The sequence below is a fragment of the Marmota monax genome, unplaced genomic scaffold (genome assembly GCF_021218885.2).
Source record: "Marmota monax isolate L192 unplaced genomic scaffold, Marmota_monax_Labrador192_F-V1.1 WCK01_AAM20220418_F8-fsc00001, whole genome shotgun sequence".
NCBI lineage: Eukaryota > Metazoa > Chordata > Mammalia > Rodentia > Sciuridae > Marmota > Marmota monax.
The window spans coordinates 33,487,822-33,632,000 of record NW_026693777.1 but is presented as its reverse complement, the minus strand read 5'-3'; the positions used below and the strand labels follow the sequence as shown (position 1 = coordinate 33,632,000).

Below are 144,179 nucleotides of genomic sequence, written 5' to 3'. Positions count from 1 at the left end.
GTGCACAATTTTTTTGATATGCTTTTGTATTCGATTCGCCAGGATTTTATTGAGAATTTTTGCATCCAAGTTCATTAGAGATATTGGTCTGTAGTTTTCTTTCTTTGAAGTGTCTTTGTCTGGTTTCGGGATCAGGGTGATGTTGGCCTCATAGAATGAATTTGGAAGAGCTCCTTCTTTTTCTATTTCTTGAAATAGCTTGAAAAGTATTGGTATTAATTCTTCTTTGAACGTTTTGTAGAACTCCGCTGTATACTCATCCAATCCAGGGCTTTTTTTGGTTGGTAGTCTTTTGATGGCTTCTTCTATTTCTTCCTTTGTTATTGGTCTGTTTAAATTGTGTGTGTCTTCCTGACTCAATCTGGGCAGATCGTATGACTTAAGAAATTTATCGATATCTTCACTATCTTCTATTTTATTGGAATATAGGGTTTCAAAGTACTTTCTAAATATCTTCTGTATTTCTGTAGTGTCCGTTGTGATATTGCCTTTTTCATCCCATATGTTAGTAATATGAGTTCTCTCTCTTCTTCTCTTTGTTAGCATGGCTAAGGGCCTGTCGATCTTATTTATTTTTTCAAAGAACCAACTTTTAGTTTTATCAATTTTTCAATGGTTTTTTTTTGTTTCAATTTCATTGATTTCTGCTCTAATTTTAATTATTTCTTGTCTTCTACTACATTTGCTGTTGTTTTGCTCTTCCTTTTCTAGGTTTTTGAGGTGTAATGTGAGTTCATTTATTTGTTGGTTTTTTCTTTTTTTGAGGAAAGAACTCCAAGAAATGAATTTCCCTCTTAAAACTGCTTTCATTGTGTCCCATAAATTCTGGTATGTTGTGTCTGTATTGTCATTTGTCTCTAAGAGTTTTTTTATCTCCTCCTTTATGTCTTCTGTAACCCATTGATCATTCAGTAGCATATTGTTCATTTTCCATGTGATGTAGGATTTTTCCTTCCTTCTTTTATCATTGATTTCCAGTTTCATTCCATTATGATCAGATATGGTGCATGGTATTATCTCCATGCCTTTATATTTACTAAGAGTTGCCCTATGGCATAATATATGGTCTATCTTTGAGTAGGATCCATGTGCTGCTGAGAAGAACGTGTATCCACTTGATGATGGTTGATATATTCTATATATGTCGGTTAAGTCTAGGTTATTGATTGTGTTATTGAGTTCTGTAGTTTCTTTATTGAGCTTTTGTCTAGAGGATCTGTCTAATGGCAAGAGCGGTGTGTTGAAGTCACCCATAATTATTGTGTTGTGGTCTATTTGACTCTTGAACTTGAGGAGAGTTTGTTTTATGAACGTCGCAGCACCATTATTTGGTGCATACATATTGATAATTGTTATGTCTTGTTGGTGGATGGTTCCTTTTAACAGTATATAGTGTCCTTCTTTATCCCTTTTGATTAACTTAGGTTTGAAGTTGATTTTATTCGATATGAGTATGGCCACTCCTGCTTGCTTCCGAGGGCCATGTGAGTGGTATGATTTTTCCCAAGCTTTCACCTTTAGCCTGTGTATGTCTTTTCCTATCATATGAGTCTCCTGAAGGCAGCATACTGTTGGATTTGTTTTTTTGATCCAGATTACTAGCCTATGTCTCTTGATTGGTGAGTTTAGGCCATTGATATTTAAGGTTACAATTGAAATATGATTTGTACTTCCAGTCATGTTTATTTATTTTAGTTTGGCTCATTTTTACTTTTTGGTTATTTTCCTCCCCCTTTACTGAGATACCTTCCGCTGTTAGTTTTGGGCACTATTTTTCAATTCCTCTTCTTGTAGTATTTTGCTCAAAATGCTTTGCAGTGCTGGTTTTCTGGCTGCAAATTCTTTTAGCTTTTGTTTATCGTGAAAGATTTTAATTTCATTGTGAAATCTGAAGCTTAATTTTGCTGGATACAGTATTCTTGGTTGGAATTCATTATTTTTCAGCATTTGAAATACATTGTTCCAGGATCTTCTCGCTTTCAAAGTCTGTGATGAAAAATCAGTCTTTAACCTAATTGGTTTACCCCTGAATGTAATCTGCCTCCTTTCTCTTGTAGCTTTTAATATTCTCTCCTTGTTCTGTATATTGGCTATCTTCATAATTATATGTCTTGGAGTTGTTCTATTACGGTTTTGAATGTTTGGGGTCCTGTAGGCTTCCAGGATTTGGCAATCCATTCCATCTTTCATCTCTGGGAAGTTTTCTAGAATTATTTCATTTAATATGTTGTCCATTCCTTTGGTTTGAATCTCTATGCCTTCTCCTATCCCGATGACTCTCAAATTTGGTTTTTTTATGACATCCCATATCTCTTGAATAGATTGCTCGTGGGATTTAAGCATCTTTTCTGTGTTGACTATATTCTTTTCAAGTTGATAAACTTTGTCTTCATTATCTGATGTTCTGACTTCTACTTGATCTAGTCTATTTGTAATATTCTCGTTTGAGTTTTTAATTTGGTTTATAGTTTCCTGCATTTCTAGGATTACTGTTTGATTTTTTTTAAGATCTCTATCTCCTGGTAAAGCTCGTTCTTTGCCATTTGAATTTGTTTAATTCATTTTCAAAATATACTTTTATTGCTTGGACTTGCTGCCTCATGTCTTCTATAATAGTCCTTTCCATCTGAGTTAGGTATGCCTTGAGTTCTTTCCCTATCCCTGTTTCTGATGCTTCTAGGTCCTCCTGTAGAATTAAGTTGTCTTGCATTGTTTGTACTCCTTTTTTCCCTTGTGTTTTCATGATGTTCACATTAATTTCCAGCTCTATTTGATTGCTGTGTTTCTGCTCTCTTCTATAGATTTGTTTTGGTTTTGTATATCTCTGTTGTCTCTCCTTTGTGTTGGTAGACTATGCCTGCTAAAGTGGATTCTGCTGGGAAGGAATTCCGATGGCCGAGCTCCAGTGACGTCACCTCTCTGCTATGGCTGGCCCCAGGCTCCTTGCCGGGGTGTCCGAATGGGGAGGTGGGACTGGACTGTCTCTGGTTGGTTTCAGCTCCCGGTTGCTGGCGGGCGGGCGATCTCTAGCCGCCCAGTCGCACGGTCAGTCACCGGCGGGCGGGCGGTCTCCAGCCGCCCAATCGCACACGCAGCGGGAGGGTGATCGTTCGCCGGCGGGTGGGTGATCTCTAGCCGCCCAGTCGTGTGGTCGGTCACCGGTGGGCATGCGGTCTCCAGCCGCCCAGTCGCAGGGGCAGCGGGTGGGCTGTCGCTGGCGGGCGGGCGATCTCTAGCTGCCCAGTCACAGGGTCAGTCGCTGGCGGGCGGGCGGTCTCCAGCCACCCAGTCGCGAGGGCCTGGCTTCTAGTTCCCTGGTTTCTCCTGCTAGTCCTGGTTTCTCCTGCTAGACCAGATTTCCCCTGAGTGATGCCTCTCGGCAGTTCAAACTGTACTCTGGGCCTGCCGTTTGTTGGGTGTGAAGGGTGTCTATTGGGAACCCCAGCACTATATTGTTTTGATTTTTTCCGCTTGCCCCTCCCCCAGCGCTGGCTAGACAGGTTTTGTTTTCACCACTAATGGGAGGGCGAGTTGAAGGTCAGGTGTCTCTAGTTTTCCCCGGGTCTTTATGCAGGCTTGCTCTGCTAATCCCACCCCCGGAAAGCCTAGGAGAGATTTTATGCAAATTCCCCGCTGTATGGGAGCTGAGCTGAGTAACACACACCTGTTTTATTGTTGCAATCTGTCGGAGAGTGGCAGTGGTTACTTCAGCTCTCCAAGATGGTGGCTGCTGGTTTCCTTGGTGGAGTTTCCATTGTGGGGGATAGAACTGTACTGCTTCCTTCCCCGTCTGAAATCCCGAACTCAGCCCGGGGCTCAGTGGGGTTCAGCTGGCAGGATTCCACAGAATCCCCAGCAACGTTTCTCCCTGCTTGCTGGTCGCCTCTCGGTGGTGCCCCGCCGTCTGTAGCCGTTGGGCGGGCTGCACGGATCAGTCAGCCCGGATCTCCAGTGGGAACCCCGGCACTCTACTCTAATACAGTTTCTTTATCCATTCATCTATAGAAGGGCATCTAGGTTGGTTCCACAGTTTGGCTATTGTGAATCGTGCTAATGTAAACATTGATGTGGCTGTGTCCCTGTAGTATGCTGTTATTAAGTCCTTTGGGTATAGAATGAGGAGTGGGTTACTTGGGTCTAATGGTGGTTCCATTCTAAGTTTTTTTTTAAAGAAATCTCCATACTACTTTCCAGATTGGTTGCACCTATTTGCAGTCCGACCAGCAATGTATGAGTGTGCCTTTCCCCCCACATCCTTGCCAACAATTATTGTTGCTTATATTCTTTTTTTTAAGAGAGAGAGAGAGAGAGAATTTTTTTTAATATTTATTTTTTAGTTTTCAGTGGACACAACATCTTTATTTTTTTTTTATTTTTATGTGGTGCTGAGGATCGAACCCAGCGCCCTGTGCATGCCAGGCGAGCACGCTACTGCTTAAGCCATGTCCCCAGCCCTGATGCTTATATTCTTGATAGCTGCCATTTTGACTGGAGTGAGATGAAATCTTAGAATAGTTTTGATTTGCATTTCTCTAATTGCTAGAGATGTTGTAAATTTTTTTCCATATATTTGTTGATTGACTGTATATTTTCTTCTGAGACACGTCTGTTCAGTTCATTAACCCATTGATTGATTGGGTTGATTGTCTTTTTGATGTTAAGTTTTTTGAGTATTTTATGCATCCTGGAGATTAGTCCTCTATCTGAATTACATGTGGTAAAAATTTTCTTCCATTCTGTAGGCTCTTTTTTTCACTTCATTGATTGTTTCTTTTGCTGAGAAGAAGCTTTTTAGTTTGAATCTATCACATTTATTGATTCAAGATTTTATTTGTTGTGCTTTAGGAGTCTTGTTAAGGAAGTCAGGGCCTTATCTGACATGGTGAAGAATTGGGCCTACTTTTTCTTCTATTAAGAGTCAGCCACTTCTAAGCCATATCGGTTGAATATTCCTAATTCCAAAAAATTCAAAATCCCAAATGCTCCAAAATCCAGAACTTTTTGAGCACTGATATTGTTACCGCTGTTCACCTGTGACAAGTCCTTGGTTCCCTGAATGCTGAAGTATAACACCAGAGAAGCATGCCCAGGCAAGTGTAGACTGGAAAGTAGAAGGCTTTATTAAAGGACAGCAGAAAAGACTTCTCCCTGGAGGAAGAAGGGGACCCAAAAGGCAGAATCCGTGGAAGGGGGAAGTCTTCCCTCTTTTATAGCTAAGGTCTTCTTTCAGCTTTCCCACACTCCTGTCCTTTGTTTCCCTTTATCTTTCAGTGATAGAATGCAGGTGGGAAGGCCCAAATGGTGGGAGATAGGTGGGCTAAAGGAGTAATCTGGGCAGGAAAGGCCTGGGGTGGCTTTTGATTAGCACTTCCCTGTTTGCTTGGAGCTGTTTCATTAACAGTTCCCTAGGATGGGTTCCAGGCCTTGGGGACATTAACATTTCAATTTCCCCAAGTGCTGCTCTGGTTTCCTGGATTCCATTTTCAATAATGGCCTCCATTTTATTTATCTTACTTGATATTAGAGATATTAGATCCGATTTACTTAGCTACACTACCTACCTATTCTCAAATCTGGCTTCATTCCCCCCTCTAATTTCAGGAATTCCTTGCTGTAAGGAAAGGGGGCAATGACCATTCTGTATTCTTGGAGCTGAAAGGGGGTGGTGTTGAGCAAGCAGTTTTGAGTCCCCCCTTTTTAAAAATCGGGTCTATTGAGTGGTCCATGATAGAAGTCCAATTGAGAAGTAACAGGCTGGAGAGCCATTTGAATGATGGATGGTCTATAAGAGAAACAAGAAGTTGTTAGTACTAGAATGAGATTGATGCAAAAATAAATGCCACAGCATAGGAATATGCCAACAAGTATGATGACAATGGTCAGAGACTAACAATATTTTCCACCAGGAAGTACCAGAGAACCAGGAGCTAAGAAATTGTTCCCATGACAAGGTTGGCGAGTTCATGGCTTCTATCTGAGCATGTAAATCTTTAAGGATATTAGTTACATTGCCAGAATTGTCAGGGATGTAAATACAAATACAGTTTTAATAATGGCACAAGTACCACCTTAGGCTGCAGTGAGGACATCAAAGCCATCCAATTTTGTAAGATGGCCTTTCTCATAAGTGTCACTTCAGTGTTAAGGAGAGAGATGTCTTCCTCATACTCACGGAGGGCAGTTTGGGTATAATTGGTTAAAGTTTCTACATGCCACATTACATCTTCTAAACCAATTTGTGGAATAAACAGTGAAGGTAGATGATCCAGTAGTGCCAAAGGAAGCACCTTAGGCCATGGGTAGTGGGTTTCTTGAGTGAGTTTCCTTCAATGTCTTTTAAAAATATCATTAGTTTTTTCTATCCTTCCTGAGGATTGAGGTCTCCATGCACAATGGAGATGGTATTTGATGCCTAAGGCTTTGGATATTTCCTGAGTGACAGCTGCCTTAAAGGCTGCTCCATTGTCACTCTATAGACGAGGTAACCTAAATCGTGGGATTATTTCCTGTAATAATAACTTGACTACTTCTACTGCCTGTTCAGTTTGGGAGGAGTAGGCTTCAATCCACCCAATAAAAGTATCTATCATAACTAATAAATTTTGGAATCCATTACTCTTGGGCATGTGGGTAAAATCAAGTTGCCAGTCCTCCCCAGGGAACTGTCCTGTCCTTTGTAATTCTGGGGGCTTCTTGGCAGAATTGAGTGGATTATTTCTCTGGCATGTTTCACAGGCTTTGGCTATTTGGTGGACAGTCTTTAAATATTTTTTTGAAGAAAAAAATTTTAGATATTTTTTTTCCTTCAAATATCTGAAAATATTTGAAGGAAAAAAGTTTAGATTTTTTTTTCTTCAAATATCTCTTGGGTTAATTTGAGAGTATTTTCTTCTCCTAGGTGGAAAGATTGGTGTAGGGTATGTAAAATCTTCCACTGGGAATTAGCAGGTAAATAAAGTTTGTCATCTTCCATTTGAATCCACCCAGAGGGTAAAAGAATACCTCCTTTAGATAATGCCTTGTTTGTTTCCTCCTGGGTGTATTGAGGTCTTATATCTGGGGGAGGGCCTGTCCACATCAAAGGGGCTAAGGTTGTCATCTGTAAACTTTCCTTAGCATGCTCTTTGGTTTGTTGATCTGCTAGCCTGTTTCCTTCTGCTATTTCATCTATCTCTTTTTGATGTCCTTGACAGTGAATTACTGCTACCTCTTTGGGTAAATGAACAGCTTCTAGTAGTTTTAAGATTTGCTCATAGTTCTTTATGGATGTTCCCCCAGTAGTTTGAAATCCTCTTTCCTTCCAAATTGCTGCATGTGCATGCAGGATTAGGTAGGCATATTTAGAGTCAGTGTAAATATTAATTCTCTGTTGTTTCCCTATTTCAAGTGCTCTCCTTAGGGGTATCAATTCAGCTAGTTGTGAGCTTGTGCCTTGAGGCAAAGATTGTGCCTCTATGGTGTCATGTAAAGTCACCACAGCATATCCAGCTTTGTATTCTCCTTATTCCACAAAGGAACTCCCATCTGTGAACATGGTGAGGTCTGGATTGGACAGGGGAAGGTTTTGAAGGTCCTTCCAGGCTGAGTAATTTATAGCTAGGACTTGTTTGCAGTCATGTTCAGGATTTCCCTCTAATTTCTCTGGGAGGAAGGTGGCTGGGTTTAAATTAGAGCAAGTCTGAACTTGAGTCACAGGTCCATCTAAAAGTAAGGTTTGATATTTTAGAAGGCAGTTGTCTGAGAGCCATAGTTCTCCTTTTGTATTTAAAATCCCTGAGAGATCATGGGAAGTATAGAAAATAAGGTCTCTTCCTAGGGTGATTTTAATTGCCTCAGAGACTAGTAAGGCTACTGCTGCTACTGTTAGACCCCTACACAAGAAAAGACCACTGACTCCAATTAAAATCAAAGTAAAGCAAGCTTATTATTTCCACCAGCTGGGCTGCCTCTCCCAACAAAATCGTGGGAGCCAAGGACAGCAGCCAAGTTTTCTAGAAGCCCAGCTTTACAGCCCAGAAAGTTACACAGAAGGGGGTTTGAGGATCTTACAGATAACAAAATTATGACAAGTATAGCACAAAGGCTAGTTCATATTTTTTGCTGGCCCCAACATCAGAATTTATGAAGAAAGGCCATTAGAGCCTCAGAGAGGGTCGTTATCTGGCCAGGGAAAGCCAAGAGTTACAAGACACCATTAAAGTTTCAGAGAGGTTTGTTATCTGGTCAGAGAAAACCCGGCATGGGTGAATTCAAGGCATGGGCAGGCATTCCAAGCAGCTTTACAACATCAAATTATGGCCAGGCTAAACAGAAATTCTAATAATTTTACAGAGAACAGAAATGAATCCTTTATAACTTGTGACAAGTTGGCTCCTAATCTAAAGAGAGAATTAGGCTAGGTATATCACTACTACCCTCAAACAATGAGGCCATCCTCAAGACACTAGATCAAGCTCCTTACTGAGATAAGTTACTGGCTGTTGAGCTGGTCCCTTCTTTTGTGTGACCACTTCCAGGGCTATTCTTCCTCTCTCAGTGACAAATAGGTTGAATTTTTGTTCAGTAGGTAGGCTGAGGACAAGGGCTTGGAGTAAGGCTCCTTTCAATGCCTTAAAGGCTTTAATATGTTCTGGTTCCCATATCAGGGAAGTTGTTTCTTGGTGAAGTGTCTCTTTGAAGAGGCTATAAAGAGGCTTAGTTAATTCCCCATATCCAGGAATCCAAAGCCTACAGTATCCAGTTATTCCTAGGAAGCCTCTAAGTTGCCTTATGGTTTGAGGTAGAGGATATTGTCCTATAGGGGTTATTCTTTCTGGTCCTAGTTTGCAGGATCCTTGAGACAGCTGTAATCCTAAATATTGAACTTGTTTTTGGAACAATTGAGCTTTTTTCTTTGAGACTTTATAACCCTTATCAACTAAGAAGTTTAAAAGTTCTTTAGTGGCTTCCTGATATTCCTTTTGAGTGGAGGCACATAAAAGTATGTCATCTACATATTGTAGGACAGTCAGAGATGTTTTATCTCTGAATTCTTTTAAGTCATTGGCTAGGGTTTGGCCAAAAAAATGAGGGCTATCTATGAACCCTTGGGGAAATACTGTCCAAATTAATTGAGATCCACTATCTGGATCCTCAAAGGCTAACAGATATTGTGACTGGGAGTCTAAGGGTATACAGAAAAAAGACATCCTTTAAATCTAACACAGTAAACCAAGCAGTGGCTGCTGGAATCTCAGGTAACAGAGTGTATGGATTAGGAACTATAGGGTGGAGAGAAACAACTGCTTCATTAATTATTCTCAGGTTCTGAACTAGTCACCATTCCCCATTGGGTTTTTGTATTCCTAAAATGGGTGTGTTTCATGGGCTGTTGCAGGGCACTAAAAGTTTCTGTCTTTTGAGGTTCTAAATGATCTTCAATAAGCCCTTTTTTGCCTCTGTGCATAGGGGATATTGTCTCTGATGTGGAAAGACAGAGGAACTTTTAAGACTATTTTGATTGAAACTGCACTTTTTGCTCGTCCAATTTTGCCTTCAGTAGCCCACACTTCAAGGTTTATATTACATTCTAATAAAGGCAAACATAATGGTCCTCACAGTCCCAAATTCATTGTAATGGATAGCTGAGGTTTTGAAAGTCAGTCTCTTCCCAATAAAGGGGTAGGACATTCTGGGACTATCAGAAATGCATGAGAAAACATCATCCCATCCCACTCACAACTCAGTGGGGGAGTAAACTTTCTGGTAATAGGCTGTCCAGACACTCCTTGTACCATTATAGTATTAGAGAAAAGAGATCCAGGGTTAAGAAGTGAGTACAGAATAACTGGCGTCAGTATCTAAGAGGAAGTTGACCTCTTGGCTCCCTACAGAGAAGCATACCTGGGGCTCATGTGAGGTGATAGGAGTTATGGGAGCCAGAATTAAGCCCGGGCCCTGTCAGGCCTGTGTAGAGGAGTCTGGCTTCAAAGACCTACACCCCTGAAGACAGTCACTCCTCCAGTGATTGCCTTGACATTTAGGGCAGCGTTTTTGGTGTGGTCTCTTGGCTATTGGGCAATCCCGTTTGAAATGTCCTTCCTCTCTGCAATGGAAACAAGTCCCTTTTGTGGATTGAGGAGCATTTCATTTTCCTCTTTTGTCACCCTGGGAGCTTACCCCTCTAAGAGCTAATACCAGCACTTCAGTCCTTTTTCTGTCTCTGCGCTCTTTCTTCTTCTTTTCCTCTTGATCTCTATTATAAAAAACGGAAGTAGCGAGTCAGAGGATGTTATCTAAAGATTGATCAGGGCCATATGACAATTTTTGTAACTTCCTCTGAATGTCTGGGCTGACTGGGTGATAAATCTGTCCTTTAAAAGTAGATGGCTCTCTGTGGATTCAGGATCCACTGTGGTGTGTTTTCTCATTGCCTCCCTGAGTTTCTCCATGAAAATAGCAGGGCTTTCCTGGGGACCCTGAATAATTTCTGAAACCTTAGAATAGTTAATGGGTTTCTACTTGATTCTCCTGAGGGCCTCAAGGATCAACATTTAGAAATGTCTAATTTTCCAAGCATCCTGCTCATCATTTGGATCCCAGTGAGGATCATTTCTGGGAATTGCCTGTGCTCCCGATGGATAATTGGGTTTGCTCCTGGTCTCTGCTGCTGGGGCATGAGCAAGGTGTAGGTTATCCCCAAACTCTTCAGCTGATCTTGGGGCTGCTTCCTTCTCATTGGAAGTCAAAGTCTGGTTGAGTAATAGCATAATATCTCCAGGTAAAGTCAAACACCTGGCATAAGTTTTGAAATACCTCAATATATTTATCTGGGTCTTCTAAAAATCTCCCTGTTTTTATCTGTCTTAGGTCTTAAATGGAGAAGGGGGTATATACTTTGATTTGTCCAAACTCTCCTCCTGGCATGTCCTGGAGAGGTAATATATTTGATCTGTCTATTGGGGCAAAGATGCCAGGGTATGGAGGACAGGAACCACTGATGCACATCAACAGGAGATGGAGCTTTTGTGAGTCCTCCTGATACTTTCTCCTCAGTAGGTGATTCCTTAAGATTTTCTCTCTTCATGGCAGATATCATAGCTAAGTCTACTTTACATTGTTGGCATAATTTGGGGTTTTCCCTTAGGGCAAAGAAAACCTGGACATATGGAACCTCACACCATTTCCCTTCCCTTTTGCAAAATTTATCGAGCTTTAAAATTGTATTAAAATCCTGGTGGCCGGGATTCTCCATCAGGGAGTTTGTATTGAGGCCAGGCCTTGTGGCAGAAGAAAATGAGGTGCTTTTTCTTGAGCATCTATGGGCCAAACTTATCCCAATTTTTCAATATGCAGGTTAGTGGTGCACCTAGTATATTGGAGAGAGAAGCTCCCATCTAAGTGAGAAGAGAAAAAACACGACTCAGGTGCCAGTGCCAGAGAAAACTGTTCTTATTAGGGACATCTCCCTAAGATTGAGCTTCCTTGATGTCCAGAAAACCTGTCTCTCACCTTACTTTGCCAAGGTTGTTTCTGGTCCCCTTTGGAAAAGTGCTAGGGTCCCAGTTTGCCCTGTGCCAGAGACCCTGGGAGGATTCAGACTTAAGGGCATTACTGCTTTCCTCCCTGCCACTATAAAACCCACAGCAAAAGAAAATTGTCCACTCTTCTTGTTGCCTTTTTGCCTCATAGACTAAAGGAATCTCCTGGGGGGTGAGGGATATCTACTGGTTGTAAGGCATATAGCACTTCCTATTGGAGGGACTCTTGGAAGGATTGATTCTAAAAATGCCTCCTGTTGTAGGGACAAGTGAAGCAAGGCACTGAAGATAGCAGAAAACAGTTTTATTTGGCTGCAGCCAGGTTCAGAGGGCACAGCTTTTGCTGTAATCAATTAATCCCCTGAACTCCGAGTTCAGGGAGTTTCAGAGTTTTATACCCAGAATGTAAGGGGAGGGGCTCAGAAGTTCACAGTCTGCAGAAGTTCATATAAAAGCAGCTTTTTCTTTCACTGTTTTGGGCAAGTTAACCCTTCAAGGACAACACCTGAGAAGGGGAGAGCTTCTTCTCCCCTTTCTTTCCTCCCCCTGCCAGCTGTTACCATGGAGCCCAGTTGTAACTTATCTTAAAAATGTAGACATCTCTGTGAAGCCCCAGATCAAGGCCAGAAGCCTTGTTTGCACATTTCTTCAAAGTACTATACTGGATATGTTTGTGAAAAACTAATAAGGGGTGTCCAGCACCTGGAGTGCTGGTATCTTCTTGTCCAGTTGCCAAGTAAAACAAGGTGATACGAAAATAGGAAGTTTATCTATATTGAACTCTTTTGCAGAGACTCTTTTGCTGACTATCCTAAAATCAGTCTGGGTGAAGGTTTCTGGAGAAGCCCAGTTAAGTCTTTTCTGTGGAGAAAGAGGGTGCCACTTCATTCCCTCTGGCAGCTTAAAGAGAACACAGCACATTTTAAACATTGGAGGGGTAATGGGAAATTTTAAAACAGACTAGTTAAAGTTACTTATGTGCATGAGGGGAACCTGGGCACCTTTTTACTTTACCCATGTCTTTCTCAGTCCTACAACCTGAATTGCTAGTGTTTTTTGACCGGCGAAGCAAGGGGAGCATCCAGAAGGGAATGGATTCAGGGTTGGGAGTGTTGTGTAGCCCACACTGAGGCAAATGTAATTGGGGCTTTCCCTCAGTGCCATTCATCTACCAATCACCCTAGATACCCCTTAGGGCTGTCGGGAGGGGGATCAAGAGAAAGGAACCTTAGGAATATGTCTGAGTGTAGCCCAGACAGGAATTCTGCAGCTGTCCCAAACTCTTTTCTCCATCTCCACGCATCCAAGGCAGATCGGGATTAGGGATACTGTCTTCTCACACCAATTGCTCTCTGAGCCCAGACAGAAAAATGGGAAGCAGCTTCAGCAGAACCCAACATGCCTGCTCTGTACTTAAAGGTGATTGAGAGCTGCCTAGGCCGGGAAACCTCTCACTCAGTCTTGAAGAGTGGCAGCTGCACTAGTTGCGTTTAAATAGCTGTCAGGTGCCCACATCACACTCTAGAAAGAAAGAGAGAGAAAGATGAACCTCAGACAGATGTGGGGTGCATGGAGAGGCACTTACCTTGGTGTAGGTCTTGATGGGGACTTCCATTCTCTTACAGCTGTTTACCGGTGACTGTTGAGGGCTGTGGCCCTCAACCCACCCAGGTGACAAGTCCTTGCTTCCTCGAATGTTGAAGTATAACACCAGAGAAGCATGCTGAGGCAAGTGTAGAGTGGAAAGTAGAAGGCTTTATTAAAGGACAGTATAAAAGACTTCTCCCCAGAGGAAAAAGGGGACCTGAAAGGTGGAATCAGTGAAAGAGGGAGGTCTTCCCTCTTTTATAGCTAAGGTCTTCTTTTAGCTTTCTCACACTCCTGTCCTTTGTTTCCCTTTATCTTGAAGAGATAGAATGCAGGTGGGAAGGCCCAAAAGGTGGGAGACAGGTGGATTGGTAGAGTAATCTGGGCAGGAAAGGCCTGGGGTTGTTTTTGATTAGCACTTCCCTGTTTGCTGGTAGATGTTTTATTAACAGTTCCTTAGGATGGATTCTGAACTTTGGGGACATTTCAATTTCTCCAAGTGCTGCCCTGGTTTCCTGGACACCATTCTCAATAATGGCCTCCATTTTATTTATCTTACTTGATATTAGACCTGATTTACTTAACTACACTATCTATCCTCAAATCTGGCTTTAATATGATACCACACGTGGAAAATTCCAATCCTAACCTTGTGTGGTGGGTTGTAGTCAAAATACAGGTGCACTAAAAATATTGTATAAATCACCTTTATGCTGTATGTATAAAGTGTGTATTAGACATAAATGAGTTTTTTGTTGAGATTTGGCTCTCATTCTAAACATATCCTTTATGTATATGAATATTTAAAAATACAAAAAAAAATTGAAACTTGAAATACTTCTGGTTTCAAGAACCAGATAAGAGATATTTAATGTATACATGGTGTGTGTCTGCCTGGAATTACAATCTTAGTCTAGATAAGGCAGATCAAACCCTAGTCACAACATCAATAGTAACTATCTTTATCTTCTATGTATCACTTTACCCGTACTAATGATTTAAAGTGAGTTGTTTAAAAAAATCACCTTAAGTTTATGACACCCTCTTTTTAATCTGATTGGCTATTAGGTGAGAGCCTGACCATAAACCCTGGAATAACTTGTTCTCATATTCACAACCTAAGGCATAACATGGAAAAATCATCAAAAATACCAATTGCTCTCCGTCTAGTACTTACTAGCTTTTAAGCAATGCGTTTATCTAATTCAATCTTCCCTGTGTCTCTGGGGTTTAGAAAGGTAGATTTAGTTTTATCTTTATATAGGAAGGAACCCAGGCTCAGAGGACATTTGTAATGTTCTACCATTGCACAGTGTGGCAATAAGTGGCAAAGCTATAATTAATGCAGGGGTCCTGAGAGTGAGATTTAGGGTGTAATGGCACTCTTCCCTGTTCCCTGCATAGGCAACAGCATGTTAACCCAGACTCAATCCAATGTGATTTCCTTCTCTATTTTCTTCAGTTCCACTTTTACTTGGGCACAAGTGCCGCAGGCTCTCTTTTAGGTCAATTATTGTTACTTCTCCATCTGCAGCATCATTCACCATTATGGCTGGTTGGTGGCTCCATATCTGTACATCTAAAACTCTCTTATTTAAAAAGTGATATGTTTTACTGTATGGAAATATCATAATTAAATCTAAACAAGTTTCAATGAATGGCTCTTAAATGGCTTCTAATAATTTGCTGTTACAAACAATGCTGCCATAAATATTCTTGTGGATAATATTTTCACAGATATTTGATTATATATGTAGGCTAAGCATCATACAATAAACAATTCTCAGAGTGGTGCCCATTTATATTTATTTTTGCCTGGAAAAGTGTGCAGATAGGCCAGTCACCCTAGAAAGTATTTCATTTTTAAATAGATTTTTATTTTTTTAAAATGGTACATAATAATTGTACATATGTAGGAGGTATGATGTGATATCATAATACAAATATATAAGGTGCTGTAATCATCTCAAGGTTATTGGCATATATATCACTTTAATAATTCATCATTTTTTATGTTGGCAACACTCAAAATCCTGTATGCTAGCTATTGTAAAGCATGTAATTAATTGTTGTCAACCTTTGTTATCCCACTGTGTTACAGAATGTTAGAAGTTAGTCCTTCTCATCAACCATACTCCTGTACCAACTACTAACCATATTCTGTCCATACTCCCTTCCCCTACCCTTCCCAGGATCTTATAACTACTGTTCTATTTCTACTGCTACAAAAATCAAAGTTTTGGCTTCCACAAATAAGTGAGATCATGCATCATTTGTCTTTCTGTGCCTGGCTTATTTCCCATAACATAATGTTTTCCAGCTCTATGTATGTATGCAGCACAGGACATAATCTCTTCTTTTTATGACTAAATAATAAAATATATGTATGATGTGCATACATAATTATATACATATATATATGATGTGTATATATATACATATATATATGATGTGTATATATATATATATATATATATATATATATATATAATTTTCTTTACCCATTCATTCATTGATACACGATTCCACACACATACATATCTTGTCTACTGTGAAGAGTGCTGTAATAAATATCATACTGATTTTATTTATTTTTGGATATATATTTAGTAGTGGGACAGCAGGATCTTATAGCAGTTCTATTTATTTTTACTTATTTTTTGAAGAACTTCCCTACTTTCCATAATGGCCATACTAATTTATGTTCCACCCAGCAATGTATCAAAGTTCTCCTTTCACCACATACTCACCAGGATTTGTTATTTTTTTTGGTAATTTTCATAATAGAAATTCTAACTGGGATGAGATGATATCTCTTTTTGGGTTTAATTTGTATTTTGCTGATGATTAGGAATGTCAAGCATTTGTTCATTCATATACTTGTTGACTGTATATCTTCTCTTGAGAAATCTGTTCAGGTTATTTGTTTCTTTCTAAATTGTTCTTATTAGTAAATTATAATTGTGCATAATAGTGGCTTTGTTATGAGATATTTATACACACATAATTTGTTCCATTGGATTACTTAGGTTTTTTTTGCTTTTGAGTTGTCTGCAAGGATATTTGTTTGAGTAAGGTCCTACATTTTATATTACTAAAAATTTCTGAAGGGCATGCTTCATATCTTTGTTCCTCAGGCTATAGATCACAGGATTTATGAATGGGGTTCCTACAGAATAAAACAAGGTAACAAGCTTCTGCATTCCAGCTTCATGTTCCGATGTTGGGCTCAGGTACATGACCATCACTGAGCCATAGAAAAGTGAAACAACAGTCAGATGGGACCCACACGTGGAGAAAGCTTTTCTTCGCCCAGCTGCTGAAGGAACTCTCAACACAGCTCTAAGGACCAGAGCATAGGACCCCATGATGAAAAGAAAAGGGATAAACAGGAGCAGAGAACTTAGGATCATCCAGAGGAATTCCATCACTGGGGCTCTGGTACAGGTGAGGGCTAACAGAGGACCTGGATCACACAGAAAGTGGTCAATAATCCTGGATCCACAGAAAGACATCTGGGAAATGATGGTGATAGGGACTGGGAACCAGAGGAAGCCAAGTATCCAGCAGGTGGCCACAAGGATGTTGCATAGATGCCCAGTCATAAGAGTGGGGTAGTGTAGGGGCCTGCAGATGGCAAGGTACCGATCAAATGCCATCACTGCCAGGAAGAAGCATTCTGCAGAGCCCAAGGAGAAGAAGAAATAGAACTGAAGGAAGCACCCAGAGAAGGAGATGACCTTGGTGTCAGACAGGAAGTTGGCCAACATGTTGGGGACTGTGGAAGTGACATACCAGATTTCCAGGAAGGAGAAGTTGGCCAGCAGGATGTACATGGGGGTGTGTAATCTCTGATCCCAGTGCACGGCACAGATGATGGAACCATTGCCCATGAGGGTCAGGAGGTAGACAGTGAAGAAGAGCACGAAGAGGAGGATCTGCTCCTCCCTGGGGCCAGGGAAGCCCAGGAGGATGAAACCAGTGATGGTGCTGGAGTTGCTGGGGGATCTGAAGGTTTTCATGGTCTGTGGACAGTAAAATCACCTGCAATTACTGAATATTCTAGGAATAGCAGTGGGGCTTTTATTCTAAATAAGAAACCTAAAATTATTTGTTATTAAATTAATATTTATGGAGTATTTACTGTTTGCTAGGTATTTCTCCTAAGTACTGAGAATATAGCAGTGAATAAAGCAAATTAAAATCCTTAGTTCATGTAGCTGTCCCCAGTCATGGCTCTTTTTCTTTCCTTTTGAACTAACTATACTAGTTCAGCTCTTTTCTTGGTCAACACCTTTATAAAAGAGATTTTTGCTATGTCAAGGAACAATGCTGTGATTGGAGATATATAAAATTCTTGCATTTAGAAGGGCTTATAAGTTTTTTAAAATGAAATGGATAAGTATACTTCCTTTCTACTTTGTGAACAGTCACCTAATTCAGCTGCTTGTTGGCCTTGATGATTTAGGGAACAAAACTGTGGGACATTTGCATTGGGTTGTAGTTCAGTGGAAGAGTGTTCACCTAGGAGGCATGAGGTCCTGGTTTGATCCTCAGCACTGCATAAACAAAACAAGAAAGAAAAGAATACGGGGCTTTTAAAATTGATGCACTATAGTTGTATACAATGATGGGATTTGTTGTTACATATTCATACATGCACACAATATAACAATATAATTTGGCCAATATCACTTTCCACCACTTCTCCCCTCCCTCCTTGCCTATGGGACTTTTGATGCCACCTAAAATATTATTGGACAGTGGCTGTATCTAAACTAATTTGTGGATTCATTATCTCTAATATTATTATTATTTATGCATATCATGAGTGAATTATCAAATTTACTGGGAAATACTACCTGAAAAAGTAGAGCTTAAGATCCCCTGAATAGATAACCTGAAACTTAATAATATTTTTATTACTAGAAGGATGAATAATAGTTAAGTAATATTTGAGAACTCTTTCTCCTTTCCATTTCAAATATTGTCCCTCTTCCCTTTCTCATATGCTTCATCATATACAACCCAGTCATAAACCCTAGTGGCTGTTTCCAGAATGTGCCTTGACCCATCTGCTTATCTCTCTGCACTGCCACTGCCTCCTACCCTGAGTTCAAGCTACCAGTATTATTTCTCCAGATCACTATGAAGGCTTCCTGAATGATCTATCTGCTTCTTTACTGCCCCTTCTCTATACAGCAGCCACACTGACCTTTTAATAGTATAGATGAGATCATGTCATTTCTTTGCATAAAAACATTTAGTACCTTCTTCAATCTATCATGAAATTCAAGCATTGTTTTGTGGTGCATGAGCCCCTGAATAATCTGGCCTCTGCCTATTTCTACTAACTACCTCCCTTCTTTCTCCCTCTTTCCTGGTCTGCCTTCCTTTTCCCATTTCTTCAGTTACATGGGTCCCAGAATAAACCAAATCATTCTCTGACCAGGTCTGGAAATTTCATCTGGAGCTCCCTCTTCAGTTTTTGTCCCAGGTATTCTCTCCTCAGGGAGAGCTTTATTGAACACCCAATGTAAGCTTCTCTGCCAATTCTGTGTTGGTAACTTCCTATGTATTTTCTTTCTGAAACTTATCAAAATCTGAAATCATTTTATAATCTTTTTATTATCATTTATTATATTTACTTATTTGTCTGCTTTGTTTGATGAATTCATTGTTTTATTATAGTTTCTAGCACATATTGGGTGTTCAACAAATGGTTGTATAACTGAATAGTTCTGCTCTCTCTTTATTAAAAATATTTTTTCTTACTAGAAAATTTTTATCATAGAAGCTTTGGATAGTAAGCATGCATAGTAAGGAAGATAATAAAAACCCATTAAAATATATATTAATAAAAGAAATTTTGCTAAAGTATGTTCCAAGCCTTAAAATAATATATGAAAGTGATTTTTATAACACATGAACCTAATAACAAACAAAAAAGATGGGTAAAGGTTTCAGGAATGTGTAATTTAAGAAGTCTGTATTTTCTGAAATTAATAGAGTGCTGATAGAGATTTCATCTGAAAGGGCATTATGAGAGAGAGAATTTTCTTGCTAGTGAAAACCATTCCATTTTAGCATATTATTTCTCCAACTTGACCATCTGAGTGTGAATTCTGCCTCCACCTCTTTTTAGCTGTAGATATTAAGCAAATTATTGACCTTTTAATGCTTTGGTTTCCTTTTCTGGAAAGTGGAGAGAGTAAGAGCTCTGCTTACATATGGTATTTTGAGATTAAACAAATAATATCTGTCAAGTGCTTGACATCCAGTTAGTGCTATATAGCCCTCTTTCCAATTGTATAAGCTCTTTCTTGAATTCCTTTGGCAATAAGTATCATCCATTGATGGCAAGTGGTAGACAGCTGTGATACACTACAAGCAGTGCTACATTGAAAGATGAAGCCCTGGAATTTGGATTTCAGCACTTACATTGCCCAATTATAGCAATTCTACAAGCCAATTATTTATTGCTGAATGCTTTCCTCAAATGTCTAGTGGAAATAATAATGCCTTCCCAAGGTGTTTTTATGAAACAAGGTAGAAACACTTTGTCAATATCTGACAGACAATAAATAGTAGATGTTTTATGTAAAACTATGGTAGAGTTAGCAGGAGACTCTTTTTCCCCTCAGAGGTATAGATTCTCCAGTTGTATGTTAATATTTTCTCTCATTTAATATTACATTACCTTTTTTTTCCTGAAGCAGAAAAGACAATCCCAGGTGAAACTTCTCAATCAGCTTCTTGCAGGGCTTTTCTGGGACTAGGGTAGTTGTCTTGTCATAAACAGCTGGGAGAAGGTGTGAAAATAGGTTGGGATGAAAATCTCTGAGTATATTTGTTGTAGGATCCTGGAATTATAAGCAGAGCCTGACCTTTGCTCCTTGGGAATTCATTTACTAGAAGAACAGTATCAAGAGACAGCTTTCTACTAGTTATTCCCTTGCTGACTTCCATTTTTCTCTGCAGATCCTTGTGCCTTCATTTCTGCTTTGATTTCCCCCAGTTGAGGAGAAAGTAATACTTATTTTACTGGGTTTAAATCTCTCAGTGATGCCATCAATAGATTTGTCAATCACTCACCAAACCTGTTCAGAATATTTATCATATGCTCAGTGTCAAGCAAAATACATAGAAGGTGTCTGTATTGCAGGGATTTATTTATTTATTTTTGGTCTTTTGATGAGTCAATTCAGTTGTGGATTCTGAGGACATATTTTCCATCCTTAGCAGGAAAAGGAGATGGACTGGGAAGTAATGGACCCCAGCCAAAGGAGCTGCATATTTTCAAAAGGAATCCCGCTATTTTCAGACCACTATGGTCTGCTCAGTGATCTTCCTCTCTCTTCTTTCAGTTAGAACTTCTGAGTCACAACAGTTCCACTGAGGAAGCCTGCCTCTCATGAAACACTTAGCAGGCCTGAAGATACTCAAGGGGCCACTCTGTAGCAATGTACTGAGAAGCTGCCATTGGATTCAAGTTTTCTTCATCACCAGCAAAGGAGCAGTTTTTAAAGTACAACTCATAGTCTGTCCCTTCATCTTCCTTGAAGGAATTTTTATCTTAAATATTATAATTTCCTCAGGCCATAGCATTACACTCAAAGTCCTGGGCCTAGCGAGGGAGGCCCCTGCAACACAGCATCATTGTCCTGTTTTGCGTCTTGCCTCATATTTTCCTACACTTATGTCCTATGCTACAGCCATATTTAGGCACATGAAAATTCCAGTCATCTATTTGTTGAGTGAATCATTTCACCCCATGAAAGGGATGAAAGAACACCCTCATTTCAAAAGGAGTCTCCTCCTCTGTGGAGTAATAACCCAAAGAGCTGAATTCAGGTTAATTCCATACAAGACTATCCATGTGTTGCTATGCTTGTTTTTCTTCTTTTGCCTTTTCAAACACTTTTAGTCCCTCTGATTAGATTTGGGAAATCATCGATATTATGAGCAGGTACATAATTTGGTGAATAGTACATCGTGTAGACTTAGGCATCTATTCACCATAGATGTACATTTCAATCAAATTTCAATAATCCTTTGGCTTGAATTTGTATTTCTGGTAATGATTATGTAAAAATATATCCCTTGCAGAAGAACTTGTCATAAAAATGTTACAAGACAACATCAGTGTTAACCAAACCTTCAGAAGAGCTGATAAAGTACTATTTACATAATATTTTTCCTATTCATTTATATTTATAGTGAGCTACTTGAAAGGCAAAGATCAAAACATTTGTACACCAGAAAATACTAGTGTTAGTAATAGCAAAGTTCAGGGTGTAAATAACTTCTGATTCTCTTTTTGTTCATTGTGAGTTTACAGACTTCAATAGTTGAATTCAATGATTAGCATGAGCTCAGATCAGATACTGAAAATAATTTTTAATTTTTTTCTATACAAAAAATGTTTAAAAATCTGGTATAGAGTCTGATAAATACTTGCCATTTCAAGTTCAATGATTCTTATTCCATTCTATTATTTATTTCTACTACAAGGCAGTTACTTTAATTTTTAAAATATTGAAGTTTAACTTAGATGATAAATTTATATTCACGGAATGGTATAAAAGTGATTCATAGAAGTCTATAAAAAGAATGACTTTGTTTTTTACTTTAGAAACTTGATATTTTCAAAAGTGTACCAACATTTGAAGGTTTACTTGATTTAAAAAATGGCCAGTTTTTCCCAAGGCCAACATCATTCTAAATGGAGGAAAACTGAAAGCATTCTTTCTAAAAACAAGAACAATAAGGGATGTCCACTTTCATCACTTCTATTCAACATAGTCTTTGAATCTCTAACCAAAGCAACTAGGCAAAATAATAGAATAAAAGGGTTATGAATGGGAAGAGATGAGACTAAACTAGCTCTATTTGCCAATGACATGATTTTATATTTAGAAGACCAAAAAACTCCAACAGAATATTTCTAAAACTCACAAATTCAGCAAAGTAGCAGGATATAAAATTAACACTCATAAATCAATTGCATTTTTATATTCCGATGATGAATCAGCTGAAATAGAAATTAGGAAAACATCTCATTCATAATAGTCTCAAAAAGAAATAAAATAGTTGAAAATCAATCTAAGAGGAGAAAGACCTCTACAATGAAAATTACACTAAAGAAAGAAATTGAGGATGACCTTAGAAGATGGAAAGACCTCCAGTGTTCTTGGAGAGGCAGAATCAATATTCTCAAAATGGCCATACTACCAAAAGCACTATACAGATTCAATGCAATTTCCATCAAAATTACAATGATTTTTTCATGAAAATAGATAAAACAGTCATAAAATTCATTTGGAAAAATAAGAGGCCCAGAATAGTTAAACAATCCTTAGTGAGAAAAGCAAAGCAGGAGGCACCACAATACCAAAACTAAAATTAAACTATAGAACTATAGAAGCAAAAATGGCATGATATTGGCACCAAAACAAGCCAGAAGTCCAATGGAACAGAATAGAAGACACAAAGACAAACCCACAAAAATACATTTATCTCATACTAGATAAAGCTGTCAATAGCATATATTGGAGAAAGGATAGCCTCTTCCACAAATGGTGCTGGGATAACTGGAAATCCATATGTAGTGGAATAAAATTTACCCCCTTTCTTTCACCCTGCACAAAACTCAGCTCAAAGTGGATAAAGGATCAAGGACCTAGGTATTAGACCAGAAACCCTACACATACTAGGAAAAAATATAGGCTCAACACTTCAACACATTGGCTCAGAAACTGACTTCCTTAATATGACTCCTAAAACACAAGCAGTAAAATCAATCATCAGTAGATGGATGGCATCAAACTAGAAAGCTTCTTCACAGCAAAGGAAGCAATCTAAAGCATAAAGAAAGAGCCTACAATATGGGAGAAAATCTGTACCACACACACATTAGATAGAGCATTAAACTCCAACATATATAAAGAACTCAAAAAACTTAAAAAACAAACAAACAAATAACCCAATCAATAAATGGGCAAAGGAACTGAACAGGAACTTCACAGAAGAAAAGAAATACGAATAGTTAACAAATATATGAAAATATGTTCAACATCTCTAGCAATAGAGAAATACAAATTAAAACTACACTGAGAATCCATCTCACTCCAGCCAGAATAGCAATTATGAAGAATATAAATAACAATAAATGTTGGTGAGGATGTGGGGAAAAGAGCACACCCCTATTGGTGGTAGGACTAAAATTGATGCAACCACTCTGGAAAGCAATATGGAGATTCCTCAGAAAACTTTGAATGGAACCACAATTTGGCCTGGTTATCCCATTTCTCAGCACATACCCAAAGGACTTAAAATCAGCATACTACAGTGACACAGCCACTTCAATGTTTATAGCAGCTTAATTCACAATAGCTAAGCTATGGAAACAAGCTAGGTGCCTTCAACAGATGAATAGTTGAAGAAAATGTGGTACATCACAATGGAATATTTCTCAGCCATAAAGAAGAATAAAATTATGAATAGATCTGGAGACTAACATACTAAGTTAAATAAGCCAGTCCCTAAAAGTCAAATAAAGCCAATGGAATAAAGCCAATGCCAAGTTGGAGCCATATAAGCAAGCCTTTTGTTGCACATCTGCTTAATGAACAGCTAATACAGCTCCCAGAATCAACACATAAGGTCCCCTGATTTAGAGAAAAGTGTGGGAGGCCATCCTCGCACATGATTTGAGTTACCTCCCTGGCTGGGTGAGAGGCACTTAGACACAAGCTGTGTTAGAGCTTTCCTCACCCTTTCCCAGGTCTGAGGGCTTGTCCTTGCAGAGGCGTGCCTGGCCACTGCCCTGAAGACTCCTGACCTTGGGATGCTGCTCCCCTTAACCTTCATTGGATGGGATTTTCCCTGGAATTTTTGTTCCCCAATAAAAGCCCACTCCCTGGCATGTTCTCTCTCTCTCTCTCTCTCTCTCTCTCTCTCTCTCTCTCTCTCTCTCTCTCTCTCCTCTCTTCTGTAAACCTTGCTACCGCATTTGGTGGCTGGAGGCGGGAGCTAGGAGAAGCCGTCCCGGAGCTGGTTTTAAAGATAATAAGAGTCTTGTCTCTTTAATTTAAAACTCCCTAGCATTTACTCATGAATTGAACTTTCTTTCATGAAGACAGCACTGGTCCCATGGCAGAGGAAGGGATCCTAGCAGCATACAATTCATGGGTGAGCAGATGAATTCTATCACAGGTGCTGGGGGTCAGGTGAGAGCTATCAGAAGTCTTGGATTCCACATTAAATGGTGAGGAAATTTGGAGTTTCCTAAGGGCTTTTTGTAAGAGGTACTGATGTGAGATCAGAAATGATCAAAAACCAAATATTTATCAAATGATTAATAATTTGGCATAGAGATGTCCAGTAGTAATCATAAGGGACTGTGATGGCAACAAAGCCACCATCAAATGCCACAATTGCCAGGAGGAAGAAAGTGGTCAAATAGGTGATAAACTTTGTCAAAATGAAGAAATTGTAAGAATTTTAGGTACTATGGAGGAGATAACAGATATTTATTTATTTATTGTTGTTTAAGAAAGGTTTTACTAATGTGTTAATATTTCAGCAAATTTATAGCAATGGGTTTAAAAGGCAGACCAACAGACTGTAACAGGTATGAAGTAAAAGATGAAGTTTTTTCTTTTTTGTATTGGGTATTGAATCAGGGGAGCTTAGCCACTGAGCCACATCCTCAGTCCTTTTTAAAAATATTTTTTTTTTTTTTGTGACAGGATCTCACTAAATTGCTTAGGGACTTGTTAAGCACTGAGGCTGGTTTTGAACTTGCGATCCTCCTGCATCAGCCTCGGAAACATCTGGTATTTCAGCATGCACCATTGTGCCCGGCAACAAAGGAGTTACATACAATTAAAATATCACACAGACCTATGGGATTTTAAAAATAACCACCACATCCAGAAAATAAATTAACATTTGAAAGATTAAATCCAGTATTAGCACTTAAAATATCTCTGAAAGTAAAACTTTTAACTGCTTCATGCTATCCTAATATATTTCTGAACTTTCTTGAAATACAATGCTCTCAAACCCAAAAAAGATGTATACCATATGCAAACAGGCTGGGCATTGTGGCACACACCTTTAATCCCAGAAGCTCTGGAATCGGAGGCAGGAGGATTTCAAGTTCAAAGCCAGCCTCAGCAACCGACTGCTAAGCAACTCAGTGAGACACTTTCTCTAAATAAAATAAAAATAGGGCTGAGGATGTGGCTCAGTGGTCGCCCCTGAGTTTAATTCCCAGGCTCTAAATAAATAAATAAATAAATAAATAAATGCAAACCTTAGGAATATAAAGACAAAATAATAGCTAGAAATATTGACTTAGAGTTTAGAGTTTAACTTTGAAGTCACTTAACTTATTTGAACCAATTGTGACTTTTGGGCACTGAATACTGTATATGACGAATCTATGAATCATAAGTTGACAAGTAGAGTTAAAAATTAGCAATATAAAGTCTTATCAATTGTTTCCTTATAAGTTATATTTATAGGAAAACTATAATTAAAATATTTACTATACTTCTTATTAGATATTCAAGGAAACAGCAAGGATGTATGTGTTTGATGGTTTAGTATCCACTTTATTGTACTTATTTGTAGCATATATCTTCTCATTCTGTTCTTGTGTAATGAGCAAGCAACACATACTGTATCTTTCCAACATTCAAGGAAATGCAATAATAACATAAAAGTCTCCAAAGAAAATAACTGGAAATTGCAATAAATACTACTTTAATTACAAATAACTTATAATAAAACAAATAACATTATAAATCATTTTTCAATGAGCAACTGTCTGAGAAACAACAACAGAAATCAATCTTAAGATTTGAATCATGGCAAAACTGTAGTTCTTGGAAATCTGGGAAATGAATTAGCATTAACCATCATTATCTACCCCTCACCTGGAGAAAAGCCTTTTATTAATTTTGGGGAATAAGATTGCAACTTGCTAAGATATGACTTATTGAAGTCTAAAGCCACCTGGAAAACTGACCAAAGGAATGAAGAGAATTAATGGTACTGGTGTCAGATAAGAAATAAACATTGTATTGGGCTGACCAACTACATATTTTATTAAATCACTTTGAATAATAATAAAAAAATAAATGCTTCATTGTGTTTTCTCAGAAACGAATCAAAAGATTACATAGTCCTATACACTTTGGAAACCCAAAGTGGATGCTGAGCCACTAGAGGACACTCTAGGTGTAGAATTTTAGAAAGTTAGTACTTGAAGTAAATGACAGTGTGGCTCTGGCAGCCAATATGAAGAACTGATGCTCTGTAGAGGAGGTAGGGACACTCCAATCATCCAGTGGGTAAATGAGTGCTCCAGCTGGAGGTAGGATCTTTAATTTTATGGTTTATCTTCCAAAGCTTATACCATTGTCTTCATAAACTGTAATTTCAATAACTCAAACTCCACTTTCAGCAGGGTCCAGCAGGAGGAAGCCTTGGGTAGCATATATCTTCTCATTCTGTTCTTGAATATATTTGGAGACCTCAGAACCTTCTCATAGTGAATTTCCATGCATAAGAAAATGGTATCAGAGTTTTTTATTTTTTAATTTGTTTTAATTAGTTACACACGAGAGTAGAATGCATTTGTGCACTTTGATATATCATATGTAGATGAAGCATAATTTTTTATTTTCTGATTGTACATGTTGTAGAATCACATTGGTCATGCAGTCATATATATATATAAAGTAATAATGTCTGTTTCATTCTACTATCCTTCCTATCCCCACATCCCCTCCCCTCTCCTCCATTCTCTCCCCTCTATGTAATCTAAGGTAACTCTATTCTTCCCTAATGCCCCTCCCCCTTATTGTGAATTAATGTCCACATATTAGAGAAAACATTCTGCCTTTGTTTTTTTGGGATTGGCTTATTTAATTTAGCACGATATTCTCCAACTCCATCCATTTACTGGCAAATGCCATAATTTTATTCTTCTTTAAGGCTGAGTATTTATATTCCATTGAATATATACCACAGTTTCTTTATCCATTCATCTATGGAAGGACCTAAATTGGTTCCATAGTTTAGCTATTGTGAATTGAGCTGCTATAAAAATTGATATGGCTGCATCACTGTAATATGCTTATTTTAAGCCCTTTGAGTATAAACTGAGGAGTGAGATAGCTGGATCAAATGCTGGTTCCATTCTGAGTTTACTGAGGGATCTCCAACTGCTTTATGTAGTGGTTGCACCATTTTTTTTTTGTTCTGGGAATTGAACCCAGATGTGCTTAGCTACATTCTCAACCCTTTTATAAAATATTTTATTTTAGAGACAGGGTCTTGCTGAGTTACTTAGGGCCTCGCTAAGTTGCTGAGGCTGGCTTTGAACTTGCAATCCTCCTGACTCAGTCTCCTGAGCTACTGGGATTACAGGCATGTGCCACCACCGTGCCTGGATAGGTTGCACTAATTTGTAGTCCCACCAGCAATGTATGAGTGTACTGTTTCCTCCACATCCTCACAAACATTTATTGTTTCCTGTATTCTTATGATTGTTATTCTGACTGGAGTGAGATGAAAATTTAATGTAGTTTTGATTTGCATTTCTCTAATTGCTAGGGATGTTGAACATTTTTTCATGTATTTGTTGATTGATTTTATTTCGTCTTCTGTGAAGTGTCTGTTCAGTTCCTTAGCACATTTATTGGCTGTGTTATTTGGTTTTTGATCTTAAGTTTTTTGAGTTCTTTATATATTCTAGAGATTAATGCTTTATGGGAGGTACATGTGGTAAGATTTTCTCCCAATCTGTAGAATTTCTCCTCACATTATTGATTGTTTCCTTTTCTGAGAAGTAGCTTTTTAGTTTGAATCCATCCCATTTATTGATTCTTGATTTTATTTCTTGTGCTTTATGGGTCTATGTAAGGAAGCAGATCCTAGGCTGACATGGTGAAGACTTGGGCCCATTTTTTCTTTTATTAGGTGCAGGTTTTCTGTTCTAGTGCCTAAGTCTTTGATCTGTTTTGAGTTGATTTTTGGGCAGGGTGTGAGAGAGAGGTTTAATATCATTTTGCTACATATAGATTTCCAATTTTGCCAGCACCATTTGTTGTATAGGCTTTCTTTTCTCCAGTGAATGTTTTTGCCACATTTGTCTAGTATGAGATAGATAACTGTATTTGTGTGGGTTTGTCTCTGTGTCTTCTATTATGTACCATTGGTCTAGGTGTCTATTTTGGTGCCAATACCATGTCATTTTTGTTACTATAGCTTGGTAGTAAAGCTTAGGGTCTGGTATTGTGATGACTCTGGCTCTACTTTTCTTACTAAGGATTGCTTTGGCTATTCTGGGTCTCTTATTTTTCCAAATAAATTTCAAGATTGCTTTTTCTAGTTCTATGAAGAATGTCATTGGGATTTTAATAGGAATTGCTTTAAATCTGTATAATGCCTTTGGTAGTATGGCCATTTTGACAATATTAATTCTGCCTATTCAGGAGCATGGGAGATCTTTCTATATTCTAAGTGCTTCTTCAATTTCTTTCTTTAGTGTTCTGTAGTTTTCATTATAGGGATTTTTCACCTCTTTTATTAGATTGATTCCCAGGTGTTTTTTTTTTTTTTTGAGGCTATTGTAAATAGGGTAGTTTTCTTAGTTTCTCTTTCAGTGGACTCATTACTGATGTATTGAAATGAATTTGATTTATAGGTGTTGATTTTATATCCTGCTGCTTTGCTGAATTCATTTATTAGTCCTTGAAGTTTTTTGGTGAAATGTTTTTGGATCTTCTAGGTATAGAATCCTGTCATTGGCAAATAGTGATAGTTTGAGTTCTTTTTTATCTATTTATATTCCTTTAATTTTTTTCTTTTGTATAATTGCTCTGGTTAGAGTTTCAAGTATCATGTTGAATAAAAGTAGTGAAAGAGGACCTCCTTGTCTTGTTCCAGTTTTTAGAGGGGATGCTTTCAAATTTTCTCCATTTAGAATGATGCTGGCCTTGGGTTTAGCATATATAGCTTTTACGGTGTTGAGGTATGTTCCTACTATTACTAGTTTTTCTTGTGTTTTGAACATGAAAGGGTGCTGTTTTTTTAAAAAAAAATTTCTGCATCTATTGAGATGATCATATGATTCTTGTTTTTAAGTCTACTAATATGATGAATTAACATTTATTGATTTCTGTATGTTGAACCAACCTTGCATCCCTGGAATGAACCGAACCCCACTTGATTGTGGAGCATTATCTTTTTAATGTTTTTGTATGTGATTTGCCAGAATTTTATTGAGAATTTTTGCATCTATGTTCATCAGGGATATTGATCTGAAGTTTTCTTTCTTTGATGTGTCTTTGTCTGGTTTTGGTATCAGGGTGATATTAGTCTCATAGAATGACTTTGGAAGGATTCCCTCCTTTTCTATTTCATGGAATACTTTGAGGAGTATTGGTGTTAGTTATTCTTTGAAGGTCTTGTAGAACTTAGCTAAGAATCCATCTGGTCCTGGGATTTTCTTGTTTGGTAGGCTTCTAATAGAGTTTTCTATTTCATTACTTGAAATTGATCAATTTAAATCATGTATGACATTTTCATTCAGTTTGGATAGGTCATATGTCTCTAAAAATTTGTCAGTGTCTTTGATATTTTCTATTTTATTGGAATAAAAAATTTTCAAAATAGTTTTTGTCTTCTGTATTTCAGACATGTCCATTGTGATTTTCTTTCTTCATCATGTATTTTAGTAATTTGAGTTTTCTTTTTCTCTTCATGGTGTTATAGCTGACACCATGAGGAGCTCTGGAGTGAAGCAGCATTCCTTTTTATTGAGTGTCAGGTCTTTTTACACCAGCACTGACTAATCACTGGATATGAGCTGCCTCTGGGTAGGGAGTTAGTCAATGACAGGCTAGTTTCTTTGTCAGGGAAATTTCTGGCAAGGGATTCAGCAGTGAGCCTCATCAGTATATACACTTCTGGCAGCTGGGGGTACTGATTGCCTTGGTCTTGAAGAAAGGTCTAGATAGCACTTTATAGCATCCACTATACAAGGGCCCACTGATAGCCTTGTGCTTCATCTATGCAACATTACTTTTGCATTGATGATAAGAGTTATTCTTCAGGTGCTATTAGTAGCTAGTCATCAAAATACCTTTTCCACCTTTAGGTCTCATTTGCTGGTGGTGTCCATGTTATATTAACCACAATGGTGATGTATATGAATTATACCTCTGGACATTTAATAAATATGAAGAACATAAATCACATAATTATGGCGATATTCTTCATAAAGACTTTAGTCTTAAAGTTTCTCAATGACAGGTTATTCAATAAGGACCTGAAACCAATTCTTTGGACATGTCATTTATTGAATGAGTATTAGTTTGATCACATTAGCGATTATATTCCTGCTTTGATGAAGGACACTGATTTTGTTTATTATTCATCTCTGGCCTATTTTAAAAGCAAAACTATTTTGTATACTTAATCTTACCTTGGAGCGGTTTGCTTATGGTGAGGTTAAATGCAAAAAAGAAAGATAGGGATAAGTTTATGTAGCATGATTTGATTTTCAAAAGACAAAAAACCCAAAATGCTGAATATATAATAATAAATATTTATATATAATTAGAAGCATGGAGCATAGTATTAAGTATGAATACATCCTGGATTGTCAATGTTGCTTATCAAGCAGAGATGGAAGGTAGTGGAGTAAGAAATAGACTGAAGGAAAAAATGATGGTGGTTGGGAGTGGCAGGGAATAAACAAAGGAGTTACCAGAACAGTATGCACATTATCCCACGCACGTAAAATTGTGTACACGCACGCGCATGTGTGTGTTAAAGAACACAAGGAAAACTGTTCACTAAAATATTAATGGTAATTACTCAGAATGGCAGGATTTTAGGTAACTTCAAATAGTTTTGTGCTTTACTGTTTCCAGAATTATTACAATAATATTTATGATTTTTATATTGAGAAAAGAGCAAGCTATTGTTTTTATTGTGGGTGAAAAAATTATTGCATTAAATAAGTCTTCCTTAAATAGAAATAAGTGTCAGTATATCCCTTGAGTTAAAAAGAAAGCTATATATTGAACCCATAAAAATCAGGTTAAATATATAAGGTATAGTTCAAATGATGTGATTCTGGCTCAAAGGAAAATAAGTTCTGAGCACAATGCTTTGAATATCAGCATAATATTTGTACTTTGATATCCTTTGAAGATCAGTTTTTATATTGGGATACCCAAATGACATATTTTCTTATTACTCTCTATTTCTCTTTGTATCTACCTGTATATCTATTTGTTGAATTAGGAATTCTATTACATCTCAGAGCCATATTTATTTTGATTAAGGATATCCATTAATAAATCAGTAGGTGTGGCCAACAATGAATCATGCCAGCCATGCCTGCCATGTGGACACATTCTTGGAACACTTCTGTTTTGTATATTGTGATACATTTGTACATGGAGATGGCCAGCTATATGCATTGTTAGAACTACCCATGATTTCTTACCCCTTAGAATGCTGGGCTTTCATTTGTGCTATTCTTCTACTTGCTCCCACAGCAACTGTTATTTCCTTGTTTGTAGAGCAACTTGCTTTATCTACCATGGGTTTATGAACCCCACAGGGAAGGAGATAATATATTACTCATTTATAAATTCATTAAAAATTTCATCTATAAATCATAAATAAATGATTTATTTACATTTATCTAGCTCATCCTAGAACATTGAATTTGTCTATTTGGTAAAATGACTAAGTGGAAGAAGATAACATGAGGATTATTTAAAAAAAAGCCACCTTCAATTTTTCATAGATTACTAACTCTTATAGGTCATGAGAGGAGGAAAACATTTTCCACTTTATCCCAACACAGAGAATTTGAGAGAGAGAGATGATACAAAGACATCACCAAATTTCTTTTGTTTTTCATTTTCCATCAATAATCAGCCCTGTTCCTGGTTTTTCAAACAAATATGAAGAATTTTTTTTCTGGTTTTAATTTTATAATGGTATAGTTTTAGAAGTTTTTTTTTAAATTCTTACATTAATCTTATTTTAATGTATGTTTCAATGCAATTAAATTCACATAATGTGAAATTTAAGAACCACGAAGCATATATAGTGAAAGTGTTCTTATTACCAGACTTGATTTTTTCCCCCAAAGTAATCACTGTTACTAGTTTCTTCTTCTTCTTCTCCTCCACTCCTCCTCCTTCTTCTTTCTCCCCTCCTCCTCCTCACCACCTCCGTTCTCCAGGGTATGTTCAACTACTGAACATATCCCCAGCCTGTTTTGGAATTTTTACTTTGAGAGAGGGTCTGAGGCTGGTTTTGAACTTGAAATTGTTCTGCCCAAGCCTCCCAAGCCGCTAGAATTACCAGTGTGTGCCACCATGCTCAGCTTCTTCATTTTTTTCAAGAACCTATTATGCATTTATGAATATAAATACTTGCATATCTATATACTCTTTCTTCATTAAAGGGGCCCAGGATAAAGATTTCCTTCACATTGCTTTTCTTTTAACAATTTGTCTTAAGGATAGTTTCACATTAAAAGACATGTACAGAGCCTCATTATAAGGTTTTATGGTTTTCTGTTTTATGGGTATATAATAATTTACCTAATTAATCCTTAATTAATGGGAATTCAATGGTTCCAAAGAATATGGTTTTCTGTTAGAAACAGTAGTCAATATTCTTGCACATATGCTATTTTCTTGTGTTCATGCACTGTAAGATAAATATCTAAGAGTGAAATTGCACTTCAAAGGGAACTCTATTTAAATTTTGATAGATGCTGGCAAAATGTCCTCCCTAGAAGCTGTGCCGATTTATGCTCTACTAGCAAAGTATAAGACTGTTGTTTTTCCCAACATCCTTTTTGACATTGTCAATTTTGGGAAAAAAAGAAGTATACTTATTACACTTTTATTTGTATTTCTCTCTTTATCCCTAAAATAGATTTTTTTAGATACTTAAAAGCTTTTACTTTAACTGGATATTTAAAAGCTTTTACTCTTGATTTTTTCATATATTTGGCATCTTTTCTATTGTATCAATGGTATTTTTTATTTATATGAAGATATTTACGTTTCAAAGATATTAATTTTTGTTGCCATGACAGATATTTTAGAGGACAAAAATATAAACTCAACAAAAGGAGTAAAGATAACTTGTTGCTGAAAGATTAGAGGAAAACTTTAGGTTTGTCTTAGTGTTATGGTCTTATGTAACATAAGGGCAAATGCAGTAAAAATAAAAGCAGCTTAATTATCTCTGTTGAAAACAAAGGAAGAGATTTTCTCTTCTCCCTTTTCTTAGAGCATTAACTTTAGAAAACTTGTAATTAAATTATTTGCTTTTTCAAAAAGATGTGTGTAAATCTTTAAAAGCTCAAGCTTTTGGTCAGTGTTAAGATCCAGGATTGTCTTTCTCAAGGACCTGGGAATGTGTCTTTGACATGTAATGATCAGTGAAGACAGAGCTTCATTTCCCAGTTTCTGTGGGAGGGAAGGAGCCTGACCTTGGTGGCTAACTTCTACATTGCAAGTCAGTTATTGGGTTGTCTGTGCTGAATACTGAATTCTGGTTTATTGCTTTTTCAATAACAAAACTGGAAGTTTTCTGTGTTGGCAGATTTGTTTTTAATGTTATTTCTCCAATAAGTTCAACTAAATTTTTTCAATTGATAACTTTCCCATTTGTAAAATTTGACCATATTTTAGAAAACTGTAGCCCACAAATTCTAGAAAATGATAAAAAATTTAAAATACATAGGGCTGGGGATGTGGCTCAAGCGGTAACGCGCTTGCCTGGCATGCGCGGAGTGCTGGGTTCAATCCTCAGCACCACATAAAATAAAATAAAGATGTTGTGTCCACTGAAATCTGAAAAATAAATATTAAAAAATTCTCTCTCTCTCTTCTCTCTCTCTTTAAAAAAATAAAAAACATAATTGAAACAAAAATAAAAATAAATAAAACAAATAATAAATAAAAATAAAATATGTAAAAATAATTAAAAAATCAATATGAAAGATATTCTGAATGATATCATTTAATTTTCTTTTTTAAAAAAGGTAAAATCAGATTGTTTCATGATCTTTTAAACAGACTCTTAGTGATATATTCCCAGTAATTTCTTCATTGCCTGCTTCATATCAGTGTTCCTCAGACTATATATGACAGGATTAATGAGTGGAGTAAAAACAGAATAAAACAGAGTCACAATCTTCTGCATCCCAGCTTCATGCTCAGATGTTGGGTGCACATACATGACCATTACTGAGCCACAGAAGAGTGAGACCACAGCTAGGTGAGACCCACAGGTGGAAAAGGCCTTTCTTTTTCCAGCTGCTGATGGGACCTTTAATACAGCTCTGAGGACAAGGACATAAGACCCCATGATGAAGAGAAAGGGGATAAATAAAAGCAGGGAGCTTAAGGTGGAGCTCATCAACTCTATTACAGGGTGTCTGGAACATGTAAGGGCTAACAGAGGACCTGGATCACATAGGAAATGGTCAATAATCCTGGATCCACAGAAAGACATCTGGGAAATGACAGTGATTGGAATAAGGAACCAGAGGAAGCCAAGTATCCAGCAGGTGGCCACAAGGATGTTGCATAGATGCCCAGTCATAAGAGTGGGGTAGTGTAGGGGCCTGCAGATGGCAAGGTACCGATCAAATGCCATCACTGCCAGGAAGAAGCATTCTGCAGAGCCCAAGGAGAAGAAGAAATAGAACTGAAGGAAGCACCCAGAGAAGGAGATGACCTTGGTGTCAGATAGGAAGTTGGCCAACATGTTGGGGACTGTGGAGGTGACATACCAGATTTCCAGGAAGGAGAAGTTGGCCAGCAGGATGTACATGGGGGTGTGTAGTCTCTGATCCCAGTGCACAGCACAGATGATGGAACCATTGCCCATGAGGGTCAGGAGGTAGACAGTGGAGAAGAGCACGAAGAGGAGGATCTGCCTCTCCCTGGGGCCAGGGAAGCCCAGGAGGATGAAGCCAGGGATGGTGCTGGAGTTGCTGGGAGAGCTGAAGGTTTTCATGTGTCTGTGAGCTGTAAAATCACCTGCAATTACTAAAAAACAGTGCAAAGACAATTACGACCCAGATATATTTTTAAGTCATCTTTACAAATTCAATAAACATTTATACAGCAATAGCCAGCTTTTTTGTAATCTTGAAATATTGTCCTGTTTAATAATACTAGAAGTCAGTGAGTATCAGTAGATAGACAGTTTTCTTTACTATGAAATCTATGGAAACATCCATAGTATATAAATCTATACCTTCATAAGTTATTATAAAGAAAACACCACTGCAACTCCCACTGAGGTCAAGAAACAGCATATCTCTTATCCCTGGGCTCTCCCCTCCTGCTCCATGCTAATCATTACCTCTGTCTCTCTGCTCCAGTTTTGACATTCTTTTTTCCTCCTGGTGATTCCTTCCTTGTTTTTCTGTATAATTTATAAACTATGTATGCACTCTTGAACAATGTTCTTGTTTTCTTTTTTTCCCTGGTTTTTTACTTTGCACAAATGAAATTGTACTGTTGGACTTCAGGCAGTTTCTTTTGTTCAATGGTAAGTTTGTGAAATTCATATTGTTGCATGTTTTGTGCAGGAGGTCCATTTTCACTGCAGTATACTATCATGTTGTATGAATAGACCACCATTTATTTAACCATTCCATTGTTGAAAGTTTTATTTTAAGTTATTGTTAATATTTCCAATTTGAGGCTATTAAGAGCAATGTTACTATTGCCATTTAGTTCATCTCTCCTAGCTCACAGGTAAATGCACTTCTGCAGGGACAGTGTACTCTCTACTCTGGTAGATTAAGCTAAACAGTTGTCCATTGATTATTGCACTATTCTCCACTCTCAGTGGCAGTACATGAGAGATCAGATTGTCAATGTCCTCAGCATTTTAATGTAGCAGAGACTGGGAATGTCATGAAGACTACATTTTAACAACTTCTCTTCTTTTCTTTCTTCTGGTGGTCATGCCAAACCCTTCTCTCCTTGGCAGTACTTTTTTTCTGAGGAGGCAGTTTTATCAAAAATTTTTTTTCATTATCAAGAGAAACTATCCCAGGAGTGATAAAGAAAAGGTTTCCAAGCCTGGTTTAGGCTTGAATGCAGAATGTAATTAACAACCACTCTGGGAAGTTCATTATCCATCTTGATGAGCCTTGTGAGCAGCCCTTGTGAGCAACCAGGCATTTCCTTACTGTACCTGCTTCTTTTCCTATATGTCTCTACCAAGACAGAGTTCTTTAAATTGGTTCACTCAGGAACATCTTCTTGTGCAGCAAGATTTAAATAGCACTTTGCCATGGGCTTAATGTCAATTTACTTGAGAAGTTACTTTATTAGAAGTGATTGGGAATTAACCAAATGCTTTGCACCTAGAGAATTTCCAATAAATATTTATAAAATGAATGAATGAATGCACTTCCTCAATTCCCAAAAAGATATGTCTATTTGGGGCAAAGCTGACTCAAGAATTTGTGGCTATGGAAGAGGGGACGCTTGGGACTATTTGTAATCACTTGTTTCTTTTTGATAGTTAATTAGCTTGTTGATTCATGCTATTTGCAGTCTGCCAATTTCAGGAGTAAAACATTCAAATTAATTTTGGGAAGTAGCTTCCTCTCTTTTCTGTTCTTGATGTTAGATGTAGGCGAGGGACAGAATCAGCTTTCATTGGCTCTTGTTGAAACAAATTTTTTAATTTTCTGGGTTGGAAATGTAAGTTTACAGAGTCCATTGTTTCTTATCCCATTTATACCAAATGTGTAACCTGTCATTATTGATTTAATTTTAAGGAAAATTTAAACTTGAAAGGAAGAGAAAATATTCTTTTCTTTCTTTGTCTCCTCCCAAGCACAGCTTAGGAGTACCCCAGGCAGAATAACTAGGATGAATATACTTTTGCATAATAACTATATTTTTCTAAGTTAAAAAACCAACAACCCTTTTAAATCATCCTGTACTCAGTTCTTGTTCTTGGCTATTATAATCCTTTATAAATAAGACATGCAGAATGAACATGAAAAGTATATATTTTTCATTTTCTGGAATACAGCATCTATAATCAGCCAGTCAAGCATAAATTATCTTGAAAGTTTGTTTAGTTATCCAAGGAGTCTAACAATAATCTACTTGGAATATTGAAAAACAGTAAGACTTCCCTGGATAAATGGCAGGTGGTGATAGGAAAGCCTGTTGATTACAGTGTATTGATATTTGAAAGGGGACTAGAAAACTGATTAATATTTTGGAACTTATAGCATGTTTGAAAAAATGTTCCTTTCCTATCTATAGTTCTAGATTTTATCTAACTCCCATTAAAGGTGGACTATGTATCCAGTAAAATTTTCCAAGATGCTGCTGGTTCATGTTTTAATTTATGTTGCCTCAGGCCTTTTGTGGAAAGAGCAGGCCCTGCCCCATGTACTAAAAACTTATATTTTCTAAGTCCTCTTTGGCTCTGATTTTAAGGATATATGACTAGGACTGAGATTAGGTTTCGAGATTTCAAATATTCATTTCTTTTGAAGGTGAATTTACATCAGATATAAACATACCTAATAAGTTTTTGCATTATATTATTCTCATTTAGAATGAAAATATTAAGAAGACAAGTTTTAAGCAACCATTTAACCAAAAGTCTCCTTTTTGAATGAGGCTGTTAATGAATGTTGGAGCCATGAGAGTCCTTTAACTGCTAACCAATGGAAGGAGTGATTCAAGGGAAGATTTACTATAACAGGTGAAGTTGACTTATGGATTTTAAGACACAAAGTTAAAAAAAATCCTGTTTTAGTTCTATAGGTTTGGTACAAGTTAAGGGCAAAGTCAGATCTTTGCAAATAAAAATTATTAATTATGATTGAGCATTTTAATCAAGGTGATTTTCAGGATGTTTCTAAATGGTAGTACTTTGAGATATTAACTTTTCTATTTTCAGCACTGAATGGTTCTGTTAATATTCAAGAACTTTACCCCCGTGGTTTAGTCTATTTTAAAAATTTCTTTATTTTTGCAATACTGTGGCTTGAGTTAGGGTCTAGCACATGCTAGGCAAGCACTCTGTCATTAGCTATATTTCAGCCCCAGTAGGTCCTATTTTATTATTTATTTTTTCTTGTTCCTCACATGTGATTCATGAGTGAGACTTGCTGTTTCTGTTGCTAAAATACAAATTCTGCACTTCCCTTTTTTACCACTGCCTTCTCTCAAATTCAGATTATCAATCTATGAACTCTCTCAGAGTAACTCCATGCTAGAAAGTCTTGCACAACTGTTTAGAGAACAGGGAAGATGTGTAAACCATTCTGGGTGAGCCAATATCATTTTATGCTCAACCTGACATAGTTAGCCATTTCTCCTCACCTTTTATTACTTACCCTCTCTGTGCAAAAGAAACTGTGATGTGTACCTACCACAAGTCAGAGCTGGAGCTGTGAAGAAAACCAAACCATCCTAAAACAAAAAAGTCTATGCTGAGGATATAGCTTAGTGGTAGAGCACTTGCCTAGCATGTGAGACGACCGGGGCTCCAGTCCCAGCACTGCAGAAAATCAAAGCAGATAAGACAAAACAAAAAAAGTCCAGCTGATTCACTGTGCATCAGCTGCAGAGGGTTCTGTGAACACAACATTGCTTTTGTGGACTCAGGCTGCATGGATTTTTGACTAACAATGACAATTGCCTTTTGGGGGGTGGTTCATTTACTTCTTAGTCATCCCCCCAAAAGTTAAAACAGGCTATGCTTGATTCAGGTTGTGTTGTACATAGTGTGCAAGGAAGGCATATTCTTAATATTATAATTTCCCCTCAAGGTTCAGTAGAGTGAAAGTCTTGGTACCTGACTCTCTGGGCCCCCCTCCACAGTCAGTCCTGAGAAGACTCATGGCAATGCAGACCCTTCCAATAGCATTTGCACAAATTCAGCTAGGGGATGAGCACATTGTGACTTTGGGTAATGGGTAATCAGTTTCTAGAAAATATCTTTAAAAAGCAAGGACCTTTGTCGAGATTGGGACAAATGATGAACAGCTGTGTCTAATAGAAAATCCTCAAATTTATATCAAGAGCTTTCTTTACCAGTCATCAGAATTTAATGCTTAATATCTTTAGATATAAAATAGACATAATTATGTCCATGTACAAATATATCACAATGAATCCACACATACACACACACATACATATAATATAAAATTGTAATGCAGCAATTAAAATAATAATATAATACTGTGAATAGAAGGGAGAACAGTAGAGCAGAGCAAGCAGATTAGGGGGAGGGAGGAGAGGAGGGACAGGGAAGATAGTAGGAAATGAGATTTATCAAATTATGTGTGTGTGCAAATATGGCATGATGAATTCCAAAATAATGTATAATTGCAATGCACCAATAAAAGAGGGAAGAATTGTGCTTTTTCAAAAGTTCTATCATAATGATTCTGAAAGAGAAAATGAATGTGAAAGTACCTTGACCAGTGTCTGACCAGTAAGTTTTAAGAAGCCAGGCTAACTGGTGAATGACTGTAATCTCAGCTACTGGGAGAACTGAGGCAGAAGGATGGTATTTTCAAGGCCAACTTGGGCAACTTAGTGACAACCTGTATCAAAAATAAAATAAAAACGGGGCTGGGATGTAGCTCAGATATAGCACATTCCTGGGTTTAATTTTCAGTATTGCCAAAAAAAAAAGATAAAAGAAGAGTTTAAGAAATATTGGTTGTCTGTATATGACCACAGTAAATTCAAAGAGAACTGTGGGTTAAGACTACTAGATTCTGCAATTATATGATATACTCTTCTAAACACTATATCATGGTATTACCTGTATGAGTAGAGGGACTCCCAAAATGAAGCTTCTCAGACATTTTCTTTTTTTTTCTTTGAGAGCAACTATGGTCTTTTTAGCCATAACCACGAGGAGAGATAAGGTGGCAATTTTGATAAGTATCCTTAATTTTGTTGAATTAAGAGTGGAGAGTTAATAAGCAGAGCCTGTCAGGCAGTAAGTCAGTTTGTTTCTCCTGATCCTTAAGGAAACATTTATTGGTTCTCAAAGGAGAAGAGTGTTGAGAGATACTCTGTGCTTGTTATTTTCTTCCCTTGGGGCAGGCATTAATTTTTATGTTTTATTTTTGTTTATCCTATGAATGTTAAAATATAATACATTTTGCTTGCTTCAAATTTCTCACAGGTGGAATGAAATGTCAATAAATAAATTGATAGATTAATTAACCAACCAAGAAATAATACTAGCTATAATTCCCTTAAGTGTGCCTACTGTGTGGCCAATGAAAATCTTATACCTTAAATCTTACCTGAGGGGAAAAGCATCCCCAGATACCCATACCTGAGCCATATTCACAGAGAGGCCTTAGAACTGTTCCGGCTGGTCTGACACTCACAGTGAGGCTGTGCTATTCTCTTGTTGATCATAAACAAACAGGATACAACCTCTGTCAAGGGATCTGGTGGATATTTAAATTATTTCCAGTGTTTGGTTATTATAAATAAGCCTACTAGCAACTTTTGTGTACAAATCTTTGTATGGCATTTTTTTTTCTTTGACTTGGGTAACTAGTCAAAGTGGTAGATGCATGCTTATTTTTAAAGGAACTTCCAAACTGTTTCCCAAAGTTGTTGAACCCTTTGAAATTCCCAGCAGCAGTGTATATGAACTCCAATTCCTTTATATCACCACCCACTCTTAAGTGGTCAGTACTTTTAATTTTAGTCTCATTGTGGTTCTAGCCTATATTTCCTTAATGGTTAATGATATTGAACATGTATTTATTTAATTATTTTCTATCTGTTCATTTTCCATTGAATGTCTCTTTGAATATTTTGCCCATTTTAAATTAGGTTGTTGTCTTTTTTTCTCTTGTATATATTCAAGTTGTGCAACTTGTTTTTAAGTACACATATAGAGTTAAATTATAACTACACTCAAGCCAAGGAACACATTCATCATCTCACATAGTTACTTTTTGTGTGTGTATATGTGTGGCCAGAATACTTAAAATCTATTCTCTTAGAAAATTTCCATCAGATGATAAAATCTTATTAACTAGCCCCAGTGCTGTTCATGAATCTCTGGACTTTTTCATCCTTCATAACTGCAATGGGTACACTTTGTCCCATATGTGCCCATCACTGCATGTCCATCACCTCTGGCAATCATTGTTCTACTGTTTATGTATTCCATCCATTTCAGAAGCCACATATACAAGAGGCAGTATTTTTATCTCCGTATGTGGTTTATTTCACTTACATAATGTCCTCCATGTTCAACAAGCTGTTGCAAACGGCAAGATAATCTTCTTTTGAAGGGATGAACAATATTTTTATATACCTAAAAGTATGTATGTATGTATGTGTATAGATGTATACACACACACACACACACACACACATATTCCACACTATGGAACTCAGGTGTGGGAGATTCTCTAGGTTAAAATACAGTGGAGAAATAATCTAGCATACTTACTGAGGCAACATTATGATATTAATAGTTGCTTCTGTTCTTGTGAATGTTCCTTTAAAGTAAAGTTCTTTGATGGAAGAGAACTTGGTATCCATACATAAGGAACTTTTAACTTTTGAGTTGAGTAAACATGCAAATAGTTTGCATTTTAATCTTAAAATATTTTGGGTTATAATTCTTGGTAAAAGAAAACCATCAGAAAGTTCATATTTGGACCATAATTGTTAAATCAACTGTGTGTTGAATTGTAGTTCTACACAATCACTTTGAATTTTATTATGGATGCTATAAGAAGTAGCTTTCTTTCCCTCTCTCTCTCTCTCTTTCTCTCACATAACTTCTCTCTATATAACCTCTCTATATATTATATATGGATATATTTTGGGGGTATTGAGGATTGAACTCAGGGGCACTTGACCGCTGAACCACATCTTCTGCTCTATTTTGTATTTTATTTACAGACAGGGTCTCATTGAGTTGCTTAGTGTCTTACTTTTCCCGAGGCTGGCTTTGAACTCATGATCTTCCTGCCTCAGCCTCCCGAGACACTGGGATTATAGTATATATACATATATATTTTTTAGGACTATCTCTTACTATATCTCTTTCTTTCTCTGTATCATTTGGTATGAAATACATTTTTCTAAATCTAGGAGTCAGTAAAACTTTAACTTACCCCAAAGGACCTATTTTTTTAAAATTACGATTAACAAATATCATTTAAAAGATAAAGTTTTCACATTTCTCACTTTGCTTTAAAGGAAATTCATACACTTGCACACTGTTGGTGGGGATGTAAATTAGAAAAATCATTATGGAAATAGTATGGAGGGTCTTCAAAAACTTAAAAACAGAAGTATCATATGATGCTGCAATCCACCTCTTGGTTATATATTCAAAGGAAGTGAAATAAATATGCACCATGATTCACAATAGCCAAGAAATAAAAATGACCTAAGTATCTCTCAGCTGATGAATAAATAAATAAAATGTGGTATATAGATATAATAGAATACTATTTGGCCATAGAAAAGAAGCCTTGTTATTTGTAAGAGTATAGATGGAACTGGAGATTGTTATGTTAAGTGGAATGATTCAGGCCTGGAAAGACAAGGACCACTTGACCTCCCTAATATGGAAATGTAAAAATGTTGCTCTTATAGACATTGAGAATAGAATAGTGGGTATCATGGGTAGTGGAGAATAAGGTGAGATAAAAAGGGAAGGCTGATTAAAGGTTACTGAGTTACAGTTAGGAGCAGGAAGTTCTGGTGCCTCATTATATAGTAGGGTCACTAGAGATAATGAGGACATCTGGACATTTCAAAAAGCTAAAAGAAAGAATTTTGAACATTTTCATTGTAAAATGTTAAATATCGGTGGAGATAAATATTGTTAATCTGATTTCAACATTACACAATATATACATAGATTGAAGCTTTACATGGTACCTAATAAATATGTATAATTATTTTAAAATAAATTTAATTTTAAAAGATGGTCACACAAAATATATCATCAATTCCTGTTTAAAACATCAGAAAAACTAGGGATAGTAGAACATACCTCAGCATTGTAAAAGGTATATATGTTAAACCCAAGGCCAATATCATTCTAAATAGAGAAAAGTTGAAAGCATTCCCTCTAAAAACTGGAACAAGACAAGAATGCCCCTTTTCACCTTTTGTATTCAACAGAGTCTTTGAAACTCTAGCTAGAGCAATTAGACAAAAGAAAGAAATCAAAGGGATACGAATAGGAATAGAAGAGCTCAAACTATCCCTATTTGCCAAAGACATGATTTTATTTTCAGAAGACTCAAAAAAACTTCACCAGAAAACTTCAAGAACTCATAAACAAACTCAGCAAATTAGCAGGATATAAAATTAACACTCACAAATCAATTACATTCCTATTTACCAGTAACAAATCATTTTAAAGAGATATTAAGAAAACTATCTCATTCATAATAGCCTCAAAACAAAAATTTCCAAATCAATCTAACAAAAGGGTGAAAGACCTCTATAATGAAAACTATAGAACACTAAAGAAATAAGATGGAAAGTTCTCCCATGTTCTTATATAGGCAGAATTAATGTTGCCAAAGTGACCATACTACCAAAAGTGCTTTACAGATTTAATGCAATTCCTATTAAAGTTCAAATGATGTCAAAGGGAAATGAAGAGAAGAGAACGGGGATGGAAATAGGCAAGACACTAGAATGAATTGGACATAATCTTTGTATGTTCATATATGAATGCTTGACCAGTGTAACGCCACATCATGTACAACCACAAAAATGGGAAATTATACTCCATTTATGTTTGATATGTCAAAATATATTCTACTGACATGTATAATTAAAAAGAACAAATATAAAATTAAAAATTCCAATGATGTTCTTTATATAAATAGAAAAGGCAATCATGAAATTAATTTGGAAAAATAAGAGGCCCAGAATAGCCAAAGCAATCTTTAGTGAGAAAAGTCAAGCAGGAGGCATCACAACACGAGACCTTAAAATACACTACAGAGCTATAGTAACAAAAACAACATGGAACTGGCACCAAAACAGACATGAAGACTACAAACACACATAAATACAGTTATCTCATAGACAAAGGAGCCATAAACCCACATTGGAGAAAAGAGAGCCTCTTCAACAAATGGTGCTGGGAAAACTGGAAATCCATATGTAGCAAAATGAAATTAAACCCTTATTTCTCACCATGCACAAAACTCAACTCAAAGTGAATCAAGGACCTAGGTATTAGATCAGAGACAATGAGCCTACTAGAAGAAAAGATAGGCCCAAGTCTCCATCATGTTAGCTTAGGAACCACATTTATCAACAAGAATCATAGAAGCAAAATCAAGAATCAATAAATGGGATTTGTGTCAAACTACAAAACTTCTTCATAGCAAATGAAACATTCAAGAATGTGAAGAGAGAGCCTACAGAATGGGAGAAAATCTTTGCTACCTGCTCCTCAGATAGAGCGTTAATCTCTAGAATATATAAAGGACTCAAAACACTTACCACCAAAAAACAAATGACCCAATCAATAAATAGGTAAAGGAACTGAACAGACACCTCATAGAAGAAGAAATATGAATGGTCAACAAATAAATGAAAAAAATGTTCAGCATCTCTAGCATTAGAAAAATGCAAATTAAAACTACACTGAGATTCCATTTCTCTCCAGTCAGAATGGCAAATGTCACAAATACAAGTAACAATAAATATTGATGAGGACATGGGGAAAAGGTACACTCATACTTTGCTGGTGGGACTGCAAATTGGTTCAACCATTCTGGAAAGTAGTATGGAGACTTCTCAGAAAACTTGGAATGGAACCACCACTTGATCCAGTTATCCCACTCCTTAGCATATACTCAAAAGACTTAAAATCAGCACACTACAGTGAAGTGGTCACATCAATGTTCATAGCAGTTCAATTCACAATAGCTAAGCTATGGAACCAACTTAGGTGCCTTTCAATAGATGAATGAATGAATGGATAAAGAAAATGTTGTACATATACACAAAGGGATATTACTCATACATAAAGAAGAATAAAATTATGGAATTTGTTGGAAAACAGATGGAACTGGAGACTATCATGCTAAATGAAATAAGCCAATTCTAATAAAACCAAAGGCCAAGTGTTCTCTCTGATATGTGGATGCTAACTCACAATAAGTTGGGGCTGGAGGGGAGCAAATAAAAAAGTTCATTGGATGAGAAAAGAAGAAAGAAATGAAGGGAGGGTGGATGAGAATAGGAAAGACAATAGAATGAATTGCATATAATTTTCCTATGTTCACATATGAATATATGACTGGTGGAACTCCACATCATGTACAACCACAAAAGTGGGAAATTATATTCCATGTATGTTTGATATGTCAAAATACATTTTACTGTCATGTATAATTAAAAAGAACAAATAAAAAGTATAAAAAACACTCATGGCATTCTTCACAGAACTAGGAAAAACAGTCCTGAAATTCATCAAGAGGAAAAAAAGAACCAGGATAACCAAAACAATTCTAAGCCGAGAAAACAATGCTGGAGGCATTACAATACCTGACTTCAAATGATACTACAGAACTAGAGTAACAAATACTGCATGATACTGGCATAAAACACACACACAGAACATAATAGAAGACACAGAGACAATCCGCACAGACACAGTCATCTGACCCTTTACAAAGCTGCCAAAAACATATTGGATAAAAGATAGCAATTTTAACAAATGGTCCTGGGAAAACTGGTTATCCATATGTAGAAGAATGAGACTAGATCCTTATCTGTCACCCTAGACCAAATCAACTCCAAATGGATCAAAGATCTTGAAATTAGACTAGAAGCTGTGCAACTTCTACAAGAAAATGTAGAGTGAACATTCCAACACATAGGCACAGGCATTGACTTTCTCAATTTCCTTCTGTTCAAGAAATAATGCCAAGAGGTCATAAATGGTGTGGCATCGAATTAAAAAACTTCTGAATAGCAGTGGAAACAATGAAGAAAGTGGAGAAAGAACTTATAGAATGGGAGAAAATCTGTGCATGGTACTCTTCTGAGAGAAGATTAAATCTAGACTATATAAAGAACTCAAAATATTTAACACCAAAAAACCCAAATAATCCACTTAATAAGTGAGCAGAAGAACTAAATAGACTCTTCTCACAAGAAGAAATATAATAAAACTCATTGACTCTCTTTAAAAAAAGAGAAGAAATTCAAGTGGTCAACAAATATATATATATATATATATATATATATATATATATATATATATACACACACACACACACACACACACACACATACTATTCAACACAATTAACATTAAGGGAAATACAAAGAAAAACTACACTGAGGTTTTATCTCACATCAATCAGAAGGGCAGCCATCAGGAATACAAACAATAATAAATGAGGGAGAGGATGTGGAGAAAAAGGAACACCTTTACACTGTTGGTGGGATTACAAATCAGTTCAAACCCCATGGAAATCAGTGCGGAGGTTCCTCCAAAGATGGGGAATAGAACTACCATATGATCCAGCTATACTGCTTCTTGGTATTTGTGCTAAAGAATTAAAGTCAGTATATGATAGCAATACATGAGTACTAATATTCATAGCAGCATAATTCACAATGGTCAAACTATGGAACCAGCTCAGGTGTCCATCAATGGATCCATGAAAAGAAAATGTGGTATAGATACACAAAGGAATTTTATTCAAACATAAAGAAAAATAAAATCATTTCATCTGTAGGAAAATAGATGAAATTGAAAGCATGTTGAGCAAAATAAACTGAACTTAGAAAGTCAAGGGTTTTATGTTGTTTTTCCTATGTGGAAGATGGAGAGAAATAGGAAGATAAAAGTGTGTATGGGTGATTTCATTAAAATCAAAGGGGCATCATTACAGTAGAAGAAAGGGCAAGGAGGAGAGAGAAGTGGAGGGAAAGAGGGGGAATGATATTGATTAAAGTACATTGTTATATTGTGCACATTTATGAACATGAAACAATACCACCAATATCTCCAACTGCAATGGACTAATAAAAATATGAAAAACAGAGGAATTGAATTCATTTAATTCAAATTATCTTCCACCAAATCTTGATTTAAATGCTATGCATACTTTAATTATCATGTTCTTGTCCATGACTTGACAGTCAGAAATAGAAGAATTTGAGGCTGTATTTCTAAATGCAAATTAATAAAGCCACAGTTGTCACCTATAGATGGAAATGGGAGGAATCTATGGGGGAGAAAACATGATCCACTTATGAGCGCTCACGAATTTTGACTAATTTTAGTGAGTATCTTAATTTTTCTCAAGGCCGCCTTCATGTCTTTGTTCCGGAGACTGTAGATGAGTGGGTTTACAAGTGGGGTCACTGAGGAGTAGATCAAGGTTACAACCTTCTGTGTCCCAGCTGGATTCCCAGAGTTTGGGCTGATGTACATCACCATCAGTGTTGCATAGAAGAGAGACACCACGACTAGGTGAGAACCACAGGTGGAAAAAGCCTTGCGCCTTCCAGCAGCTGAGGGCACACGAAATACTGCTCTGAGGACCAGGGTGTAGGAGGCAAGGATGAAGAAAAGGGTGAAGAAGATAATGACTGAACTCAATAAGGAACAGGAAAGTTCAATTCCAGGTGCAGGAACACAGGACAGGGCCAGAAGAGGACCAGGGTCACAGACAAAGTGGTCAATGATATTGGGGCCACAAAAGGGGAGTTGAGTGATAAAATAGATAGGCACTGGAAAGCAGAGGAAGGCAGTCACCCAGCAGAGGCTCACCAAGATTGTGCAGAGACGATTGCTCATGATGGTGGGATAGTGGAGAGGCCGACAGATGGCCAAGTACCGGTCAAATGCCATAAGGGGCAATAGGAAGGTCTCACTGGTGCCCAAGGAGAAGAAGAAGTAGAACTGCAGGAAGCAGGCTGTGAAAGAGATGGTTTTTGTCTTGGACAGGAAGTTTCCTAACATATTTGGGACAGTGGTGTTGATGTAACAGATTTCCAGGAAAGAGAAGTTGGCCAGCAGGAGGTACATTGGGGTGTGGAGTTTTGGGTCCAGCTTTACTGCACAGATGATGGCCCCATTTCCCAACAGTGTCAGGATGTAGGACACAAGGAACAGCATGAAGAGTAGGACCTGGATCTCTCTGGAGCAGGAAAAACTCAAAAGTATGAATTCAGTCACCATATTGGCTCCTGATGCATTCATGGCTTCCTAAGGGCAGAGAAGAAAAACGACAATGTCACATATCCTCTGGGATGTTTCCCTTTCTTTTCAGAGTCATGAGTTCCTTAGATTCTATTATTCTATTAAGCAAACCACTGAAGACAATACTGCTGACTGCACTGCTGGGGATGTCATACTTTGTGAGAATGTTTTAATGATCAGACTTTGGTTTTTCTTTTATTTCCTTTTATTGTTATTATTATTATTATTATTATTATTGCAGTGCTGAGGATGAATTCATGGCCTTGTGCACGCCAGGGAAGTGCTCTGCCACTGACCTTCATCTCTAGTCCCAGACACTGGATTCTTGCACTCTGTTTCATTTTCATTTCTGAATGTTCTCATAGTCAAAAATAGGGACTGTTTTTAAGTTTTTAATGAGCTGCTGGAGAAGATTAATGACAGTATATGCAACTTGTGTAAACAGATAGTGAAGTTATGTGTTTGTGTCCAGAGAAAGAGTTATAAAAGACCTCAAATGATAATTATGTGAATCTTCAGAATGAGATACACAAAAGATAGGCATCAAAGGAGGAGAAAGAAAGGTAAGAAAAAACACAATGAAATCTTAGTGCATTTCACCTTTTATTGTGCAATTCACTTTTCATTCTGCATCACTGTTATAGTTATCAGTGTTGGTGTGTACAATAACCCAGACAGAAAGTGTCAAAAGTGCCATCCTACCTCTGTGTTCACCAAACTTTGTTCACTCAGAACCCTTTGACTCTCCAGACATCTGCATAATGGTTTTCAGTTTGGTTTCATTATTTACCCTTAATATTTGTCTGTAAAACCTTGGTCTGTTAAGTCCACTTATATGTAGAAGAAGTGACAGTGAATTTGTTTTATAGTTTAAGATATTTCAGATCTCTGTGTGGGGTATCAGGATTTCTGGGAGATTTTGCTATCCTGATTTATGGATGGGTGACTGTCAATCCCCAGTGTTCCCCGGGTCATAGACTTAATACTCCCAAGCAGACACCTCTGTGTTCCAAGGCAAAGGTGGGAGACACAGAAGGTCTGTCTGGATAGGAATTCTCTCTTGTTTCTTCATTCTCTCTGTCATTTGAATCTCATTATAGTTGGAAGGTTGGAGTTGTTTGGAAAGTGAAGGGAGAATCCTCACAAGACCCTCCTCCCTGAGTTAGACTCAGTTTGGGACATGGTCTGACTTCCTTCGTGAGAGAGAGAAAAACAAAGCCAATAGAATCACCTAATATATGCTTGTGTGAAGTTTCATCTTATTATTTGATTGATTTTCAGGATGCTTTCCATTAATGAGAGACAAGTCATCTTTTGGTCCTAAATGCCAAAGGGCAAATGATAGAGTGATGTTTATTCAGGTAAATATAGGTGCAGAATACAGTCCCAGACACTATAGAAGTTTATAGTGAAGAGTATTCAGTAATATATTAGTTACAAAATATGCTGCCTTCCAGATCACATCAGGTCATACCTTTTAAGGATAAGCTTGATTATTGCATAGGATGGAAGGGACTTTGAAGTTTTCATAACACACACCAATTGAAGACTCTTTTTAAAACCTGTGTATAGATCCTCTTAGGCATAGAATAGCTGTGGGCATTTCCTTTATAGCAGGAATTCTGAGTACCTCAGAAACCACCAGGACAAAGTAAAACAGCAAAAAATATTTGGTGAGGAATATCAAGTGGGAGTGAACTCACCAATTCAGTGTGCTCCATTATCCCATTGCTCTCGCTTCCTAGAGGCTGATCACTTGCTCTTCGGAAAAAGAAAACATTGCTAAAATAAACGTTGTGGGAATAAGAGAAGGCTTTCAGACCTGCTCCTAATAACCTTTTTTTGTCAGTCTTTCCAGATACCACTTCACTAAAATGTGCCCTTCCCTAAAGAGCTCATTCTCCCTGAGTCCAACTTGTGGTTAATAAAGACAGAAGTTATTTACTTCTGAGGGTTCTTCTTTATCCTCCTGTCCTTCACTTCCCTGAGTTTCCCAACTCTCTGGCCTGTAAAGATGAATCTCTTTCCATCAATTCATGTGACTTTTGGGATTATGTTTGTTCAGTCACACAAAAGAAGGCAGAGCTAAAGGGCTTGTGTAAGGGTTACTTTACACTTGTACCTCTTCTAAAACCATCTTCTCAAAGAATTGGTGATTCTGTCTCATCATCTTCTGTTTTCACTGCAGCAAAAGGCAGACAGGGCAGAGGGCATGGCATCCTTGAAAGCCAGTAATCATAACCAGGGTTGGGGGTACACAAATCACTTGGAGAGGGACTGGTGTATTTATTACAAATCAAAGAATTATTTCTGTTAAGTCTTTGATACCTACTGATCCTAAGGGATATATTCTTTTGTGGATTGTAAATGAGGGTTTCTGTGAGAAGACTTTCAATCCCCAGTGTTCCTTCCCCCTGGATCTCACGAAGGGCTCCTGTGACCCAGTGTCTCCAGTGGCAATCACATCATTTCATTCTATTCTTAGTGTGCACATTTATTTTCTTCTATTCACAGGTAGGTGTTAAGATGGTGCAAACACTAAAGCAATGATTCCTGTTCTTTCACATTTAATATTATTCATCTTTGTAGTCTTTCTGAACCTTTTGGAATCTTTTGTCAATGTTAGAGTTATTACATTATATTTCTCATTCGCTTTCCTACTGACCCAATGATTTGGAAGGATGTATGCCATTTAAAATTTTTAAGTAATTTTCTTTTATTTAAAAACTTGTTTAGCAAATTATTATATTCACCTGATCAGCTCTGTACTTCTAGTATGATACCCATAAATACGTATTCTTTCACTGTGAGCAGAATCCAAGAGCACAGATCATGGAGGTATGTAGTGAAATGCTGAAGTTCTAGAATACATCTCCCCATTTGCCTTTAGGTTATTTTAACGTTTTTAGCAGTTGTTCTTAAAAGTGGACATGATTGTTGAAATTGGCTTCCTTTGTTTAAGTAAGGCATTGTTTGTGATGACAAACTTTTGGACCCCTCATTTTCATCATTTTTGAGTGTGTGCATGTGTATTCATGGCATGCACATCCCATCTCAAGCATAGAACCGGATTGTTTTCCATTATTGGTTTTGGAGCCACCTCTAGTGAGTCCATGCTGTTGTTAATAATCTGACTACAAGCAAAGGAAGGTTTTTGAACTTGCTCATTTTCTCAGTGTTGTTCCTCTGTGGTAGAAATATTTTTGTCTTTTAAATGATAGCAATACTTTTAAAAATGGTGAACATTTATATACTAGGATGCTCAAGTATTTGAGTTTTCAGAATGTTTATTCATAAAGTCTTTTGTGTTTGAAGGCACATGGACAATTTTCTTGACCCTAAGTCTCTGTCAGAATATGAAGCAAAAACTTCTGTATCCCTCAGTGGGTGATGGGGCTGTGTTAACATAGAACTGAAGTATTAATCTTCAGGAATTAACAGGAGGGAAATGAGAAATCAGCTTTCATTTTTAAATATATATTCTAATACATAGAAAAGTTGTCCTTCCTAGTGAGGGAAGCAATTTACAAATATTCCCATCTTATGTTTTAACATAAAAGATGATGACATAGTAATGATAGTATTGAGGATGAGAAGCATCAAACATGGTTTTGTTTCACTTGGAGGAGTTAATAATGGTTGCAATGACTACTGAAGAAAAATGTCAAATTTATTAATATATGATGTGTTTATAAAATAAGCATTGTTTCAGCATTCAGATTCATATTTATTTGTATTTTTAGCCTGGCATAAACTAGCTCTATTCTCATAGGTACATTTGTACAAACTAAATATTTTATGTGTAAAGTACCTCAAATAAAGTATATACTCAATCAATGGTATTCTTCTCTTTCATGCTTCTTTATTAAATCAAATTCAATTATCATTAATTATTGAATTCAATGTTTTATTTGAGATACTATTTTTTATTGTAATTTCTTTCATATTTGTGAATAAAATAATTCAGAAATATACATGTACATTTATATTTTATAATTTTATTAAACAATGAAAACGATATAAAATTTTAAATTTAAATGAACCAAAGCAAACAGTAATCAGTGGAGGAGAATGAAATCTATATGTATCAGAAAACATATGGAAAGATACCGGACTTCTGTCAAAAAATATAGTAGATCTAAATCAACTCCCCAGTAAAGAACTAAAATGACAATTAAAATATACCATATGCCAACACAGTCAAAATACATAAAGAATAAAGGACTGAGACAGTCAGTATAAAGGATAAAAAGCCACACTAATAAATAAAACTCTCAACTTGAAGATCAAATGTCTTTGAGTATCACTGAACCTATGCCAAAAGGAGCTCAAAACATTTTTCTAATTATGTAATGAGACAATATAAGTGGGAGAAATGAGCTTTTTAGTAGCATGATACTTCAAAAATTCACTCAATTATGTTCCCCCATTGTGTATTCAAAAATTTTAATTTTTCTTAAAATTTTATTGTACCATACACAAAAGAAAACGCACATTGCATCTACAGCATACCTGTTTGCTTTATAATGTTTATAAATGCACAAAACGTTTATGTTAAAGCATAATGAATAATTATAAGACAAAGATCTAATAGTCTCTAAGAAAGACAAGAAATATAAAAGTAACAATGAATGTTCGTGAGGATATGGGAAAAACAGCACACTCATATATTGTTGATGGGACTGCAAATTGGTGCAACCACTCTGGAAAGCAGTATGGAGATTCATCAGAAAACTTGGAATGGAACCACAATTTGACCCAGTTATTCCACTCCTTGGTGTATACTCAAAGGACTTAAAATCAGCACACTACAGTGACACAGTCACATCAATGTTTATGGTAGCTCAATTCACAATAGCTAAGCTGTGGAAACAACCCAAGTGCCCTTCAACAGAAGAATGGATAAAGAAAATGTGGTGTATATATACACAATGGAATATTAGCCATAAAATGAATGACTTTATGACTTTGCTGGTAAATAAATGGATCTGGAGACTATCATACTAAGTGAAATAAGCCAATCCTAAAAAACCTAAACCATAAAAGGTCAAATGTTCTCTTTGATATGTGGATGCTAACACACAACAAGATGGGGGCAAGGGAAGAATAGAAGTTTATTGGATTATACAAAAGGAAATGAAGGGGAGGGAGGGAGGATGGGATTATAAAAAACAGCAGAATAAATGGAACATAACTTTCCTATGTTCATATATGAATACAAGATCTGTGAAACTCCACATCATGTATAACCATAAGAATGGGACCCTAGTTAGAATAAGTTATACTCCATGTGTGTATAACATGTTGAAATAAACTCTACTGTCATTATATCTAAAAAGAACAAATAAAAAAAGATAAGAAAAAGAGCATTTCAGGAAGCCTGAAGGTGCCTTTGTTTCCTTTTTTTGATCATATCTTTTCTGGCCCTAACTTCAATTGTAATGGTTTATTTTATCTGCTTGGGTTTCATCTTGGTTTGATTTGTTCTGTTATGACAAAACATCTGAAAGTGGGCAATTGATAACAGAAATTTATTTTCTCACAGTTCTGGAAGCTGGAAAGTCCAAGATCAAGGTTCTGGTACCTGGTGAGAGCCTTCCTGCTGCATTATCACATGGTAGAAGGCAGAAAGGCAAAAAGAAAGAGACTGTTCCTGAAATCCCTTTTATTAGGGCAGTCCACCCAATGAGGGTAGCATCGATTTAACTTAATGACCTCTTAAATCCTCAACCTTCAACCACCCAATACCATTACGGGGGCAATTAAATTCCAGTATGAGTTTTCTTAGGTGAGGGCATGTACCCCAACTAGTGCACGACACTACAACATGATATGACAGGTTGGGTGGCTTAAAAACAGAAATTTATTTCCTATATTTCTGGATGCTAGAAAGTCTAGGATCAAGGTATCAGCTGATTCTCTTTCCTGGGTTACAAATGTTCACCTTCACACTGTGTCCTCAAAACATAGAGAGATCAAATACTAGTCTCTTCACCTTTTTAAAAGAGCACTTATTATGGAAGCTTCACCCTCCCAATGGACCTATCTCTAAATATCCTTACATTAGGAGTTTGATATATAAATTTTAGGGTGACACATTGAGTCCACAGCATACATGTCTTCTTTATAATGTTTATTCATCTACCAAAAATGATTTTACTTTGCCTATTTTAAAAATTCAGGAAACAAAATCACATTTATCCTTTCAAAAATCTTATTTTTACTTTATGTAAAATATTAACTCTTTGAATTCATTTTAGTTTAATTATCTTTTGCTTCAGGTATTTTGAAGCTTTGTTGTTAGGCATATATTAAATTTATAATTATTATGACTTCCCAGAGAATTGATCCCTTTTGAATCATGCTGTATCCTTCTTTATTCCCGGTAACATTCCTCATTCTGAAGTTTACTTTGTCTGATATTATTAAGACAAATAATTCCATATTCTCCTGATTAATGTTTGCATGGTATATGTATTTCTACTATTTTACTTTTAGTTTCTCTATTATTTTATATGAATTATATATAGGTAGACAATAAATACATAGCTGGGTTCTGTTTTTCTCCCCAACTTTAAAGTCTCAGTCTTATATTCATTTGTTTACATAATTTACATTTAAATGTAAATGTACACTTCTGTTTGTCATTTTTATTTTATCTTGGAGCACTCCAACTGCTCTGAATTTATGGTCTGTCAGGGTTTTTAGTCCTCATTCCTTCCCGACTTGCAGGAGAGATAGGAAGAACACGCCCTGGCCAGGACAAGCCAAGAAAGGAGAGGGCCGACTGACTGCCCGCACCCAGCCCTCCCTCACCAGAGGACAATCAGATGCATCAGGGAGACCAGTCAAGGTTGGAGCTCATTTATTGAGGAAGCACACACAGCTAATTTAAGGCACAGGAGCCAATCAGGATAAAAGTCAGCAGGGAGAGGAGAGTTCACGTATACACCCATTAAGGGGAGACTCGAGCTGTCCATGAGGGCGGAATGATTCTGAGTCTATCCTAGACGTGGTCCAATTTTTCGTTACAACCCATGGTAACGCCTTCTGGCTAATCGCCAGGAGCCATCTTAGCCATGTGCAGCCCCAAGACCAGGAAGTGAGCATCAGTCTGCAAGTTAGGTTTCCTTTTCTCCATCATAGGTTTCTATTTCTCTGATGTGACATGTCCTACATCTTCCCCTTTTTGTTTTATTGGCAGATGTCTGCCTTACTCGAGAGTGTGCCTGTCTTAGGTTGTCCCTCTCTGGGGTTCTTACCCGTCATTGACTACCACTCTGGCTCTTCAGGCAGTTCACCTGAAGGGTCAGCAGACCCAATGGGAAACCTCAAGGAAGGGAGGTGACTTAGGCCTATGAAGAAAAACCCTCTTGCTTCTGACTTACACCTGCACATCCCAGTAGGGGCCATGGCCAACCTCATAGGGTTCCCAGTCAGTATCTTGTAAGACAGCATATTGCTGCTGGACTACCATCAATTGAACAGCTTTGGCTTGATCCTTGAGAAACTGGAGGAGCCTGTTGATTACACAAGGTCCAAATGTAAATACAAGGTAGCAGAATACAACAGTTACTAATAGGGCATTATGTAAAAATGTGGATGTGTAACCGATGTGATTCTGCAATCTGTATTTGGGGTAAAATTGGGAGTTCATAACCAACTTGAATCTAATGTATGAAATATGATATGTCAAGAGCTTTATAATGTTTTGAACAACCAATAAAAAAAATAAAAAAAAAAAAGAATTATAGTAACCAAGGGGCCTACAAAGGGGTGAAGGTAAGGGAGCCACCCGTTTAGCCCAGTCCATAGAAAGCTTGATTGCAGCTCATTCCGACGATTTTTAAGGTCCTCCTGTAACCTTTTAATCTTATCTTGAACAACACCAGAGCAATTGGCATAGAAGCAGCACTCCTCTTGTAGGAACAGGCAATCCTCCCTCTCTGGCGGTTTTGGAGGACTACTGCAGCCAAGGAATCGAGTTGAGATTGCAGGTCCAAGATAGCTGGCAACATGGTACATATCATCTATCATCTGCTGAGAAAGCTTATTGTACATCTGTAAAGAAGTACCAAGGCCAGCAAGTCCAGTTCCCATCCCTGTGGCCATCCCCAGACCCAACAGCAAGGAACAGCATGAATGGCTCTTCGGGGCCTGGAAAGGGAATAATCAACAGCAAGTATGGGCAGGGACTGGTTATTAGGGAGGACCCCAATGTCAGGGAGGAGGAGGACCACAATGCAGATCCCACTCCAATTACCTCGCCACTGGAAGAGGCGAGGGCGGTAGTAAGGGCCTCAGCAAGCAAAGCCGTTTGGGCCTGCAAGGCTGCGACCAACGACTGTGATGGTGGGCCTGAGTATGGACATCCTTAATGGCCATTATCCACCTCCCCATAGATCTGTCCTTCATCCCCGCACAGGCTAGTTTGTGGTCTGTGGTCATCCCCTCCCAGATCAGTTTGACAAACTGGTCCCAAAGGGGCCCTGGGGGGAATTTCCTTTGGAGGGTCTTTTCCACCCTCTTGATGAAAGTAGCAAGATTCTTGGTAGCCGTCTGAGTAATTCCTGCTACGGGGGGCTCTGAGGGGCCTTCCTCCAACTTTTTCCATGCTGCTAGTCCTAGAGCTTGTACCTGCTCCTGGTAGGGGGCAGGGATAGCAGCCTGCTGAAGGCCTGTGGAAAATTGATCACTGGACCCCAACAGCATCCCATAAATTACAGGAACCAGGGGATTAACAGCCTGATTCCTCTCAGCCTGAGCATGGAATTCCTCATTTAAAAAAGCACACCATTTCAGGTACAGGGGACCAGGAAGCACAGCCTTGGTTCTATTGCCCCCAGGGTTAGCACTTACCGGGAAAGCCATACACGATGGGGATAAGTCATCAATGGTCTTACAAGATGGTGGCTTAACCGTTTTTTCCGGGTTTGCACAAGATGGCAGAGAATTTCTGCAGGGGAAGGATGACAATATGGCAGAGGCTGCTCCCCATCCCGACTGTCTACCATGTGTTCCGGGACAGGAGCACTTGTTGTGTGCCGCAGTCTGGCTGGGCACAAATCAGGAGCCACTGAAGCAGGAACAAACTTTATTTTTAAACTGCAGGAAAACACTTCACACAGCTCCCGGAGAATCCTCCCGAGCGCGCCAGGAGGCTTGTCCAGGAACCCCCAGCCGGAAATATCTCTCCCGGAAATCCCTCCTCCTGCACTTCCCCAACCAATGGGAACTCTCGGGGAATCCCCGGAAATCCCCACGAGAACTCCAAAATAGTGCGAGAACTCAAAAGTTGCGGCAGAGGCGGATAGTAATGCCTCGCCTGTCAATCAATACTGTTGGCAAAATGCCAGGGGCCATACAGACTCGGCAGTGGCTCTCAGCATCTCCCCCTTTTTGTTTAATTAAACAAGCAATGTGGCTTAGGGACCGTGCCTGTTAGGCAGTCCAATTCAATATATGGTGCTTACCCGTCATTGGATGAACTGACCTCTAGGCGTCAGCCTCCTGTCTTAGGTTGGTACCACTGCAATTGGATCATACCCGTCACTGACTACCGGTCCAGCATACAGCCATACTTGTGGATAGGCCTTTGCACCAGTGGGGGGGTGAGGTTCTTTGTCTCACCTCTGTTGGCCCCCAAATTTTAGACCATCACTAGTAGAAGGGAGGAGGATGCAAAATGCCATGACACTAAGCCAATTGAGGGCTCCTTTGAAAAATTGTACCACCGGTGACACCATCAGCAAAAATACTCCAGCACTACCACAATTCACTGTACCAACAGATAGTTCACAATGCATACAAGTGACACATAGTCCAGGCAAGGTCTGCAAGCAATTCAAAGCAGAGGAATCTGTCAATATGTCCATTTCCTCCCAAAGTAAATCAACTCCTTAATTGAGCATTACTTGTTGAGTTATTATTCATTGATGCATCAGTTTTTACAGTTTGTTGTGATAACTATCGAAGAAGCTGTAGTTTGGTTTTATCATTGTCTTCACCGGCACTGGGATGAAGATAGGAATTCTGGCAATGATGCTAAGAAAAAAATTATGTAACATTCCAACAGGCACTAAGAAAACAATTTTTTGAACAATTTACATTATCCTGAACAGAATTATTAAATATAATGAGAAGGAAAGGTGAAAGTAAACAAACAGATCTGTTAACCTCCTTATTTGTTCACATATTAAAACAATTTTCAACAGCTGTTTACCCAATCTAAATTAAACCATTAAAATCACGTGAATAAAAAAATTCGGATCCATTTATTCATGAGCGCTCCTCATATATGATATATGGACATACGCACATACAGACATACAACACAAAACAGAAGTGTGCACACATAACATACAACACATAAGACAATAGTAAAGGCCTTGTAGCTTTACCTAGGTGAAATCTCCATTGCAATGCTTAAAAACTCCACAGTCAAAAAATAAAACTGATCAGAAAAACATTAACCTAGGTCTGTATGAGCTCAAAAATAAAATAGAACTTTATGATGTGGGAAAAGGCAAATAATAAAATAAATATTGAAAAAAGCATCCTGGTTAATCACTGTCGCAGATGTAAGAATAGCCAAACTGGAGTTCTGGATATCAGCTGTTATGGATTTGAGTCAAATCATCTTCCTTTTGGCCTGTAGAAATTGTTTTAGTTAATCTCTCTGGAATCCAAATCGTCTGCTGTTCTCCCTGTGGAAAAACACAAACAGAACCCCGACTCCAGACAATCACTGGGTCAGGACCTTTCCATTGTCCTGTTAGAATATCCTTCCAAAGTACCTTAGGCTTATGAACATTTTTTGGACACATATGCCTTTCCGCAGCACTAAGCCCTGAGGAATCCAAATTTAAAAAGTTTAGAGTAAAAAGGGTTATTTTAAGTTTATCTTTGGGTGACATATACCCCTTTCCAATTCCCTCTTTTTGCTTTAGTAAGTACATTTTAATAGTTTGATGAGCTCTTTCAATTATGCCTTGTCCCTGTGGATTGTATGGAATTCCTGTTATATGAGTAATGCCAAATGATGAGCAAAATTGTTTAAAAGAGGTAGAAGTATAACCAGGATCATTATCTGTTTTTAACTGTTTTGGAACGCCCACAGTGGCAAAATTTTGTAAGCAATGAGCTATAACATCTTTAGTTTTTTCTCCGGAATGAAGGGATCCCATCAAAAATCCGGAAGAAGTATCAACTGTAACATGCAAATATTTTAATTTTCCAAATTCTGGCAAGTGTGTGACGTCCATCTGCCAAATATGGTTAGGTATGAGTCCTCTAGGATTGACTCCAAGATTAACTTGTGGTAAAAAGGTCACACAATTTTGACATTGTTTTATTATTTGTCTAGCTTGTTCCTTAGTTATTTTAAAATGCTTTTGTAAAGTATTAGCATTGACATGGAACCTTTTATGAAAATGTGTAGCTTCTTCTAGTGTAGAGAAAATATGTATGTCATGTGTAGTTTTATCTGCTAAATCGTTGCCCAAACTAAGGGCTCCAGGCAATCCTGTATGTGCTCCGATATGTCCTATAAAGAATGGATCTTTTCTGTCCCAGATTAGACTTTGTATAGCAGAAAACAAAGAGAAAACAGTAGAGGAAGGGGAAATCCTGCCAGCATCTTCAAGGGATACTATAGCATTAACTACATACTGACTATCAGAAAATAAATTAAATACAGAATCTATAAACATCACAAAAGCTTGTAAAACTGCATTAAGCTCTACCTTTTGAGCTGATTGTTTGGGTACTAAAAATGTAAAAGTTTGATCAGGGGTAACTACTGCTGCTGTACCATTATTTGACCCATCAGTGAATACATTTGGAGCATTCATGATAGGGGTTTTTCTTGTCATTTTTGGAAAAACTACAGGATGCAAAGACCAAAAAGACAACAAAGGATTAGATGGTAAGTGATTATCAAATGAAACATTAGTTTTACACATGATTATTGCCCAAGTATTTAACTCATTAGCTAACTCATCAATTTGATCCATAGTATATGGAGTAATAATTTTATTGGGAGAAATTCCAAACACTCCCTTTGCTGCTTTTATTCCTTTGAGTATTAATTGTCCTACAGCCTCAGGATACCTAGTAAGAATAGTGTTAGGAGAATAAGATAAATGTATCCACAATAATGGATCTTCTTGCCAAAATACTCCTGTAGGAATATTTTTTGTTGGTAGTACAATAAATAATAAAGGCAAACTTATATCAATTCTATCCAAATGCATATTTTCCATGTATGTTTCAATAATTTTTAATGCCTTTCTTGCTTCAGGCGTTAACATGTGGGGTGAATTTGGATCTGATGGACCTTTTAGGATATCAAATAAAGGTCCCAACTCTCCTGTTGGTATGCCTAGATAAGGCCTTATCCAATTTATGTCTCCTAATAACTTTTGAAAGTCGTTAAGTGATTTGAGTTGATCTACTCGTATTTGAATTTTTGGTGGACGGACCATGGTTGAGGATAATAGAACTCCTAAATAATTAATTGGAAAATTTAATTGTACTTTATCTATTTCTATCTCTAGATTATAATTTTTTAATAAAATTTGTAAGTGTGGCATAACATTCTAGCAATGTTTTTTTATCTTTGTGTGCTAACAATACATCATCCATATAGTGAAATATTTGTAGTTTAGGATTTTGATTTCTAAGTGGCTGGATTGCTTTGTGAACATAAATTTGACACATAGTTGGGCTGTTAGCCATCCCTTGAGGGAGTACTTTCCATTCATATCTCTGATCAGGACCTTCATGATTCAGTGCAGGGATAGTAAATGCAAAATGTGGACTATCCTCAGGATGAATTGGAATTGAAAAAAAACAATCTTTAATATCTATAGCTAAAACGTACCAGGTTTTTGGCAAAGCAGACAATTGAGGAATCCCCTATTGAGCAGGTCCCATAATAACCATCTCATTATTAATGGCTCTTAAATCTTGCAATAATCTCCATTTACCAGACTTCTTTTTAATGACAAAAATGGGAGTATTGTAAGGAGATATGGAAGGTTGTATATGTCCCTCTGCTAATTGTTGTTTGACCAGGTCATGGGCTGCTTGTATCTTTTCTTTAGTCAGGGGCCACTGAGGAACCCATACTGGTCTATCTGATTTCCAAGTAATTTTTATTGCCTCAGTGACCCCTTCTGAAAACCCAGTCCATGTCTATTTATTCCCTGATCTATTTGAATTGGTGCTGCTATGCCTTGTTCTCCTAATCCTTTTTCTTTCCTGAAACCTTGTCTAGCCCTAATAGTGGGCGCATTTGGATTGATGTTATTTGTTAATGTCAAACCTAATTGATCTAGGACATCTCGTCCCCATAAATTTATAGGAAGATGATCCAATACATATGGCTGTATAGTTCCTTCACATCCTTCAGGATCCTTCCAATCTAATACCATTGCACTTCTATGGGGATTAGTTGCCACTCCTAGGCCTCGAAGCGTTTGAGTGGCTTGTTGTAATGGCCAATGTTTTGGCCATTCTTGATGAGATATGATGCTAAGGTCTGCATCTGTATCCAGTAGCCCATTAAATTCATGTCCTTGAATATTTAGTTTTAGCATGGGGCGAGAATCTAAATTTAAAGACAGCATAGCCCAATCTACACCTGTGGAGCCTAATCCCCTGGAACCTCTTTCTATAGTACTACTGGAAAATTTATCATGTAGGCTGGGTATTATTAATAACTGTGCTATTCTATCTCCTGGTGAAATTACTGATATACCCTTTGGAGAACTGGCTATAATTTTTATTTCACCTTCATAATCGGGATCAATTACCCCGGGACTTATCATAAGTCCTTTTAGCGTAGAAGAACTGCGTCCTAACAATAAGCCTACTGTTCCTTGGGGAAGAGGTCCTTTTACTCCTGTGGGAATGATTTGAACTCCCATCTCTGGAGTTAGTACTGCTCTGGCGGAGGCGCAGATGTCCAACCCTGCGCTCCCTCTGGTTCGTCTGATGAGAGATCTGATGGATAATGTGTCCTGGGCACTACCCTGATGGTGTTGCTGGGTTCCTCCATGGTGTTTCTGGGTTCCTCCAGTGCCCCGTACATTTGTGGTCATGGGCCCCGGAGCATTGGGCCCCCCGTCCGTTTTTTGGCAATGGAGCTCGATGCCTTTCTCCACGATATCGTGGGTAAACACTTGGTCCTTGTCTGTTTTTTGATAATGGAATACCCTCTATGGTGGTTTGAGAACGGCATTCATTAGCCCAATGTTTCCCTCTATGGCATCGTGGGCAAATACCCGGTATTCTATTCGTTTGATATCTAGCTTTGTTAAACCCTTCTCCTATGGGGCAACTCCTTTTAAAATGTCCTGTTTGATCACAATTATAGCATGTTTTTGGCTTGGCATCTAAAGCCTGTTGTACTGCTGCTAAGACTTGCCCTTTTTCATTAATGTCTCTACATAATTTAATATATGTGTTTAAATCTTCATGTATCCATGGTCTAATGACCTCTCTGCAACAACGATTTGCTTGGTCATAAGCCAGTTGTTTTATAAATGGCATTGCCTGTTCTGTATCCCCAAAAATTCTAGAAGCTGCTTGAATAAGCCTATCTACAAATTCAGCGTAAGGTTCATTAGTTCCTTGTATTACCTTAGATAATTGACCTTGTAAACCTCCATGCCCCTGTAAAGTTTTCCATGCCCTAACCGCATCTACAGCAATTTGTGCGTATACTCCAGGATCATATTCAATTTGTTGCCGTTGACCCTCATAAGGTCCTTTTCCTAACAACATATCTAGATTTCTTTGAGGGTAACCAGCTGCTGCATTTCGCCTAGCTGTCTCCATGCAAAATTCCTCATTGGCAACCTTCCATAACAAATATTGTCCTCCATTTAGCACAGATTTACACATACTAGCCCAATCTGCTGGCGTCATGTCCAAGTTGGTAATGGATTCGACCATGCTTACAGTGAACGGTGCTTGAGGACCATAGGTTGTTACAGCCTCCTTTAGCTGCTTCACTGTTTTGAAATCTAAAGCACGGTGAATTTGCTGCCCTCCTGCCTGCTCAAGTACAGGGCATGCTAATCTTTGAGGTCCTGTATCAGGATCCCATCTATCAACTACGGGGTTTGAGGGCCACTCAGCTATCTCCATAGGGGGTGCTGTTGGTTGAATTACGCTCTCTGGTGATAGAACGGTGTTAGTAGCAGCCTCCTGTTGTAGCTTTTTCCCTAATAGCTGTTTCTCCTCTAAGCTTTCTTCCTTTAAATTTTCTTCCTCTGTCTGACTAGCTTGAGAGACCTTCTCTTTTGCTTGATCTAAAATGTCTTTCTCCATGGTCTGAACCTCTAACAATTTACTTAACACTCTTTCAGTTTGTTTTTTACTAATTTCTAATCTGTTATAAAGATAACACAACCCAATAAGATAACACAAAACAAAACCAAAACAGAATGAAACAAAAACGGAACAAAAAATCGTTGTATCAATTTTCCTATTTTCTTGACATGTGCATTTGTGGTCTATTTCTATCTCTTCCTCAGGGGCGAACAACTTCAAACCTTGAGCCAACCATTTTTCCCAATCTGCCTGAGAAAATTCTAGGGATAGGCAGCTTGAAACAAACACAAAACAAATCAAAACAAGAACACATTGTTTTTTAAAATGGTCACCCATTCTCTCGCCTTCTCTTAGGGGCAAGCAATTTCACTTACCCGAAGCTTCAGACGTTCCCCGTACGGGCCGCCAAATGCCGCAGTCTGGCTGGGCACAAATCACGAGCCACTGAAGCAGGAACAAACTTTATTTTTAAACTGCAGGAAAACACTTCACACAGCTCCCGGGGAATCCTCCCGAATGCCATGAGGCTTGTCCAGGAACCCCCAGCCGGAAAATATCTCTCCCGGAAATCCCTCCTCCTGCACTTCCCCAACCAATGGGAACTCTCGGGGAATCCCCGGAAATCCCCACAAGAACTCCAAAATAGTGCGAGAACTCAAAAGTTGCGGCAGAGGCGGATAGTAATGCCTCGCCTGTCAATCAATACTGTTGGCAAAATGCCAGGGGCCATACAGACTCGGCCATGGCTCTCAGCAGTTGTGGAACTCAGAGGAACAGGCCGAGGATCAAAAAGGTCTAGGAGGCCATTGTCAGAGTGAGGCTTTAAGCCTTTCTCCTCCTGGGCATCAGGAGGACTGACTCACCATGACCCAAGTCACTCCTCAACAAGGGTTTCCCAAGCCGGGTCACCCTTTGAGGTAGTGGTAGGAGGAGTAGGTGTATTAAAAGGGTTTTTGCCTCCCTTAGATGTTCCTTCTGAGGGGCCAGGGGAGAAACAGGCTTTGAGGGCAGATAGGGTCAGGTAGACCCCCAGAGGGGGGTCCTTTCTCAGGTTAATCTCCCTCTTCCTCACCAATTGTTCTGTGCCGTCCCAGGTGTCCCAATCAAAAAGATTGGCAGCCACCAACCAGGGCGCAACGCGTGTCAAGGTTTCCCAGACCTTTTCGGCCTGGGCATCTGAGATCTCTAAACCTCAGCTTTTGAGCATGAATCTCAGTGCTTTAAGAGATGGAGCATCATGCTTAGTGTGAGATTGCCCCATTTCTTCAGGGGACCCTTACTTCGGAACTCGCTTGGCTTGGCTTGGCTTGCCGATACTTTCAAGTTTGGTGAACTGACTTCTTCCTGTCCCTGTTTGGGCGCCAGATGTCAGGGGTTTTAGACTTTGTTCCCACACGACCTGCAGGAGAGATAGGGAGAACATGCCCCATCCAGGACAAGCCAAGAAAGGAGAGGGCCAACTGACTGCCCGCACCGAGCCCTCCCTTGCTGGAGGACAATCAGACGCGTCAGGGAGACCAGTCAAAGCTGGAGCTCATTTATTGAGGAAGCACACACAACTAATATAAGGCACAGGAGCCAATCAGGATAAAGGTCAGCAGGGTGAGGAGAGTTCACGTATACACCCATTAAGGGGACACGGGCGAGCTGTCCATGAGGGCGGAAGGATTCTGAGTCTATTCTAGAGGTGGTCCAGTTTTTCCTCACAACCCATGGTAATGCTTTCTGGCTGATGGCCAGGTGCCATCTTAGCCATGTGCAGCCCCAAGACCAGGAAGTGAGCATCAGTCTGCAAGTTAGGTTTTCTTTTCTCCATCATAGGTTTCTATTTCTCTGATGTGACGTGCCCTACAATGGTCTGATAATATTATTATGGATTTAACTTCATTTTTAATGATTTTGTATGGGTTGCTTTCCTAGATTCTATGTCTGCAGAACTTTGAGTTATCTTTCAATGTCCAACTCAAATGCTGTTTCCTTTGTGTTACTTTCTATATCTCACTCTTCCATGCAGAATTGGATATGTCTGCTTCTACAACATTGTGTACACAATTCTCCTGTAGCATTCAAGTTAAAGGTTAACATTTTAGGAAGGCACTTTAAGATGGCAGAAAATCTATGCCTCCATAAAAGCAGAAGAAACTTGGCACAAATTGTTAAGATAAATCTTTTCAGAATTCTGGAAATTAGCCAAAGGATTGCAAAAATTCCAGGAGCATTTATTCAATAAAATAATTGAAATTTCACAGAAAGATATTTTTTTCTGGAATTTTTAACTAGTACTATTCCCTTCTCCTTCTCTCTGGCTCCACATTACCTTTGAAAACCAAGTAGCCTCAACTAATGTCTTTGTAAAGCAGGTGACTAGAAGCCACTGGAGGGGATTCAGGGTTTCGAGTTCCTTAAAAAGCCCATACTCGGAGAAATGTCACTATCTGGCCACCTTTAACATCCTGGCAAAGTCAATATGCAGAACTTGTCACTATTTGTTAGTGGTGATGGTGGTACAACATGTGGTTAAATGACAATAACAAAAAACAAACAGTGAATCGTTCACTTTGAAATGGTAAACATCATGGTATATAAATTATATTCCAGTCAAGCTGTTATAAAACAGAACAAAAATGTTTAAGGAATTTTATTTCTATCAGAGGGTTGTGACCTCTCCAAGGGCAGGAAGGGAATTTTGATAATCTGGGTCATTCCAAAGGCAAGTACAATGCCAGAAAAAAATTTTATAGGATAGTTTGTTTTGCTTATTTATCATTGTTATTTTTGGGGATGAGACCTTGCTAAGTGGCTTAGGCTGACCTCAAACTTGCAATCCTCCCACCCCGACTTCCTAATAGATGAGTTTACAGGTGTACACCACTGAACCCGGCTTCATAGAAATATTCTAAATGAATGATTGCATAGGTTTCTCATATGCTTCCTCCTTTATTTATTTTATTTACATGTATTAATTGTACATACTAATGGGATTCAGTGTGTTATTTGTACACACGCATATAACATGTACTTGATCAAATCTTGTCTCCCTTTATTCACCATTCCCCTCTATTTCTAGTAATACCTGTTCTAAATTCAGATTGATTTTTTTTAAAAAAAATCTTCCATGTATTAGAGAAAATATGCAGCACTTGCATTTCTGTTTGCCTTATTTAACTTAATACAATGTAGTCCAGTTCTACTTATTTTTTCTTCAAACAACAGGATTTTATTCTGCTTTATGGCTGAATAATATTCTGACATATATATCATATTTCTTTTTTTTTCCTTTTGTGGTACTGGGGATTGAATCCAGGGGTGCTCTACCACGGAGTAAAATCTCCAACACTTTTTATTTTTTATTTTGAGACAGGGTCTCACATAGTTGACCAGGATGTCCTCAAACTTGTGACCCTCTTACCTCAGCCTCCTGAGTCACTGGGATTACAAGTTTGCTCTGTACCACATTTCTACATTCATCCCTTGATGGGCATATAGGTTGATGCCACATCTTAGCTATTGTGTACAGAGCATGAAGATATCTCTTTATTATGCTGATTTCATTTCCTTTGAATATACACCCAGAAGTGTAAAATTGGATCATATATTAGGTCTATTTTCAATTTTTTGAGGAACCTCCAGACTATTCTCCATAAGGAGATGTAATGATTTACATCCCCATCAACAGTGTATGAGAATTCCTTTTTCCACATCCTTGTCAGTATTTGTTATTGTTCGTTGAATAACAACCATTTAAACTAGGATGAGATGATATTGTAGTTTTACTTTGCATTTCCCTGATAGCTAATGATATTGAGTATCGTTTTCATATATATTTTTTTGCCATTTGATTTCTTTTTTTGAGAAGTGTCTACTCAGATCATTTGCCCATTTTTAAATTGAATTATATTTTTGTTGTTGTTGCCTTTTTGAATTCTTTATATATTCTGGGTATTAATCTTTTGTCAGATTAACAGTTGGAAAATATTGTCTCCCAATCGTTAGCTTGTCTTTCCACTCTGTTGACTGTTTCTTTTGTTGTGTAAAACTTTTTATTTTGATATGTGTCATTGTTTGTTTGCTTTTGCTTTTATTTCCGGTGCTTTGGGGTCCTATCAAAATAAATAATTGCCTGTACCAGTGCTCTGAAGCATTTCCCCTTTGTTATTGTCTAGTAACTTCATAGTTTCAGGTTTTGCATTTAAGTCTTTGATCCACTTAGACTTAATTTTTGTATAGGGTGAGAGGGTCAAATTTCAGTCTTCTGCCTACGGGTATTTAGTTTTCCCAGCACCATTTATTGAAGAGGCTGTCCTTTTCCAATATGCTTTTTGACACCTTTAGTGAGAATCATTTGGTTATATATGTATGAGATTTCTATTCTGTTCCATTGATCTATGTGTCTGTTTTTGTGCCACTACCATGCTGTTTGGTTGCTATGGCTCTGTAGTTTGTCTTGAAATCAAATCTTGTGATGCCCTCAGCTTTGTTCTTTTTCATTATATGCTTACTTCTTTTAACCATTTATAGTATCTCAAATGCAAGCATGTAAAAAACACTTAAAAAAGACATCTGTTTTGTGGGAGGCAAAGCAATGGCTACTATAGTTGGATTATAATATGTCTTATTATAATTTAATATTTATTCATATGGATTGATTTGCACCAGGGCAGCTATTGAAAAGAAAAGGAATGTGTACAATTTTGTTGCATTTTATTGTACTGTTTAGAATCTCCTAAATTCTAATGCAATAGTTCCTAACCCTCTCTTTATGTTTCTAACTTCTAGGCTAACTTTTCAAAATACATATTTCTAGGCCCCACTCTCAATTCTGAGTCACTAGGTTGAAAATCCCTGTTCAGATGAATGTAGACATCAATAGAAAGCCCTACATGTGATGGTGATCACTGCAACCCTTTTAGAATCTCTGGGGTAGATCAGTGCTTTTCCAACTTTAATGTGCATATCAATCTACTGAGGATGTTATAAAAATGGAGATTCTGATTCAATAGGCCTGGATGGTTTCTGAGATCTCACCTTCTAAAAAGTTTCCTAGTGAGCCCGCCTGAAAATCCAAAGACCATGCTTACAATAGTAAGGTTGTATAATATAATTTAAAACATGCTGGAGTGGAAAAATTGCTAGTAAAAAGAAAATGAAAGAAAGCAACTTACATTATTAGGCAAAGGTATTGATGAAGGGAGGGAAGGAAGTAATTTCCTAGACATTAACTTTTATCTGGTGAAACTTTTAATTGATTTATCATTTCATGGTTTGTTAAGTTTAAGTTGACCTCACATGTTTTCTAGGAAAAGGTTTTATTTTTTTTTCCTTTCCATTTCATCTGTAGGACATATAAAATACAGATTATAATTGAGTTTGTATAGTTTCTGCAGCTTTTGTCCTGACCATTAAGAATGATAGAATACAGTTAGGAAATATGAACAAATGTATTTGTTTTGTTTAGGTTGACATTATTGACATCTATGTACTGGGTTGAGTTCTGAAATTACAGAAATTGATAAAGGATAGTTCCTGCTTTCAAGGGAATTTCAATTTAAAAAAAATAGGGAGGCATTTGGAAATAAATTTGTGAACATCCAATTATAATGAAAGGAAGAATGAAAGACGTGTTAAATAGAAGCAGGGAGCATTCCATGGAAGAGGCAGAGAATTCCATCTGGGGATGTGGCCCTTCACATCCACTTTCACATCTACCTGCCAGCTTCTCAGCTCATCACTCACAGTGAGCTCACAGTCTGAACTCATTTAAGAATAACTCACTAACACCACAGATCAATTTGGGGAACCTCCTAGAACTTTCTTCAAGGCATCTTTCATTTCTTTATTCCGAAGGCTATAGATCATGGGGTTGAAAAAAGGGGTCAAAACTGAGTAGAACAAAGTTGTGAACTTCTGCATACCCTCTGCTTGTCCTGACCCTGGACTCACGTATGTCATCATGACTGATCCATAGAATAGAAACACGACAGCCAAGTGTGAGGAGCAGGTGGAGAAGGCCTTCTTCCGGCCGGCAGCAGAGGGCACCTGTATCACAGCCCTCAACACCAGTGTGTAGGAGCCAATTATGTAGAAAAAGGTAGCAAAAATGAGGAGGGAGCTCATGGTTCCACATATGAGAACTGTCCCTGGGATAGGGACACAGGCTGAAGCCAGGGTCAGCAGGGGACCCAGGTCACACAGAAAGTCATCAATCACATTTGGGCCACAAAATGGCAGCTGGGTGATGAGTATCACTGGGATCAGAAACCAGAGGAAACCATAGACCCAGCAAAAGATGACCAGGCCATTACAGAACTTAGTAGTCATGATAGTGGGGTAGTGCAGGGGGCGGCAGATGGCCAGGAACCGGTCATAGGCCATGATGGAGAGAAATAAGCACTCAGTTGTGCCCAGTGAGAAGAAGAAGTACAACTGGAGGAGGCACCGGGTGAAGGAGATGGCTTTGGTCCTGGAGAGGAAGTTGGCCAGCATGTTGGGCACGTCAGAGTTGACATAGCATATCTCCAGGAAGGAGAAGTTGGCCAGCAGAATGTACATGGGGGTGTGGAGACGGTGGTCCCAGCGCACTGCACATACGATGGCCATATTTCCGAGCAGAGTCAGGATGTAAGTCATAAAGAATATGGAGAAAAGGAAGATCTGTATTTCCCAGCGGCAAGGGAAACCCAAGAGGATGAAGTCGCTCACCATGTAGGAGAAATTTCTGGCCTCTGAGCTCAATTTCTTTCCATCCTATGAGGATTACAGCACAAATCACACATCCAGGGGAGTTATGCCTCTGAGTCCTCCCCTCAGGGGAGTAAGCACACTTTTCTGGTCATGGGGCAGAGGGTCTAGACCAGTGGTTTCTCTTTGTTTTTTGATTGGACACCCCAATAATAGGCTTGTTGAGATTTGTTGAGTGTCCTCTTCTAAATTTTTATATTCACTTATAAATTGTATATAAACCACTGTCTATCAATATGATAAATCTTAGTAAAACTTTTTGAAAAAGTTTTCTTGGAATTCAAAGAAAAATAGAAACTCAAATTTCTCCTTTCTGTATTCCTCAGTAAGTTGCCTGGCATACCAAGCTCTGGAGAACACTGGTCTGAATGATACAGACCAGTGTTCGGCCAAAGCTAAACTGAGTTGTCTACTTTCACATAAATAATTCATTTTTAAAAATTAGAATTGATAGATTCATGGAACAAAACAATTGTATTGTCTAAGCAACACAGAGAAGAGGACATGAGGGTTAAAAAATTAGATATGAAAATAACCACATAGGGATAGAATGACTTTAAGCAAGTTACACCTTAGCTACATTAAGTGACCATGTCTGGGCCCTGATCAGTATCTATTCTCTATCTGTAGGTTGTAGTAGTACATTGGCTACTGACTTTAGTGTTATAAGAATCCTTGGGGAAGCCTTTGAAAGGTACAGCTCCAGCCTGGTTTGAGATCCACCAGTGTGGCAGAGCATGAACTTTAGAGATATTGGAGACCTGAGCTCGAATTCTGATTCTGATGCTTTGTAAATGGTACTTCCTGGTGAAAGCACTTACTGTCTGAAACTACATTACTAACTCTGTAAAATGTGAATAATTACACATATGTAGCAAGGTTGACATGAGACTTGTATAAAGTAATATATACAAAGTAGCTTATAGATTGTAAAATGCTACAGAAACATAAAATATTCTAAACTATTCAGAAATTATTGTGCTTGGTGGATATTATTATCCTTGGTTAATCTTGTAAATAAAGCTGATTTTAAAATGCAGAAGAATTTTTTTTTGCATGTGGAATTTTGGGCACATAACAGGTTAAATGTGTGTGTGTGTGTGTGTGTGTGTTTATATATACAGGAAGAGAAGATAATCCCCTGGATCCTAAGACCACACCAAAGATTCAACCTGCTAACTATCTCTCTTAAGATTGTTTTTTTGTCTTCCAAATATACCATAGCTCCCATTTTCTTCCTACAGGTTATATTCCATACCAGGGCTACCATTGTAGTCTTAAGTGACAGGATTATTTCTTGCTGGCTACAAATGTGCTTTTTATTAAGGCCACCTAGATTCCAATCTGCCCAATTTCCCAGGTGATCCCTTTCAAGGCTGATCCTCCTCAGTTGCTCTCTCATGGGTCTTCCTGTGAAAGTGAGCATCAGATTGTCCTCAAGTGACCACAATAGACTCACACCAAAAAACACCATTTCAGAAAAGGCAGCCTTGTGGAAGTCATGTTTTGATTCAACTTTTTTTTCCTTTAGTGCTTTATTCAGGTTTAAGGAAACTTGAAAATCAATTGATCGATAGATACACACATACTTTCTGTATATTTATTTTTAATTCAGGAGAATAGAGGAAAGTTTATCTGAATTTTACCTTGATCTAGTTGAAAGTTTCATTCAGAAGAAATTTGAAATATGGATTTATAATCCCTGTTTTACTTTTCCCTTCTTCCTCATTTTGTAAGCTCAAATATTCTGTTCACGTTTCCATCTCCCCTCCAAACTGTGCTTGGTATTTTTATTTTTAGTAGAAAAATATGTAGTATGATTTTTTGAAGTGATTTTTTTTGTAGATAGTAAAAAATATTAGCAGAAATCAAGATTAGTGTTATAAAAGAAAAAAAATATGAATATAAAATCAAGGAAGAAAAAACTTGATAACATTAAATTTCACTGAAAATATCAATCCACACCCTTTATTTCCTAGCACTAAATACTGAAAGAAATTAGAAGCAATAATATTCCAAATTTTAAAGACTCGAAAAAAAATGCTCAGTCACAAATGAATTAAGAAAAGAATAGATTCCCACTAAAAGGAGGCAGGGCTCCTTCCTGTTGAAGAAAGGATTGATTTCAGGTCTGGGGTTGGGAAAGCAGAAGGTGGACTGGGGCTATGTTGTCTTTTCCTGCTTCTCAGAAAGCAAAGAGATGCTTGAGAGTGAGCATGTCAAAAGGACACAGGCAGACCCTTGAAGGGGCTTCCAATAGATAATTTTGGAAAATTTTCAGTATCAAAAGGATAATGGCTGAAATTTATGTTAAAACATCAAATGAATAAAAACCTACTACTGCCCATAATAATGAAATAAACAAAAAAGATCTGTTCACCTTTTTGTAATAACATCAGTTATGAAGGACAAAATAATTCAATAAACAAACAAAAAATCCAATAAACCCTTATGTAAATTTAACCCACAAAATATGTGATTTGAGCAGTTTTCATTTTCTGTGCTATCATGTACACAAAGGCTTGTGACCAGATGGCACACACACCAGATTTGTCCGAGCAGCTTTCTCTGGGGGCAACTTGTGGACCCAGAATGAGTCAGAGTCATGGGGGTTCCTTTTACTCATTATAATCCTAATGGCACACAGAAATCTAGGATGTGACATTTCAAGAGGAACATCCTCATACGTAGGCCTTGGGTTTTCCAGCAGCATGACTGAGCAAGCACTATCTCCTCTAATGTGATGAAAGACTCCCATAATATCAAGATGAAGGAAGCTTGACTCTCATCCTATTTCCAGTCTCAGAGTTTGTGTTGGGGAGAGGGAATATCAGTGCTTCTCCTGCTGTAATTGAAGGTTTTGGTTAGAGCTTTGCAGGTGAAAATTATAGGAAATGACAAACCGATGCTGGGAATCTTCCATCAGCCAGTGGCAAAGAGAGTGATAGCTCACAGCTGCTCTAATTTTCACGGGACTTTGCAGGAGGCAACTCTCTCTTTGGAGGCGCGACTTGAAGGAAATTAGTTTTGGACTTATGTGTATTATGTTCTTTGGTTTTCTTAATTACACTAGAGGGGAGTCATAGCAAGGATTATTACTTTCTTTCATATATGACGAGATAAAGGCTCAAGGAGGTCAAATGCCTGAAGTTTTAAACCAGTAAATGGTAAGATAAATTCCATGCCTTTTTTCCTATTTTGCCATTTTATCCCCATTTTAAAGAACTTCCTGTATATATGTTTCTAAAATGTCACCACCCCAGAGAAAAAGTTCAGGGAACTAATAAAATGTTAGTTTTGTTGGTGCTGTCCATATTCTCATAATCTGAGGGAAGGCAGGTGGGATCTTCCTCAAATCACATCACAGGTGAAATTACAGTTTTTTCCCTTTAGTTTTAATTTTCTCATGGCTTTCTTTTTTATTTTTATTTTTTTTGTAATAATATCGAAAAAGTCCCAGATACTACATAAAATCTTTGACTTCAAAAGTTCTGCTTGATTCATAATTATCAATTATGGTTATAAAATGGCATCAACAGGTCATCCAAAATGAGATCTGCTGCAATTGTTATTTCATGGCATTAATTCAATAAGAGGTGATCTCTCTTAGTACACTGAATTAAGAAGGGCATAGCAGGCATGATTGTAGCGCTATTTTACCCTTACCTGACTTTTGTGATATATATATATATCTTCTCTATACTTATCATAGCATAAGGCAGATCACCGCTCATGCATTTATGCAAAATCTTGATAATTTAAAAAGGAATATAGTTAAAAAAGAGAAGAAAATACAGGAAATTGTTCATTTGCATTTTTTAGGTTTTGTAATTCTATTTGTCAGAGTCTTTGATTTATTATTATTTTTTCCTCTCAACTAGATATTATCCTCTTTTCTCTCATTGCCTCCAGGAATTCCTATCTTCTACTTATTTTTTTGTAGCACAAAGTGCAATTGAATCAATACACTATGTCCTAGGAACCCATGTAAAGGAAAGGGACAACATCCACCACAATATCCACCTGTTTCTTTCTATATTCTGGAGGAAATAAGAAAACTGTGAAGTCTAGCCTTTCATTTCTTGGAATTATGCATTGCTTATATTCACTGGCCTCAGAGAAATCATGGATTAGAATAGAACCTTAAGAGTTGCATTTTCTTCTTGCTCTGAACTCACTGAATCTTGGAGCTTTAAGAGATGCTAGTGGTTTTCCAGCTTCTCTTTGCCAGCAGTGAGTCTTTCTCTCCTACCTTCTTGCTGGTGGTTTTCTAGCTTCTTCTGGAAGAGCAGTGTCAAAGAGCTCATTACAAAGGAAGGCAGGGCTTCAGCTTCAGTGCAGCTTTCATATTTGGAAGTTGCAGTAATCTTCCTTGCTCTCCCTTGAGTCACTTTCCAATTTTGATTTACTGCTTTGGTCTTCCACTTCAGGAAAGGGAAGTTAGCATTTAATATGTGCCCATCATATGTACACACTCTGTAGGAGTTTGAACATAAATTATCCTTCTTACCCCTCTAATAATTGCAGAAGTGATAACAGAGTCACAGGAAGACTGAGTTACCAGGCCATAAACAGTAAGGTCAGTGTGTTATAGCCTAGCCTAGTCAGTAAGCACCATACAGACTATAGGATATCAATAAGATGAGGTAGAATTATAGGATAAGTAGGATAAGTAGTGTTAAGTTATTCTAGTTATAAGTTACTTAAGAACTTAGCCTAAGTAACTCCATCTTAACAGAAACTATCTTGAAGGGGCTCTGGGATTGTGGCTCAGCGGTAGAGGGCTCGCCTAGCATGCACAGGGTTCGATCCTCAGCACCACATAAAAACAAATGAATGGAACAAAGGTATTGTGTCCAACTACAACTAAAAAAATAAATATTAAAAAAAGAAACTATCTTGATTAGAGAGGGTGGTTAACCCAATTAAGATTGTTGCAACCCCTGCCCAACCACAAATGGCAACTCTACCCCAAACAGAAAACCCCGGTGAATTGCAGACACTTATAATATTGTAGCAGTTTGTATAATTGCTAAATTTAGATTCTGAAAAGAGATTACTTTGCACAGTTGCAGAATCCTGCACAGGGTGGAAGTGGTTTTTGTCTTTAAAAGACTTGTGTGGGCAGAGATGGGCTCTGCACCTTGAACAGCCTCTTGCTGAGGGGCAGTTAGCTGGCTAAATAAAAACTACAATTTGGACAAAATTTGAAATGAGAGTGTTTTCCAAGTGATGGGCCCATAACAAATATTGAGCAAGATTTTTTTCTTTTTACTACATTATACAGGTGTTCATTGTCAGTCTACACTTCAAAAGATTTGAGGGAGGTGTACGTGTAGTCTTTGAATCTTCTCTATTTAGATTAAGCACTCTTGGTTTCTTCAACTAAATATGATATAATTTCCAGGCCTTCTTCATCCTAGTTACCTTCCTTTTATTGGTCACATTTTAAAAAAATATTATGTGAAAACTGAACGCAGTACTCTTCATGCTGTGTGACTGACAGAGCACAGAGGAACTATAACCTCTTTGCTTCTGAAAACTCATTCAGACTTTAATTGTCACTTTACTTGATTTTTTTTTTTTTTTTACTGAGTCTGCATTTGACCAAAGACTGGATAGGTTGTTCACAAGAACTTTCTAAAAACTAGTCTGGCCCCATCTGATGCATGTGTTGCTGAGTTTTTGAAGTGGAAATAGTATTTATTATTGAATTTCACTGTTTTTAGTCTATTAAGATCTTTTAGACTTTCAAAACACTAGCTTTTAAATTTTTATTGTCTATTAATTTGCTTAACATTTTTGTGAATTTCATCTGTCTTTGATTAAAATATTATGAAGAGCATGAGAAAATGGTTTTTCAATTCACTTAAAACTTTTTCTATGTTAGCATCAATATTATCAGTAATTGTATATAAATGGCTAAGCCAAAAATACATGGTACAAAGGTGATGGAAATCCCATTTTATCTCTGGAAAGCATTCTGGTATATATTATTAAACAGTTTATTAAAAATTTTGTAGAGGCAGCTTTTAGACTTCACCTTTATGGCATTAAATAACTGCTGGCTTTTGCTCAATTTTAATTTTTTAAACTTTCATTATTCACAATTTTTTTTTAAAAAAGAAGTCTGTAATTATCTTAAACTACTTCTGTAAATTCATCACCCTGGAGTATAATTTATGTAGGTTTGAGTACTTATGGTACTTAAAACAGTTGGCTTTTACTTCATTTTTATGTGAATTCTCTACTGAATGTTTCTTGTTCTTTTTTTTAACATTTATTTTTTAGTCGTAGGTGGACACAATACCTTTATTTTATTTTTATGTGATGCTGAGGATTGAACCCAGTGCCTCACACTTGCTAGGCGAATGCTCTGTCTCTGAGCAACAACCCCAGCCCCTGCCTGTTTCTTCTCCCTTCTCTGGAATGGAGATCATCTTTCAGAGCCGTGCGTATTCTAACTGTGAAACACCTTTTTCATGGGATCTTATATAGTTATAGCTTATATAGGATTTCCTAGGGAGAATGTTAATATGTAGATTCTGACTCAAAAGGAATGGTTGGGGCCTGGGATTCTAAGTTTCTAATGAACAATGAAGTGATGCTGACTCTTGGGCAAAGGTTTATATAGCTATAGCATTCTTGGCATAAGAAGAGTTTGTGTAATTACTTTATATACATTTTTGTAGAGAAATTAAATGATACAAAAGCATAAAAAAATTCCTAGAAAGATATAAAACTTTAATAGTAGTGTTACAGATCAGATAAATTATTTTCTTTTTTATGTCATTTCTCAAATTTCTGTAAGCAGCATATATTACTTTTATAATTTGAAAAAACAGTTATGAAATACTGATTTTGAAGGTACTTACTCTTCTGCATCTTCCATCTTCCCCAAGCACTTTTTGTGACCTTTGTTATTTCCATAACATCCCAGGGTGCTAAGAAATCCCCTATTTGTGCTGTATTTTACTTACCATGTAGGTTATCATCTTCCCTTCATTTGATACTTGAATTTATAGCTAATGAATTCAGCTTCTGTACAGCAGGGTTGAGGAGAGAGAGACTCTTAAACGTTGCATTTTATTTTTGTGTGACAGATACCATTTCACAAACCTAGGCAGAGATTAGAGGTCCAGTTTAGAAAATGGAATGCCACATTCTGAGGACTGATAGCTATCAGCTCCTAGAAAATATCTGCACAGTTACTTTCATTGGAAGGAATCATATCCTTTCCTCAGTCTAGATTTCTTCCCTAAAATAAACAAAAAGGTAAATGGCTTAGTTTGCATCTTGGGTTTTACTTTAATTCAGTAAAGGTAGTTTATTAAACTTACATTTCCACACTGAAATATAACACATGTATTATATAATATAAAAATATTTTCTGGGTTCCACATTCGTGAAATATGAACATCTGCCCTTTGTTGTAGGAGTTGGTTCAGGGACCCACTGGAAATGGGAAACAATGTCTGCAGATAAGCCTTCCCTTTCTCTTCATTCCCCTGGATCTCAGAGTTTTGTCCCCTGTGCTTGCCCTTTGAATACATTTGGGGAAATATTTTTCCAGTTGGAGAAGACATAGTCTCCCTCCCACCCCAGCAGTTATAACAATAAAAGTCTGGATTTTCTCTTTGTCCCTGGTGAAACTATTGCTGGGTTAAAGTCAACTCCCCTGAAGGGGGAAATCTCTGCTGAGATTCCCTCTGCTGATGGACATTATTACTCCAAGGACCCATTCTTTGATGAATTTATTTCAAACACCTGATACATCTTTTCTCACATTGGACCAAAGATTTTACTCCATCTGTTGACTCCCTATCTGGCATGGAATTCTGAGTTACTTTCTTTAATTAAAGGAAAACCTACTCTTGTTTACTTGTTTTTTAATTCATTTCATGGATCAAAAAGTGTATCTATGCCATAGCTGACCTTACTTTGCCATACAAACATTAACAGTTAAAATTTATTGAAAGCCTGTTATGTTCCAGGCAAAGAGATGAGTAATTATGAATAAGCACATTAATTTCCACAGCAATACAATTAGTTAGTTTTCAACTACTATTTTAATTTTATATGTGAGGCCATTGAAGCTTAGGTAAAGTACTTAATTTGCTCAAGGACTCACATCTAAATAAAGGCAAGTCCAATACCTGAATTCAGTACAATCTGAGACAAGAGCTTGAGTTTTTAAACATGAAACTAAATAGTTTAATCACTTGATTTGGAAGGGAAGGAAAGAGATACTTATCAATAATTCATCTCATGCCAGGCACTGTGACAAATTCTTACATATGTCATTTTATTTAATTCTTACCAGGTACCACTGTTGCAATTTAAAAAAAAAATATTTTTAGTCATAGATGGACATGATAACTTAATTTTATCTTTTTATCTATCTATCTATCTATCTATCTATCTATCTATCTATCTATCTATCTATCTATCTAATGTGGTGCTGAGGATTGAACCCAGTGCCTCACATATGCTAGGCAAGTGCTCTACCACTGAGCTACAACCCAAGCCCTGTTACAATTTTTTAAAGTGAGGCTGTTTGTTCTGATTATCTATATCTGTATCTGTCTCTCTGTCTCTGTCTCTCTGTCTCTCTCTCTCTCTCTATATATATATATACACACACACACACATACACACATATATGTGTATATATATACACACACACACATGCACACACATATGTATATGTGTATATATATATATATATATGTATATATTTGTATTTTGATTGATTATCAGGTAGGGTGAGATAAGTATCTAGTCTCATTATACCTATGGATAACCAGCTTTCCCAGAATTGTTTGTTAAAAAAACTGTCTCTTCTCCAGTGTATGTTTTTGTCAACTTGTCAAGGGTCAGATAATTCTAGGTATGTGGGCTTATCTCTTTGTCTTCTGGTCTAGTTTGTTGGTCTATGCTTCTGTTTTTTTTTTTTTTTTTTGTCAGTACCATGCAATTTTTGTTACTATAGCTCTGTAATATAATTTGAAGTCAGATAAGATGATGCCTTCAGCATTTTTTTTTTTTTTTGGTAGGGGGTGTAGATGGTTTTGGCCATTCTGGGTTTGTTACTCTTCCAAATAAATTTTAGGACTATTTTTTCTAGTTCTGTGAAGAATGCCATTGGTATGTTGATGGTGATTGCATTGAATCTGTATATTGCTTTTGGTAGTATGGTGGCTTAAAAATTTTTTATTTATTATTTTTAGTTACACATGGTAGTAGAATATATTTTGAAATATCATACATAGATGGAGTATGGCCATTTTAACAATATTTATTCTGCATATCCCTAAACATGGGAGGGCTTTCCATTTTTTTGAGTCTTTTCCTGTTTTTTCTTCAGTGTTCTATAGTTTACAATGTAGAGGTCTTTCAACTGCTTGGCTAGATTTACTTCTAGTTATTTTATTTTACTTTTTTAAGCTGTTGTGAATGAAATAGTTTCCTGATTTCTTTCTCAGCAGATTCATTACTGTCATATAGGAAAACTATTGATTTTTGTGTGTTAATTTTGTAACCTGCTACTTGGCTAATTTGCTAATTAGCTCTAGTAATTTTCTGATGGAGTTTTTCTGATCTAACTATAGGATCATATCATCTGCAGAGAGTGATAATTTGACTTCTTGCTTTTCTATTTTTATGCATTTTCTTTTCTTTTTTTTTGCCTAATTGCTCTTTGTTTATTCTTTCAGATCTTTCTACATAAATAAACATGTAATCTATTTAAAAACATTATTTTATTTCTTCTTTCAGTTCATTGAACATTTTTTTTCTTTTTTTTAAAAATTTTTTATTGTTGGTTGTTCAAAACATTACATAGTTCTTGATATATCATATTTCACACTTTGATTCAAGTGGGTTATGAACTCCCATTTTTACCCCGTATACAAATTGCATAATCACATCAGTTACACATCCATTGATTTACATATTGCCATACTAGTGTCTGTTGTATTCTGCTGCCTTTCCTATCCTCTACTATCCCCCCTCCCCTCCCCTCCCCTCTTCTCTCTCTACCCCCTCTACTGTCATTCATTTCTCCCCCTTGTATTATTTTCCCCTTTCCCCTCACTTCCTCTTGTATGAAATTTTGTATAACCCTGAGGGTCTCCTTCCATTTCCATGCAATTTCCCTTCTCTCTCCCTTTCCCTCCCACCTCTCATCCCAGTTTAATGTTAATCTTCTTCTCATGCTCTTCGTCCCTACTCTGTTCTTAGTTACACTCCTTATATCAAAGAAGACATTTGGCATTTGTTTTTTAGGGATTGGCTAGCTTCACTTAGCATAATCTGCTCTAATGCCATCCATTTCCCTGCAAATTCTATGATTTTGTCATTTTTTAATGCAGAGTAATACTCCATTGTGTATAAATGCCACATTTTTTTTATCCATTCATCTATTGAAGGGCATCTAGGTTGGTTCCACAGTCTTGCTATTGTGAATTGTGCTGCTATGAACATCGATGTAGCAGTGTCCCTGTAGCATGCTCTTTTTAGGTCTTTAGGGAATAGACTGAGAAGGGGAATAGCTGGGTCAAATGGTGGTTCCATTCCCAGCTTTCCAAGAAATCTCCATACTGCTTTCCAAATTGGCTGCACCAATTTGCAGTCCCACCAGCAATGTACAAGTGTACCCTTTTCCCCACATCCTCGCCAGCACTTGTTGTTTGACTTCCTAATGGCTGCCAATCTTACTGGAGTGAGATGGTATCTTAGGGTGGTTTTGATTTGCATTTCTCTGACTGCCAGAGATGGTGAGCATTTTTTCATGTACTTGTTGATTGATTGTATGTCCCCCTCTGAGAAGTGTCTGTTCAGGTCCTTGGCCCATTTGTTGATTGGGTTATTTGTTATCTTATTGTCTAATTTTTTGAGTTCTTTGTATACTCTAGATATTAGGGCTTTATCTGAAGTGTGAGGAGTAAATATTTGTTCCCAGGATGTAGGCTCCCTATTTATCTCTCTTATTGTTTCTTTTGCTGAGAAAAAACTTTTTAGTTTGAGTAAGTCCCATTTGTTGATTCTAGTTATTAACTTTTGTGCTATGGGTGTCCTATTGAGGAATTTGGAGCCCGACCCCACAGTATGTAGATCGTAGCCAACTTTTTCTTCTATCAGACGGCGTGTCTCTGATTTGATATCAAGCTCCTTGATCCATTTTGAATTAACTTTTGTGCATGGCGAGAGAAAGGGATTCAGTTTCATTTTGTTGCATATGGATTCATTGAACATTTTAACTATGGATTTTCTAAATTCTTCTCCAGCACTTCTTTCACTGAGGTAACATTTGGGTCGGTTATTGAAGTGTGGGCTGTTTGGGTGATTCTTTCTCTTGCCTTTTAATTCTGTTTATATGTCTGTCTTTTATAGGTGACCACACACCCACTACCCTTCAAAGGGTCCTTTTCATAGTATCATAGAGCCTGGTGAATGTCTGAAAGCATGGGATGATTATTGCTTTTTTTTTTTTTTTAAATTCAAGGTACTATTTAGTGAATTTCTTTCTCTTAAGAGTCTAGGCTAAGTGGATATTCACATTTTTATTGTTTCATCCTCTGTGTGTCCTCTGCTGTCCCCAGTATCAGCACCACTTAGAAGACACTGAACCTTATTTACTACAATCACTTCAGAGCAAAGTCACATAATATTCAACCTTATGAAAATCTAAAAACTTGTTGATGCTCTTCTCCATAGTTTTAATCCAGGGACAAACTTGTAGCAAAGTTCTGGAATAGGTTAAAAATTTAGTTATTAAATATAATAAAATTGCTATAATGCAATTTCGGGACTGAAAAGGGCAGAAGAGAAACATTGGGCAAAAGAAGAGAGAAGATTATATAGAGAAAGACACACATACATATATGTATATGTATATCAAAGTTGATATTAGAGGTACTTATAGTAAACTGTGCCAAGGTGAAGAAAATCCTTATTGAATCTGGGTTTGAATTTCATCAAGATTTGGAACTTTTAGATGTCCATCAGTCTTTGGTTTGGATTCCCCCAGAATTGCTGGGGTTCAGGAACTACCCCATAGTTGCTATGGACTTCCCACCAGCTGGTTCTTGTTTGTAAGCCCAAGGGCCTGAGGCTGGATTCTGAGAGGGCACAGTGCTGTCTGCTGGCTGTTTCTATTGTGTTCAGGAGTTCAGGACATAGGGCTCTGGGCTATTGCTCTATATGCTACAGGTCACCGCTTACCCACTCCCCTCCACCGAGCCTCTTCCAAGTGGCATAGAGGCTTGTGGCTCTCTGAAAACATGGGACCTGTGTTTGTGGATTCTGTGTGTGTGGTTTGTGATACATAACTGTTCTGCTTGATAGAGACTCATCTAGTTCACCTGGATTCTAACTTTCACTCTCCAAGATTGTGAACTGCATGCACTGGTCACCTCTGCTGAGTGGGACAGTGACAGCATTCTGCCTGAGTCAGAGTTCCTGTCAGTTTTTGCTGCAAGTCACATGCACCATCCCCTTCCACTGCCTGGAATGGAAACTGCCTCCCTGTCTGGTTCTGAACTGTTACTTACCACCACTGGCCCCTGCAAATCATGGGTATCTACTTCTTCTCTGACTAGGCTCCTGTGAAGGCTCTCTGGAGGGCTGGGTTAGGCTAGCACTTCCTGGAATGGGCCTGCTCCACCTCACTCCCCTCATTCCCAGCGAGGGAGAGGAGGTTTCACCAACTTTTGACTAGTAGAGTTCCCTCTACAAGTTCCTTCTAGGCAGACTATTGAGACAGCCCACTGTAATGGTACTCCCTCTGGTTTTATTTGTTGCTATCTGAAGGTGAGGAGATGTTATGCTAATTTAATTTCTTCTAGGGCACTGAGAAGCTGTGGGCTCCACAAAATGGCTGTCATGCCCAGCATGGCCTTCTGTCTACCATCTGGGTTAAGCTGCTTGATTCCCTTCAAGGATCCTCTTGCTCCTGTCACATTTTAATTTAGTTGCTTTTCTTTCCAGATGTTGTTAATGGAGTGAGCTTACATGCTTTTCCTCTCCCTCTGTCTCTGTTGCCCCTCTCTCCTTCTCTTACCCTGGTCTGGATTCCGGGTTGAGGAACTCTGTCCCTGTTTTCTGCTCTAATAACCAAACTTCAAGTTTCTCCAGGTCTAAGACTGTCGAATATTTGGTCCTAGAGCATTTATTTTATCACCCACCTCTCTGATCAGCTGTCCTTTTATTGCCCTGTTTCTGTGTTATGGGGAGATCAGGGATTGATGCCCAGATCTGCTCCAACATCTTCATTCAGTCTTCAAAATATTTTAAAAATGTCTAGGTTTTCAGCTTCTGGTTTTGCATCACTGCCACATTCTAACAACAAGTAAAAAGCTGAACAGTCTGAAAAATAACTCTTCTTAGATGCGTCAGGAAAGTGAGGTCACATAATCATATAATGAATCATATGATTAAATCAGTCAATGCATGAGTGGTGTGACAAAATCTAACACCCACCATTCATGATAAAACTCTTAGCAAACTAGGAATCTAGTGGAAGTACTACAAATTGATTAAAAAATCCATGGAAAACTGATAGCTAATTTTGTATTTAATATTGAGAAACCTGAAACTTTCTTGCTAAGATCAGAAAGGCGGGATACCCTCTTACCACTACTTTTCAACATCATACTATAAGTCCTAGCCAATGCAATAATATGGATAAAGGGAATAAAATTATACAGATTGAGGAGAAATAAACTAATGCTTTTAAATGGATCACATAATTATTTATGTAGCAAAATCTGAAAGATAAATAAAGAAATTCTTGAAACACATAAATGATTATATAAAAGTTATAGGATGAAAGTTTAATATAAAAAAGCCCATTTTTTAATGCTGGCAATCAATAGTAGAATTTAAAACTAAAATATCATTGATATTAACAACTCATAACCCAAATGAAATACCTAGGTATAAAAATCTAATAAAATAAATATATAAGTTCATGAGAAAACTTGCATAATTCTGATAAAAGGTATTAAAAAAGTAAATAAATGGGGTGATATTCCATGTTCATGAACAGGAAGACTCAAAATTGTCAAGACATCAGTTCTTCCCAATTTGATGTATAGATTTGACACAATACCTATCCAAATCCCAGTAAATTATTTAGTGGATATCAGGAAAACAATTCTAGCATTTTAGAGACAGACAAAAGATTCAGAATAGCCAGAACAATATTAAAGGAGAACAAAGTTGAAGGACTGATAAAACCCAACTTCAAGACTTACCATAAAGTGCAGTAATTAAGACTGTGATATTGGGGAAAAAAAAGACATATAAATCAATGAATCCAGATACAGACCACCAAAATAAAGTCAACCATTTCTGTCAAAAAAGCAAAGACATTACAATAAAATTTTTTCCCCAATAATTGTTATTAGAACAATTTGGCACTGACATGCAAAAAATGAATCTAGGCACAGATCCTACACCCTTCACAAAATTAAATTTAAACTGGATCTAAATCCATGAGTAAAACACAAAACAACAAAACTTGTAGATATTAATATAGGAGAAAACCTTGAAGACCTTGACTATAGTCATAAGATATAATACCAAACATGAGCCTTGAAAGAAACAATTGACAATCATGACTTCATTATAATAAGGCAATGTCAAGATAATGAGAAGACAAGCTATATAATGAGATAAAATATTTGCAAAAGACACATGTAATAAAAGACTGTTACCCAAAATATACAAAACTCTAAAACTTATAGTAAGAAAGAACAACTTGATTAAAAAAATGGACAAAAGACCTAAATGTACATCTCACCAAAAAAGATATACAGATGACAAATAAACAAGTGAAAAGATTCTGTATAATATTAGGAAATTTCAAATTAAAAGAACAATTAGATACCCTTGCGTACCTAGTAGAATGGACAAAATCCCAAATACCAAATTCTGGTGAGGTTATGGAGTAACAGCAATTCTCATTCATTGCTGGTGGTAGTATAAAATGAAATAACCATTTTGGAAGATAGTTGGATAGTTTCTTATAAAGTTAAATACACTATAATCAATTGTGTTTATCAGTATTTACCCAAATTAACTGAAAACTTTGTCTTCACAAACAACTGAATATGGACATTTATGGCCATTGTATTTATAATTGATAATACTTGGATGTAATCAAGATGCCATTTGTAGATGAGTGGATATAAATTATAGTATATCCAGACAAATGGATTTTTATTTAGCACTAGAAAGAAATGAAGTATCAAGCCATGAAAGAACATGGAGGACATTTAAATACATATTATTAAATGCAAGAAGCTAATACAAAAAAGGCAACCCTACTATATAGTTTCAACTACGTAACATTTGAAAAAGGTTAAACTATAGAGATAACAAAAAGACTTTTGGTTGTCAGTGGTTAGTTTAATAGGCAGAGAACAGAGGATTTTTAGGGATATTAGAACTGCTTGCATTTCAGAATACTGAAACGATTCTGTATGATACTATAATGGTATTACTGAAACTATTTTGTATGGCAGTACTTATTACATCAGGTCCATAAATCCCCATGAAAATAATGATTTGGGAACCATATTTTGATATGTGCTGTATTTTCCAACTCTGACCAGCATACCTAGTTGGATGTGTTACCTAATTCAGCTTTATCCTCTAGTTATTTTCTTAATAAAAGTGGCACTAAGAGAAAAATGAGGTGAGTGGAATTGCTTCTGATAGTGATTGGTGGAAGCCATTTTGGGATGGTCTAGGACCAGTTCTTAAAACCTCAGACAAAAATAAGTCAAATAGAAATCGCGGCCTTTCATCAGGGATCTTTTTGCCTCTCTTTTAGTTGCTGTTGGACTGCAGTGTGCAGTTTGGGCAGGTTGTGCACCCAACCACTCTGGAAAAAGACTTTCCTACTGCAGTCTGGGTGAGTGGTGCTTTCTGGAGTTGTATAGTTCATAACCTTTGTGGTTTTATGTATAGGCTCTGTGACCCCTCAAATATTGATAGCCTACTTGAAGGATAAAAAAGAGAGAGAGCTAAAGAAAAGTTCTCTAAATTAATTTGCATTCTTTTTGCATTTTTTCAAATGTCCATTTCTAGGTTTGGCCATAATCATCAATCCTTATCCTACAGACTGAAATTGTGGAAACAGCCACAGTGCCATTATGTTTATTTCACCCTAAAAATCAACAACCAGATGGCAGCTCCCAAAAGATCAGAAAAGGAAGAGAGGGGGATGCACAGCAGTTACAGAATATGTGAGTCTCTTCCCATTGTCCAACTTTATAACTTACCTTTTGAAATTTATCATTCTAAGAGGAAAATTAATCATGCCAAATTGTAGCTATTCTCACTGGGAACATTAGTTCTCAAAAAAGCTTACACAATGGATAGAGTAAAGCTTGTTAGGGTTGGAATATTCCTTACGAACTCTAATGGTGACAGAAGCACACTTCTAGACAGCCAGAGATTGTACCCATATTGTGCTTTCTTAGGACTCACTAAAAAAATTTCTATACCCTAGAGGGTAATCAGGAGGTCTCCCAGTGTTCCTCTTGTGTAGGTCCTCAGGCCAAAATCAAACATATAAGGGAATAAGTATGGAAAAAGGAGACATGATTTCCTTTAACAATAAACCTGCCAGAGCAAGCAGTGGTTAAGTATTAGAGACTTATGCTTTCTTCTGCAGACTTAGATTCAATTGGAAGTTAAGCTTATTTCACCAAGGTAAGTGCAAATGAATTCCTCTTTCATATAGTAGATTGCTAACAAATGTGTGCCAAATGAATGACTAGATTTTTTTTAGAAGAAGAGAAAGTTATTATAATTTTAATTCCTTATTAACATCAGTTAAAACAGTCATTTTGTTAAAATTAAATAAGTAAAAAATTTTAAAATAATAACAAATTTAAAATTTTAATTATAATTATTAACATTGATAATAATTAACAGATTAGTAAAATATAATGTCTTATAAAACAATTATACTCCTTATTTTTATAGGAATAAAAAGTGCCTTTTACAATTTCCATGTGTACTTGCTCAATATGTGTTTCCTATTTTAAAAATGATGGTGGATTTATATCCTGTGACATGGTGAACCTAAAGTGGTTTTTAAATATTTTATGAGTAACTACTTTGTTCACTGACAAAAATCATAAAATTAGAGGGCTATAAAGGTATTTAAAAATTATTCATGAAATTTATGTCTATATACATTGCAAAACTATAATAGAAGCTGTACTAGATTTTATAATACTTAGACATTTTATTTCTTTATGGATGTGCATTTCCTACCATGTACATCAGTCAATTTCATTGGTAAGTTAATATACCACTTGAAACATAGAATCTTATATTTTTTAAACATAGTAAATTCTTTTAGGAAGAGACTACATCTGACATAAAAAATATTTTCAAAATTATATTTGAATAATAATGTGCTAAGTATGAAGTTCACAGTCAGTTTTCTTATTTTCTAGTGTGTTTTGAATTGGAGAAATTAGTGTTAATATTAATAATTTGTATTTTATTTACCATCCATAATATTTTCATAAAAACCAACAAATTGTTTCTTTAAAAATTAATTTCATAACCTCTTTATTGATTTCAGGGTCTATTATACATTGAGTTTTATTCATTTACTAATTTTGCTTAATGACTAGCACAGAACTAATAAATATTTTAAAAGTATATCTTTGTTTTGTACTTCAGAGTCTATTTAAATATGAACAGTTTTTTTTTCTTTTCTTTTCTTTTTGCAGTACTGGGAATTGAACCCAGGGGCACTTTATCACTTGAGGTACTGATTCCCAGGGGATATAGCTCAGTGGTAAAATTTTTAGAAGGGTCTCACTAAATTGCTAAAGACGGCTGCCAGGAACTTGAGATCTGCCTGTCTCAGCATGCTGAGTTGCTTAGGATTACAGGCATGCACCAATATGCTTGGCCTACATCAACAGTTTCTAAAAGAGCATTAAATAAATAATATTCTTTTTTATTGGTGCATTATAATCATACATAATAAGGGGATTCATTATGCCATATTCATACATGCACGTAACATAATTATGACTGAATAAATATCTCAAGGAATTTACTTAAATTAACATTTTGTTCATTTGTGACAAGCCCCTTGAATTTAGTCTATGACAAAATTATGAGAATAATAAATTTCTAAGGTGATATATATGCTAATTACTCAGGTTGTACCATTACACATTGTATAAATGTATTTAAAGGTCACAATGTACCCCATAAATATGTACAATTACTATGTTGATTAAAAATAAAAATATATTTAAAAAATCACCATGAGACTGGGCATTACTCTGAAAAATTCTTAACATACAAGGAAGTACATCTTGGCAAAATTTTTCCATGTCTTAAACTTTTAGGTCTTATTCTGTCCTAAAACTTACAAAGTTTTAGTCCTTTGCCTTGTGAAATACTTGGTCCTTATTGACAACATCATAATTTTAATATCTGCCTTGATCATGTAATTATCCTTCCAGTAAGAGATCTGCCATATGTTAATATTCTGCTCATAGTTCCCCTCTGTAGTCACTCCAAATTGTCTCCCTTTACTCCAATTCACTTTGCTGTTTAAACCTACTACTTCTGGACTATATTCTTCTCAGGGATCAAGGTCTCATGTGGTGCTGTATCCAGTTTATTGCCAATTTTGCTTAAAAACTTCATTCTGGTAGATGCTGAAAAAGATGCTAAGATGAGTGGGTTGAGGGAGGGGTGTTCTGTGTTCCGGTTCCTATCTGTCCTAGGTTGCAAAGGGAGGGAAGACAGGAGGGAATACTGATAGTACTCTATAGTGGGCAAAGGAGGGGACAGGGCTCCTGAAAATTATTTTTTGATTTAACTTTCTCCAGTTTTCTTCAGCTGGTATAAAGCTAGCTGGGATACATTGATTATGAACTCTCGTATCATGCAGACATGGGTTCAAATCCTGACTCTTCCATTTAGTATTCTGTGACATGGAAAACTATGAAGCATTACTAAAATCTGGAATTTCAGAAATTCTTCCCTGGATAAAAAACATTTTATTAGCTCAAACTGAAAGGACATAACCTCATCTCATCCTACCAGATCTATGTATAGGTAAGGTAGTCGAGAGGCAGCTGTGCCTAGAGTCCTAAGTTTTAACTAGAATGAATGTTTTTCACAGACTTTTTCTAGTTTTGGTTAAATTCAAAATACATACAAAAGTCCATTTAACAAAATCTGTACATGAAACAGTTAGTGGAACAGACTAAAGGAAGCCAAAAGGTTGGGAATCAAATGGGAAGACTGTGCAGGATAACACCAAAAAGGACTCAATTCAAACAGTAAAGAAAAGGCAATTTCAGTTATCTGCGTAGGCTATTTTAGCTATTGTAAGCTATTTTAGAATTCACATGTACTATTTTTATTGAAAGATTAACTCAATTCTCTACCATGATATTTTAGAATATTTTTCAACTGTAAGTTAGTATTTTAATATTAAAATTCATAAAAGTATTATTAAACTTCTATTATTAATAAGATCGAATATCCAGACCTAAGAATGTGTCTAGAAACTGAAGATACTATCTTTAGATCCAAACAAGTAATTTTTAGGAAGAATCCGACCCATTTTGCTTTTACTAATTATGGTTATAAAATTTATCTACACATATTAAACATTTACTTTATGTTAGTATTATACTAGGTGATTTGAAAACATGATCATTTTTAATGCTTGAGGTTTTAATTTATGTTTCCTCAAGGATTAGAGACGTTGAGCATCTGTTATTATCACCATTTGTATATTTTAACTACAGAAGTGGGTATTATTGTTTTATTGATTCTGTAGAAAAAGAAATTGAAATTCCAAGACAGAAGATCATTTGTCTCAGGTTACAAATTTCATATTTAATGGAGTTAGGATTTCATTTTAGCATTTACTAAACTTTTACCCTTCATTATTTAAAATAATATAAAATGATTTAATTGTGGTAAAACTGACCTTCAGTTTTCTATAGAGAATGATTAAAATATTTGCAATTTTGTCATGTGATTAAAATACTGAGATTATTTTGATCTGGACAATTTATTTCTGTGTAACTCATCAATATAGTTTTATCAGTCTTTTGTACAAATCAATACGTTTTATTTTAGTAATTTCTTCTGATATTAATGGTTCTTTGTGGACATTATTTTTTTTGTAGTAAGAGCACATAACAAAATCTTCTCTCTTAATAATTTTTTTTTAATTAAGGGAGACTCTTTTTTTTCTGGTTTGCTTTAGTATATTGAACATCTTTCTAATATAAACTATGAGAAAACAATTCTAATTCAATGGAAGAGATGTTGAAAGATTCAAGATTAACATCCATTATTAGCATGTAAAATTGAGGGAAAAATCAGTGAATTTTGCTCATAGAATTCTGCCCTCATGGGAGACGGAAGGGTCAAGCCTAAAGCTATCACTGGGAAAGATGAAGAAAGATGGGCTCTCAGAGCAGGGGTTTCTGGCTAGAAGCTGTTCCTATGTCACTGTGTCATTTTTTTCTCTCAGCCCCCTCAGGCTAATTCTCTAGGCTAAGATGGTGGAGATCATGTTTTCTGTAATAGAGAAAGGGAGTGATGGGTTGAACCCAGTGGTTGTGCTGAAAAGCTTCCCGAGTCACACTTGGCTCAGGCTTCTCCAGAGAAGATGGACATAGGGAAAGGAGATGCTGGCACCAAGTGAGGGCTTGGCACAGGGCTCTGGAAAGTTCAGAGCAGCTGGAGGCCCAGGTGGCAGGACCTGCCTGGATAGCAACAAACTCCAATCGCCATGAGAGTCTGTAATGCCCATACAAGGGTCTTCTCATGTCTAAGCAGTCATATGGGGGATAACAAAGACTTGCCCTAACCTGTCTCCCATGTGAGACTGACCTAGCTCTATTAAGCCCATGGTGAGCAGCCTGGGAGAGCAGGGGTCAGGGTAGCCCAGTGTTGGACAGGACACCATGGTAGACAGACCCCATCTGGTTTCTGGTTCATCTCCATCTCTCAAAGCTTTTGGACATGCACACAGCTAAAGGAGGTCTCACTGGCTGAGAACTTTGGAAAGCTCCCTCTAGTGAGACTGGACGGGGCTGGCAGAGTCGGGGTTGGGACTGCCTTGAGAAAGCAGCTGAGGAATGGATGGATCGGAATTTCCAAAGACTTCAGAGATGATGCCTGGTCTGGTAGGAACCGTGAATCAATGCTCCGACTTGGGGCTAATTTGCTGAATGAGGTAGTTCCATCCTGACCTCTCTAGACAGGGTTGGTCAGGGAAGACAGAAAACAGGCCTTCCCAAGACCCATGGGGATGAAAAGGGGCTAAGAAAAGCCAGATTTGGGCTCTCAGAACACAATATGAAAAATAGAGAGAGGGCCGTAAAGGATTCTAGGTGCAGGCTGAACTGATGGCGCCTTCAAACCATGATTCTGACCCTGACGTTGGCTTGGAGGCAGAAATAGCCCTTCCCTCATCTTCCAAAACCCCGGAGATAAAGGGACCAGCCGGAGGATGGGCTTTGGGGACATCCAAGGACACAAGTGTGTGATGGCCACCCCTATGGAACTCAGCAGGGACCACAAAGTCCCAGCCTCAGTTTGTTCTCAGAGCAACAAGCTCGGCATGGGGTTGGGCGGCTTCAGTCTTGGAGACAATGGCAGGGTTGCAGGTCTGTCTTCTTGGCCTGGGAATATTTGGGATTCCCCAGCTGAGCCATCCAGATCACCCTTCTGGAATTTCCAGCTCTCTCCTGTCTCCTCAATGGACAGGAGAGTGGGTAGGAGGGCAGCATCACCCAGCGGGAGCCACCACCCCCTCTCCACAGGACCCCCAGCCCCTCTCCTGGTCAGGACCATGGGCCGCACAGGCATGTCCATGTCCACAGGGTGAATGTTGCCCGTATTGTGCTCTCTGACCCACAGCTCTCTGTCTTTGGCCGGGTCCACTTTTCGAAGCAGTTGGTCCACAGGCTCGAGCTTTGGTTGAACATGTCTGTCTCATGCCGCAGCTGTGTGTGCTGACACAGATGTTGCCGGATCATCTCCACCCTCTCCACCTCCAGCCGCTCCAGCTCCAAAGTGGTGGTCACCATCTCTTCAAACCACTTGGACTGGGCCTGGTTGTAGAGGTCCACACGACGCATGAGGTCGTCACCAGCCTGTGTGGACTTTCTCCGTGCCTTCTTGATGTCCTCCTCTGTCTTGTTGCTCAGCTTGATCTCCAGCTGCTGGGTCTTCATCTCAGGTCTCTCTGCCGCTCTGTGAGGGCTTTCCGGGCCTTCTCCACTAATGCATAGCAGCTAGCGAGCTGCTAGCAGAGGTCAGCGATATGGTGGTCATACTTTTTCATGTCTTTATTGAAATTCTCAGGAAAGTTCATTAGGGGCTTCTCTACCTCGCTGTGAAGCTTGGCGGAGAACTTGAGATGAACTTCTGCTTCATCTGCTGGGCTCTTCACCAGGGACCACGCTTCTCCCAGGAAGCCTTCCTCCTGTGCAGCCAAGGAGTTCTGAGAGAGCTTAGCCAAGTTCTTTGCATATTCTTCTTCAATCGTTATCCTCTCTCAGAGGAATTCAGACATTTCTTTCTGCATTTGTTTGCCTTTCAGTTGCTTTTGGAGCAGCAGTTTAAACTCAGCCATGGTGCCATTGCCTTGGGGATCCTTCTTATCAGCTCAGAAGTAGTCACAGTGCTCCACTCTGTAGGCTTTAGCAGTTGCATTGTGTCTGGGTGAGGGAATGTCACACAATTTATCATCTCTGTGTGATCAACTTTATTTTCAAGATTATATATTTTGTCTTCATTGCCTGAGATTCTGTATTCCAAATGTTCTTATCTGTTGGTGATACTTTCCATTGAATTTTTAATTTGGTTTATTGATTTCTTCATTTCAAGGATTTCATCTTGATTTCTTTTCAGGATCTCTAACTCTTTACTGAAGTGATCTTTCATCTCCTGAAATGCATTTCTCATTTTACTGCTTATATATGCCTGTAATTGCTCTCTTATATCATTCTTTAATTCATGGAGCAGTTTTACTAAATACATTCTGAACTCCTTTTCTGACATTTCTTCTACTGTTTTGTCAATGGATTCTATTATTGGAACATCTTGGTTTGTTTGGAGCACTTTATTCCCTTGTTATTTTCATGTTGTTTGTGTGTCTTCCCATCTAGCCATGTGGATCTGAGGCAGTACAGTTTCTACTCTGTAGACTTGTAGTGTCCCTGAAGGTTTCCAGTACCTTGCCTTTAAGGGAGAGACCAATATTAACAGCACCTAATGCAAAAAATATATAGCCTTAAACCAAATAGCTCCTATTAAGATGTCTACAGTTTTGACACTGAAATGATGTGTTCAATTATTGTCTACAATATAAACAGTAAGTATGCAAAAGGGGCTTACAATTTCAAATGGTGGACAAAGAGAGAATGGAAGTGGTATAGTATGTGATGTTTATGAGGAAGGAGAAGATAGAAGTAAAAAATATTATAGAAAGAGGAATTCATAGAGGTTGGCTGTTAGCAGTAAAAAAGAGAGAGAATCCAGAAAACAGATAAGTGAGAGGATATGGATATATATATATGGATATATATATATATATATATATATATATATATGGAAAATTTTGGAACAATGCACCCCAGGAGTCTCTTTTGTGTTCCCCTTGTGAGATGTAGGAGCCTGATCTTAGATCCTTATGTGGCCTATGGACTCCTCAATTCCTGGTCTCTGATTTAGTCTCCAAATTTGATCTCTCCTGCCCCTGCCATTTGGAATTGGGGTCAGGCACCTTTCTCTCCCAGGGTTCTGAGGGCTGGGCATGGGACCTGTGTGCCTCTCACCTCTCATAGGGAAATTTCCAGTATGGGCTGGTCTGCTGGGTAGCAGGGAGTGATGGACCCAGTTAGGGGTTAGGGAAGGGTTGGGAGACTGGGAATTGGGGAGCGGAATATCCGCCCTGGCTGATGCCCGACCTGGCGGGACCCAGGGATCAGTGGACGTGGGACTGGGGAGGGGTCAGAGAACCATCTGTCCCCCAACATTTCAAGATTCACAAAGCTTTTTCCAGCCTCTCCAAACTGGGTTCCCTGGGGTGAAATGCTCCTAGATCCAGACTTCCTATTGGATTGCTAGGCTCAGGCCCACGCAGACCTAGCTGCAAACTCACAGGTCCAGGTTCTGGTTTCTGTAGACTCTGCCACACTGCAGGACCAAGATGGCTCCCAGACAGAGGACAATGGATAAACTCCTCTTTTTGTTTTTTAAATACTTTTTTTTAGTTGTTGATGGACCACTATTTATTTATTTATTTATATGCTGTGCTGAGAATCAAATCCAGTGCAAACACTCTACCACTGAGCTAATAATTTTTAAGGGTAAAACATAGTATTGTTAATTATAGGTCATATGGCAGATCTCTAGCTTATTCATGTTGTATAATTGAAACTTCATGGTCATTAAAGAGCAACTCCACATTTCTCCTGTTCTTCCCCTCTGGCAACTACTTTCCACTCTTATGTCCATTCTATTTTCATGGATTTGACTGTTATATAACTCATGGTGGAATCATGTTTAATTTGTCCTTCTGTGACTGACTAATTTCACTTAACAATGTCCTCCGGATTTATTCATGTTGTCACAAATGATAGGATTTCCTTCTTTTTAATGATTGAGTAATAGTCCCTGACAGTTTATTTATTTAAAAACTATTTATTATAATTTTTTATATATAATGGCAGAATGCAATTCATATTATATATAGAGAGCACAATTTTTCATGTCTCTGGTTGTATACAAAGTAGATTCACACAGTTCATGTCTTCATAGGGTAATGATGTCCATCTCGTTCTACTGTCTTTCCTACCCCCATGCCCCCTCCGTTTTTTCCCCTCCGCTTTTCCCTATCTAAAGTTTCTCCATTCCTCCCATGCTTCCCCACCCCATTCCCATTATGAATCAGCATCCTCATAACAGAGAAGATATTTGGTATTTGTTTTTTTGGGGGCTTGGCTTACTTAACCTAGCATAATTTTCTCCAACTCCATCCATTTACCTGCAAATGTCATGATTTTGTTCTCTTTTAATGCTGAGTAATATTCCATTGTGTATATCTACCACATTTTCCCTATGCATTCATCTACTGAGGGGCATCTGGGTTGGTTCTGCAATTTAGCTATTGTGAATTGTGCTGTTACAAACATTGATATGGCTGTATTCCTGTAGTATGCTGTTTTGAAGTCCTTTGGGTATAAACAGAGGAATGGGATAGGTGGGTTACATGGTGGTTTCATTCCAAGTTTTCCAAGGATTCTCCATACTGCTTGACAGATTGGCTACATCAATTTGCAGTCCCACAAGCAATGTATGAGTTGTGCCTTTCCCCCCAACATCTTTGCCAACACTTACTGTTATTTGTATTCTTAATAGCTGCCATTCTGACTGGAGTGAGATGAAATTTTAGAGTCGTTTTGATTTGCATTTCTCTAATTGCTAGAGATGATGAACATTTTTTCATGTATTTGTTGATTGATTGTATATCATCTTCTGAAAAGTGTCTGCTTAGTTCAATGGCGCATTTATTGATTGTGTTATTTATTTATTTATTTTTTGGTGTTTAGCTTTTGAGTTCTTTATATACCTACAGATTAGTGCTCTATCTGATATGAGAATGGTAAAAGTTTGCTCCCATTTTGTAGGCTCTCTATTCACCTCATTGATTGTTTCTTTTTCTAAGAAGAAGCTTTTTAGTTTGAACCAATTCCATTTATTGATTCTTGATTTTAATTCTTGCACTATAGGAGTCTTATTAAGGAAGTTGGGGCCTAGTCCAACATGATGGAGATTAGGGCTTACGTTTTCTTCTATTAGATGCAGGCTCTCTGGTTTAATTCCTAGGTCCTTGATCCATTTTGAGTTCAGTTTTGTGTATGGTGAGTGAAAGAGGTTTACTTTCATTTTGTTGCATATGGATTTCCAGTTTTTCCAGCACCATTTGTTAAAGAGGGTATCTTTTCTCCAATATATGTTTGTCTTGTCTAATGTGAGATAACTGTAATTTTGTGGGTTTGCCTCTGTGTCCTCTATTCTGTACCATTGGTCTACCAGTCTATTTTTGTGCCAATACCATTCTGCTTTTGTTAATATTGCTCTGTAGTACAGTTTAAGGTTTGGTATAGTAATGCCACCTGCTTCACTCTTCTTGCTAAAGATTGCTTTGGCTATTCTGGGTCTCTTATTTTTCCAGATGAATTTCATGATTTTTTTTTTATTTCTATGAAAAATGTCATTGGGATTTTGATTGGGATTGCATTGAATCTGTATAGTGCTTTTGGTAGTATGGTCATTTTGACAACATTAATTCTGCCTATCCAAGAACAAGGGAAATCTTTCTATCTTCTTAGTTCTTCTTTAATTTCTTCCTTTAGCATGTTGTAGTTTTCATTGTAGAGGTCTTTCACCTCTTTTATTAAATTGATTCTTTTTTTTTCTTTGAAACTATTGTAAATGGAGTGGTTTTCCTAGTTTCTCTTTCAGAGGATTTGTCACTAATGTAAAAGAATGCTTTTGATTTATGGGTATTGATTTGATATCCTACTACTTTGCTGAATTCATTTATTAATTCTAGGACATTTCTGGTGGAACTTTTAGGGTCTTCTAATAATAATAATAATAATAATAATAATAATCAGCAAATACTGGTAATTTGAGTTCTTTTCCTATCCATATCCCTTTAATTTTTTCCTCTGTCTAATTGCTCTTGCTAGTGTTTCAAGAACTATGTTAAACAGAGTGGTGAAAGAGGGCATCCTTGTCTTGTTCCAGTTTATAGAGGGAATGTTTTCAATTTTTCTCCACTTAGAATGATGTTGGCCTGGGGCTTAGTGTAGATAACTTTTACAATGTTGAGATATGTTCCTGTTATCCCTAGTTTTTCTAGAGTTTTGAACATGAAGGGGTGCTGTATTTTGTTGAATGCTTTTGCTGCATCTATTGAGATGATCATATAATTCTTATCTTTAAGTCTATTGGTGTTATGAATTACATTTATTGATTTCCGTATGTTGAATCAACCTTGCATCCCTGGGATGAACCACACTTGATTGTGGTGCACTATCTTTTAGATATTTTTTTTTTGTATTTGATTTGCCAGAATTTTATTGAGAAATTTTGCCTCTATATTTATTAGAGATATTCTTATGAAGTTTTCTTTCTCTGACGTGTCTTTGGTTTTGGAATCAGGATGATACTGACCTCATAGAATGTGTTTGGAAGTGTCCCCTCTTTTTCTATTTCATGAAATAGTTTGAGGAGTATTGGTATTAGTTCTTCTTTAAAGGTCTTGTAGAACTCAGCTATGTATCCATCTGATCCTGGGCTTTTCTTGGTTAGTAGGCTTCTGATTGTGTCTTCTATTTTATTGCTTGAAATTGATTTGTTTAGCTTGTGTAAACAAATCCTGGTTTAGTTTGGGCAAGTCATGTGACTCTAGAAGTTTGTCAATGCCTTCGGTATTTTCTATTTTATTGGAGTACAAACTTTCAAAATAATTTCTGATTATCTTCTGTATTTCAGTAATGTCTGTCATGGTATTTTTCATCACGTATGTTAGTGATCTGAGTTTTCTCTCTTCTTTTCTTTATTAGCATGACTAAGGGTTTATCAATTTTATTTATTTTTTTTCAAAGAACCAATTTTGTTTTGTCAATTTTTCAACTTTTTTTTTTCTTTCAATTTTATTGATTTCAGCTCTGATTTAATTATTTCCTGTGTTCTACTGCTTTTGGGGTTAATTTATTCTTCTTTTTCTACGGCTTTGAGATGTAATGTTAGTCATTTACTTGTTGACCTTTTCTTCTTTTAAGGAATGAACTCCATGCAATGAACTTTCCTCTAAGAACTACCTTTATAATATCTCAGGGATTATGTTATATCAATGTTCTCATTTACCTCTCTGAATTTTAAAATCTCCTCCTTGATATCTTCTGCAACCCATTGTTCAGTCAGTAGCATATTATTTAGTCTACAGATGATGAAGTAGCTTTTATTTTTTATTTTATTATTAATTTCTAATTTTATTTCTTGTGGTCTGATAGAATATAGGGTAGTATCTCTACTTTTTTTATTTGCTAAGAGTTGCTTTGTGGCATAATATATGCTCTATTTTAGAGAAGGATTGATGTGGTGCTGAGAAGAAAGTATATTCACTCATTGACAGATGAAATATTCTATATATGTCTGTTAAGTCTAAGTTATTGATTGTATTATTTAGTTCTATAGTTTGTTTGTTTAGCTTTTGTTTGGAAAATCTAGTGGTGAAAGAGGTGTGTTAAAGTCACCCAAAATTATTATTTTGTGGTCTATTTGACTCTTGAACTTGAGAAGAGTTTGTTTGATGAACATAGATCTCCATTGTTTGGGGCATAAATATTTATAATTGTTATATCTTATTGATGTATGTTTCCCTTAGCAGTATGAAATGTCTTTCTTTATCTCTTTTGATTAAATTTGGCTTGAAGTTTACTTTATCTGATATGAGGATGGAAACCCCTGTTTGTTTATATGGTCCATGTGAGTGGTATGTTTTTTCCCACCATTTCACCTTAAGTCTGTGGATGTCTTTTCCTCTGAGATGAGTCTCTTGAAGGCAGCATATTGTTGGCTCTTTTTTTTAATTAATCCAATCTACGAGTCTCTGTCTTTTGATTGGTAAGCTTAGGCCATTAACATTTAGGGTTATTTTTTTAGACATGACTCATATTCCTGGTCCTTTTTGTTTATTTTTGGTATTTAACTTGACTTGGTTTCTCCTTTGATTGGCTTTTCCTTTAGTGTAGTTCTTTTGTTTGCTGAGTTTCATTGTTGTTTTTAATTTCCTTCTTGTGAAGAATTTTGCTGAGGATGTTCTGTCAGGCTTTCTTGCTGTAAATTCGTTTAACTTTTGTTTGTCATGGAAGGTTTTTATTTTGTCATTAAATCTGAAGCTTAATTTTACTGCATATAAGATTCTTGGTTGGCATCCATTTTCTTTCAGAGCTTGGTTTATGTTGTTCCAGGATTGCCTGGCTTTGAGGGTCTGGATTGAAAAATCTGCTGAGATCTGAATTGGTCTTCCATTATATGTAACCTGCTTTCTCTCTCTTGTGACCTTTAAAATTCTATCGTTTTTCTGTATGCTAGTCATTTTCATTATATTGTGCCTTGGTGTAGATCTGTTGTAATTTTGTACATTTGGTGTCTGTAAGCCTCTAGTATTTGATTTTTCAATTTATTCTTCATGCTTGGGAATTTTCTGATATTATTTCATTGAAGAGATTGTGCATTCATTTGGTTTGATCTTTGAGCCTTCCTCTATCCTGATAAATCTTAGATTTGGTCTTTTGATGTTATCTCATAGTTCTTGCATATTCTGTTCATGGTTTCTTAACATCTTTGCTGTGATGTCAACTTTATTTTTTAAATTGTATATTTTGTTCTTATTGTCTGAGGTCCTGTCTTCCAAGTGATCTAGTCTGTGGTGATGCTTTCTATTGAGTTTTTTATTTGGCTTATTGTTTATTTTATCTCAAGGAATTCTTGCAGTGTAGATCTGAGATATTGCAGTTTCTGCCCTATCATCTTATAGTGTCCCTGCAGGTTACCAATGCCTCACCTTTAAGGGAAATATCAATATTACAATACCCAATGTACCCAACATGTAGTTATAGATCAATTAGCTTCTATTTTGACATTTATATATTTGTTCCTATAAACAGACATGATGAGTTCAGTTATCTTCTACCGCATAGTCAATGGGTTTGCATAATGGTTTACTGTTTCTAATGGTAGAAGGGGGTGCTGGGGAGTTGGCTGAAATGTTTTGAGGTAGATGTGAGAATACAGAGGTATTAGATTATATGATTAGTGAAAGGGTAATCATAAGAAGTTGGCTGTTAGCAGGAGAAACAAGAGAGAGGCAACCCTATGTAAGACTCCCTGTTACCTCAGAAACAGGATGACTGTTAGCACCCCTAGTAGAGGCACCTCTGGTTTAACCAGGCCCATAGGGACTTTGGTGATGTCTTACCAGGTTCTTATTGTTGTCCCTAGACAGAAGTGGTGATGTCTCAGTTTGGTGGTGGTGGCAGCGTCAAGCCTGCATGTACTCTGATATTGAGCTGTGGAACCATGCTTTGGTGAATAAGGACACCCAGTGCGGGGTGCCTCCCTATGGGGTGCCTCTCCATGAGGCACTGGGGCAGGCCTCTCTTGGGGTCACCAGGCCCCTGACCTTTTATACCACATTTTCTTTATCTTTAATTCTGTTGATGGACATTTATGTTATTTCCATACTCTGGCTATTGTTAATAATGCTGCAATAAACATAGGAGTGTAGATATCTCTTTGAGATCCTGATTTCAATTCATAATAAATAAATGTGATTGCTAGATCTTATGGTAGTTTTATCTTAATTTTTTGAGAAACCTCCATATGGTTTTCCATAGTGGCTCCACTATTTTATACTCCTACTAACAGTGTGCAAGTTTTCCAACTTTCTATAACATTCCCAGCAGTTTCTGTTTATTTGCTTTTAAATAATAGTCATCCTGATGGCAAGAAGGCAATATCTCACTGAGGTTTTAATCTGCATTTCCCTGTTGATTAGGGATTCTGAGAATCTTTTCATACACCTATTGATATTTATATATTTTATTTGGAGAGATGTCTATTCAAGTTCTTTGCCAATTTAAAAAATTGGGTTGTTTGGGCTTTTTTTTTAATGCTTTTGAGTTGTAATGATTCTTTATTCTTTTCTTTTTTCTTTTTGGTATGGGGTATTGAATCCAGAGGCACTTTATCAGTGATCCATATCCTCAGACCTTTTTGTGTTATTTTATTTTGAAACAGGGTCTTGCAGAATTGCTTAGGGCGTCACTAAGTTGCTGAGGCTGGTTTTGAACTTGCAATAATTCTGCCTCAGCTTCCTAAGCCACTGGGATAATAGATATGTGCCACCAGACCTGGCAACTCTTCATTCTTAAAAAGTCGCTTTGACTTTGCTCTAAAAAAAAGTATGAAGATGGTAAGCAGCCCATTCCCCTACCACTAAATTCTAGTGTTTAAAATGATGATTGAGGGTAAAAAATGTAAAATATATAGGGAAGAGGTGCTTGGGTGACAAATCTGTTCAAACAAAAAGTAAAGCAGGTAATACTCTAAAAAGCAGTAAACTGGCAAATTTTTCAAATGAGTCTGAAAGACTGTAGCAAATGTGAATGTGAGGCCCTGCAGACACTCTCCAGAGCCACCCATACACCCCCTTTAGGGTGTCCTTACTGGCTCTCTAGCAGAGGATGGCAGTAGGGAAGGGAGTGAGCAGAATGGCTCCCCTTGACTGTTCCTTGATTTCTTCATTGTGCTAAGGAAAATTATTTCCCATTTTGTATAGCTGGTGGTACTATGCAAAAAACAGATTCTTGAAAAGATGAAGAAAATAATGTACGGAGAAACTGACTTGTTAGAAATCAGAGCAAGATATTGGTGGATCCAGGGATAAATCCCAAACCTCACAACTCCTTAAGCAGTGTTTAGTTCATTGACTATGCAGCCTAATATAATAAACTGAAGTGATGTTAGAAAATACAAATATGGTCACCCACCAGAATCTGCATTCCAATATCAAGAAACATCTGGAGCTAGACATGCCACAATTTGTAAATCATCTGAAAAATGCCAAGAAGACAAAGCATTGAAACTTTTTCAGTTTTGTGACTAAAAGACCCTGGCAAGAACAATTAAAGGAGGGAAAGTTTATTTGGGGGCCCAGGTTTCAGAGCTCTCTGTTCATAGACAGCCAACTCCATTGTTCTGGGCCCAAGCACCTAGTGTTTTTTGCATGGCCCAAAGGGGCTCTGTACTGCTCCACTACAAAGGAAGTTTCAAGAAATTGTGATTTATTGCATATGTTTTAGCTCATTAGAGTCTCTGGGACCTTTCCATGAACCATCAGGTGATCACCTCTAGATCATTTTACCTGGGACAAAAATCCTAAAAGAAACATGTTTAGTCTCAGAACCAGTACATTGCTTCAAGTAGCCCTACACACAAGCAACAAGTTCAAGATCAGCATGAAATTGGAAGCACAGGACCTCAGGAACACCACATCCACCTGCATCACCACAATGGTTGGACTAACAAGTGCCCACCTCCACCTGCACCTTGATGTTAGTGTCAACAAGAATGACTTCTGAAGGCTGGTTGACTCAGCTGAAATCCTGTCTGCTGGAAAAATGGGGATATGCTACAGCTTGCTTTAGGATTTTGGCTGAATGCCTCCTCTTGGCCCATGTTCCTTTTGAAGATGCCAAATGGAGTAGAGAGAGCTCCCATCAGGATTTTCCAAGGAGCCACCATCAATTTTATACAACTTCTTAAAAATGGGAATGAATCTAGAAGCTCTGAATAACCCTTATTAAATTTTCCCAGCCACTATTGGGGAGGTTCAGGACTCATAGTGCTTGTCACTTTTGATGGGTGGTAATTCCTGGTACTGCTTTGACTCCTGGGACCTCTTTCCTGTGGGTTGGTGTTCTTTGACTGGAGACAACCTGCAGCCATCTGACATCAAAGGTAAAAGCCCTTGAAACCAGGATGCAGATGATGAGGGAGATCACCTAGCTCTGTCACAGTCATCCTGTCGTCACCAGAACACTTCTCTAATAGGCAGGGGAGGAATGAGGGCTAGCAACTTAGGTACACATCAAGGCCTTCAGAGAATAGTCATTAACAGAGAATAGTCAAATGAAGCCATACATGAAATTTGGGATAAAGTACAAATTTTTTGTACTTTTTTTTCCTGATTCTTTTCCTTAGGCAACTAACTTCTTGTCTATCTTAGTTTTGCCTCTACCCCATTTCAAAATGTAGGTAGTAACATTCTCAAGGCAAATGTCTTTCTCAGTCCTTAGAGACTTTTTAATGAGCTGTGGTAACACTGTGTTGTGCAAATATTCCAGAAGCACTACAGCAAGATGGGAAAACCATGAGCTTAAATAAGATAGTCGTGGTTTTGGATCCATCTCTGCTTTACCAGCTGTATGGCTTTGAGCAGTTAATTCACCTTCCCAAACATCTGATTCCACATCTTTAAAAGAATATCTACTTCATAAAGTTATTGTGAGGAATAAATGAGATTACATCTGGCAAATATAAAGGGATAAATTACATTTTTATTGTATTACTACTGCTATTATTATAGTTTTGCTATATTTGTTATAATTACTATGTTTTATTGTACTAAATTATTATTATTATTCTATTATAAAATTAACCACTGAAAATGTGAGAATATATATGTATATATAAAATATTATAATAATGCCACAGATTAAAGGAACCATAAATGATACTTTTGATGATGATGATGATGATCGAGATCATCCAGGATAGATTTTGAGATAACTGCTCTTAATAAGGAAAATAATTATAATCCCATCTTCTGAAGTCTAAAATGTATTGGTAAACCTAAGCGGAGAGAAAGTCATCCCTCCTATTGTCTCAGAGTCTCTTTTCTAAACTTCTGTTCAGTATTTCAATTAGCCAAATACTTATTGAACTCATAATTGTAAGCCAACCTGAGGATACTTCAGTGACAAAGATGAAAAATAATCCTGCCCTCATTACACTTTCGTGCTAGTGGAGAATGACAGATAATAGATTTTTAAATCAAGAAATAAGATGATTTCATGTGCTAAGGACATAGCTCAGTGGTAGGGTATATCTTAGCCTAAGCCAGGGCCTGGGTTCAAAATCTCTAGCACCAAAAGAGAAAAACAAAAAGAAGAAGAAAATCATTTTAGGTAGAAAATTACTATAGAGGGAAATGAAATAATTTCTCCTAAGGAAACAAAGTCTGATAAGATAGTGACAGTGAAGGTATAGTTATAATGGAAGCTATATGTTTAAAAGCTCTACCGAAGTATAGTTGTAAAATAAATAGCATATATTTAAAGTGTAAAATTTAAAAAGTTTTGAATAAATATGACATACATGAAATCATTGCCCCAATCTAAATAACGAATGTATCTACCATCTTAAAGTTCCTCTGTGGAAGGGGAACTTCTTTAGATAGAATTTCTTTTTAGGAAAATTTGTCTGAAAAGTCAATATTTGAATTAAGACCAGAATGATAAGAAGTTGATGCTGGGGAAGCAAACTGGTGTCAAAAGATGTAGGGCTTTGTAACCAGAGTGAGGATTTTGAACTTTATTCTATACTTATTGGGAATCATTGGAGGATACTAAGCAAGGGAGTAATAAGTGACAAGATCTGATATACTTTTTGAAAAACACTTGAACTCATACCCAGAATATAAAAGAATGCCATGGCTCAGCAGTAAGAAAAGATAAATAAACAGAATAGGCACAGGACTAATATAGACATTTCTCTAAAGAATATATACAAATGACTAATAAGCACTTGAAAAGTTGCATCATTAATCATTAGGGGAATGTAAACCAATATCACAGTGAGTTACCCTTTCACACCCATGGATATTGCTATAATCAAAAGATGAGCAATTACAACATTGTGGAAAATGTGGAGAAATTAGAACTCTCATAAATTGTGGTGAGATCATAAAAGCAACATTTGAAAACAGTTTTGAAGTTACTCAAAATGTTAAACGTAATTATTATGTGACCCAGAAGTTCCACTCATAGATATATACTCAAAAAATTGAAAACATATGTCCACACAAAACACATTATGAATGTTCTTGGCAGCAGTATTCATAATAGCCCAAAAGCTGAAACAGTGCAAATATTCATCAGCTGATAAATAAATATGGTATAATAAATATGGATAAATAAAATGTGTTACATCCATATAATAAAACAATATTTGGCAATAAAAAAGGAATGATTTACTGATAGTGTTACAGCATAGCTATATCATAAAGACATTATAAGTGGAAAAAAACATGCATTGTGTGATTGCATTTATATGGAATATCCAGAATGAAAACACCTAGAGGCAGAAATGGATTTGTGGTTGCCAGTGGCCAGGGGAGAAATGGGAAGTGACTGCTAATGAGTGTGGAGTTTTATTCTGGGATGATGAAATGTTCTAAAATTAGATTAGGGTGATGTTTGCGCAACCCTGTGAATATACGTAAACACTGAATTATGTGAATTTTATGGCATGTGAATTATATGTCAATAAAGCTCTTACCTAAAAAAAGTGAGTGAAAAAGACTTCACAGATGTGAGTTCTAAAGCACATGTTGCTTTCCTTAATTAAGACTAGTAATTTGTGATTTAAAGTTCAATTATTCATTAACTCTCATTCATTTGATAGTCTTCTAATTCAGTATCATAGCCTGCATAAGTCAGTAATGGATTGGTGATGTCAATCCAAAGCTTTTGCAACAATCTTCTTTGAAAAACTTCTTGGGCACCTACACAATATTATAACAATCCTTAAAAGCCAGGTATTTATTTTCTTACTAAAATCATCTGAGGATATGGGATCTAACTAATTAGGTAAGCATACTAGTATTATAAACTAAAAATTATTTATAATAATGTAGTTCAATAGGGAGAACTTATGGATCTTGTAATTTTTAATAAAATAATAGTGTAGGCAATGAAATAATTCAAATCCAGCTCAAGTGCATAAATTCCTTCCTTAGCTTATTAGCTGAACTCAGGTTAAATAAAGCTGAATAAAGTGCGATAAAGATTTATCTCCTCCCCATTTTTTTACAGGCTAAAATTTGGAAAAGAAAATTCTGGAAGAAATATTTAAAATAAAATATCAAATATTGTCTTCCTATTTGCCTTCAAGCTGTACTGATTTTATAAAAATTCCTCTCATTGACTAAATGTTAATATTCTGTTTTATTTTTGACTTATAATGCTGTCTATTTCCAAGAATAAATTGAGATTTTTATTTTATTTTATGTTTTATGGAGAGCTCAATGAAACACAAGACAGCTAAATAAACTTCTAGTAGTGTGGTAGTGTTTGTGCATGTCATCAGTTAGAAGGAAATGCACATTCCACATAATAGTAACATCACTGCTAACGTTCATGAATTCATTCTCCTGGGTTTCCTGTGCAGCCAAGAAGTAAAGATTCTCCTTTTTGTTTTATTCTCCATCATCTATATCTTCACTTTGCTGGGTAACAGTGCTATTATCTGTGCTGTGTGGTGGGACCAGCAACTGCATACCCCCATGTATAATTTACTGGCCAACTTCTCTTTCCTGGAGATCTGCTACATCAATTCTAACGTGCCCAACATGTTATTCAACTTTCTCTCCAAGACGAAGACCATCTCTTATAATGGCTGCATCCTACAGTTCTACATCTTCCTCTCTCTTTGTGCCGCAGAACTTTTCTTCCTGGCCCTCATGGCATTTGATAGGTATGTTGCCATCTGCCGTCCACTGCACTACCCCATCATAATGACCAGGAAAGTCTGTGGAACCCTGGTGTCTGCCTGCTGGGTGGGTGGCTTCCTCTGGTTAGTAACACCTGCCACCCTCATATCACAAGTTCCATTTTGTGGTTCAAATGTCATTGATCATTACCTGTGTGACCTGGGGGCAATGCTGGCCATATCATGTGTCCCTGTTCCCAAGACAACTCTGACTTGTAGCACTTTCAGTGCTGTGATAATGCTCATCACTTTGTTCTACATTCTTTTGTCCTACATTCTTGTCCTTCGATCTGTGCTTCAGATTCCCAAAGATTCAAGCAGAAGAAAAGCCTTCTCCACCTGTGCCTCCCACCTGGTAGTGGTTTCCTTATTTTATGGTTCAATCATGGTGATGTATATAAGCCCAGGAGCAGCCAAACAGCCTGGCCTGCAGAAATTTGTGACCATGTTCTACTCAATTGCAACTCCACTTTTAAACCCTTTGATCTACAGCCTCAGGAATAAGGAGATGAAGGTTGCCCTGAGAAAAGTTATGTGCAAAGTTTAAAAATTGTTCCCAAATAAGAGACATTTTGGTAAGATAAAATTCTTTTTGAGTCCACTTGTAAAGAATAAAGAAAAATTATGCTTAAAAGTAAAAAAAGGTATAAAACATAGAATAAATGATTTCATAGAATTCCTTGAAATGGAATGTTAGCATAGATTTGATTTTTGTTCTTCATCAGAATCTTACCTGCTGAGAACAAACTGAAGTCCACAATTGTGTATATTTTTTTTGGTTTGAGTATGCTGTGAACGTCTAGAGCGTGGGTAAGGGTCGCGAGATAACCAGGACACAGGGGATGCAGAGCAAAGGCAGCAATTGCAACTGCATGCTGAGGTTTATTTGCAAGTTCCTTTTATATTCTTCTTCTAACAAAGCAAGCAATTCTTCATTATCACTTTACCCACATTGCCCAAATAACATGCCTCAGCGGATACACAGAGCTAAATTCAGATTGTTCCTGTTTATTTGATAAGTACCCTCTTAAAGTTCTTTGTAGACATTATCTAATCCCCTGAGGATGCATTTGTTTCTTTAGAATGTACTGTTCCCAGGATAAGTATGCAGGAAGCTTCTTCCTCTTGGCCAAACCATGCAGAACTTGTGCCTTGCGATAAGGGGAAGAGAACGTTTCCTCCTCCTAACAGGTTTGCCTCAGCTGACCTAAATCACAGCCACAGCTCTTGCAAAGTGTCAGGCCTGAGGGAGCTAAACTCTGCACACCTGAACCCCAACAGTATGCTAATATTTTTAATTGAAAAATTTGTAATTTCTTCTTTTGTGACGTGTCTGTTTAGTTCACTTGCCCATTTATTGATTGTGTTATTTGATGTTTTTAGTGTTAAGTTTTTTGAGTTCTTTGTATATCCAGGAGATTAATGCTCTATCTGAGGTTCAGGTGGCAAAGATTTTTCCCCCATTCTCTAGGCTCTCTGTTCACATTTTTATTGTTTTCTTTGCTGTGAAGAAGCTTTTAAGTTTGATACCATACCATTTATTGATTCTTGATTTTACTTCTTGTGCTTTAGGAGTCTTATTGAGGATGTTGGTTCCTAAGACGACATGATGGAGGGTTGGGCCTACCTTTTCTTCTAGTAGGCTCAGGGTCTCTGATCTAATGCCTAGGTCCTTGATCTACTTTGAGTTGAGTTTTGAGCAGAATGTGAGACAGGGTTTCAAAGTTCATTCTACTATATTTGGATTTCCAGTTTTCCCAGCATCATTTTTTGAAAAGTCTGTCTTTCTCCAATGTATGTTTATGGCACCTTTGTCTAGTATGAGATAAATAACTGTATAATTTCAATGAGATAATATCCTTAAGACATCTTGACTATAGATTCTGTTGAGAATTGATGATAACTATACCATCTTCCAGAATAATGCCCCAATGATATTTATCCAGTATTTCAATTCCATTTAATGAGGCCTACATATTTCCTTGAGGCATAGACTCCTAGAGAATTACAAACTACTTATCAAAATTTTCTAGGTATACCTAAGAATCAAATGTGTATAACACAATCAAAATAGAACTTTGAAGGGGAGAAATTTCCTCCCTTAAAAGTGATGTGAGGAATCATAAAGAAAAATATCAATATGTACATCAACATCAGAATGGAAAAAGTTCTTCTGAGATTACATAAGGTAGGTTATTTCATGAATTGTGAGAACATGTGCTGTCAGTGTAACACAGAAAGTGCTTACATCTATCTTATCAAATTTGACTTTCACTTGGAATAAAGAAAACCCAAGTAAAAAGTGGAGTTTGCTTCAAGGGTATTAACCATGAAACAAGAAGTCTGGTGGTGTGTTTCTGATAGTGTGACTCAGTTATATTACCAAGAGACCAGCTGTTTTGTTCTTTTTCCCCCCACTGTTCTGTTCTGCAGTGTCTATTAATAACTATTGCAACTCCAACCATCATACAGGCAGAAAGAAAACAATAGCAATACAGCATAGGGAGGGTCTGCTTACATCTCCTGGGCTAGAATTGCAACACATGGCCTTCTCTAACTGCAGGAGTCTAGAAGAAGAATTTTAGTTGTCCAGCTTCTATCAGAGGGAAATGAGAAGCATATTGAGTGAACCAACCAACTTAAATATTTCTCACACCATTAGACTTACTTTCATCAACAGAAGAAATATATTTCTCTATAAATAAACTGGCAGAAAGTATATGGGAAACAACATAAGTAGAAATATAAATTCTTAAGCATTAATAATATCCAACCTCATTAGCAATAAAAAGCCGAAATTTTGAACAAAAATTAATTTTTTTATCTAATAACTGAAATACATGTTAAGTGAAATAAGACAGGCACAAGAATAAAATACCGCATGATCTCATATATACATGAAATTTTAAAATATTGATCTAGAAAATAGATTAGAATGGTGGATGTAAGAGATTAAGGAAGAGCAGAAAGGAGGGAGGAATGAGGAGAGCCTGGTAAACAAATACTAAGTTAGAAGAAATAACTTTTGGTGTTCTACTACACAGTAGATTAACTATAGATAATGATAATGTATATTTCAAGTAAAAATGATAATGGAAAAAATTTTTGGAATTTTTCACCACAAAGAAATAATCAATATCTGAGAAGACATGTTTTACCCATATTTAAATATTACACCATGTATAAACATACTGAAACATCACATGGTATCTTATAAATATGTATAATTTTTATGTGTCAGTTAAAAAGATAAAAATGTATGTATATGCTGGTAAAAGAACAAATTGGAGCAGTTATTTTAAAAGTGATGGTACTATGTATCATAATACACTTGACATAATAATTTTACTTCTGAATATTCAGCCATATGAAATAATATGAAAAAGTTTTGCAGAAAAATTGGATAATTGATGTATTATCTATTTTTCATATATAACACCTTGATATTCTTAGGGAAATTATAAGGCGAAGTTGAGGTGCCCAAGAGAGGCAAGAATATGCTCACAAAACTTCCTGATCAATACAAAAAAGATATTGAAGACAGCAGCAGAAATAACTTATGAATTATATAGAGTTTAGAGAATGAATTACATGCATAACATGGAAAGGGTACAAAAGTACATTTAGTCTGCAAATCCAGACTCCTACTCTTCTTGCCTTTTAAAAATTTTTTTGTGTGTGTCAGAATATTATGGAATAACTTAGTGTGAAGAAATATAAATGTAAAAATATTAAAGACTACAGCTGGAATCATGGTTATTTGGTGACTTTGAGGATGTCTTGATAAGTAGCAAAGCAGGTCCTGAGAAGTTAATGTGGTTTTGATGGTCTTTTGGTAACTGGTCTGTAGGGATTCTGACTGTGGAAATATACAGGGAAATGTTCCTCTGGTGAGCAGACTTCCGGGAGTGGGAGTGGGTGTGGGGTAGGTAACAGGCACTCTGTTTCCTACCCTTAGAATGTCCTGCAGTTTCTCCTAGAAGCTAGTAAGATAACTAATATAGGTGCAGTATCTAGTTGCTATGGTAATGTCCTTTGTGCAGAGGCTATGTGCTTGAGTCTTATCAGCCTGGATCTTGATCTCAGACATTAGCTCCTGGGAATAAAGGAACACCAAAAAATAATGTAGTTATAGCATTACTAAAGTAACCTATTGATATAAATAAAGCTTGGCAGTTTGGCCTCTCTGTCATTCTGCCATCTTTCCTGCCTCTGCATCTTGTCTCTATGACTCTTTTTATTTACACTTACACTGGTCAGCCATAAAATAATGTCCTCAACTTGCCATAGTGGATAAAATAGCAAATTAATCCAAACAGAAGCAGCTTTACTATATCCTAATATCTAATTTCAAGACAAGAGTCCTGAATTATGAGGGTGACTGAAAATTGTGGCATTTATAATATAAACAAGTCTATGATTAGTAGTGACATGATAATTATGACACTACTCTCATAAAGAAAGAAAAAGTCAGCAATAAATATGATGCTTTCAAGTCATATAAAAAATAGAACTGTATACAGTTTAATCTCATTCTCAGAAAAATATACATAGGAAAAAAAGCTATAAATCAAACAGATAAAAACCCTAGATTCAGACTGCTTACTTAATTTTAAAACTTGTCCGTATCTCTTATTGACTGACTTTAGGCAAATTACTCAAATTGTTTTTAGTCTGTTTTCCCAACTTCAATTGGAGACTATCCTAATATCATTTCTATATAATAAAGTATTTGGCATTAAATGAGTTATTACATGAAAGCATTTATAGTAGTGCCTGGCCCTCAATAAATATAACTTATTATTAATAATAATTGCCTCAAAATATATTAGTTATTGTTGAGAAGTATGAACACCAGTGTTTTTTTACTTCTTTTTGAATTTTAAATGATGATCCTATTCCTATTGTTTCCATGAAGAAAAAAGTGTTGATTTTTACTTTTTGAAGTTTTTACAGTTTATTAATCCTCTCATGAAAATTTTCAGTTACTGAATACAAAGTCATCGCAGAATCTTCCCTCCTTTAGTGGGGTAGGGAGGGGGAGAATGGGAGGAATAGATGAATTCTAGATAGGGCAGAGGGGTGGGAGGGATAGGAGGGGGCAGGGGATTAGCAGAATGGTGGAATGTGATGAACATCATTATCCAAAGTACATGTATGAAGACAAAAATTGGTGTCAATATACTTTATATACAACCAGAGATATGAAAAATTGTGCTGTATAAGTGTAATAAGAATTGTAATGCATTATGCTGTCATTTATTTTTTTTAAAAATCAAAAAATAAATAAAAAATAATTAATTATTAAAAATAAAAGAATCTTCCCTCCTTTAGCTTTTTACCAGCACCAATATTTTCCTTCGAAGTCCTGCTGAACTTTTTAATTCTGTTCTTATGTTCCTTTTGCTGTTTTCTTGTTGTCTTTTTCTTATCATACAAGTCATGTCTTGCCAGTCTAGATTTGTTTTTTTTTTTTTTGAAAAATCCAAGGAAACATAAATCATGTCAAAGCCAGTTGTTTTGCTATCTCCAAAATGAGTTCTGAATCCAAACACGAAGGTAACATCTGGTGTGGTTTTGTACATTTTGGCTAGCTTCCTCTGAATTTCTGTCTTAGGTACTGCTGCCTTCCCAGGGTGGAGGATATCAAAGACCATTTCTTTCCTCTGAAGTAGTCGGTTGGTCATGTACTTCCTGGTCTAGATAGTTACTGTATCATTTATGTTGGAGCCAATCCTCAGGAAGCCAGGAAGAAAAAGAGACAAAAGTGCTAATTTTTAAAGAAAAAACCTGTTTTGGTTATTCAAGGAGATCTGTATAAATTCAAACAAAAAAGTTATTTTTGCCATATTCCTCCTTATTCACTTGTCTTCTGGTAGATTTATGCTAAAAATCTGATTCATAGCAAAAAATAATTATGATTGCCTTCTGGTTTCACTTTAGCAAGTAAACTCTCATACTCATATTTTAAAAGGGTATTTATTGTTGTTTTATGTGGATCAAATAAGAAATCTCATGTACTATGTTTGTAAAATCAAAGTACATTACCAACATCAATCGTTTGGGATTATTATTTTATTAACATGTCCACTTTACTCTTCTCTAGTAGCCTCCACAGCTGTAATCTTGTCTGTGTGTGCTCACTTTTTCCTTCCTGATGTTGCTGTTATGGATTTTCCTCAATAAAAAAAGGTAAAAAAAAGGCAGAGTCTTCTCATCAGATCTTGACTGCTTCTTTCTTCCCAACTCCAGCAGCATTCTGCCCTCCTTGGTGTCTCTTTGCTTTGCTTTCTGATGACAGAGAGAATGGCTTCAATGAGGCAGCCATCTGCCTTCCTCGGAGGCCTCTATCTCAGGCAGTTTATTTTATTCCATTGCACAAAATTGTTAGATGTACTACTACCAGGGGTAAAATGAAGGAAAGGAGTCATTTTGGGTTCTGGGATAAAATGTAAGATCAAGTCTACAAAGGTGTTTCAACTCTTGGAACATGAACAAATTCGCTGAAGACTGGCCAGTGTTGTTCATTCTTCAGGTCTGAAAGGCAGAGTCTCTGAAGGTCAGAAACACTGCCTGGTTGAGCAGGCTGGCTCTGTCTTGGATCCATAGCCTCCTCCACTGTGGGTAACAATCTGATGTATCTGGGCTTAAGTGGGAGGAGAGCCAACCCCTGCCTCTAGGTTAAGGACATATGAAGGCTAAAGCAGAACTGCCCAGGAGAATATTAAGTGAGGCCCAATGCAAGCAATACATGTCATTTAAAATCTCCTAGATACCCCAGAAAAATTTTAAAAAACATCCTGAAATTAATTTGAATCATCTATTAGTTTAATACATCAAAATATCATTTTGACATGTAATCAACACCAAATTATTCCAAAGGTATTTTGCATTCATTTTTTTTTTCACAATGTCTTGGGAATTTGTTGTAAATTTTATACTTAGAGCACATGTCAAGTTGGACTAGCCACAATTTGAGAGCACAGTAGCCATACATGTAACTAGACAATGTTAGTGCACCTCTGAGGCATCTTAGGTTATCCTTGGAGAATGGGAGAATGGTGAGGTAGGCTTAGGATAATGAGAGCTTTCATAAATAATCTTGATTATATGACTTATTGTGTGTCCTTCATTCTCCTTCTGTCTTTTTATCCCAAAGGATGATTAAACTTTAAAACATAGTTTTTATAGAGGAGGGAGGAATAAAATCCTGGAAGCACCAAAAGGAGCCAGAAAAATCTTTTCCTACTTTCAATAGAGTAAGATCAGGCCATCTTGAGGAAAGGTGCACAATGGAATTTGGAGTGATGCTTTACCCAGAAGATTGTCATGGGGACAAAGAAAGGTTGAGAGGATGGGAAAGGAAAGGAGCTTCACTGGGAGCTGACAGAGTTCTATGGCCTACTCTTCCATCTCATTCATGGTGGGATGTAGATCAATAGATTTGTGTTTTTAAACATGAAACTCCTGAGCAGTCAAAACTTCTTAAACTCCAGTCATGTACCAAGTGGTATAGTTGGTATTGATCACTTTTTTTTAAAAAATTTGTTTTTAAGACACTTCTGGCTTATGCAAGTACAGATGTGTTAACAATAATCAAAGCAGATGCTAAGAGAGGAAAGTATATGGTACCATAGAAGCAAAGAGAAGTTCATACTGAGAATAGAGGGTAGGTGTTAAATGTCAGAGAATGTTTCACAGAAGCTGATTTTTTTAAGTACAGGGAATTGCACCCAGGACCTTGAACACATTACAACTGAGATACATCCCCAACCTAAGAAGCTGACATTTGAGCTCAGCTTTGAGTGCCAAAGTTGTTCTGATAGAAGGCAGGGAGGGTGGCGGAAGATGTATTAGTACCTGTAGAAGGAGTAGTATACAGGGGGCCCTAATGCCCAACTGTGTGTAGAATTGGAACAGGTCAGAGACCCTCATCCAGAGGACCCTTGCCATAAATAAGCTTCTCCTCTTGTCAGAAATATTTTTACAAGAGTATCAGCAGGTGGGATGTCTGCAGAAGTCATTGTGGTTTGAAGCTGTCTCTTTCTTGTAAATGCCAGGTTTATACACAAAAGGGGTGATAGAGTTGAGTCTGCAAACTTGTTGTACAAAAATATATCATCTCTGTTTTTTTTGGTAAAAAATTTGTGAAACCTGTGTCTGATCTAGGGGATAGAACAGAGAGCACTTGTTATGTGAACCTCCAAGCTCTTGCCACCCCACTGACACAACTGGGTATAAAGTTAAAAGAATTTCCAAAATCTCAGTCCAGAGAATGTTTCAGGCATGAGCCACACTCTGGACCGTCCATCTTCAGCCAATAAACCTGCTTCCTGAAAATTCTTCGGGTGTCCAGCCTCTTCTGTCCTACTTCAGAATGCATGTGGAATCCTGAAAAGAGACAACGTTAGGAATGTAGGAACTTACATATATATGCTAGCAAGGTAGACCTGGATCCTACAGGGGAGAACCAACACTTGAGGACTGAATATAAGAAAGTGATATAATAAAATTTGCATTTTTGAAAATTTGCTATCTTTAGGCTGAGGTTCTGGGCTGTTGAATTATTTGATGCCAGAATTAAGCTCCTTCTCTTTTCCTCGAATGTGTTGTAAGCTCTCCAATTAACTTTAAGAAGAAGGTGAATTAAAATTAATTGTATTATCAGGATCCTTTGAGAATCCCACAGTTCCCCTTGAGCATACTTCCAGTGTCTCATGGTCTTAGAAGATCATGGCATGGCAGGAAATCTCTGTTTAAACTAATGTGACCAGAATTTAAAGCTAATTAATGGCCTGCTATTTCACTTGGGTAGACAATCAATTATAATCATATTTTGTTTTTAATTGTATGTGTCCAAACCAAACTTTTGGGCTTTTAATAAGCCTTACATCCCCAAAGAGTATAACAATTCCCTGGGATTCTACCACGTATTTGGCATCTGAATACAACTTAAAAAATAATAATAACACCAATAATAATTTCCTTACTTAGGCCCTGTGCTGATAACATACTTCCTTGGGGACTTTCCACAATTGTTTATAGAATTATGACAAAGTCTGTGTTAAATGTCATATAGCTTTTATGAGCCAGAGAAACAGTATGTAATTAAATGTACTACACTCGTTGTAATTAAATGTAGGAAAAAAACTATATACTAGATTGTAGAGCCCATCCCTAGAAATTAGAACATGAAAATTCCCCACCCAAGGTATGATTTGAAAGATGTGGTAGAAGTTCTATGGCAATGACCTTATTTGGCTACCGATCCAGTGAATTCTGAAGGATCCTATATCCATCATAAGCTCATATTAAAACAGTGAGGGGAGTAGGGAGGTTCAATAATAGCTGTGGGTAGTAGGTGCAGGCCTTCCCCATCAGATGTTTATTTCTTGTGGTCATCAGCCTTGCATAACAGAGAGCTGAAGGGCAGACATGGGTCATGTCAGATGAAGAGTCTGAACCATCAGCAGCATATGTGAAGAGCCAGGCTTTCCTGCTGAGGATAGAGAGAAAAAAACGACAATAATAAAGAAAACAGTGAAACCTCTTTTGAGGGAAATGTGGCTACATGGAGCAAAATTTAAAGTTCTCACATTTTTCTACTCAACACTTTCACTTTCAGATATTCTTGTATATTTTTCAAACTTCGATCGACGTACACTAATAATCAATCTTTCAACAATGTTTGTTATAATTGGAACCTAGAAGCAAATAATAGTCCATTAATAAGTGACTGATTAAATAAATCATGGTGTGTATTCCCAGAGAGTGAAAAATGACATAGCTCTTAAGAAGAATTGAGATTAAATATACACACCCTGATGAGGAACAATGTTTAAGAGATAGTACCAAGTGAACTAAGTAAAGTACTTTTTGTAGAGCAAGATCGGTGTGTTGACATTTGTATAAAAATGTGTTTATACATATATTTGTAAGTGCACATATTTTTCTCTTTAAACTAGTAATAGTGGTTCTCTTGAGGAGAATTGAGTTTCTTGGGATGGAAATAGTTTTTTTTATTATTTATCATAAAATGTCATTTTTAATTTATTGTATAGTATACTTATTAATTTATTGTAATATAGTATTTATAATGCTATTACAAATAAATAATTATTATAGGTTGCTATTATTATTTTTCTCTATGTGGATGGATTACTTAAGTAAAAAAAGGCTTTGGGGGACAGAATCAATGTACTACTGTGTTTCTGACTTTAACACATCACCAATAATAGGTGACAGGTGAGATAGTTATTGCTGATTTGAACACATTAGGACAAAAAGAGATCTGGCTTCATATTTCTTTTGTTTTCCCTATAACAATAAAAGACATTTTAATCCCCTGTTCAAATTGAATCTCTTCACAGGGACCTGTCCTTGGCCTTCCCTATTGATTGCTTAATCCTTTTGTCATAGAAAATGAAAACCAAAAACCTAATAGCTTTTTCTTCAATGAGCAACTCCTTCAGTTCCTAGTCTCTCTCTCTTCTTTTCTTTGGAGCCATCCCTGTGGTCTACACTGTTCTGCTTCCCAGTGTCATTCACTCTTCAACTTGCAACATTCTGCCCTCCTTCATAACTTTGTTGAATTTTTGCTAGGGTCAAAATTAATTTTTTGTGGTTAAATAAATTTTAAACTGTGATTTCTTATTTTGTTGGACTTTTTAGTGGTATTTGACCAGGCTGACCACTTTCTCAAAGAAAATACAAAGAAAACTCCATTTTCTTTGCTTTTATATTAGTGCATTCATCTGTTCTCCTCTGTCCTTTCCTTTCCTCACTTTGCTTTTTTATGATCCTGTACTTATCCCCTATATATTTCTTTATGTTTTTTATAGCATTGCTGATGACCTGACATTAGATTTTTTTCTCTTTTCTTGGATGTGTTCCTTAGGCAGTCTGGCCCTAAGTTCAAATACCCTTTCTATTCTAAAACTTCTAATATTTAATAAATTCATTACCCTCTTCTGAGCTTGAACCTCATTTCCAACTTTGTCTAGATGCCTCTGCTTAAAAGTGAAGCATCATATCTACCACGGAACCCATCATATTACCTCAAATGTTCTGTGGTTTCCCAGCTCACTAAATAAATTACATTTGGGGAGAAACTTGTATTCTATGATGTTAACAGTGGATGGAAAAGTGTATTGTGAAGAGGATGGCTCAACAAACATTTGACTGAATGATTGAATGAAGGAATGATGGAATATGTGAAAAATATCATCAAATACCTAGGACAGGACAGTTTGAAGCATCTACAATAAGATATTGAGAGACTGTAAATGATCTCAAGGTCATAAAATTATGTTACATCTTTAGTGATGACTATTAGTTAAAAAATAAAAGGATTTAATCAAGCATTTAATTCCCTGTGCTAAATTTCTTTCTGCTAAAAATATCATTTAAGTTTCCTTTACCAAACTCTGAATGGTACAGCAATGTATTTGTGAAACACAATAATTTAAGGATGGAAACATTAGTAAAAAAAAATTAAAAGGAAGAAATAAAATTTGGCAAAATAGCTAGCAAATCTTTCTGGAAGCAAGTTAAAACTTTGTCAAAACTTTAACAATGGTCTTGAGAACATACATGACCCTTTTCCAGGAAGAAGTGTTCTGGAGCAGGTTGTATATAGTACTTATATTTTTAAGTTGCATTTTTTTTGCTATAGAAAATTTGTTCATTTAAAAAAATTAATTAGATACGAAATGAGAACCCATGGTCCTTATAGCTTTTTAAGTTAAAAGGACCTTTGCTTAAAAAAGCTTAAAGTATTATAATAAACTTACACTTGTATTTTTTTTCACATTATTTTAAGAAATATTGAATTGCATAAAGAAAAGGGGCTTTAAAGAAAGGTTGAAGTAGTTGTTAGTCTTTTATTCTGTCTATTAGTTTAGTCTGTTCATCAGTATTTTGCAACATGAACCAGTATCTCCCTGATACCTTGAAGTTGGGTGTAGTTAAAAGATTACACCTAATTGCCCAGAGATGTGTGGGTGACTATAATATGTAATTTCCACATGGGAGTTTTAAAAGCCAGCATGTGGTCTGCTGAAGGACGGTGAGCTTCTATTTGCAAGGAAAGAAAATGACAGGCAGAAAGAGCAGATTGTGCGAAGCCATGGTGGTTAGGAACTCATTCTACAGACCCCAAAATAGGTGAAATAGAGCAATTAGATAATATTTTAAGAATTTGGTTCTGTGTGAAGAGAGAGCTTACAGATATGGGAGAAAATCTTTGCCACCTGTACCTCAGATAGAGAATGAATCTCCAGGATATACAACAACTCAAAAAGCTTACACCCCACCCCCAAATAACCCAATCGATAAATGGGGAAGGAACTGAACAGGTAATTCAAAGAAAAAGAAATATGATCAGTCAACAAGTATATGAAAAAATGTTCATCATCTCTAGCAATTATAAAAATGCAAATCAAAACTAAGATTTCATCTTACTCCAGTCAGAATGGCAATTATCAAGAATACAAGCAATATTAAGTGTTGGCGAGGATGTGGGGGAAAAAGGTACATTCATACATTGCTGGTGGGACTGCAAATTGGTGCAACCACTCTGGAAAGCAGTATGGAGATTCCCCAGAAAACTTGAAATGGAACCACCATTTGACCCAGTTATCACACTCCTTGGATTATACTTGAAGGACTTAAAATCAGCATATTATAGTGATGCAGCCACATCAATGTTTATAGCAGCTCAATTCACAATAGCTAAGTTATGGACCAATCTGGGTGCCCTTCAACAGATTAATGGATAAATATATTCACAATAGAATATTATTCAGACATAAAGAAGAATAAAATTATGGCATTTACCAGCAAATATATGGAACTGGAGACTATCTTACTAAGTGAAATAAGCCAATTCTCAAAATACCAAAAGCCAAAAGTTCTCTCTGATATGCAAGTGCTAACAAAAAATAAGGATGGGGGAGGAGAAGAATAGAAATTCATTGTATTAGACAAAGGACAATAAAGGGAAAAGAAGAGTGATGGGAATAGTAAAGACAGTAGGATGAATCAGATATTACTTTCTATGTTCATATACAAATACACGACCAGTGTAACTTCACACCATGTACAACCACAAGAATGGGAAGTTATACTCCATGTATATATAATGTGTCAAAATACACTCTACTGTCATGTGTAACTAAAAAGAACAAATACAAAATTAAAAAAGAGTTTGTTTCTGTTAATAGATCTAACTTAATTCTATAATATCTAATAAAGTGATATATATAAAAGAAAATTTAAGCACTCTACATTTTAATTAAACTTTATTTATAACTTTTTGTTTTCTGTGATTGACTTTAATAAAAATTTTACTCTACTTACCATTTCAGGCTTTATGAGCTTTTGAAATTAGCCTGGGTCCAACTTCCTGCAGCTGGGCTTATAGTTCCTTTCTTACTGCTGTTAATTGAATGGGGTTGGGGTGGACAGTTCTTTATAAATTTTTTTTTCTGTAGCTATGCCCATTTGATTCAATGTCCTCTAAGGAGCTCATCTCTAACCCTTTGCATTACCCTACCACCATTTCACACTATTTCCCACTGTATAAGTTTTTTTTTTATGTCTGCTTTTCAGGTTTTAGTTTAAACTAAAGGAAGAATGATGAAGCTTTCTTAAATACAGAAAGCTATAATATTATAGTTTTTAAAACAAATTATATCTGAATAAGACCTAATGGTGATTTATTGGTAAATTTATTTACTGACATTCACTTTCTATTTCCTCCAGGTAAGTGCTCAGTCTCTATAAAAATTATTTCCTTAATTATTCCTATATTTTTTTTAAAGACCTCTTTTAAAAAAATTATTTATTTTATGTTTTATTAGTTGTTGATGAATACTTATTTTATTTGTTTATTTATATGTGGTGCTGAGAATGAAACCTAATGCCTCATACATGCTAGGCAAGTGCTCTACCACTGAGCCACAACCTCTTCCAATAATTTTACAATAAGATCTTTGAAGGCAATAAAACACCAAATTACATGTCAATGCAGCCATTTACAGATTGTTTTCTTTAAATCAAAATGTTCAAATTAGATGTAAACAGTCACATTGTTTTTCTGCAACTAACTTTTTTTCCCCCCAAAATTAAATCAAATATGAAAGAAGTTTATTTATTGTTCACTTAAAATACAAATGAGTGTTCCTGATGGCAGGTTCTTCAACTGGTGATTCTTGAGCTTGGACCCTTTATATTTGGCCCTATTTTGGCTTCATTGTCTTTGATAAGTGAATTCTAGCACTACTGTGGCTCAGTTGTATCAGAAATTATTGAGGCTGTTGCATGGGTAAGGATTGGGGTGCGGAACATAAATTCTAATTACAATCAGTGATCTAGAACTCAGGCACAGGACATATGATTCTTGACCAAGATTCTAAAAACAAGCATTGGAGAAAGATAGCCATTTTTTAAAATGGTTCTGGGGAAGCTGGTTTTCCACATGCAAAAGAATGAAACCAGACCCTTATCTTTCACCCTACATAAAAATCAATTCAACATTAATCAAAGACCTAGGAATTATACCAGAAAACTATGCAACTTCTAGAAGAAAATGTAAAATCAACACTCCAGTATATAGGTGCAGGTAATGACTTTCTCAATAGAACCCCTGAGGCTCAGGAAATAATGTCAAGAGTTAATAAATAGGATAGCATCAAATTAAAAAAAAAAACTTTGAACAGCAAAGAAAACAAGATTGTAAGAAAGAATGTACAGAATGGAACAAAATCTTTCGTTTCTATTCTTCTGACACAATTAATATCTAGGATACACAAAGAACTAAAACAAGAAACAACAACAACAACAAAAGAAAAATCCCAATTAATAAACGAGCAAATGAATTGAATAAATATTTCTCAAAAGAAGAAATAAAAATTACCAACAAACATATGAAAAAACATTCAACATCATTAGCAATTAGGGAAATTCAAATTAAAACTACACTGAGATTTCATCTCACTCTAGTCAGAAAGGCATCCGTCAAAGATATAAACAGTAATAAATGTTGGAGAGGATGTGGAGAAAAAACACTTTTAACACTGTTGGTGGAACTGTAAATTAGTATAACCACTATGAAAATGAGTGTGGAGGTTCCTCAAAAGACTAGGAAAGGAAGCACCACATGACCCAGCTATACTACTCTCCAGTATTTATCCTAAGGGATTAAAGTCATCATATTAGAGTGATACATGCATATCCATGTTTACAGCAACACAACGCCCAACAGCTGAACTATGGAACCAGCCTTGGAGTCCATCAATAGACGAATGGAAAAAAGTAAATATAGTGTATATATATATATATATATATATATATATATATATATATATACATAAAATGAAATTTTATTCAGTTCATAAAGAAAAATGAAATTTATGTCATTTGTGAGAAAGTAAATGGAACTTGAGAATATTATATTAAGTAAAATAAGCCAAACTCAGAAGGTCAAGGGTTCTATTTTTCCTCATATGTGAAAGCTAAAGAGGAAAAAGGAAAACAAAGTTGGGGAGAATCTCATGAAAATTGATCGAGGAAAGATTAGTAGAATACAGGAAAGGGATTAAGGGGAGGGGGGAGGAAAAAGGAAAATATTGAGAAATTATATTGACCAAATTATATTATTAGATTGGGTATATGTATGAATATGTAACAACAAATCCCACCATTATGTACAATTGTAATGTACCAATAAAAAATGCGGGAAAAAAAGAACTCAGGCAAATGATCATCTAACTCCATAGGGTGCATAGAAAGCTGATGTAGATTTGAAGAAAATATTGATTTTTGTCTGTCCCACAACTGATGTCTTAACTTCTTGTTTGACTAATATCTATTTTTTATCTATATATGATGATTAAGAGTTTATAAGGAATGGAGATTGGTAGCTCTGGATATGCGGGAATCAGAATCATTCTGGATTTAGTGGACGAGCACTTTAAACTGACATTTGGGCAACATGAATGGAAAACTCTAGGTTTAGGTTTTTAAGATTAATGTTTGAATATAAAGGTGTACATCTTATGTCAGAAATATTTTGTTATATAGGAGGTAACTTTTTAATTTTATTTTTGTGGTACTATGGATCAAATCCAGGGCTTCATTGTAAAAAGGTAATTTATTAAGATTAGAAGAGGAAACTCTGGAAGGAACACAACTGTTCTGACAGCCTGGAATGTGTGTGAGTGTGCTAACACATATTCATGTATGCATATCCATGTAGCTTTTATCTCAAGTGCAATAATTACAGAAAAGAAACACAGGTATGTATCATACACATTAATTGTTCCTATAGCTCTCAGGATTGAGGTCTCCCGAAATAGGGCCTCGGAGTCTAGGGATAAGTTACGGGGAATAGAGAGATTTGTGGCATGTTTTCGTCTATGAGTGAACCTTTTGAAGAAAATTTTCTGAGGGACTGATCCTTCACATTGCTGGGCTGCATTTAGGCTCTGTGGGGATGGGAGTGGTAACAGACCATGAGCAGCAATGTCTTTATCATGTCTCACTGTCCATTTTGCTTTATACGTTGAATGAAAAAGGAGCATAAATTTCCCTGATTATTCTTTACAAACAGCTTTCCTATTATATAAACCTTATTAAGACAGAGAATTAATAATTTTTTGGATAAATTGTTGTTTGCTTTTTCAGGTCATCTTCCAAAGGATTATAGTCCTACCAGAGGAAAATGAGTAAAGACTATGGCAATAATTTAGATGACTAACCCTCTGGTTTACACTTCTCTTTCACACAGATCATAGCATAGTCTACCTCCAACTACTGTGTGGTGTGCAGGGGAGGAAAACTTTGTAAATAGTAGTTTATTTCAAGAAATATTAACATTTATATTCAAAACAGTGAGCTGTGCATCATCTGTTGGAATCTGAGAGGTACCCAAATGCCAGAGCAAGATGGGAGTATGTTGTCCACAGAGTGGGGCTATTGTGCAGGGAGTGACTTCCTCCTTCCTGTGGGGAATCCATTTCCTCCTTCCTGTGGGGAATCCCAGGTAGAGTGAAATCTGTGACTCATGGAAAGCCCCTTGGGGGGTATGTAATAACCACTGTTGATTTAAAAGAAGGGAGATTAGGTTTCTATCTTTGCACTTCTTCTGAGTCCAGTCCTGGTTTGTTTCTATACATTTCACCCTGTGCCAAGCTCTTTACACTTTTTTCCTGGGACTACTGTAATAGCTTTCAAATATTTTTCCTGCTAATTTCATTAACCTGTACAAAGTGGTCCTGAAAACTGCTGTTTCCTAAAGCTTTGGTAATTTTACTCTTTCAGTAGTTTACCTCTAGTTTTTTTTTTTTTTTCTTAATCAGCAAAATAAGCTTGAACTAGTCAGAACTGGCAGTGTGTCCTATGGCCCTACCTCTGTTACCTCTATTCAACAATTCTTTTGAAGGTACTCTAACTTTTATATTTTGGATCTCTCTCTCTCTCTCTCTCTCTGTGTGTGTGTGTGTGTGTCTCCAGCCAAATCTTTCCCCATGTTTTTATGATGTAGTAATGTTTTTCCTTCATCATTGGCTTTGGAAATTCTATCTTTGCCAAGCTCTATTTTTTTCTTCACAAAACTTTTGTTATTATTTTCAGCTGATTATAATATTGGTGTCTCAGATAACAATAAAATTGTTTTTGTTACATTCCTTTGTTATTTGTCCATGACCAGCATCAGAATAAAGGTGGAGGGATGTTAGCATCTAACCCATAATCTGTATAAGCTTTCCATGAAGTTGCCACAAATGAACAGACACTCTAAGTAAAAACAGTGTATATGCTATGCAAATAAAGTTCCAAGATAAATCTCCTCAAATCTCTTCCAATCGAATTCAAATAACCAATCTCTCTGTATTTAGAAATTCTAGTCACCAAAATACTGTTCGAAGTTGCTGTGAACAGAAGGTATTTGACCTGAGCTCAATAAGATCAGATTTTGCTTGTTTTATTCATAATTCTTTCCTTATTTTCTAGAACAGTGCCTGACAATAACAATGTGTAAATACATATTTATTGAGTAACTAAGAAGGAAGGAAGACAAGAGGAAAGAACAATTCATCTTTCTAAAGAGAAGATGGTAATACCACAAAATCAAGTTGAAAAAAATAAAAATGTATCTCTTTTCCAAGAAGAAGAAAACTATGTAAATATTTCTGTGGATCCTTTCTCTGCCACCTCAACAGGTCAGACAATGAGGGCCTTAGAAACTAATAACTCTGGGTCTGTGGGTGAGTTTATCCTCCTGGGCTTCCTCTGCCGCTGGGAGATCCGGATCTTCCTCTTTATTATCTTTTCCCTCATCTACCTGCTGACTCTCACAGGGAACACATCCATCATCTGTGCTGTGTGGTCCAGCTGGAAGCTCCACATAACCATGTACATCCTCCTGGCCAACTTCTCCTTCCTGGAGATCTGCTATGTCAGCTCTGATGTGCCCCAAATGTTGGCCAACCTTATCTCCCAGACCAAGAGCATATCCTATGCTGGCTGCCTGCTCCAGTTCTACTTCTTCTTCTCCATGTGCGCTGCTGAGGGCTTATTTCTGTCAGTGATGTCTTTTGATCAATTTCTTGCTATTTGTAGACCTTTACACTATCCCACCATAATGAGCAATCACCTGTGTGTTCGGCTAGTCATCTTCTGCTGGCTGGGTGGCTTTCTCTGGTTACTAACCCCTGTGATCCTAATATCTCAGGTGCCCTTCTGTGGTCCAAACACTATTGACCACTTTCTCTGTGATCTGGCACCTTTGCTGGCATTGTCCTGTGCTCCTGTATCTGGAATTACCTTGACTTTGTGGTGTCATTAGCTCTCTCATCATCTTCCTTACCTTTCTATACATCCTTGGCACTTACTTCTGTATCCTAAGCACGGTGCTACATATGCCCTCAGATTTGGGAAGGCACAAGGCTTTCTCAACCTGTGCCTCCCACCTTTCTGTAGTGTCTCTGTTTTATGGTTCAGTCATGGTGATGTATGTTAGCCCCGGTTCTGGGTGCTATCATGGGATGCAGAAATTTGTGACTTTGTTCTATGCTTTGGCAACCCCATTCTTTAATCCCATTATCTACAATTTTTGGAACAAAGATGTAAAGGAGGCACTAAAAAAATTTCTCTGTGTGTTATGATAGGGAATCTCTATGGGACTCAATAGTCAAATTTAATATAATTTTACTACTTAGGAGGATGGAAGATCATGAGGCAAATGAGATCATGCTTTCCCCTCTTCCTCTTATTTTATTTTTATATGTTGGGAAGACAATTTTAAAGGATTCATTAGACCTATGATACAAATCTTAGGAAATTATTGCTATTATGTTCCTAATATGTCTGTGCCTTATAGAAACGTCTTTATTTTTGCAACTCAACTTAATATGACTTTGATATATACTACTCTATGGCTGACATTCTTTTTACCCTTTGGGTTTTTATTTCATTCTGTTGGTGTGTTCCAGCATCCTTAAATTCTGCCTTCATTGAGGCAAGTTGTGACTGAAGCAGGAAGATCACAAGTTCAAGGGCAGTCTCAACAATTTAGCAAGACCCCGTCTTAAAAGAAATAAAAAGGGCTGGGTTAGTTCAGTAGTAAAGTACCCCTGGGGTCAATTTTTAGTACCCCTACTCCCACAAAAAATGATGTTGAAAGTATTGCAAATGCACAGATACTTTACCAATAACGACCAGATGAGAAGATTAGACTAGATTAGATGGTCAGATTAGAAAACCTCACAAAGACCAAATCTTCAACATCAGGGACATTAAAACACTACCTTTGTGTTCTTCATGATTCCAAGTATAGATTTAGGCACAATCAGGGACCTCAATAGTGTTATACTGATTTGTGACAAACCCTGTTCCCTTTTGGCTACTGATAGTACATTAGTATATGCAGGCATATGAGTGTTAGTAGGTGCGAGCCAAACAGCTATAGAATTTATGAGGTAACTGCCAATCCAGGCCTCAGGTGCATTTATTTTTCATGTGGTTCTCTATAGAACTCTGCATTGTAGGAGTTTGGGATTGGATCTCTGATAATCTTGGTGATTGTGGCATGCTTGGTGGCTAGGAAGTTTCTGTGCAAAGATACAGAATGCCTGGCTGCTGGGAAGTTTCTGTGGCAACGTGCAGAATGCCTGGCTACTGGGAAACTCCCATGTCAAAGATATGGGATGCCTGGCCACTGTAGCAATGCTCTTCAGGAGGGTTTGACCTTGATCTTAGGCACACGTATCCTGGGAATAGAAGAATTCCTTTTATAGATAACTACAATGTTTCATCAAGCTCCTGTGCTCCTGGAGCTGCCCGCCTAACAGTAACTTCAGACAATGGACTCTCTGCACAAAGCTGCACAAAGCTCGTAACGTTGCATATTGTAACTGTGAAACGTAACTGCAGCATAAGTATCCTTACTGATACTCTAAACAATAATGTGGTTATGGTACTAATGACTTAATGTAACCTATTGGTATAAATAAACGTGGCCACTTGGACAAAAAGCCACTCTGCCACCTTCCCTGCCCCTGTACCTTGTTTCTGTCTCCGTTTATTTATTTTTTAAATACACGACAACAGTGGAATGCATTACAATCCTATAATTACACTGCATAAGTGTCCCCTAAACTTAATTTCTACTATCTACCCTCTTATTTTCTAGAGTAGTAACTTAATTTATAGTATAACACTTCATGAGGAAACCTTGAGTTAAATCCTGGTTCAGGGATAGGTCTAGCAGTAATATTACTTCCAAATTGTAGTCAAACTGTTGCAGCTTTCTGTTGGATATTTTTACACAAGGATCCAGTGTAAATAAATACAAATGTTTAATCTTAAATTTGTTAGTTTTGTTTTTAAAATATTAGCTCTTACCATCCCTATTCTTCAATGGTTCTACTTACTTGTAACTGGAACTTGAGATCTTAATATTAAAATTCTACACCTTCTTGAATGCACAACTAAACTCTAGCATCTTCCCTAAAATCCTTGGTTATCTAAACTCATCATTTTTGTCCAGATTCAGCGTGCCATACCTATGGTGGCATAGTAACTTAATAAATAGTCTCTCTGGTTCTGATCTATTTCATATTCCAGAATTATCTTCTTAAACCTCCTTTCCATCACTCCTCACCCTTATTTCCACTCTAATTGTACACAGGACAAATCCCAAATTCTTCAGTTTGTATGTAGTTCAAAGTTCCTCTCAACCTGTCCTCAAATTTTATTCATTTTTTGCTAAATATATTTTCTACCACTGCTATTTGAAGTATTATCACCAATTGTAGAATAATCATAGCTTTATAGCCTGAACTTAAAATTGTTCAGTTCATATCTTGCCCATTTTTAAACACCGCTCATGGAACTTCTCTTGCCATCAGACTGTTATTTTTGAAATTCACAAAGTTTTTGTGTTATGCCAAATGTTTATTTCGAGTTGGTCTGAGTTTTGGATAGCTGTTGCAACACTGTTTGTGTTATTTTGACTCCCCTACCAGTTAGGTTTCTTTAGGGCAGAAAAAATGAGTTATATTATATTGTTATGGCTCCAGAATGGCTTCTACAATTTTAAGAACTCAATTAACAATTTTGTCAACAAATTAATTCAAGGAAACTTTGTTGAGTTTCTGCTATTATTAGGCATTATGTTGGGCACTGGGGATATAAGCCGTGACATCTAGTTCTAATAAAGTCCACATTTTAGTGTGGGGAGATAGAAATCAAGAAACAGAGCAAATGTATTTCCAATGGAGATAGATTATTTGAAGAAAAAGAAGTTGAAAGAAATAGATAACAATGGTGGCAGGGGATGATGGTTTTTTGAATAGGATGGTCTGGGAAGGCTAAACTTAAGGTGAATTTTGAGAAAATCCAAGGAAGAAAATGAGGGAGTTTGATCTGTGAGCAAGAAAACAAGACAGTATTCAACTGAGTGTAGAAACACTAAACAAATATGATTAGAGTACTAGTTCAAGGGGATGCTACCAAGAAAGGTAAGAAGATTTGGGTTCAGAAGTGTGCCTGGAGATACACTATTGAAAGACATGGCTGACTCAAAACAGATTTGAATATCCATGGCCTGTTCAGGTTAAAGATGTTTCAAATTCCAGGATTTTTTTTACTTGGTTGCTAAAAGCACTATTAATGAGATATTTACATCCTTTGATATACTGTGTTCACAATCAACATGCAATTTTTATACTTAAGAGTTGAATTAGTTAGGATTAGTCACATCCTTCAATGCACTTTTATAAAAATGTTCCAAATGGTTCTGCATTCACTAATTCATATCCTTTCTATTCTAGCATGAACCTATTAGCTCTTATAGCTGGTGTTTACTTCTGTTTGTTGAGCAACAGCTAGTTTGACACAGAGAAAAGAGACACTAGTTGGCTTCAACCTTTTATTGGGAGATCCTTGCTCTCTAACAGAAATGTGTCTCAGCTCATGTCCATAAGGTTATAATGGGCTCACTGGGAGAGGTTTTGGAATGGACATACATTGATTAGAAGGGATACTATGATGCTTAAATCATAATGAGAGAACCTAAATTTTCTGTACTTGAGATTTAACTGAATAGTGTGTAGTAAGTGTCCCCACATGCTTTTGATGACCATAGTAAAACTGATATGCTTAAACTAATGACAGCCAGCAGGAGTGCATGTTAACAGTGCAAAGAAATGTGATAAGGAAGAGCAAGAGCAGAAGGCACGTGAGTTTCATGGGTATCGTATTTGAATGAGAAATCCCCCTTTCACATTTGCTTGGAGTCAGTGTAAATTGACCTCAAACTTAAGGGAAGAATATCGAGCCTTTGAGAAGAAGACTTTGGTGTTTTCTGGGTGGTTCTTGGATGAACGTTTGTTAATCAAAATTTGATGGAGAAGAAAAAGATATACACAGAGAAAGAGATAAGAAGTGATTTTCTTTCAATTTCTTGGGTGTAATACAGCTTGTATATTGCCCATCCTTCCTCCTTCTCCCATTCAGGAGCTGACGTCTTATTCTTTGAGAATCCCTTTCTTCCTGCCTCACTCTTCTCAGTTCAATATGCTGAGGATCATTTTCTCCCTGCCTTGGGTCATTATACCGGCAGGTATAATCCACAATATACCTGTCTGGAAATATCAACCTGTACCCTGCAAATATGCACAATTAAATGTGTCAATTAAATATGAAAAATATATTTTTATTTTATTTTATTTATTTCTCCTTTATTTCTCTGGTGGATTTTGGAGAAGGCAAATGATGCCTGCTGGTATTGTCCTGTTGCATCCAGACATTGAGTACAGGAATTCCCCAGGTCTCCCAAGCATTCCGAACCTCCTCTCACAAACTTGCCCCAAGTGTACTTTTAAAATTATTTAAAATTAATTTTAAAAATTATCCTTCCTCCAGCCCAATGGATATAAACACTCTCTCCAGGATTCTTATCATACTTAGATGATAGTTTTTAGTCTCAACCATATGCTGATTAATGTTAACAGATTTAACATGCATTATCTAATATGATACTCATAACATTTTTTTGAAGACAGCTCTACCATTTTAAAATAGTTAAACAGAAGCTTAAGAAAGCCAAGTGTTTCGATTTGGTTGTGATTCAACTTGGTTTTCTTTTGTTCTATGAATTGGTGTCTAAAGGGAAAAATTATGTCTAATCTGCCAATGGCTTCGGCTTGTCATGACTTTGTGGTTGTTACTATGACTTTTGGCCACTTTAGAAAACTATAAACATTATTCTGAGTTATTTAAATATTCCCTACTTCAAACACTATATTTGAAAATTAATTCAGAAGTTGGGCTCTATAGCTTCAATTCCAATTTGTTTAGGTACAGCCAATTTTACTGAAACAATGGATACTGATTGTAAATAAAGATAATTCAAATTGATCATTGCCAGAAGGGACTTTCAAGGTAATAAGCTACTTTAGCAAATAATTCCTGAAAATATTTTAGCAAAAGAGTTTCTGAAAAAAACCCATGTAAGGGCAAAACTCAAGATCCCTCTTTTTCCTTGCTTCTTAAATAGATCCATAGGAGAAGCTCGTATTGACATTAGGGTAGATTTGACTCTTGCATGGGTCATAGAATATTGGAGTTGGATCCCTTTCAGATGTCTCCTTTGGTTAGATTCTACGACTTGATTCAGGCTCCTCTCTATTAAAGACTTGACCATTTTAGCAGAGCTGGCAGAAACCAGCTAGCATGTCTCTCGCCCAACCTGACAAAGGTAGCAAAGCAACCCACACAGTCTCCTAGTGTCCACCAGTTGCTGCAGAGGGCGGGTGACTTGGCACTAATACATTTCTGAGTAACACTAGCCAGGTTCTTTTACTGCTGTCCTCATGTTCTGTGACTTCTCCAAGTGCTGACTCTCAGAAATACTATTGGTGTATATGAAAGTTTTGGACCCATGGATGTTTTCATATTTTACTTGGAGACTCCTTTTTAATATCTTCCTTCAATGACCTGCTTATGAAAAACTAATGTTGATTCTTCATCACTTTGATGGCTATCCATCTAACTTTTTGAATACAATCTATATTTGGGCATGCATTTTTTTAATTAATATTTATGTTGAGATTCTGTTACTATGTGACTTTCCCAGTCAGTTCTTACCCTTTTAATTTCAGCAGTAACTTAGAAACCAGTTACCTCTGCTGTGTTACCTGTTCCAAGAAGACAGCTATTGTTAAAAACAAAAGAAATTTTTAGGTGTTTGAGGTTCAGATAAATTCTTCAAACATAAACGTGAATCCCATTTTTCTTTCAAATCTTCATAATTCTTACATTTTCTCCTTTTCCATTATCTGCTTTCCTTTTCCTTTCTTCTCCTTCTGGAATCACCTGCCAATGTAACTAACTGAGGCTCCCTTGCATCTCCAGTTTGTTTGTTGGAGCTCAAAGAATCAAGCTCTGGGTGGCCTCATTCTAAAAGGCTAAGCCCAGGGCACAGATAGGCTGTACTAGAGCTGTTGCTGATGGCTTCCCCTTCCTTGTAGCCTCCTTCAAATTCATCAAGAGAAAAAGCCTAATGAGTCTGATGCTGGTCTATTCAGGGGTTACCACCACCTGACTGGTCACCTACGGGGGCTCTTCATAGTCCTTCAGGAGTGATGATCAATATACCTGTAGGTGAAAATAAAAGCTCCTCCAAAGCATCTCCTACAATAATCATTTTTCTCTACTCTCATTTATCAATTGTGTGACATTATAAAACTGTGGAAGCTCACTAAAACTGTTAGGTTAGTTTTCTAACCTATTTATATGACATTGAGAAAAGTATGCCCCTGAGGTTGTGGGATATATTTGTAGGTGCATATAACAAAATTGAAGTGACTGTCCTCAAATTATATTCAGGGTATAATAGTTCCATGAGAGCACTGGGTGGAAAGGAAGTTGTTCTGTATACATTGGATAAAGATCTTTACCAAATACTTTGAAGAGTTACAATGCTTATGATATTATTGAACATTTCACAAATTGCTTTCTTTTGATGTAATACAACATTTGCTTTATTTATATTATTAATTCCTCCTTTCTTATTTGCTTCACCTGGAGTATGTCTAGAATCATATACTTGAAAATTTGGAGACCATGAGTAGAAGTGGTTTGTCATAATATAAGCAACTGATAAATACTCAGAAATAGTTCTTTTTTTTTTTTAATTTTTTATTGTGGGTTGTTCAAAACATTACAAATTTCTTGACATATCATATTCCACACTTTGATTCTAGTGGGTTATGAACTCCCACCTTCACCCCATACACAGATTGCAGATTCACATCAGTTACGCATCCATTGATTTACATATTGCCATACTAGTGTCTGTTGTGCTCCGCTGCCTTTCCCATCATCCACCCTCCCCCCTCCCCACCTCTCCCCTCCCCTCCCCTCCTCTCTCTCTACCCCCTCCACTGTATAACCCTGAGGGTCTCCTTCCATTACCGTGCAATTTACCTTCTCTCTCCCTTTCCCTCCCACCTCTCATCCCTGTTAAATGTTAATCTTCTTCTCCTGTTCTTCGTCCCTACTCTGTTCTTAGTTACTTTCCTTATATCAAAGAAGACATTTGGCATTTGTTTTTTAGGGATTGGCTAGCTTCACTTAGCATAATCTGCTCTAATGCCATCCATTTCCCTGTAAATTCTATGATTTTGTCATTTTTTAATGCAGAGTAATACTCCATTGTGTATAAATGCCACATTTTTTTTATCCATTCGTCTATTGAAGGGCATCTAGGTTGGTTCCACAGTCTTGCTATTGTGAACTGTGCTGCTATGAACATCGATGTAGCAGTGTCCCTGTAGCATGCTCTTTTTAGGTCTTTAGGGAATAGACCAAGAAGGGGAATAGCTGGGTCAAATGGTGGCTCCATTCCCAGCTTTCCAAGAAATCTCCATACTGCTTTCCAAATTGGCTGCACCAATCTGCAGTCCCACCAGCAATGTACAAGTGTACCCTTTTCCCCACATCCTCGCCAGCACTTGTTGTTGTTTGACTTCCTAATGGCTGCCAATCTTACTGGAGTGAGATGGTATCTTAGGGTGGTTTTGATTTGCATTTCTCTGACAGCTAGAGATGTTGAGCATTTTTTCATGTACTTGTTGATTGACTGTATGTCCTCCTCTGTGAAGTGTCTGTTCAGGTCCTTGGCCCATTTGTTGATTGGGTTGTTTGTTCTCTTATTGTCTAATTTTTTGAGTTCTTTGTATACTCTGGATATTAGGGCTCTATCTGAACTGTGAGGAGTAAAGATTTGTTCCCAGGATGTAGGCTCCCTATTTACCTCTCTTATTGTTTCTTTTGCTGAGAAAAAACTTCTTAGTTTGAGTAAGTCCCATTTGTTGATTCTAGTTATTAACTTTTGTGCTATGGGTGTCCTATTAAGGAATTTGGAGCCCGACCCCACCGACTGTAGATCGTAGCCAACTTTTTCTTCTATCAGACGGCGCGTCTCTGATTTGATATCAAGTTCCTTGATCCATTTTGAATTCACTTTTGTGCATGGCGAGAGAAAGGGATTCAGTTTCATTTTGTTGCATATGGATTTCCAGTTTTCCCAGCACCATTTGTTGAAGATGCTATCCTTCCTCCATTGCATGCTTTTAGCCCCTTTATCAAATATAAGATAGTTGTAGTTTTGTGGATTGGTTTCTGTGTCCTCTATTCTGTACCATTGGTCCACACGCCTGTTTTGGTACCAGTACCATGCTGTTTTTGTTACTATTGCTCTGTAGTATAGTTTGAAGTCTGGTATCGCTATACCGCCTGATTCACACTTCTTGCTTAGCATTGTTTTTGCTATTCTGGGTCTTTTATTTTTCCATATGAATTTCATGATTGCTTTCTCTATTTCTACAAGAAATGCCATTGGGATTTTGATTGGCATTGCATTAAACCTATAGAGAACTTTTGGTAATATCGCCATTTTGATGATGTTAGTTCTGCCTATCCATGAACAGGGTATATTTTTCCATCTTCTAAGATCTTCTTCTATTTCTCTCTTTAGGGTTCTGTAGTTTTCATTGTATAAGTCTTTCACCTCTTTTGTTAGGTTGATTCCCAAGTATTTTATTTTTTTTGAAGATATTTTGAATGGAGTGGTTGTCCTCATTTCCATTTCAGAGGATTTGTCGCTGATATACAGGAATGCCTTTGATTTATGCGTGTTGATTTTAAATCCTGCCACTTTGCTGAATTCATTTATTAGCTCTAATAGTTTCTTTGTAGAGCCTTTTGGGTCTGCTAGATATAGAATCATATCATCTGCAAATAGTGATAATTTAATTTCTTCTTTTCCTATTTTTATGCCTTTAATTTCTTTCGTCTGTCTAATTGCTCTGGCCAGTGTTTCGAGAACTATGTTGAAGAGAAGTGGAGAGAGAGGGCATCCCTGTCTTGTTCCAGATTTTAGAGGGAATGCCTTCAGTTTTTCTCCATTCAGAATAATGCTAGCCTGAGGCTTAGCATAGATTGCTTTTACAATATTGAGGTATGTTCCTGTTATCCCTAGTTTTTCTAGAGTTTTGAACATAAAGGGATGCTGTACTTTGTCAAATGCTTTTTCCGCATCTATCGAGATGATCATATGGTTCTTATTTTTAAGTCTATTGATGTGGTGAATAACATTTATTGATTTCCGTATATTGAACCAGCCTTGCATCCCAGGGATGAATCCTACTTGATCATGGTGTACAATTTTTTTTATATGTTTTTGTATCCGATTCGCCAGAATTTTATTGAGGATTTTTGCATCTAGGTTCATTAGAGATATTGGTCTGTAGTTTTCTTTCTTTGAAGTGTCTTTGTCTGGTTTAGGTATCAGGGTGATGTTGGCCTCATAGAATGAATTTGGAAGTTCTCCCTCCTTTTCTATTTCCTGAAGTAGCTTGAAAAGTATTGGTATTAGTTCTTCTTTAAAGGTTTTGTAAAATTCTGCTGTATACCCATCGGGACCTGGGCTTTTCTTAGTTGGTAGTCTTTTTATGGTTTCTTCTATCTCCTCAATTGATATTGGTCTGTTTAGGTTTTCTATATCCTCCTGACTCAATCTGGGCAGATCATATGACTTAAGAAATTTATCTATGCCTTCACTATCTTCTAATTTATTGGAGTATAAGGATTCAAAATAGTTTTTGATTATCTTCTGTATTTCTGAAGTGTCTGTTGTGATATTGCCTTTTTCATCCCATATGCTAGTAATTTGAGTTCTCTCTCTTCTTCTCTTCACTAGCATCGCTAAGGGTCTGTCGATTTTGTTTATTTTTTCAAAGAACCAACTTTTAGTTTTGTCAATTTTTTCAATTGTTTCTTTTGTTTCGATTTCATTAATTTCAGCTCTGATTTTAATTATTTCTTGCCTTCTACTTCTTTTGCTGTTGTTTTGCTCTTCTTTTTCAAGGATTTTGAGATGAAGTATGAGATCATTTATTTGTTGGTTTTTTCTTTTTTTAAGGAATGAACTCCAAGCAATGAATTTTCCTCTTAGAACTGCTTTCAATGTGTCCCATAGATTCCGATATGTTGTGTCTGTGTTTTCATTTATCTCTAAGAATTTTTTAATTTCCTCCTTGATGTCTTCTATAACCCATTGATCATTCAGTAACCTATTGTTCATTCTCCAAGTGATGCATGATTTTTCCTTCCTTCTTTTATCATTGATTTTCAGTTTCATTCCATTATGATCAGATAAGATGCATGGTAATATCTCTACTCCTTTATATTGTCTAAGAGTTGCCCTGTGACATAATATATGATCTATTTTTGAGAAGGATCCATGTGCTGCTGAGAAAAAAGTGTAACTGCTTGATGTTGGGTGGTATACTCTATATATGTCAATTAGGTCTAGGTTATTAATAGTGTTATTGAGTTCTATAGTTTCCTTATTCAACTTTTGTTTGGAAGATCTGTCCAGTGGCGAGAGAGGTGTGTTGAAGTCTCCCATGATTATGGTGTGGTGGTCTATTAGACTCTTGAACTTGAGAAGAGTTTGTTTGACGAACATAGCTGCACCATTGTTTGGGGCATAAATATTTATGATTGTTATGTCTTGTTGGTGTATGGTTCCCTTAAGCAGTATGTAGTGTCCCTCTTTATCTATTTTGATTAACTTTGGCTTGAAATCTATTTTATTTGATATGAGTATGGACACGCCTGCTTGTTTCCGAAGTCCATATGAGTGATATGATTTTTCCCAACCTTTCACCTTCAGCCTATGTATGTCTTTTCCTATCAAATGCGTCTCCTGTAGGCAGCATATTGTTGGGTCTTGTTTTGTGATCCATTCTACTAGCCTGTGTCTCTTAATTGGTGAGTTTAAGCCATTAACATTTAGGGTTATTATTGAGATATGGGTTGTTCTTCCAGCCATATTTGTTTATTTCTGTTACTAAACATTGTTTGTTTTCCTCTTTGATTGTTTCCCCCCCCCCTTTACTGTCCTACCTCCCACTGTTGGTTTTCATTGTTATTTTCCATTTCCTCTTCCTGTAATACTTTAGCTAGGATGTTTTGAAGAGATGGTTTTCTAGCTGCGAATTCTTTAAACTTTTGTTTATCGTGGAAGGTTTTAATTTCATTCTCCATCCTGAAGCTTAATTTCGCTGGATACACAATTCTTGGTTGGAACCCATTATCTTTCAGTGTTTGAAATATGTTATTCCAGGATCTTCTAGCTTTCAGAGTCTGTGTTGAAAGATCAGCTGTTATCCTGATTGGCTTGCCCCTAAATGTAATCTGCTTCCTTTCTCTTGTAGCTTTTAAAATTCTCTCCTTATTCTGTATGTTGGGCATCTTCATTATAATGTGTCTAGGTGTGGATCTCTTATGATTTTGCACATTCGGCGTCCTGTAGGCTTCTAGGATTTGGGATTCTGTCTCATTCTTCAAGTCTGGGAAGTTTTCTTGTATTATTTCATTGAATAGACTGCTCATTCCTTTGGTTTGGAGCTCTGTACCTTCCTGTATCCCAATGACTCTTAAGTTTGGTCTCTTAATGTTATCCCATATTTCTTGGATGTTCTGCTCATGGTTTCTTAACAGTCTTGCTGAGCTGTCTATGTTCTTTTCCAGTTGAAATACTTTGTCTTCATTGTCTGATGTTCTATCTTCTAAGTGTTCTACTCTGTTGGTAGTATTCTCCATTGAGTTTTTAAGTTGGTTTATTGCTTCCTGCATTTCTAGGATTTCTGATTGCTTGTTTTTTATAACCTCTATCTCCCTGTATAGTTGATCCTTTGCTTCCTGGATTTGTTTGCGTAATTCGTTGTCGAAGTGATCTTTCATTGTCTGATTTTGCTGTTTAATGTCTTCCTTGATACTCCAGATCATCTGAAGCATGTATATCCTGAATTCTTTATCTGACATTCCATCTGCTGCAGCTGTTACCTCTTCTAAAGTTGCGTTGACCTGCATTGCTTGTGGTCCTTTCTTTCCTTGTCTTTTCATACTGCTTGCGTATCTTTCCTGCAGGTGCGGGCGGCGGCTCTGCTCTCTCCTTATTCCAATTGGGGTGTCGTGGCTACCACGCCGGCAGGTCACTGGGCCTGTTCTGGGAGCTGGTGGCGGCTCTGTTCTGCCCCTACTCCAATTGGGGTGACGTGTCTGTCGTACCAGCAGGCCACTGGGCCTGTCCCGCTGGTCGGTCGCAGATCTGCCCACCTTTCGGGCACGGGTGGAGGCTCTGCTTTGCCCCTACTCCAATTGGGGTGTCGTGACTACCCCGCCTGCAGGATGCTGGGTCTGTTCCTGGCAAGGGAGGCGACTCTGCTCTGTCACTACTCCAATTAGGGTGGTGTTTGTACCCCGCCGGCAGGCTCCTGGGCCTGATCCGCCGGTCTGTTGTAGGTCTGCCTACCTTGAAGGCGCGGGCGGCAGATCTGCCCTGCCCCTCCTACCACGCCTGCGGACCCCTGGGCCTGATCTGCAGGTTGATCACTGGTCTGCTCACCCTGCGGGCACAGGTGGCGGTTCCGCTCCACCCCCACTCCAATTGGGGTCACGTGACCACCACACCGGCAGGGCCTGATCCGGGCGTGGGATAAGGATCTGCTCTGCCCCTACTCGAGTTGGGGTGACGTGTGTACCACACTGGCAGGCCACTGGGCCTGACCCGCCAGGCTGTCACAGGTCTGTTTACCTTGCAAGCGCGAAGGGCGGCTCTGCCCTGCCCCTCCTACCACGCCCATGTACTACTGGGTCGTGGGTCTGCCCACCTGGCAGGTGTGGGTGGCGGCTCCGCTCCGCCCCCTCTCCAATTGGGGTCACGCGGTCACCACGCTGGCGAGCCGCTGGGCCTGCTCCGGGGGCTGGCGGCGGCCCAGCTCCTTCCCTCTGGCTCGAGGACAAATTGAGGAGACTCGGGTGACTGAGCCTCACCCCCCTTACCAGGAGACCAACTGCTTATGTCACCGCTGGTATTGATGAAGATCTCTCCTCCACCGCTTTCTGCTGACATCAGATCTCTGCCATGTTGGTATCCTATGCGAATGGCAGCATTTCGTTCCCCTTGCCAGGCAACCCAAGCAATGGGTGAGTCCTGACCTGCCCTCAGCAGGACCCGGACCGAGACACAGTTTCCGCGGGCTCCTAGCCCCGGTCCAGGGAAGTTCCGGGAGCCGGAACTCGGCTGCTCCGTGCTCGGTGTAAGCTCCTATAAGTGTAAGCTCCAAGAAGCAGCCCCCGCGGGCTCAGTTCCGGGAGCCGGAATTCGGCCGCTTAGTGCTTGGTGTATGCTCTGATAGTAGCAGGGTCCAAGAAGCAGCCTCCGCGGGCTCCGCAGCCCTGAGCCAGGGCGGTTCCGGGACGGTTCCGGGAGCCGGAACTCGGCCGCTCTGTGCTCGGTGTAAGCTCCTATAAGTGTAAGCTCCAAGAAGCAGTCCCCGCGGGCTCAGTTCCGGGAGCTGGAATTCGGCTTCTTGGTGCTTCGTGTTTGCTCTGATATTAGCAGGGTCCAAGAAGCAGCCTCCGCAGGCTCCGCAGCCCGGAGCCAGGGCGGTTCCGGGACGGTTCCGGGAGCCGGAACTCGGCCGCCCCGCGCTCCGTGTTCACTCCGATGAGATCAGATTTTAAGAAGCCCCCAGGCGCTGAACCCTAGCAATCTGTCTGCAAGCCGCAGGCGAATTGCAGCCTGAAATTACCTGTTCTATGGCTGAATGAGCTGCGGTCAGTCAAAAACAGGTGTGGTGACGTCAGTTTACCAACATGGTGGCTGCTGGCCTCCTCTGTGGTCTGACCGGTGTGGAGAACCGAGATGGACTGCTTCCTTCCCCGTCTCGAACCCAGAATTCAGCCCTGAGTGCGGTGCTTGCGCGTCTGGCAGAAACTGCAGCGCTGTCCAGAAATAGTTCTTGTTATTGAAATAAATGAAGTAGGCTTCAGGGCTGCCATCAGCATATACAGAACATAAGTGTTTATGTGGTTTGAAAAAAAACAGTCAACTTAAAAAAAACTTAAGTTTTGTTAGTGGTTGAGGGGAGTGTGTAGAGACTAGAAATCATTCACTGAGTAGAAGCTATTTTTATTTATATTCTTATAAATAGTTCATGTCTTAAAGTATATCAGACAACTTTGAAGTTAAAATTTTGTTATTTCAATATTTTAATTTGGATTTCATTATATTAAGTGGCAATAATATGAAATATGAGGTAAAAGTTTTGCTGGGACACAGATAGTCTGAGATATGGAAAACCTAGTTAATTATTGTTTTCAAAGTTGATTACAGAAGAAACATACACACCTTTATAAACAGTCAAAAATACATTCAACTAAATACCCCAATTTTCCATCTCATTTCCCTTTCTTTTCAGAAAGATAAATGACTATTGAATGAATAAAACTTAGGAACTCAAAGGGAAACCATAGTTAAAATGTCAGGGAAACACCACCATCGTACAACTACACTGAAAATGTTTTGGGCGAGGTTGTGAATTAGGTGTTTTTCTAATGAAAATACTTTGTTTGAATGATTGTTCACATTTTATTCATTTTTATTCTATGAAATACAAAAACAAAAAACCAAAAAACAAATCTGCCTTAAGATAGCTGGGTTAATCAAATTTTTGTCACTGTGACAAAATATCTACCAAATTAAAAGAGGAAAGATTTATTTTGACTCACAATTTTAGAGGATTCAGTGCATGGTCACTGGGCCCCATAGTTTGGGCCTTTGGCAAGACAGACTGTCATGGCGGGCAGCATGTGGTGGAGCAGAAGTGCTCAGCTCATGGCAACCAGAAAGCACAGAGAGAAAGGAAGGGTCTGGGAATAAGATATATTCTTCCAGGCCATGGGCCCAGTGATTTATTTCTTCCAAGTAAGCCCTTCCTAGGAAGTTTCTACCACTTCCAAATAGTCCATTCAATTATGAACCCATCAATAGATTAGTTTATTGGAACCCTCGTGATCCAATCACTTCCCAGTACCCACCTCTGAATTGAACATAGCTGCATTGGGGATTATACCTTCAACACATCAGTCTTTGGGGGGATACTTTATATCCAGATAATAGCAACATCCCTTCCTTTTTGAAACCCATCAGAAAGCTTTTTCTCTCGAAGTCTAGACAACCTCAAATTCTTTCTTCTTTCTTAAAGGAAGACCAATTATAGTTGTATCTTGCTTTCTAATGCAAGTGCGTTTCTGTCAGCTGTAATGCAGCTCTATAAATTGCATCTTATTTTTTGTGTGTTTGATAATATTTTAGAGAGTTAATGAAAGGATTGATGACCAGGATTAAAATAAAAAATATTATCAAACTAACAATTGTGATTACATACACTTTAAAGAAGAAAAGATATTTAAAGAAGATTATTATAATTCTTAAATATGTCTGAAAGCAAAAAACACTGAAATAGAATATGGCCTCAAACCTGTCATGACACTAACTTTAACAAGGAGAGTGATATCCTGATGAGTGCCTAGCACTTTACATTTAGTGCATCGATTTGGGGTAAAAAATATCAATTAAATTCCTAATCTGTATTGTGGGTGCCATGTGACCTCCTATTTAACATCTAGCTAAGGTTATTATTTTTTTTTGTTTTGAAATCCTTACAGTAAAACCATGTGTTCTTTGGAGGTGGAGTGACAAGATCATACCAGTATGGCTGGACATTTTTCATACAGAAATCTTTCCTCTATTTTGGTAACCAGTGAAGAACAATACATGTAGCATGAGTTTGGAAACAGGATAGGACCAATACTACATTTCTATGTGCTCACCTAATTCTGAAATACAAACTGTATCTATACTGCCTTTGAGAAACTGAGTTCTATATGAATTTTCTGAGACAATGTTATTTCTCAAACAAGGCTAATCCATCATTGTAAAGAGTAATATTTAGGATACAAGGGTCTTTATTAACAGCTCCCTAACCAAAATTATTAAATTCTCTAGAAAATGTTCTCCACCCTGTCTGATTAGGTAGGTTGAGAAGGAACTCAGTTAGCTATGATGTTTGATTTATGTTTTATGAACAGTATTTCAGTCCCAAAGACTTTCCTAAGGGCAGCTTTCATTTCCTTGTTCCTCAGGCTATAAATTAGAGGATTACAGAGGGGTGTTATCACAGAATAAAATAAGGTAATGATTTTCTGCACTTCCACTGGGTGTCTGGATCCAGGGCTAACATACATTACCATAATAGAGCCAAAAAACAGGACCACCACAGCTAGATGAGAAGCACAAGTAGAGAAAGCCTTGTGTTTGCTCGCTGCTGAGGGCATCCTGATCACAGCTAGAATCACCAGAGCATAAGAACAAAGAATGAAGAGAAAAGTGCCAATCATGAAGAAAGAATTGAAGGCAGAGTAAATGAACTGGGTGGTGGAGTCTTCAGAACAGGACAGCATCATCAATGGGACAGGATCACACATAAAATGGTTGATGATATTTGGACCACAATAGGGTAATTGTGAAATGAGAACAACTGGGGTTATAAAGAGGATGAACCCACATGACCATCCAAAGATGACGAGGCCAGCGCACAGCTGTTTGGTCATGATGTGTGGGTAATGCAGAGGACGGCAGATGGCAAGGTACCTGTCAAAGGCCATGATGCAAAGGAAGAAGCCCTCATCACAACCAAAGGAGAAGAAGAAGTAAAATTGTGCAAAACAGCTCACAAAAGAGATGGACTTGCTTGAGGAGAGAAAGTTGGTCAACATGTTGGGGACGGTGGAAGTGACATAGCATATTTCCAGGAGAGAGAAATTGCCCAGAAGGATGTACATGGGGGTGTGAAGACGCCGGTCTCCCCTCACAGCACAGGCAATGGCTGCGTTCCCCATCAGGGTCAGAATGTAGGTCATGGAGAAGAGCCCAAAGTAGAGGAGCTGTATTTCTGGGCTGGAGGGAAAGCCCATGAGGATGAAGTGGGTAACAGAGAGTGTGTGTTCTTGGTTGGACCTGTTCATTGGTGTAGAAGTCACTGAGATGACAGAGGTTATTGTCATTTAATGTTGAATATTGTTTTTTTCCTGGAAACACCAAATTATTTTATTATTATTATTATTTTCCTTGCATAGGTGCATTATAATTATATATAATAATAGGTTCACTATACCATATTCATATTTTCCTTGCATAAGTGTATTATAATTATGTATAATAATAGGTTCACTATACCATATTCATATATGCACATAATATAATTTGATCACTCTCGTTCCCCAGTATGTCCCTTCCCCTGACTTCTTGCTTTGCTCTACTAATCTATTATTGTTATTATTATTTTAATTAGTGCATTATAGTTACATACATATGTAGGATTCATTAAGGTACATTCTTTTAAATATAATTGAATTAAATAATAAACAAGTTTCCGTTGAAAGCAATAAGACAGTAGTCTCCACCATCTTTTCCTCAAGAGTAAGATTTTATTTTGTAAGTTACAGATAATAATACAAACAAAAAACGTACTGTGGCAAACTGAAAGAAAGCCAGAATAAGGAGGTGCAAACTTTATAATTTGGTAGGTTGCTTCATCTCCATTTTTGTAAGTTGCTATATGTTTACTACATAGGGCCAGTATATGAGAATTCTTTCTAAAGCATGATATAAGAATAATTTATTAAAATTGGTCATATTGATAATGGTAGTAAGTAAAGTGTTACATTAAAACAATTCCAAAAGTCCTGACTCATGGTAATAAAATGAATGAAGCTGGGCATATTCTTCTTTTTGCCTTTTTGTGGTATTGTAAAATGGTTAAAAGGACTTTTCAGGGATAAAATATACGGTTTTTATATGATATTCATTGCATGTTTGGTGTTTAAGAAGTATTTTTTGTCTATAAAGACTGATGATTTCAGCTGCATGGTGTGGGGAAGAGTCCTGCACTTTTGTACCTGAGATTCTCTGGTTGAAAATTTTGATTCATGGGGCTGGGGTTGTGGCTCAGTGGTAGAGCGCTCGCCTTGCACATATGAGACTCTGGGTTTGATCCTCAGCACCACATAAAAAAATAAATAAATAAGCTAAATAAAGGTATAGGGTCCAATTGCAACTAAAAAATAAATTTAAAAACAAGAAAATTTTGATTCATTCCCACGTGAATGTGAAAATGAGATCTACTACTGCTACTTGCTACTAGAAGATAAATTTCTGTGAGTGACTACAATATATAATGTGAACAATTTTGCTGCCAGAGAGCTAGCCTGTAATCCCAGTGATTTGGGAGTCTGAGG

The 144,179-nt window shown here is 37.2% G+C and overlaps 6 protein-coding genes and 3 pseudogenes across 6 annotated transcripts; 2 read left to right on the top strand and 7 right to left on the bottom strand.

Moving 5' to 3' along the window:
- Positions 1 to 16,192: 16,192 nt before the first annotated feature.
- On the bottom strand, positions 16,193 to 17,128 carry LOC124104578 (olfactory receptor 11G2-like). Its single transcript, XM_046461594.1, has one exon. It carries the CDS (start codon positions 17,126 to 17,128, stop codon positions 16,193 to 16,195), a length of 936 nt encoding a protein of 311 aa, XP_046317550.1.
- Positions 17,129 to 34,253: 17,125 nt separating this feature from the next.
- Positions 34,254 to 35,219, bottom strand: LOC124104013 (olfactory receptor 11G2-like). Its single transcript, XM_046460694.1, has one exon. It carries the CDS (start codon positions 35,193 to 35,195, stop codon positions 34,254 to 34,256), a length of 942 nt encoding a protein of 313 aa, XP_046316650.1. The 5' UTR covers positions 35,196 to 35,219.
- A 12,270-nt stretch (positions 35,220 to 47,489) lies between these two features.
- On the bottom strand, positions 47,490 to 48,434 carry LOC124104570 (olfactory receptor 11H6-like). Its single transcript, XM_046461587.1, has one exon. The coding sequence runs from the start codon at positions 48,432 to 48,434 to the stop codon at positions 47,490 to 47,492; it is 945 nt and encodes a 314-aa protein (XP_046317543.1).
- Positions 48,435 to 69,560: 21,126 nt separating this feature from the next.
- On the bottom strand, positions 69,561 to 73,227 carry LOC124104772 (olfactory receptor 11H4-like). Its single transcript, XM_046461866.1, has 2 exons — positions 73,060 to 73,227; positions 69,561 to 70,520 (listed from the first exon to the last, which is right to left on the bottom strand). The coding sequence occupies exons 1-2, from the start codon at positions 73,225 to 73,227 to the stop codon at positions 69,561 to 69,563; spliced, it is 1,128 nt and encodes a 375-aa protein (XP_046317822.1).
- An 18,914-nt stretch (positions 73,228 to 92,141) lies between these two features.
- LOC124104768 (growth arrest-specific protein 7-like) lies at positions 92,142 to 103,208 on the bottom strand (annotated as a pseudogene).
- Positions 103,209 to 106,491: 3,283 nt separating this feature from the next.
- On the top strand, positions 106,492 to 107,505 carry LOC124104765 (olfactory receptor 11G2-like). Its single transcript, XM_046461861.2, has one exon. The coding sequence runs from the start codon at positions 106,567 to 106,569 to the stop codon at positions 107,503 to 107,505; it is 939 nt and encodes a 312-aa protein (XP_046317817.1). The 5' UTR covers positions 106,492 to 106,566.
- A 4,757-nt stretch (positions 107,506 to 112,262) lies between these two features.
- Positions 112,263 to 112,675, bottom strand: LOC124104764 (small ribosomal subunit protein eS24-like; annotated as a pseudogene).
- A 12,512-nt stretch (positions 112,676 to 125,187) lies between these two features.
- On the top strand, positions 125,188 to 126,124 carry LOC124104762 (olfactory receptor 11H12-like; annotated as a pseudogene).
- Positions 126,125 to 141,932: 15,808 nt separating this feature from the next.
- Positions 141,933 to 142,907, bottom strand: LOC124104760 (olfactory receptor 11G2-like). The gene has a single exon (XM_046461856.1). It carries the CDS (start codon positions 142,905 to 142,907, stop codon positions 141,933 to 141,935), a length of 975 nt encoding a protein of 324 aa, XP_046317812.1.
- Positions 142,908 to 144,179: the final 1,272 nt, after the last annotated feature.

Coding starts and splice junctions, on each gene's coding strand:
- LOC124104570 (XM_046461587.1), bottom strand. CDS start 48,434: ATGAATGCATCAGGAGCCAATATGGTGACTGAATTCATACTTTTGAGT.
- LOC124104772 (XM_046461866.1), bottom strand. CDS start 73,227: ATGCTGCTGGAAAACCCAAGGCCTACGTATGAGGATGTTCCTCTTGAA. Junction 70,521..73,059: donor AAGCTGCTCGGACAAATCTG/GTGTGTGTGCCA, acceptor TAATCCTCATAG/GATGGAAAGAAATTGAGCTC.
- LOC124104578 (XM_046461594.1), bottom strand. CDS start 17,128: ATGAAAACCTTCAGATCCCCCAGCAACTCCAGCACCATCACTGGTTTC.
- LOC124104013 (XM_046460694.1), bottom strand. CDS start 35,195: ATGAAAACCTTCAGCTCTCCCAGCAACTCCAGCACCATCCCTGGCTTC.
- LOC124104760 (XM_046461856.1), bottom strand. CDS start 142,907: ATGAACAGGTCCAACCAAGAACACACACTCTCTGTTACCCACTTCATC.
- LOC124104765 (XM_046461861.2), top strand. CDS start 106,567: ATGCACATTCCACATAATAGTAACATCACTGCTAACGTTCATGAATTC.